Raw genomic sequence first — 140,579 nt, forward strand, 5'->3', positions numbered from 1 at the left:
ATTTTGCCAGAGTCTCACTCCATAGCCAAGGCTGGCCCAGAACTGCTTCGTAGTCCAGGGTAGATTCCAACTTGAGGCAATCCTCCTGCCTCAGTTGTTCTAAGTGCTGGGATTATCAGTTCTGTTCCTCTAGAGAACCCTCATACACATCCTGCAGGAAGGAACCGTCATGTGCATGCTGGGATGGCCTGTGTGTTCTGAGTTAACCCTTCAGCCCAGGTGGTGTCTGGAGAAGTACAGCCAATACTGCCAGATGTCCAGTATGGTGACAGCAAGGGAGACACATCACAAAGTCCGCCAGATTGGCAGCCATCTCACCAAAGGGACAGGGACAACCTTGAGCTCCCATGACCAGCTGTCCTTGTTTTAATTTCTATAAAACAGCCACTTTGAGACAGAGCGGACAAGATGGCTTTCGGGGGTGTTAGCCTGCTGTTCTCCCCGACTGCCAGCCATCTGAACAACACATTCAATTCCTGCCTCTGCTCACTGACAGTCATGGTGCCAGGCAGCATGAGCTCCTGTGCTCCAGTCTCAGAGGCACTGACAGTGATGTCAGTCACCTTCAAGAGGACCTTACACACAAACGGCTGAACCTGACACCTGGGAAGGCGGCAGGTGGGACAGGAGGCCGACTCCAACCTGGGATTGGAGCCCAAACACTGAGATTGATAGTAAATGAGGAGGAAATGGGGGAGAAACTGGTGATCAGGATTGGATTTTCTTCAGTTTGTGGGATAATTCAGAGAGAGACACTGGGTGGTCTTCCTCATAATGTAACATAATTAATTCCAGGTCACTGATAAGGTCTCAGTGTGCAAAAATCACATTTATCTGGTTAGAGACCAGGGTGTAGAAACATATCTGAGGACTCAGTGTCAGAAAGCATACATGATGAGGGATCCTGCCAAATATATCATATTCGATAAGGGATCAGTGCCTTGCCAGTGAACTTGTGGTAGTGGCCATACCCTTTGGGTGTGGTTTCAGGTGCAGCCGTGTGTGTGTGTGTGTGTGTGTGTGTGTGTGTGTGTGTGTGTGTGTGTACATACGATTCATAAGAGTGGCTTACAGGCTGTGGCCCAGATAGTCCAACAATGGCTGTCTTCCCACAGAAAGGCCAAGGTTCCAGAAGTTGTTCAGTCCATGAGGCTGGATGATGTCTTAGCAGCCCCAGTCTGGTGCAGGAGTCCTGGAAGAGTCCTAGAGGGCTGTTGGTCTCAGGTAATGTTGGAAACCCACTGAAGAAGTGAGTTCTAACACCAGCAAAGGGATGCCTTAGCCACAGGATGCATGGACTTGCCAGTGAGAGTGAGGGCAACCAGGCAGAAAGCCAGATTTTCCTCCTTTCATGTGCTTTCATGGGGGTTGCCATCAGAGGTGTGGCCCAGGGTTAGGATGGCTCTTCCTACCTCAAAGTAGCCAAGACAGGAAACCCCTAACAGGTGTGCCTTGCTGTTCGGGGTTTAGTTGATTCTGATTCTAGTCAATCCAGACAGCCCAGATTGGCCATTGCCCTCAGAAGCCAAAGAGCACTTGTTCCCCCATCACACATGAAGAGAGAGGTTGTCTGTGTAAAGGAGGAGGCTTGCCAGAGGGAAGAGGGAGGAAAGTGAGCGCACGAGGCTGAAAACCGTTAGAAATAAAATCTGGGGAATGGAGAAATGGCTCAGAGGTTCAGAGTACTGACTGCTCTTGCAGAGGACCCAGGTTCGATTCCCAGCACTCACATGGAAGCTCATCACTACCTGTAACTCCAACTTCAGGGGATCTGACACTCTCTCCTGACCTCCATGGGTATCAGGCATGATGTATATGCACAAACATATACATAGGCAAAACACTCACACACATTTTTAAAAAGAAAAAGAAAAAAATCTGACAGTTCATTTTCTTTTTTTATTAATTTATTTTTACATTCCAATCCCAGTTCCCTCTCCCTCCTCTCTTCCCACTCCTCCTCCTCCTCCCCTCCAACCTCCCATCTGCTCCACAGAGAGGATAAGGCCTCCCCTAGGAAGTCTACTAAGTCTGTCCCATCATCTCCTTGAGGCAGGACCAAGGCGCCTGTCCACCCCACAGCCCTGTGTCTGGGCTGGGCAAGGTGTCTCTCTATACAGAATGAGTTCCACTAAGTCAGTTTGTGTGCTAGAGTTAGATCTTGGACCCACTGCCAGTGGCCTCATATATTGTCCCAGTCACACCATTGTCCCCTATATTAAGGGCGTCTAGTTCGGTCTTATGCAGGCTCCCCATTCTGACAGTTCATTTTCAAAGGCTCCTTAAGTCAGGTTTGGTCCAGCTACAAATGGTCAAAACTCCCAGACTCCTGCTAATTCCTGCTAGTTCAACTACTGCCCCCTGCAAATTGCTCGGCTACATCTAGACTACAAGTTTAGAGTAGAAAATTACTCACAACCAAGCTTTCTTGCATTACCATACACAGGCTGTATGATGAACACGTGCCCAGGTTTGGTTGAAGAGAAGACAATGAAAGTGGCAGAGGGCGACCTGGCCTAAGAGCAAGTCAGGCCTCTTTTTCATGACACCTAGGCATTTACTGAATATCTCCTCCCCTGCCACCAACTGTCAGAAACTCACTGCAGTGGGCGATGAAACCAAGCTTCGTGTGTTCTGTGAGAAGTAGCTGTGGGTGCTCCGGGTGAAGAGTGAAGGGTTGTGGACTTGAATCAGTGGCGGGAATGGCAAACAAGGTTTTCCCATGAAGCAAGGCATTTCGTCCCATGGCAGAGCGCACCTGCAGCTGAATGGGGGGCATTCTTGTTATAGACCAAAGAGAGCTGGAGAAAGGAAGGAAGGAAGGGCAAGTCTGTCCCTGGATACCTTGTGGGTGCCACTGAGTGTTCTCAACTTGGTTATTGTTAAAAAAAAAAATAGAGGGGGGAGAAGGAAGTTCCTGGACAGACAACACTGTGCCTCGTCAGCTGGAAACTAAAATAGCTGGCAGAACCCGAAAGCTCTTCAGTCTTTCTAAAGACGATGATGTCTGCCAATATGTTGTCCGAAAGCGCTTAATCAAAGGAGCCGAGAAGCCCAGGACCGATGCACTCAAGATTCAGCCTCTTGTTACTCCACTTGTCCTGCAGCTCGAACTCCCAATGTATCGCTCTGAAGGAACAACACTAGGAAAAACAAGAGGAGGCTGCAGAATATGCTCAACTTTTTGGTCAAGAGGATGGAGGAAGACAAAGAAAATGGTCAGAAACAGAATGCCAGGAGAAGCAGGCTTGCGGAGAGCTTTGGGCCTGGTACAGATAAGCCTTAAGAGGAACAAATAAATGAGCAGACCTTGAGAAGAGTAGATGGCCTGTATGATTCCCCCCCACCCCGCCCCATTATTCGAAAAGGGAGGAAGGGTCATGTCTGTCTAGGCTGATTGCTCATCTTTGCAAGTTGGTAAAATAGGCGTGTTGATTCCACTACTCCGAGTCTCCAGTGCTTTTATTATGGAGGAGGGTAGCTGTTTCTCACAATGTGGTTGAAGTATGCGATACCCTGGAGTGAATGTTGTCAGTGTGCACAGTGAATACATGCCAACAAAATAAAAGAAAATTACTACTCCTGCTCCCAACAAAAATGAGAGGAGAAGTCCAGGCCTCTGGGGGTCAGACTACTTCTCTTACTCCCTGACAGCCCAAGGTCTGGTGGGAACAGTGTTTGGGTCTGCTTCCCAGCTTCTTTTACCTAATTGCAGAAAATTGAGGAGACTATGACCATGCCCTGTTTCTATGGTGACATCTGTGATGACACACACTGCTCCCAGGAGTCTGTAGGACAGGAGCATTGGAAGGCTTGTCTTTTCTGGCTTGGACACCTATGAAGGTTCAAGCCAAGATTGACTTTCCCTCCATAACCAGTGCTGTGCACAGGAGCAATAGACCTGCATGGTCATTCAGGGTGACCGTCTGTCTCTGTCTCTGTCTTCCCAATGAAGAAGGAAAACTTCCCCGAGGAACTCAGCTTGCCAACCCCCCAGATCAGCAAGGGCCTGGCGCTGCTTCAGAGTGTTTCCAGCCGGCGCTCCCATGGCGTAGAGAACAAGCAGCTAGAAGACCAACACAGATCCAGCAAGTCGGCCCAGGCCATCAACCACTACAACAGCAAAGTGGTACGGGGTTGGGTGGAGTACCTCTACATTCCCAGTGCAGCCACCATGGAGCTAGCCACTCCTTTCCTTTGCCAAAGTACCATGGGAGCTGTCAACCAGCAGATCTTGGTACATGCTTCTTGGCAATCCGCCACACCGAGCCCAGGAGGCCTGAGGACTGCAGCTTCTGGTGGGGCAGAGCCCTGGCTGGCCTTACCCAACTTCCTGAGTGACCTATGACCTCCAGAGTCCCCAGGCTTTCCCAGGGAGGTAGCTGGATGGGGGTAGGTAAGTGACTCCCCCTCTTGCAGACCTTGGCTCCCGCTCAGTCTGGACAGCCAAGCCCAAAGGAGGAAGTCAACTCTAAACCCAGAGCAAAGAGTATTGCTGAGTGTCAGAGAGGAGGGTGAAAGGGAGAGAAAGACCCAAGAAAAGGAAGTCTGAATAGAAAGGTCCATGCACCATGGACGCCACTGATGGTGGTGACAGGCTCAGTGACCTCCAAGTTGGGTGCTAACAACCCAACCAAGAGTTGTCTCTAATGCAGGGCTTTCTGGGATGCTGCGAGCAACAGCACAGACAGGTCCCTGCAGCTATCCCGAAGGCACAGCCCAAGTACCTGGTCTCACTTTTTCTCCTGCCAGAGCCAGCTCAAGAAACTCACTAACCCTGATGGCTTTGTGTCTGAAATGGAAGAAATGAGAAAGGCCTTCCTCATGCGGCCTGGATGCCCCCAGTTCTCTACGAGGGCCACATCTGTATCTCATATGGGTAAGACCACCCCTCATACCACCAAGGGTGACTGGAGCAACCTGCTTCCTCCTGGAACCCTTCAGCCTGTAAACAATCACTGCTTGTGATTGTTTCTGAAATCCTCTGTGGGAGCAGAGTCTTTGTGAGACCTGAGCTGAGGCTGGAGGATGACCAACTGTAAATGAGAGAAGCAAGAGGCCCAGCTTCCTCACACTCAAGGTGGCTCCTTCCTGTTTTGCTGTTAAACACAGTGTCGGGGTGACAGAGGAGAGGGTTGGAATTTCTAGAAGCCTCTGTGAAGTTTAAGTCTGTGGACACCTCAGTGGGAGCAAACACCCCAAGGAGTCCTAGAAGTTTTGTATCTTGCCCCTCCTTGTTTTGCTGAAGCCTAAGAGTGCACTCAGTGGTCAGCCAGGGCTACAACACTCAGAGTCAAGGCTACATCCTGACCTCTTGGATCCCTGACCTGCTTTTGTCCCATGTCCCCAACACCAGCTTGGGGATTTGTCTGTGAAGTTCAGCCATAGCCCAGCTCCACTCCCCAGGGGAACTGTGGGATGGTTGGGGGGTGGGCCAAGGGGGTCCCAGAGTCTAATCTGCAGGGTCTGTATCTACATTCTCTCACGGGTACCTCCATCAGCCTTCTCAGATGATACACTGTGATCACATGGGTAAAAAGACAGAGCCTGTGTTTTGATGGAGCCCAGGGTTCAGTCCCAGGCCTCCATCAGGAAGACTCACTTGTTCCTGGTCTTGTGTTTAAAGATAACTTGACAGCCTTGGCCCTAGAGATTCTGGGACAGGGAGAACTTCTTGTCACCTCCTGGCACCTTGCACATTCCAGGTTCTGCCACCACAGTCGATATGCCCAGGGACAACTCTGGAACTTGGAAGATGACTGAGGACCAACCCCTGGTCGGGCAGGACTCTGACACCAGTATGGATGGTAAGGAGATCCTGGAGGCCTCTGCCTTCATCGGCTGGGACCCCGAACAATAAAGCTGCTTCCCAGGGATGCCTGATGTGCCCTTATGGAACTCTTCCTAGGATTGCCTGCCTCTCAAAAAACAACAACAACAGAAAAAACAAAAAGCAAAATAACAAAAAAAAAACCTCTGAGACACAGGCTACCCCAGTCCAGGGCTGCGGTGGACCTCTACTCTCACCCCTGGAAGACACTACCATTATTCCTTGTCTTTGGCTGAACCACAGCTGAAATCTGTGTGCTCTGCCTTCTCTGCGCCCTTTACTTCCAGCCCCCTGGGTACCACCTCTTTGAATAGAGAAATAAGCTTTCATTTGCTAGGAAGTGAGATAAACGTGATGATTTCAGACAATGAATGACCTGTCATGAACAATTCCCTCCAGCCTTAAGAAGGTGAAGAACCCCACAGTCTAAAGTGAGACTCAGGGGTGCAAGAGGGCTGGGTCATGGGGTCAACATGGGCAGTGGCAGATGTCTTCCTGTCCTGACACCTGGGCTCCCATTCCTCCACCCTGGCCTCTCAGGGAAGGTCTGAAAGGGTGGATATTATCATGGAAGACTCCACAGCACACCTGCAGGGAAGACTCAACTGCCCTCTGCTTCCTCCACAGGGCGCCTCTTTTCAATCAGCAAGAGCGCTTGCGAGCTCAGCTTCTCACGGAAGAGGAGTGAGCCCCCAACCACGAGTCCTCCCGGCAGCCCAACCATGGTCAAGAGGTCCCAGAGAACCAGAATGCCCTGGTACATCTCAGTCATCCATGAGAAGGTAGGGTCCCACCCCGGCCCTGCAACCTGCTGGAGCCTAAAATGACACCCAACACTGTACTGTGGCAGCTAGGAATCCAGTGGTTTACACACACAACCGTCCAGACTCCTTCCTTTTCCCGGTGTGTGGCACTTAACCAGGACACAGATCTTGTTAGCACGTGCAACCACCGGCCGTTCTGTACACCTTCAGCCCAGAAGTCCCTGTGAGCATGAGTTCTGACCATCTGAGTTAGAGGCCAGCAAACGCCTGGAGATTTGGGTACAAGACAACACATGGGATTTTTTTCTTAGAAAAAAAAAAAAAAAAGATGCTTGTGAGAGTTGATCACACAATTCTCCTGTCTTAGAATTCTGTTGGAGTTTGGCATCCAGGTTATCCTGGCCTTGTTTTTAAAAACTCAGAAGCACTTCCCCTTCTCCTTCTTTCTTCTCCTGCGCCACCTAAGGAGTCCCCAACAGAAAATGATGCAGTTCCACCCCACCCCACCCCACCCCTGCCCCGCACCTCCACCCCCGCCCTGCCCTGCCCCCTGCCGTCCTCAGGTCCTCAGACTACTTTGAGACATGTGCACATGTCTAAAATCACCATGGTCAGAACAGTAAGATGTGTTCTCTGGCATTGTTGTCTCACTTTGCTTTTTTATTTTTGACATTAAAAAATTGTAACAGTCACACAAATAATTTCCACACCCCTTTCACATTTCCCAGTGTTACATTCTGGCTTCATTCTGGTGTGTGTGTGTGGGGGGGGGTTGTCTCTGTGTCCCTGTGTGACTTTCTTCCATGTGTGTGCAGGGCCAGATGAGGGTGTTGGCTCCCCCTGGAGCTGGAATTACAGGTAGTTATGAGCTGCCCTGCCTGAGTTCTAGGAACTGAACTCTGGTCCTCTGTAAGAACAGTATGAACAGCATGGTGGCACAAACCTTTAATCTGATAGAGGCAGGGAGTCTAGCCTGGTCTACGTAGTGAGTTCCAGGCCATCCAGGGCTATAATCAGACCTTTGTCTTAAAAGAGCAGTGCTCATTCTGGAGACAACTTTGCTCTCTACAAGCTGGCTTTAATCACAATTTTAGATTTATCTCCAGGTATGACAATGGCAGCAGGTTCGGTTCATTCATTCACAATGTTTTCTAATTTCTTAAGTGGTTTCTTCTTCAATCCACAGGCTACATAGAAGGCTATGATGTTGTTTCAAATAATTTGATAGATTTGTAGTTTCCTCCCTTTCTGGATTTCTCTGTGTGGGTAATTTTCCCCTGCCTGAACACCTGACTTTAGTCTGTTTTGTTAGACCCCCGGAAAACTCAGGTATCCGGGGTCCCAGGCCACGACCACGGTCACCCCAATCACCAGGCGGATTCGAGAGCTTGATGAAAACTGCATGAGGCTTTATTATAGTCGTTTAACGAGCTAACCCCATGTTAGCTCGGGTCTTTCACCCACCCACCATGGTGGATGGCTAGCAAAGATAGCTCGAACCGCTGCAGAGACAGATCTTGTAGGGCAGCATAAGGGGAATGTCTAGTGGTACCCACAGGCTCAGGATTGGTGTGGTTGTTATGGCCCATAGGCCCTCCCAGGGTGGTTGCTATGCTCTGCGTCATTGCTGTGCGCTTGCCCATAAAGTACACCCAGGATCGTAAAGCATAGCGCCACCAGCTAACTTCTGATTGGTTCCTTGTCACGAGGCAGGCATGTGACCTCTAAGTGACCAAGGCAAGGTTATGGCAAGTACGTGTTCGGCTGTTATGGCTGCCGAAAGGGGAGCTGGTCCCTTTAGTTTCTGAGTTCACATCTGCTGATGAAGAGCTGTTTGCGAAGATGTCTTTGTCTTCCATTTTGAAGAACTGGATGGAGCTGAGATTTTGAGAAAGCAGGCTGAGGAGCTCCCTGATAAATCCCTTGGGGGTTATGCTTGGGTGATGTTGCTGTGGGTGTGGGGACCACTAAGAATACAGGTCTCTTGAATTACATCAGGAAGGCTGACCAGGCTCTGGCCCTGACCTGAATGCCTTTGCACAAGGATTTGGGGTCTGCTCCCAGGACAGATGCAAGAAGGTCATAAGAACCTCAGGACATGGCTGCAATAAAGAGCTGTACAGCTTGTCCCAGGGTTTGAGTGTCTGGGAACTACTGTTATTTGGATGGCTGGGATGGGTTATGGGAGAGAGTTGGCCTTGCCTAGTGGCCCAGGAGCTGTCTCTGGTTTCCACATAGGATCATTCCCTGGTCCGGCTGGAGGAAGAACTCCAGCGCCTTTCAGTGCTGGAGACCCAGATGCAGAAGAAAGACCAGGAGATCTTGTCGCTCCAGAAGGAGAAGGAGGCCCTGAAGAAGCAGCTGAAAATCCTTCTCAGAAGCAAAGGCACAGAAGCATCATCAGCTTCCATCAGGACGGTGAGCCTTCTGCCTGGCAGGAGGCGTCTGGGAGCACTGAGGTGTCCCCAGGAGCTGTGGGCAAGGCTGGCAAAGGGCTGAGTGAGGTGGGTCTGTGTGACCAGGAGGAATGGTCCCCTGACTGGCCCAAGACTCGATGCCTTTCATACTTGATGACAGCCTGCCCTTATGTTGGGGCAGACACCAAGCGGGAGCAGGGAGGAGACTGGAGGTCATGGGTAGTGCCTGGGTACCTTGGGAGAAGCTGCCCACACAGATGCCTGAGGCAGAACAAATGGGACTTCTGCTCCCCCATTTCCCCCAAGGGCTCTTATGCAGGCATGAGAGGACATGGCAGCCAGGTGAAGCACAAATGAGCGTGATCACTGGTGCCAAGTATTTGCTGGAAGCTGTTCTGGTGGGGCCCAGAGCCCTGTTGTCCCCCAGGACTGCTCGTCTGCTCCCCATTGCCTTGTTCTGCTCGATGGTACTGCTTCCTCGCCCTCTGCTGTGGTTACCCATGTGTGCTTGGAGAACCCGCTGTCCCCTTCCTGGAGGATGGGGAGGGGGGTCAATTCAGGGAGCCCGAGGTTCATCGCAGCATCCAACAGGAACGGTCCTTTGAGGCTGCACTGAAGCTGGGGAGGCTGAGCATGCTGAGGCCGGTGTACAGGGAAGACGAGGAGCTCCAGCACTGGATGCAGGTGTGGGTCCAGGTCCAGGGCTGTCACCCCTCAGAGCCCGCTGGGGAGGGCGGGAGGCTCCAGGGCTGTCACCCCTCAGAGCTGCTGGGGAGGGCGGGAGGCCCCAGGGGCTGTCACCCCTCAGAGCTGCTGGGGAGGGCGGGAGGCCCCAGGGGCTGTCACCCCTCAGAGCCCGCTGGGGAGGGCGGGAGGCTCCAGGGCTGTCACCCCTCAGAGCTGCTGGGGAGGACGGGAGGCCCCGGCCACAGTGTTCCTGCCCACACGCTCCTGATCTGTTGTCGCTCTCCCTAGTCCCAGATGGTTAGGCTCTTTCCCTCTCCCCACCGAGAGCACAGGTCCTGAGAGAAGACAAATGAACCGGGCTGCTTACCAGCGTTGGTGCCTCTCCCTTGTACCTGGGGTGTTGATGTCAGCGCCAAGCCCCTTTTCTCTCTGTCCCCAGATGCAGGAAGACTATAACGTGGTAGAGAACAGGGAGCGGCCGATGGAAGCAGGAAGTATCACAGAGGAAAAGGGCTCTGAGGGGCCCCCGGAGGAGGCTGCCAAACCTAGGAGCCTAGGGTCCCTCTCCACCAGGAGCATTGTCAAGGGAGGGACTTTGCACGAAGAGGGCCCTGAGGAGGAGGAGGAAGAGGAGTTGAAAGGGGCCGAGGAAGAGGAGGAGGTGGTGATAGGGGAGGAAGAATTGTGGGAGCTGAAGGAGGAGGAGGAGGAGGAGCAGCGCCCCAGGAAGTCATACTCTATTACTGAGTCCTTTGAGGAGGAGTTGATGGCCCAGCTGGAGGAGTATGAGCGTATGTTGATGGACTTACAGAGTGAGCTGGAACTCACCAGAGCCAAATATTCCCTGGCCACAGGTAGGAAGGGCCGGGGCTGATGCCATGGGGTGTGGGTGTGCAGCTCTGCGGGCTCTACCCAGTGGGCAGGGGGGGCAGGAGGGGCAGGAGGGGCAGGAGGGGCAGGAAATGTGGGTCCCTCTCCACCAGGAGTTATACCAGGAAGGGTGACTGGGCATTCAGATGAGCAACTAGACCCTGGGCTAACAGCTGGTCCTCACTCTCTCGCTCTGCCGCTCTCCTGCCTTACCCTTAGGAGCCATCACATCTTTACAACGGCAAACCAACTTCCAAGAGTCTCAGCTGCGAAAGGTCACCACGGAAAATGAGCGGCTGGAAAAGGAACTCCGTGAACGAAAGCAGCAGATACAGACCATGACCAACAAGGTGACTGTGCACTCAGCAGCCCCCGCTAGCCTGGCTCAGCGAGCAAAGCCAGCAGGGCCCAGTAGCCCCAGCAGCTCAGGGAGCATGGCCTTCCCTAGGAACAAAGGTTCCAAGCCCAGGGCACCAGCTGATGGCAGCAGAGCCAAGATTCCTACCAGACTTTGTGGATAGCCCCGGCCCGGCTGTCCTTTGCTCTGTGTCCCTGATGTCTTGTGCAGCGTAACCCTGGTCATTTCCCAAACGTTTGCCAGTCCCTGATCCCTGGACTAAGTTTATCTACATTCGCAGTATGCTTAGCACTGGGTTTACTCACGCTCCTGTTAACAAATGCCCGAGACAGAAAGGTTTATTTTTATCCAAGCTACTCCACAATTGCCTCCGGCTCATATCCCCCATCCCGTGGCAATGGCTTCTAAGTCTCCTGGCAAATTCTTCAGGAAATGCCATTATAGCATCAGATCATGCTCTTTGTAGAGTCAACACCATCGTGATGTCATCAAGTGACTTCCTCTTCCCTCAGGTCCTCATCTGCCATCCAACAGGGCAGGCGCTATCTCCCCGTCCTTTGCCCCCCAATATCATCCTATCCCAGTTCCAGTGGCATCAACCCTGTGCTGACGTCATTCCCGCAGTTACGAGAAACACATAAGAGTTCACTAGACAACGTTGTCGGGACTCTTGTCATGAACTTGAACTTCTGCATCTAGGTCCTTCTCTTTGTTGACTGACACCCTTATGTTTTTTTTTTCTTAAGGGTACAAACAGTTATTTTTAAATTATTTATTTTTATTTTTTGTATGCATTGGTATTTTGCCTGCATGTATATCTGCCTGAGGGTGTCAGATCTTGGAGTTAGACAGTTGTGAGCTCCATGTGGGTGCTGGGAACTGAACCTGGGTCCTTTGGAAGACAGCTAATGCTCATAACCACTGAGCCATCTCTCCATCCCTGATGGCCTTATGTTTTTATGTAGCATATTTCTTGGGCTTTTTTTTTTTTTCAGAAAGGATATGTCTGTAAAACTTTGGGAATACAAGCTACCTGCAAACGCCTTGATCCTACACATTAATAACAATCAGGCTGAGCTGGGCGGTGGTGGTGCACGCTTTTAATCCCAGCACTCAGGAGGCAGAGGCAGGCAGATCTCTGTGAGTTCGAGACCAGCCTGGTCTACAAGAGCTAATTCCAGAACAACCTCCAAAGCCACAGAGAAACCCTGTCTCGAAAAAAACAAAAAAAAAAAACAAAAATAAAAAAACCAATCAGGCTGACCACAATTTGGAAGTCATTATCCCACCTTCCTGTAAAAGCATTGCCCTGTTGTGAAGGCCAAGACTGTTCTTGTAGCTTCTAAGCCTGCTGGTGGGAGGTCTGAGGTCACCCGCATCTTGAAGGTTGTCTGTTAGAAAGCTGTGAGAACCTGTCTCTGTCCAGGGTGTCCTGAGACCTCACAGACTTGTGTTGTCTTATCCGGAGGTGTATCCTCTCACTATACAGCAGGCACTTGCTGGCCTTCTGGAAGAGTGTCATATGCTGTAGAATCTTTGTTTGCATAGCTGTTCACTTCTCTGCTCTAGTTTGTTTCTGTTACTGTGGCAAAACACCCTGAGAGAAAGCAACTTAGGGGACAAAAGGTTCATTTCAGCTCACAGTTCCAGGCCATAGTCCGTCACGGCAGTGAAGTCAAGGCAGGAGCCAGAAGCAGCTAAAATCCACAGTCGAGGAGAGAGAAGGAATGCCTGTATGCTTAATGCTTGGATAACCTTGTTGGCTCCCATACAGTCTCAGACCGCAGTCAGGGAATGTTGCTGCCCACTTTCAGACTTAGCCCTCCCATATCAATAATCGATCAAGACAGTCCCTCCTCCCCACAGACCAACACGACCCAGACAATCCTTCGAGAGCCTCTTCTCACATGTGGGTTGTCAGGTTGACAGTTAAGTGAACCACCACATTCTTTTCTAGATTATCCTGCTTTTTAAATTTATGTGTATGAGTGCAGGTGCCCACAAAGACCAGGAGAGGCTGTTGGAGAGCCTGGCTGCTGGAGCCAGCTGCTTGACATGGTGCTGGGAACCAAACCCTGGCCACCTGCAAAGGCAGCCAGTGCCCTTAGCCACCCAGTCCATCGCTCCAGCCTAAACAATCGCATTCTTCCTTTCTGACTTCTCTCATGGAGCTCCGGGAACTTGGACTGGCCCTCTGGCTGCCTGCCCTTCTTCTTACTTTCTGTCTCCTCATCGCTGAGGTTTCCTCAGACCTATCAGCAGCGGGAGTTTCTGTTACAATGTTTTAAATGTCCATCTATGCTCCGACGGCTCATTTTCTTCTTTTTCCAGTGCCACCCCTATCTATTTCACAAGAGCACTCGCCTCTCTTCTTGCAAAGGCAGCATTAATTGGAGCTTGTTATTGTCTGTGAAAAGGTCTAGATCAGAACCCCAGGCTGGCTGGTATCCATGGCATCCTCCTGCCTCTGCCTCCTTCCCTGGGATCACAGTGTCATTGCCACTTCAATGTCTTGCTCTTCCATTTCGGATGAGCTTGGTCTCTATTGATTCTTGTTAAACTTGTTGCCCCAGGGCTGCCTGGACCCCTTGAGTATGAAGGTGACTACACTGTGATCCCCAGCAGGCCCCCTGGAGAGTTTCTACAGAAATCTCCTCTGGTCTTTGGGTTGCTCAAGTCTCCTTGAAAGCTAGGAGATGGAAAACACATCTCGGCTAATGAGCAAAGGTTTCTTGCTCCAGTTCTGGGCCTGGAAGGCAGAAGGCTGAGAGTATCTACACATGGCACACAGAGGAGGGTGGCTTCTTCAGGCCTGAAACTGGCCAGTCTTCACCAGTATTGATAACGGTCAGGTAGCTGGCAGGCCAGGGCCTGGGATGAGTCCATGGCCCTTACTCTCAGTAACAGCTGGCCACTGACCACTCTTTTTCTATGACTCTTCTAGGAAACAGAGTGAGAACTGTGCTGTCTTTGGGTTCCCTGCAAACAGCTTAGCATTTGGCTTTCTTGGATCTGCAATGTTGGATGCTATCCAATGCTCTGCTTCTGTGTCCTTGGGGCCCTTTCTCTTCTTCCCATTGTCTCTGGTAGAAACCTACAACTTTCCTTCTCCTGGGAGGGCTAGAAGGCAGAACAGGCATTGGTACTCCGTCTGTCCCAGGCCTGGGACCTATGCTGACACCCCCACCCCACTCACAACCCCCTACCCCCTCTGTCTGCCCTACAGTTCTCCAACCTCCGGGAGGAAAAGAAACAGCAGGGGATAATGGGACTCATTGAGAAGGAAAATCTTGCTCTCCGACAGGTGATGGCATGGGCATTGCTGAAGGCTGGGCTGGGTTACTATCCTGGTGGGCTGGGATACCATGATGGACAGATAAGGCATCTTCACATTTGAGTTGGGCCTCTTACCCCAGACAGCAAACCCGCTCAACAAACCCACACTGGGGTCCTCTGGCAATGGCTTGGCTGGGTGGCAGGAACACAGGGTGCACTGCCTCCATCTTTTAGGAAGAGTGGTAAGGACCACACAGGAGCAGCTCCAGCCACACGGCTAATGCTCTGCCTTTCCTGGTTCCCCCAGCAAGTATCTGACTTGGAGACAGAGCTCCTCAAGCGTGATCAGACCATCACAGAGCTGCACACCAAAACTAGTGAGCTGCAGGCTCATGTGGACCTGAATGAAGACCACCTAAGGCGTTGGAAGAATCTGCATGATGACCTCCAGAGACGGAACGAGACAATCCAGCAAGCAGAGCAACAGACTCGTGTGGTCCTGGAGTCCTGTCAGGCCAGGGTAATGCCCACTGTTGCCCCCCCACACACACACACACTGAGAGTTCAAGTTCATGACTTTGACCACTGCCCACCCACACGGACCATGTGCCCAGAAGACCAGGGCTCTGGCTCATTCTGCCTCAGGTTGCAACACGCAGTCTAGAGCTGATGCTTGGAGAGTGGTGGAGGAGGGAGTGAGGCTCATGGAACATTCTGGAAACACAGAGGGCAAGGGTCAGCATTGTTTATCCAGAACGCGGGCCTTGGGTTCAGCTAGAAAAAAAAAAAAGGCAGGAGGGAGGGTGATGGTGTTCATGTCTGCCCCACCCGCAATTCATCCCAAAACTTTCTCCTGCTCCCCGCAGGGTATCTCGTTCCTGCTTTAAGCCCTCTTGTCTTTTCTAAATTGATTTTTTTAATAACCCACTGGGTCCAATTAATGCTGCCCATATGTGAATGGCTGAGGAGTCACACACTGCAGGGGGGGAGGGTGTGTGTGTGAACAACTAGTCAGTGTCACCACTCGAAGAAAACTGACTCCTACCCCAGTAGTCACTAACTGCCAATAGTTCCTCAGCCAGGAGTGGGACCTTGGGAGCCCATTCCCCCCCACGCTGGGATTAAAGAAAACCATCATGTGTATGTGTGTGGCTGCCAGTGCATGTAAAAACATGTATGTGTGAGGCTGCCAGTGCATGTAAACACACGTGTGTGTGTGGCTGCCAGTGCATGTAAACACACGAATGTGTGTGACTGCCAGTACATGTAAACACATGTGTGTGTGTGGGTGCCAGTGCATGTAAACACACGTATGTGTGTGGCTGCCAGTGCATGTAAACACATGTGTGTGTGTGGCTGCCAGTGTGTGAGCACAGATGCCTATAGGGCCTAGAAACTTCAGATCCCTGTGGAGCCTGAGCTACAGGGAGATGCAAACACCCCATGTGGGTGCTAAGAGCTATGTAACCTATGGTAGTCCTCTGCAAGAGCAGCAAGTGCTCTTAACCACGGAGCCATCTCTCCAACCCTGTACTGATATTTTCCCTGAGCTGGGAATATATCTCAGTGCAGGAGCGCTTCCTAGCATATGAGAGTCCCTCGTGTCAACTCCCAGGACTTGTGGTGGGGAAGTGTGCTTTTCTGGTTTCAGAACATAAAAATAAGCGTTTTGGTCAATGCCAAAGCTTCTGCACTTCAGTGTGGGGCCACCCAGGAACTGGAGTCTGATCCAGAACATTCTAGCTCTTAGGCAAGTCCTGTTTCCAGCCATGACAAGCAGGAGCAAGAAATACCTTCCTGGCCTGCAGGGCTTACAGTGGCAGGGCCAGGCATCATTCCCGGTAACAGTGGGCGATGGCTCTCACCTTTGTTCACAGCTTGAGAGACTAAGGAATAAGATCATCCAGGCCGTCTTCAGCGCCAGTGGGACCAAGAACTTGTCCACTGAGCTCTCTGACAGCTACATCCTGGAGTCCCTGCAGGTGAGGGGACCCAAGCTGTATCCCCACTGCCCACTCCCCACTGCCCACTGCCCGAGGCTGAAGGGAGACGGGGACCCAAGCTGTGTCTCCACTGCTTACAGCCAGAGGCTGAGGGAGTAGGGAAGGCCTGGGCTCAGTTCAGAAACCCAGTTCTCACCCCAGCTTTGCCACCCATGCATTGTAACTCCAGGACTGTCCTTTATCCCTGCTCAACCAGAAGGGACCAGACCATTCCTGGGGATAGCTCTATCATGCTCTCAGTCTCATGGAGGAGGGGCACTCAGTTGCCCCTAACACTCATCCCTGCCCAGGGAGAGGGACAAGCTACCTGCATTCTGAGAGTTCTCTGCCCAGCTCAGCTCCCTTGGTAGAGCACCCTCCACCTCCATAGAAGCTGCTAGGCCAGAGTCCTGGCAACAGAGTTCTCCCTCCTGCCCTCAACCTTGCCAACTGCTATGGACCTAGAGTCCCCCAAAGCAGAAGCTTTAGAGGGACCTGGGGGTGCAGGCTTTGGTGCCTGTGACCTGGAGCAGTCACCACTTACCAGTCCTCGATGCTAATCCTAGCTGCCTAGCTGCTTTGTGTTTTCCTCAATTGTAGGATCTTCCCTTTGTAAGGAGGATGAACATGCCTACCCTGCAGGTCTAGGGGGCACCAGAGTCCTGGGCATCGCTGAGGTAGCAGGCTGCTCTGGTTGGGGTCATGTGCCACACAGGATCACATCTCATTAGCAGCCACTCTGTTCCCAAGGTCTAGCAATGTATTCTGTTGCATTGCCCAGTGAACCCAACATGCCTGTGTTTCCCTGTGGCTTGTGGGGAGGGAGCCTGGGTCACTGCCACCTCTGGAGAGGCAGTGTGTCTGGCACCTATGGCCTTGTGTCTGCTTGTGGGGAGGGAAGAGGGACAGAAGGACAGAGAAGATGCCCAAGGCCCCGTGCCTCTGCTAGGAGTGAGAACAGGGTTAGGGCTGGGGAAGGATTGGGTGGGCCCTTCTGCACAAGATGAAACAGATAGCTCCTGGTATCTAGGCATCTAAGGTCCCCTTCAATGAAGGCTGGCTGTGAGCTGGACTCCTGGGACAAGTGCATAGTCTCTTTCCCCTGTGCCTCCTGGGACGTCCTTTCTATAGTCCCACCACAGCCCCAGCAGGGACACCACACTGCAGATGCAGAGTTTTTTGGGTTGCACTTGCCCACTGCTGCAAGTCCTGGGTGGGTGGTGGGAGACCAAGGTGCGGAGCTGGAGGTCACCCATTGACTGTTTCTTGTCCAGAGAATCATCACAGAGAGAAGTGACTTCTATGGTCAGCTGAAACAGAAAGGCGTAAAGGTGCCCCCGCTGCAACAGTCAGACATCTCCCTGCCCACCAAGATCAAGAAGTTATCTCCCAAATAGACCTGGCTGGGATCCCCAGGATGTGTCCTACTGGCCAGAAGCCAGGACCTTTGTGACTTGCTCTGTGTTAAAAAAAAAGAAAAAAAGAAAGAAAGAAAGAAAAAGAAATTAAACCTTAGAGTTGGCCACTGCCTCACCTTCTTCTCTGGTACCTACAGAACCTAATTAATCTTTTGCACGCGAACTACCTGGGCCATGTCCCATGCCACAGCTCCCTTTCCAGGGCCACAGCCCGTTTGTGGGGGACGTCCACACCTCCAGGGCGCTCTTCCAGGCTTCACTTTGCAGAGGTCCAGAGACTGTCACCCTCCCCCTTCAGACCCAGCACTTGCGCCCGGGCCATGCTCTTGCTACTGGGGTCGCTTTGGAAGGCGGAGGAAGAGTGGGATGGGGTAGGTGGTGTAGGTGCTGAGGACAGCGCTTCCCAACCCACGGCCTCCTGGTGTCTGTGGTCAGTGTGTTTTGACTGACAAAGTCTGTGCCACGTACCCTGCTGAATACAAAGCTCATCCTCCCGCGGCTCTTTACTGTCACGTCTGGTGCATGCACTCTTCTGATCCTGCAGCCGCCCGCCCGCCCGTGCCCCGGGCGCCACCAGTGCGGGAACACCACCATCTCTGCCCTCCCTCTGGGGAGAAGGCCTGGATTCTGCGAGGCTGGGCAAGGACCAGGCGCCCTCTGCAGGCCTCTCCCGTGGCCCGCTCGGTTCTGCGGCTCCGGCAGCCAGAGGGGGTCCGCCCCTCCCCGTCGGTACCAGACTTCCCGGCCCACTGCCCCTTCCCAGCCTGGCCTCCCTCATCTCAGCCCCGCCCTCCAGACCCCGCCCCCAGCCGCGGGCCCCGCCCCCGTCACCCCCGGGGCTGGAGACGCGCGTCCCGGGCGTGCGCGGCGGCCCTGGCGAGGGGCGCAGGTGAGACGCACTCAGTGTAGACTGCAGCCCAGGGAGGTGGGCCTCGCAGAACGCCCCCACCACTCCCGTGTCCTCCGGGGCTAGAGCTTCCCTGGCCCTAAAATTCGGGAGTGGGAAGGGCTAGCTAGGCCTAACTCCCGAGGGCTGTGAGGCCCGGAACTGCCGGCCCAGCTCCTGTCGGGACCCGGGAACACCCTTGGGGGCCAGTCTCTTCCTTTCCTCTAGCTATCTGTTTCTCTCCCCATCTTTGTTGCTTTCTTCTTTAAGGCTCGAGGCACCAACCCTACCTCACATCCTGGCTCACCCTGCTGGGGGAAGGTGGGACCCCCCTGACCAGACCCTGACAGCCTTCCTGGCACCAGAGGCTTCAGCCCCCGCCACGACTCGCCTTTGTAAGTTGGGGTCGCAGAGGTCCTCTGTGGGCAAACGGGACTAATGAGCAACCGCATGCTGGACTCCTATGTGCACACCCCTTCAGGGGAGCCTCTGGGTTTGAAGGGGCCTTGTAGGCCCTTCCTACTGTGCCTATGACGGTTGTACAACTCAAGGTGCACGAAGCCCAGGAGCGCCTGGGACCAAAGAACTCATTGCTTTCTGGTGGCCTGTCCAGCCACAGATGATTGGCAGATAACAGGATCCCACTACCTCAGGCTCGAACAAACTGGGGAGGCCCTCATACCCCAAATTCTACATGTGGGCGGGTTTGATACAGATTTAAAGACAGCCCTGTTAGGGCTAGTGTTGCATGGGTGTCTAAACTGTATGTGTGGTGTGGCAGCTCTCTAGCCGTCACATAAGCAGGAAAGAGGTGGCTACTCTTCATTCTGAAAGTTTGCTCCCTCTCCCTGCATCCCACCCCACTCAGCACTCTGCCCGAAGCTGGTGACATGGCAAAGGAGGGATTGGAATATTAAACTCATCTCAGCGTGGCTGCCACCTGGGGCCACCTAGAGGAAGGGGTTGAACCTTGTGCCTGTAGCTGGCATGCTCTTTCTGATGCACTCAGCAAACAGAACCCATACTCCGGCAACACTTGTCACTTCAGGCTGTCAGCCAGAGGCCCCACCTGAAGACACTTGTGGCTGTTAGGATAGCGCCTTCTTCCACCCTTCGCCCAGCAGTCTGGCATTCTGAGCTTCTGCAGGTTCTCTGCGGCCCACAGGCTGATTGTGCCTTTAGGTCACCGTGTACAGTTACCCAGGATGCCCTGCATTCCCACTGCCTCAGCTGCTGCGAGACAGTGTCCTGGAGCTGGGTGCCGTGAGGGGACACTCGGATGCTTGGTACTCAGGAGACCTAACCTTCTTATCTCACAGCCTGTACTTCTGGTGTGTGCCCTGCTCCCCTTAGGTAAACAAGAGGTAACAGAAGAGGTCAGAGGGTAAGTGAGGTTAGTCAAGTGTCCAGTGCCAGCCTGTGGGTAGGCAGGAGCGACCATGCATGGCAACACTGTCACTGTGACTCCTCCCAACCCACTGTCTGTTCAGGGGGTGGCTGGCCCTGAGGGAGTCAGGGATGGATTGGTGATAGGCACCTTCCTGCTCTAGGCACTCAAGTGGCCCTACTTCCTGCTAACCTACTATCTGCAGCCTTCTGGAGCCCCTTGGGTCCCCCAGAAGCTCTGCTTGACGACTCTCAGGGACAGCAGGTGGAGGAGGGGCTGAGGACAGCTGCAGCTGGGCAGCTCTCTGGCTGGCTGGACTGGCGATACCAGCCACCATACCGTCCTCGGTTCTTCCCTTTTCCTGCCAGCCTCTCCAGAGGGCAGCAGCTCCAGGCCTTATCGCCTGGGCCGGGGAGGAAGACAGTTATCAGGTCCTTGGCAGTTACACGTTCCTGGTCTCTGAGGGCAGCACTGGCTGCCCCCCCTGATAAGTGTCCTGCGAGGGAGGAGGGCCTCTCACCCCTCAGAAGAGGCCCCAGTTGAAAAAGCAGTGGCTTACATTCCTGAGGGTCAGGGCTGGGCCACTGCCCTGCCCCCTGGGTTGGAATTCCTGCTTTGCTTGGTCCTTCTGACCCTGACCTAGTTTCTAATTATCCTGGTAAGTCCCACCCCCTCCTTCCAGGCTGACCCTCCCCTAACAGCAGCTCCAGCCTGCCTTCTGAGTCCGTCTGATACTTGTTTTATCTCCTCCACTCTGAATGGTGTAGCTCCACCTCAGGTCCACAGCATGCAGTCCCAGGAGAGCGGTGTCCACTACAGCAGGTGGGACAACAGCAGCCGGGATGAAGTCAGCATGACTGCCATGTCCAGCACCGAGGAGGCCTCATGCTATCGCAGGTAAAACCCCAACAGGCTGTGGCTCCCAGCACTGACCAGCCTTGTCCAACCCCAGCCCCCTGACAACCCACCCAGGTGCTTATGACTCTGGACCTTACCCGGAGGGAGGGTGGCAGGTAACCCCCCACCTCCAGCAGAGCACTCAGGCTCAAGCTTTTTCCTGATCTAGCCCTCCTTCCACACCCAAGCCCACCCAGGAACTTCCCTGCGGCTCTGGCTTGGGCTCACTGGTGGTTCTCTCTAGGCTCTCCCAGAAACTGTGCTCGGGCAAGCTGGGGATCGCCATGAAGGTGCTGGGTGGAGTGGCTCTCTTCTGGATCGTCTTCATCTTGGGCTATGTCACTGGTTACTACGTGCACAAGTGCAAATAAATGCTGTCCCATTCCTGCCCCCCCCTGGAGATTCCCTCCCACGTACACAGACCATTTGTACAGACAGACACCCCTCCACACACAGACCCCGGGGCATGGGAAGATGCTGGGGTGCACTGCTGGCACAGCTCCCCATCTCCACCACACACGGTGGACCCACAACCCATACCCAGCCCAGGTAGTGCCAGATGCACACACACTAAAGACTAGGCTCAGCTGGAGGGACCTTCCTGATGCTGGGCTCTGCATCCAGGTTGTCCAGATTCCTTTGGCCCATGCTAGGTGGGATATTCTCCAGCCTAGGACCTGCGCCTGCCCCTAGCTGAGGCTGGGGTGAGGGATGCACACCTTCCTGTAGCCTTGAGCAAGGCTCCTGGTCCTCTAGGCTTTCCAGATTCCTGATGGTGCAGGGAGGACCCTGAGTAATGACGTGCCCCCTACCTGTTCTGTTCTGTTTAGGGGGGGACACAGACGGGGCCACATATAGAAGACCTGTTTCTGTGCAGGGCATAGAGGCCTTCTTTGAACCCATCTGCCTCTGCCTCCCAAATGCTGGGATTAAAGACATGGGCCACTTGGCATACAACATTACATTCTTTTAACAAACTAGGCATGTCTTCCATGGCTTACACCTCAGGGATGGCCCCAAGGGAAAATGGAAGCTAGGTGCCCTCCCCACAGGCTCCCACTCCTTAAGGAGCCTGTAGACAAAATCAGTGTTTCTGAAGGAACAGTGCTGCCCAGCCAGGCATGACCCTCCTCCACAGCATTTCCTGTTTCGTTCCCCGTCTTGGAATGTGTCCCTCCTGGCTGGGCCATCTCCCAACAACACACTTAAACCCAAGGGTCAGGCTGTGTCTGGACCTGTCCCTTCTTTCTGGACCATGTGGCTATAGTGGGGACTTTGGTCCCTTCTCCAGTGGCCTACATAGAACTCCCCTGGACCACCCCTCATCCGTGGTGTGCTGTGAAATGGTTCCAGGCTTGCAAGCTGTAAAGTGTGCACCCTGGGCTGAGAAGGGTGGCCAGACAGTTGGTTGGGAAGTCCCCTCCCCTTTGCCCTCACCACACTGACAAGTGGAGGGGCTTGGCCAATCTGGCCTCATCCCAGGGAGCTCCCGGTTTAGACTGTCCTTCAGTGGTCCTTGTGTGGGAGTTGCTCCACCTGGCCTGGGTTTCTGTACTAGAAATCTAGGCCTCAATTCTAAGACACCTCTGCTCCCGCTTGCAGTAAGACAGTGGAATGCTCCCCAACCATGAGCCACTGCAAGACAGCCATTGGGAGGTCCCAGGGAAGGACCCTTCGAGGCCTAGTGTGGCCCAGTCAAGAGCAGGGCAGGGATACGGGGTGCAGTAGGGAGGTGGGAGGTGGGAATTGAGTGTGTTCCATGTCAGAGGCTCCAGCGGGGAGGAAGGGAAGTACCCAGGCTTCTCTGGGAAGTCCTGCATTCCTGGCATGACAGTGGGGGGGTGGGCATCTAGCCACACCCTGCACTCCCAAACGGAGTCCAGTGCTCCCAGCCCACCCTGGCAAGTGTCCCATGTCTTCAGCCTAGTGCTCTCTGGCTAGTATCCTGCAGGGAGCTGCCTCAAGTGACCACAAGGCCATGGGGGGGATTTGGGCTGTGAATGTCTGCTACACTAGAACAGACTGTGGCACTGTCCCCTGGACATGACAGTGGGAAGGCTGCCGGATGCAGAGGAAATGTTGCTACCAAGGGGTTTTATTAGAACAAAGAGGTGTTCTGCTTGTATCTGTAGAAACAGTTCCAAAAATCTCAACACCACACATGGGCTGTGCTGGAGGGAAAAGCAGGGACTGGGGTGGGGTGGGAGAAGATGGGCATGGGGCAGCTCCACCCTTACACACTTCAGTGAAACCACACAGAATAGGTGAGCTCTAGCCATGGCCACTCAAAGGGACCTATGAGCAACTGTGTAGTCACAAGGGGCTGTCTCACGGGGCTCTGAAACACCTACCAGCTTTGTTCAGGACACTGCCATGAAGGGCCCAGAGCCTCACTGGTTCTGACAACTAAAGGCTCTTGCACAGCCTCAAAACAAAAAACCCCAAACCACTGTTGTTTTACAGAAGACAGAAATTATCCTTTGAGGTCAAAGACCACCAAAGAGAAGATGGTGTCACCCGGAAAGGCTGAAGGGCCTGGTTCTCTTCTGCAGCCAGATGGTAAGGCATGGGGGCCACTAAGTCCCTTCTGTACCAAGCACTTTGGCTCCAGGGATGGCAGGAGTGTAATGAGTACGTAAGCCAATGCACGGAGAGATGGATGGTGTACAATGTCACACTGATATGTAAGCCTGTAGGACCATGTGTGTGGCACACCTTCCCATCACTGGCTGATAGTCTACAAACCAGCCTTCCCATCCACTCACAGAAATCTGTCTGACTACATTGGACTGCATGGGCTATGTACTACCTCTGTGGCTAAGGAGTGATTTACCAACAATGACCAGTACTCCCGCTCTGGGCACACTTTTCCGTGGGAGCAGCAGCACCATGCTAGGAAGCAAGCTCTAAAAAGAGTAAGGTACAACATGATGTTCCCAGCTGTCTTTGCACAGGTGTTGTTTAAAAAAAAAAAAATGTTAACATGTGGTAGAAAATTAAGTACCGTTCAATAGAATGCCTGCCATTTAACCGGAACTTGCACCTGCACTGTCAAACCAAGCTGGGTGTCCTTCCCAGGATCCCTGCCACATGATCCAGAACATTTCCAGTGGTTATTGGAGTAACCCATGGAAACAGCAGAATCACATTAGTGTTGTGATAACACAGCTCACTTTACAGCAATCACCTAGACAGAAGCAGACACCTTCAAATACCTAGAGAAAAGGAACGAAGAACAACCACACAGACATCTACAGCCATCACACCACCCATGGGAGCCACAAGTGGAGACAGTTATGCAGCCTGGACTATCAGCGAACCACAGTCACATAGGCAGGGATGGTGACCAGGTCGGCCTTGGATGGGTACACCACCTTCAAGCTCCCCTCCAGGTCCACCACTCGGACCTGCTCCACCACCAGGGAGCACTGTCCATCCTTCCCAGATCTCAGATCCAAGTTGGGATCAGAAAGCCCATGGCTGGCACCAGGCTCTGTATCCGAGAGTGTGTCTTCCTCTTTGTTTTCTGAAGTGCTTTTGTTCAGTTCCACCATTTTCTGCAAATGAAAATCACTTTTTAACAGAGAGGAAGTCGGACTGCAGTAACCAAACAGAGCAGCAAGAGGCAGCCATGGTGAGAGATTGCAGAGCTGCCCCTCCCCCTCCCCCAGGGCCACTCACCAGAATGAGGTTGTCCATGATGTCCTTACAGAGCTGCAGGCTAGTGGCACTTGTTACTTCCAAGAACAAGTTGCATGTTGTTTTCTTAATCTTAAGAGTTGGATTTCGGGAGAGAATAGTTATTGGTGTTGGTATACCAGCTGCTCAACGTATTCAGGAGAAAAATCTATAAGCAGAGTTACACAGGGCTGGAGGTGTAGAGTGCTTGCCTTGTGTGCATGAAGCCTTGGACTAGGTCCCCAGCACTGCATACACCTGGTATGGCGGTGCACACCTGTAATCCTAGCATTAGGGAAGCGGAGACAGGAGGATCACAAGTTCATGGTAACTCTTAGCTTCTATATCAACTGAAAGGCCAGCCTGGGCTACATGGAAACCTGCCTCAAAACAAACTAATAACTTGTAGCAAGGGCCACAGACTGGGGGACAGCAATGGTGACCTGGTAGAGGTGGGTGGCACACAGGTGTCAGCAATGCCAGGAAGCAAAGGAAGGGTCCCAGCTCTTTGCATTTCTCTCTCTCACAAGCGGGCACTAGATGGTGGGATGGCCTAGAGGACACGTCCGTGCGTCAGACACTGCCTACCTTCGTCTTCTCACTGTTGGTTATAGGTGGGAAGGAAATCACGTCCCCTTCGGCATCCACAAGACAAGGGTAGTTTTCCTTCCCGTCCAGTAAGTGGAGGTACCTGTGTGGGAGGGAATCCAGATGACAGACGGTATGGTGTGAACTAGCGGTAAAGCCAAGCAGGGGCAAAGCTCTGCAGAGGAACGAGGTGCGACATGGAAGCCCACGGGTGTGGATGTGACGCCGGAGCTGCTTCAGCCCTGCATTTTCATCTGCCCAGAGACCCGGGAGGTGAAGCTGAACAGACAGCCGTGGGTCGACAACCCTGACCCTACTCCTGAGAACCTGATGGCCACCTGGAGCAGGACTACCACCCCCAACCCCCCACAATGGAGTTTGGCCCTTTCAGAAGTAATCACTCTCCCTTAGAAGGAAGTCTGCGGAGAGTCCCTCCCCATCTGCTTACACTGAAGTTCTGGCAGGTGTGGGGCTGGCCATGGTACAGTTGTTTTGTAGAGGGTGGTATGCCTAGACCTCTACCTGCCGGATGACTGACCTGTGTAGCCCTGAGACGCTCTGTCGCTTCTTCTGCTTTCTCTGCTCCTCCGCCTCCAGCTGCAGCTGCTTCACCAGCTCCTTGGCCTTGGCTTCTCTCCGCCCCAAGGGCATAATCTGTAGGAACAGAAGCCCATAGCTCATTGTGCTACTGAGGCCACCTGTGAGTGTGAAGGATGCTATATACCTCTCTCTACCTTAATGTCTAGCCGGGGAGCGGGTTGCCAAGCCTCCGAATCTGAAAGCGAGAGACTGAGGCCTATTAAGAAATAAAAGGAGCTTGGGATAAAGATAACCTTTATTAGAAAAACACCAGCCAAACGCAAGCCAGAGCGTGCCAGGGGCAGCAAGGCAGGCCAGAAAGAAGGGGCTCCTATGTGCCTTGCAACCCCTTAAAACCCTATCACGAGTCATCCCGACCTCACCTTGACCACGACCTGACAGGCGTGGTCAGGCACACCTGTAGCCAGCTTCTTGAAGGCGTGGCTTACATTGTCCCCTACAGAGGCCCATCACATGTAACACTGGCTGGCTACGTTTCCAGACAGCCTTCTGGAGAGGGGTGCATAAGAGTCAAAGCTCTGAGCTCATAAATGCCTGTGTTTCTAAAAACACATGACTGCTCAGAAGACCAGTGGAGAGATAGGAATTAGTCGCCTGAGCTGGCTAAGTCAGGCATGCAGCTGGCACCTGAATCCCTTCCTCTGGGTTTCTATGCCAAATCCAAGCTTGGAAATCACAGCCCAGAGCAGCAACCTGGTGATTCAGCTCTCACAACAGGTGTTCTGTAAGTGGGACATAAACCAAAATCTTTAGTTAAAGTTGGTAAGCTAGCTAAGTATGGTGGCACATGCCTTTAACCCCAGTACTTGGTGCAGAGGTTGGTAGATCTCTAGATTCAAGGCCAGTCTGCTCTACACAGAAAGTTCCAGGCCAGACAGGGCTACGGAGTGAGACCCTGTCTCAATAACAGTTGATGAGCACAGCAAGTACCTTCCAAAGCCTCCCTGACGATGGGCATTTGCACGGCTATGCACTGCACCCCAGAGCGAAGGCAGAAATCACACCCTTATGTACTTGCCCAAAAAGTACCAGGTTAAGCTTCCCAGGCCCCACCCCCAGCCTATGAGTCTCCTAAGGAAAAGCGCTGAGCAGCTGGGGCAGAGCAGTTGGCACCTTGAGGTCCTCGGGTGGCCGGGCTGCATACAGCAGGGGCCCACGCACTGCCTGGAGGTCGTGGGTCGCAATGGTTGCTGCTGTCCTCTTCTCACAGAGGTCATCATGGAGCTTGGTCTATAGATGAGAGCACAGTAATGGGCTTCAGGGTTCCTGCTGTCCCAGGAGGAACCTACCTTGAAGCCAGTGGCCTGCAGGACCCTCCCAGCCCACAAGCTCACCATCACAAAGTGCCTCCCTGCCTCCCAACTGTGTCATTAGTTATCTGGTCACCAGCAGCCTCTCTGTCCTCTTTAATCCTAGAGCTTTCATCTCAACCTATAACTCCATCTACGAGACAGACTGCAGGTCCGCTGCTAAGGCTGGAGGCTGGAGGTGGGGCAGTAATGGCTTCCTTCCTGAGCTGCTGAGGGAATTCTCAGACAGCAACTCTGACCTTGCTTGCACAAGGCTGTATTGTCTCTGCTAGGCACAAAATGCAAAGATGTGCTTTTCATCCCACAAGGGAGGCAGGTGCCAGAGGAGAAACCTTAGGGAGTTCCAGTCAGCCAGACTCAGGAACTCCCATGAGAATGTGCTGCTGAGAAGGGACAGTTTCATTCATTCATTCATTTTTGAGGCAGGGCCTCACTGTGCAGTCTTGGTTGGTCTGGAACTTGCTATGTAGACTAGAATGGCCCGGAATCCACAGACATCTGTCTGCCTCTGCTGGGACTGAAGTGTGAGCTACCATGCTTGATAAGAAGAGACAGCTGTAACATGATCTCATAGAAAACAAGCTGTGCATTTTACTGCAGAAATCAGAATTATCTCACTGGCATCAAACATCATCAATTAATTCATGTCTCAAGTAGGGTAATATGTGAGAGCTATGTGAGGGAGCCAATAGCCCAGGCCCAGCAGATACTTGACAAGGGTGTGCTCTGGAAACAAGGGATCTGCTGGGGATGGGCGATGGACCTTCCATACCTGAGCCAGGGCCTGCTGCACTGCCACTGAAGCAGGGAGACCACCTTGCACCCCTGCCCCTGACCTGCCTGCTGGCCCCAGTGGGACGTTCAGCATGCAGTCCCCACACCCAGCAGTCAGACTCCCCAGATGTGCCTACTTCATGCAACCCAGAATGCAGCCTCCTCAAATCTGCCTGCTGCATGCATGCCCACCCCAGCGTGCAGCCAAGTCTGTCTGCCATGTATCCACCTCTGGCATGCAATCCCCCATGTCTGCCTACTGAGTGCCCACCTGGCAGTTGAGAAAGCGCCGGAGTACATTTCCTGGCTGCAGGTCCATGCCTCGCACAATGGCCCCCACGACGTATGGGCGTACATCCCTGACCTCCGGGCTTACCCTGATGGTCAGGGGTGTGGGGTTCTCAGAGACGTGCAAGATCTTGAGAATCATCCGGGCTGAGTCTGCTACCTCGTCCTCACCCTCCCCGCTTTCCCGACGCTGCTTCCGCTCCCGCCTCTTCTTTCGGTCCTCCTTCTCGGAGCCCTCTTGACGGCCCTTGCTCCGACCGCCGCGGCCACCAGCACGCAGGTACTCTAGGATGGATTTTGTCTGGCATCCACCCACCATCTTCTCTAGGCGCTTGTCTCGAAGCTTGTTTCCTCGGAAGTTGATCTCTTTGAGCTTAGGGCAGTCTGCCAGTTCAGCAGGGATCTCGGTCAGCTGGTTGTTGGAGAGGTCTAGTGTCTGGAGTGAAAAGGAGAGACGGGATGGATGACCAGGTCTGGGCAGGTGGACAAGTTCTACTGTGGTCCAGGCCCAGGAGCCACAGCCAGGCTACCCCACAAGTTACCTGCAAAGCCCCCCGTCCCTCATATCCACAGAGCCTCGCCAACTCAATGCATCAGGTCTGCGAACACCACAGCAAACAGACCTGTCAGCAGGCTAGGGGACAGACCAGAACTCTTTCCTGGAATGGCACTCCACCGTTTTTTTGACTTTCATGAACAAAAATAAACACCAGTAAACCCTCTCCCCATACCAAGTATGACATCACTAGTAACACTGCCTCACCACTGTTCCTTTTCCTGTGGGTGGGCTAGAGGGAGGCAGTAGGGCCAGTGTGTCCACACCATACACACACAAAGCCCAGTGATCTGTGGGAAAGAACTTCCTGTTGATATGCTACTGACAGACAAATGCTGTTGTTCCAAATACCATGCAAGAGTGTGCAGCCCTTCAGCCTCCACACAGGTAGGTGTGTGTGTGTGTGTGTGTGTGTGTGTGTGTGTGTGTTCAACGGCAGGCTGGGTGTCAACAATTCCTTTCCTAGGGAAACATAGACAAATGCCTGCCGTCCCTTATACAGCAACAGTGTTCAATCTGGAGGGACATCAACAGTCAGCAAGCTTGTCTGGTCTCCTGCAGCAGTCACAGCTGCTTTGATGAAGATGATGCTACTCTGTCCAGAGGACAGTGTTTACCAAGAACCATCTGTCTGTGCTTCATTGCCAACAGATACCTTGTGCTGTATGCCTGGCTTGGAAGCAGTTTGGACAATCATACATAAACACTTTTCTCAGAAGACAGGCAGTGATGGCACACACCTTTAATCCCAGCACTCGGGAGGAAGAGGCAGATGGATCTCTGTGAGTTCAAAGCCAGCCTGGTCTACAGATTGAGTTACAAGACAGACAGCCAGGATTACACAGAGAAACCCTGTGACACGCCCCCCCCCAAAAAAAAAACCCTTTTCAGGCTTGGTGGGGACTCTGGCTGCCTTGTTCTTTGCTCTTACATCAAGTATCTTTCAGAAGAGCCTGGGAGGTCGACAGTCACCACGGTGTGACACCTCACCTCTGCACTCAATGGTGTGACACCTCACCTCTGCACTCAGGAACCTAGAGCCACACAGGTGCTTGCAGCAAGCACTCAGCCATATGTAGTCTGGTGGCAGCTGAGTCCTTGGAAACGGGCAGATGACAGACAGCACAGGGAAAGGACTGCTACTGAGAGACCCTCTGCTCTGGATGGTGGAGCTTCTTAGTCTCAACTCAGGAAGCAAGGGAGAAGGAATCTGTTTGGCTCAAGCCACCAGGCTGCTTGTGGTGGGAAGACAGCACAGAGGGGCTCCAGACACACAAAGCAGGTCACAGTTACAAAAGCCAAAGGAGAAAAGCATGGAAAAGTGACAGAGGCCCTTCAGAAGGGAGAGGGCAGACATAGCAAGGCCTGCTGGACAGAAGGGCAAGGCTGTCCTGCATATGTCCCTGCAAGGAGTCACCAAGAGCGGTGCTACTGGCAGTGTCCATGATGAAGAGAGAGGCTCTGTGGGCATGCTCCCCCACCGACGAACTTAGAGCCAGGAACTTTCAGCTTTAGGCATTTCTTAGATGTGGGTATTTGTGTGGTGTGATGAGGCATCTCAGGGAGGTACCAGGTTCAAACACAAGGCTCAGCTGCTTCACAGCCTGAAGCAGGCTCGTGAAGTTTTAATGTGTTGACTCTGACTGAGTGACTGGCCCCATCAAAGTTGGGCTGGCATGCCCCACAGTGCAGTCATGTCGGCGCTCAGATGGGTCTGGGGCATTTCAGATCTGTATTCTGTGCCTCGGCCCTCTGGAGGCAGAACACACCCTCAGGACCTAGCAGACTCCCCAGTAAACTACTCTAAAAGAGAACCACTAAGACACTATCAGGAACCAAGTGATGGGTGTGAGCCAGACTCCTCCCGACCCTATGAGGTCATCAGCCCAGAGGAATGGGCCCTCTGGAAGCCTCAGAGACAGGGTGTCGGCCTTGTTTGACTGTCAGTTTGCAACAGTCTATCTGCAGCCCTGTGGGTATGGACATGGGGGCTTCTTTGCTCCCTGAAAGAGTTTTGCTCCAACTACACTGGTATGAAAACACACTTTCTCACATACTGGGCTGAATGAACTGTTCCTGCTTCTCAAGTAGACCATGAAAGGCCTGTCAGGGCCTATAAAAGAGGGGTCCATTTCATCAGATCAGAGAGTTCAAAACTGTCCTTAGACTTATTAAGACTAAGCTTGACTGCTGCAGGATGTTTAGGCCTCGGTAGCAGATATCGTTATCTAAATAACAACAAGTGTATTTATCCAAAAAAAAAAAAAAAAAAAAAAAAGTGTATTTACTCTTGACCCTGAAGGCCTGATGGCAGGTGTGGCTACCAAATACCTGGAGGATTTAGGGAAGTAAGTCTGTTTGCCCCTTATATGTGATAATAGAAGTCCTTTGCCATTGTCCCCACTTTTGGTTAGGTACTTAAGGATGTTGCTCCCGACAATATACCGTGTCTCTGTCTTTTGTCTTAACAACGTCTTTAGTTAGCCTTCCTCAATTCACACTCCCCCTTCTCAGGTACGAACCACGGGCTAGTCAGCTAGCTCAGACTGCAGCCCGGCAAAGACAGCTTCCCACAAAGGCCAGCTCCCAGATCTGCTCAGGGTAGCAAAGAGAAGACCTCAGAGTAGCAAGGGCTTAGAGAAAATTCTTATAAGTGAGGGTTGCTAGACTTTTCTATCTGAGGGGAAAAAGTCAACAAGCGTACACTCTCCTGATGGTGACTTTCTTTTTTAGTTCAACTTAATCTCTTTCTTGACAGTCTCTCTGCAGTTAACTATACCTCCACAGCTGCAAATCTCCACATAGCCACAGCTACACATCTCATTTGCATAGCTCTCTCACCACACAGCACTTTACACGGCTCCTAGGTACAGCTCCTCTACGAAGCAGCAGCTCTTTCACCTCTTCTCCCTCTCTCTCTCTCTCTCTCTCTCTCTCTCTCTCTCTCTCTCTCTCTCTCTCTCCCTCTCCTTCTCTCCCTCTCTCCCTCTCCTCTCTCTCTGTGCCTAGCTCTTACATCACACACATTCACACACACATTCACTCTGCACACACACTCTGCACACACACACTCACTCTGTGCCTAACTCTTACCCCCCCCCCACACACACACACTGTGCCTAGCTCTTACATAGCTCTACACAGCCGTCTCTCTCTACACCACCCCTGCCATTCCCACAGCCAAACTCTGGACAATTACATGTTATATTTTCAGGGCCTGACCCATTCTCATAACACAAGATAAGTCACATAGTTCCTCTGAGGCTGGGGAGGTCACACTGACCTGCCAGTGAGCAACACTTGGCCCTGCACATGGCTCTAAGTTGGTGAGGATTCCCAGACAGTAAACAATTGGATGAACATTGAGCCTGGGACAGTACGTGCAAAGTCAACTCCTGCAACAAAGCAATGTCTACTGAGGTTGTTTCTATCCTGACCTGGAATCAGCAAAACAACCCCTGGGAAAATGACCTCAAGTATTTGTTTCCAGGGGCAACCAGCCTGCTTTGAATCTTTGTAGAAGGCTGTCTTTGTGCCTGAGAATCCTATGTCAGTCTAGTAATGTAAAATTATCCCAGTATTATTTCTATTCATTGGAATTACACAGTGAAGCAGAAATCATCTTTCTGACTATCCACTGCTATATGTGCACCCAGCATGTAAAACACGCACCACCAAAGGGCTGTGGGAAGAGCCCCGCAGCTATTCTTATTAGGGAGGTGTAGGAGAAAGTTATGGACAGAAAACAATCAATCATTTACAGCCAATAACCACACGGCTTTGGGTCAATTTGTTAAACACTAGTTGTCACTGCTGTACATTTCCACAGCCTCTTGCAGCCAGCAGCTCTTGTCATGCTCCCACTATTAAAATGCAACTTACTGAAGACCTGGGAGAGCAATAAGAGGGGGAGAGGGATGGTGGCAGGGTTTAGTGTCTGGCATGGCCTCAAAAACAGTCATTAGAAGGGCATTTTTCAGGGACACTCCCTGACACAGCCCGAGTACTGGGTGAGTATCGGCCTGGGGCCCTGTGAGGACAGAGGCTAAGATGAAGGAAGAGTCAGGGAGAGACATCTAGTGAGAAAGGTGACGCTCACTCACATTGAGTCAACTCTCAGTGGCAGCCTTCTCATGGGTGTGGAGCCTGGGTTCCAGCTGTGTTGGACAAGCGCAGATGGGAAGGCTCTGGGGCCCTCCTGTGTGGAAGATAACAACAGCAGGCTGGAGCAGGGCAGGGGTACTAGTGCTAACCTCCCAGAGCCTAGGGGAAGCTGTGCTGGGGTTTCTGGATGCCTTGTAGGGTGTGCTGCACCCCTGATGCCAGAACTCCCAGGGGAACACAAACAACTGAAGCCACCTCTGTGTTAGACACCGGCTAGGAAAGGGACAATATAGTGGGGAGGGAGACACGCAGGGACCAATCACCTCAATCTCAGAGACCACAAAAGTGGCAATGGCTGCTGGGCGAATCTGGGCTTACCAGGTCCTCCAGGTAAATCTGGTTAATTCTGGCTACAGCTGCCATTCAAAGGCTGGGGTAGACTTGTTGACCCCAGATTCTCTTGTCAGAGACAGAGGTTTTAGTCCCTGTGTGAGCTACGGGGAGGGACCGATCCTTGCTCGAGAACAATCTCCATGGAGACATCTTTGACGACTAAGGTGCTGTCCTGTCTACTTCATCAGTCTCAAGTGGAGAGCACAAGTCCCGGCGACAGACAACGCAGAAGCAGGCTGGAGTGATCTCACGCAACCCTCCCTGGCATGATTCCTAAGAGACCACAGAACCCCAGAAGAAGAGAACAGATGTTACTCTAGGTTCACAGGTCTCCCCCAAAGGGAAACCAAGCCACACAGGTCTAAGGCAGAGCAATGAACCCATGTCCCAATAAGTCACAGGGGAGGCCAGCTCCTTGCATTCCTTGCCCCAAAAGCCTAAATAGCAGACTCAAGAGTTTTCCTACTGTTTTTCTCAGGTTATGGCTTTGTGGTCCTATTGCGTAGCCTCTCAAGCTGGTGTGGGGTCAGATGTGGTGGCAGCTCCTGGGCAATGGCCAAGGCACCCGCATTTGATTCTCCTTTCTGGAAGTGAGGAGATAAGCTTGCTGTCACTCCCCTGGGCCTCATCAAGCGGGCTTTCTGTGTCCATGGCCTTGCCTGTACTGGGCTTTGCTTTCCCAACCCAGTGGGATGCTGTTTAGTAGCAAGAGGCTAAGCCTTGAGAGGCCTGACAACTCTGCTTTGAGTTGCCAGGTGAAGAGAAAGAGGAAGGTTCCAAGAAGACGGATGATTTATGCAGACAACAGCCACTCAGCTCCGCCCAGTGGCAGCTGAACAGCAACCTGTGAAGCCAGAGCAGGTCATGACTGATATACAGAGGGGCACCACGTTATAGCAATTATCAGTCCCCTGGAAAACCAAACATCCACTACACAGGAAGGCATACTGTCCAGCCTGTGTCCCACCTAAGCCATAGGGATGACTTAGGGAGTCACATCCCACAGCCTCCTCCAGGAGATGCCAAAAAAAAAAAAAAAAACCAGCTATCATTCTGCTGACCCATTTCTCTTACACACACACACACACACACACACACAGAGAGAGAGAGAGAGAGAGAGAGAGAGAGAGAGAGAGAGGGGAGAGCGAGCATATATTACTAGCCAAGTCTTTATATACACACATAGACATATTTGCTATGCCGATATACATTCATTATGAAACGTCTGCATAACTCAAGGATGACACAGACCTGCCCTGCCAAGGATGCATGCATGCATGCGTGCGTGCGTGCCTGTGTGTGTGTGCGCGCGTGTGTGACACCTGTGGAGAGCTCAGATTGGAGTCAGGTCTGGCTGTGGTTCTGCATCTTCTGTCTTCCCATCCCTCACTCAAAAGACTTAATGAGCACCTGGTGGGAGTCCAGCACGGCGGGAGCCTGGGTCCACAAAGCACAAGAAATCAGTCACTTGCACCAAGCAGTCCTGAGGAAAACTCTGGGTGTACTGTTGTTGGCTTTGGGTAAGCACTTCAGCTTTCTGTGGAACGGAAGCCACGACCACGACCCTGACCCCGACCCCGACCGACCTTCAGTCGGTCTTTAGAAGGCTGTTGTACCTCAATCTATCAATCCAGTTCTCTGCATGCACCGCCTTTTGGAAACCCGATCAGTCACAGCGACACACGAAAGGACTGGACCTGGCTCCCTGCTCTCGGACTTCTCCCCACACCAGAAGCCCAAGTTTGGAAACAACTTTAAAACTGTCCCACGTCCGGACACCCCAGGGCACGGACCAAGGCGTCCTCCAAGCAGGGCCAGCAGGGCGCGTTCCCCACCTCTCGGGCCCCATCTGACCTTGAGCGAAGCGAGGCGCGCGATGTCGGGGCTCAGCTCCCGCAGGCGGTTGTCGGCGGCCGCCAGCTCGCTGAGCAGGGGCAGAGCTCCGGGCCGGAAGAGCTCGGCGGGGAAGGCGTCCAGGCGGTTGCCGGTGAGGTTGAGGCTCTGCAGGCGAGGGGCGCAGCGCGCCAGGTCGGCGGGCAGCTCGCGCAGGCGGTTGCCGCTGAGGTTGAGGCTCTGCAGCTGGGGCAGGCCGGGGGGCTCGGCGGGGCCCAGGCCCTCGCCGGGCGGCAGCGCCTCCAGCGCGTTGCCGGACAGGTCGAGCACGCGCAGCGCGGGCAGCGGCCCCAGCTCGGGGCTGAGCCCGGGCCCCAGCGCGTTGCGCCGCAGCACCAGGCTGTGCAGCTGCGGCAGGCCCTGCGCCAGGCCAGGCCCCGGGGCGCGCAGGCTGCCGCAGCCGCTCACCTCCAGGTAGTGCAGCAGCGGCAGCGTGAAGAGCCGCGGCGGCAGCCGGCCCCCCGCCGCCTTCACCCGCTCCTCCAGCCCCGGCCCGGTCAGCAGCAGCTCGCGACGCCGCTCGCGCTCCGCCAGCTCCAGCTCCGGCCAGGGCTCGGCGGCCGCCGCCGCCACCGCCGCCGCCGCCGCCATCACTGCGTCCGCACGCCGCTTCCGGAGTGCGAGCCTTACTTCCTGCGGGAGCCGGAAGTGACCGCAGAGAGCGCACCTGCCCCCCCCCCGGGCTGTCCTGTGTGGGTGCGAGCTTGTAGTCCCCGGAATACCAATAGGCCAGGGCGGCCTCCTTTTCCATCACCCAAATACCAGCTAATTTAGACGCAGTTGTGCTGGGGGTGCAGCGTGATTAGCAGAGCGCCTGTCTGGCGAGCATGAGGCCCTGGGTTTGATGATCGCCAGCATTGCGTAAACGGTGAGTGGTGGTGCACACCTGTCATCCCAGCACTCAGCAGGTGGAGGCAGGAGGATTAGGAGTTTGCAGTCACCCTCGGCTCTATAGCAAGTTCGAGGTCAGCCTGGGCGATGTAAGACCGTGTCTCAAAATAACGAAAAAGACAGGCAATGAGAATAAAGATTCAGTCAGTCTGGCATACTGTAGGGAAAAAGGGTCTAGCTAAAGAAACACACTTTGGCCCTGCAACCAGAACCAAAGAAATGCACCCTGACTCTGAAACCAGTACCAAACAAACACACTTTGTCCCTAGAGTCAGAGTCAGTGAAAGAAATACACCCTGGCCCTAAAACTAGAGCCAAAAAGCTAAAAAGAACCAGTGAAAGAAACACACTTTGGCCCTGAAACCAGAGCCCAATCTGACCCTAAACATATGCAGAAAACTAACCAATCCCTGAGCAGGAGATCTAGCCAATCTGAGCCCAGGGATTGAAATCTGACCAAACCCCTCCCCCTGGAAAAATTCTGCCCCCTAAGAATCCCTATATAAACCCTGTGTCTGTTCAGCTTGCAGCCACTCTCTGGGATTCTTCCAATAAAACACTTGAAGGAAGCTTTGGGTGAAGACCTTTTGCAGCGGAGCAGCTTACTGTGACCTGTGGTAATCCTTGGCTCCCTAGCTCCAGGATACCTTCCCAACCGAGCTGTGTAACACTCAGTATTCTGTGACTTCCAAGTTCCAGAATACTTGTCCCATCCGATCCGGCCCAATACTTACAATCCTGGGATGAGGAAAAGATAAAGGGCTCTAGTGACCCCCCTAACCTGTCTTCAGGGTACTGACCTGAGCCTTACATTTACTCAGAGAAAAGAATTGGGACAGGCAACGAGAGTTGATGGAAACATATGCCAGTCCAAGTTTCAATCCCCAGTACTTGTGGGGAGGCAGCAATCTTGGGTCAAGGTATGTCCTAGCTGTCTTTATCTATGTTCTGGTCCTGCAAGGTGGTCCAAGAAGTTGAAGACGTATCTGCTGTCTTCCTTTGAGGGGGAGCTATTGGATTTACATAGGTGCTAATTAATGCTCCAGAGTTGAGGCATAGTGGTCAGAAAAAAATGGGCTAGAACAAAACGCAACTGCATTGTGACTGGAATGCACTTGGTTTATCGTAACGTGGAAGAGTCAGACACGGCTGTGGAGCCTTGAGTATGGTTTCTGTGGTTTGCTAGGGGACTGTGCAGGAAGACATGGTCAGGGTGAATGCGGGGTGGTAATGACTCAGGAAGGCTTCAGTTATGTCAGGAACCCAGGTGAGAAGGAAGGAAGGCCCAACACAACACCAAGGGTCTTTTAAAAAGATGCAGGAGAGAAGGAAGCAGACAGATGGATGGAGACTGATTCAGCCTCAGTCTGGTGGTGGTGGTACAGGTAGTAGAGACTTGGAGACACCTCACTGGGTTCTCCCCTAGAAAGAAATGGACCTTGTGCATGATTCACTGGTCTGAGCCTGGTGAGACCTATACCAGACCTCAGCACAGCAGGACTGTAGGGTGAAGCCTTGTGCTAACCTGCTGAGGCAGCACTGGGAAGTACGGTTGTATTTCAGAAGCAATTATTTCCACCTGTAGGCTTTAGACTGGGCTGGAGGGAAGTGTGGTGCTTGTTCCTTTACTAGTGTGTAAGGTCCCTGCTGCAGGGGACGAGTCCAGGCCCTTTGGGGAAGGGGTTATGAGAAGGCACAGAACCAACAACCCAGACTTTGGGAGCCAGGTGAGAAGCAAAAGCAGACTCGTTTACTAAGGGTATAGGCAGGCCTTTTATACCCCCTTCCGAGGACCCAGGGGCTGTGGCTGTGTTCTCTCTCTCTCTCTCTCTCTCTCTCTCTCTCTCTCTCTCTCTTTCTCTCTCTCTCTCTCTTTCTCTCTCTCTCTCTCTCTGTGGTCCAGTTCATCATAACTTTGGTGGTCCTCAGGCCTCGAAGAGGCAGACTTCGGGTTGGTTCTAGAGGAAGCTGCAAATGCATATCCTACACTGGCCTCCAGTCGGCTATTATCTTCCTCCTACAAGTCCCCTCCCTTAAAGACACAGGTCTTGGTTGGTTACGCTTCCAGAGTCCTCCCCCATCCTCTCTGAGTCAGAGCTCTGTACATGTTAGGCAAATGTTGTGTTCCTGACCTATGTATCCATCAGTCCTAGTTAGGGTTATTATTGCTGTGAAGAAACACCACAACGAAAAAGCAAGCTGGGGAGAAAAGGGTTTATTCAGTTTACATTTCCACAGTACTGTTCATCGCTGAAGGAAGTCAGGATTGGAAGTCAAACAGGGCAGGAACCTGGAGGCAGAAAGTAAGCTTAAACAAGCAAATAAAATGTATACATGTAGCTACTGTTTAAAGAATATAAGGCAACTATATTCAATTTAATTCAACTGTGCTAAGTTTCAGCTATTTTACTAAGTTAAAACCTGTTACAGTCAGACTGAAAATTAATTACAGAAGTAAGGCCTTACCTAGCTACCTATGTGCTTAAGGCAAGTAACTAAACAGACAAACCTCTAATGCTTCAGAGACCTGCAGAATATGGCATTTAAAATGTTAATTTAAAAGTTTATAATATCAGACAGACTGCCAGATCCTGACAGTGACCCAAAGTCTCCAAAGAAGATTATGAGGCACCCCTGTTCTTGCACCTGGATGATAGCCACACCGACCAGTGAGCAAGATGCTCAAATGTGACACCTGCTGCCTGCCAGGATCTGGCCCAGACTGTGGACAAAGCTGCTGGACACTGGAAAATTGATTGCACCCCCTTTGCCTAGACAAAACTAGTCAGTCTTTTCCATGTCCCTCATGTCCACAGAGAGAAAGAAAACTCTCACCTTATAGGCCTGGCAAGGACTGCTGTTCTTTGATACTTCTGCCTCCAACGCTAATGGAGAGACTTGGGTGTGGCTAACTGTATGTGGACTGGCTCCTGTCACTTTTTTAATAGATTCGGAAACTATAAAATTTACCCTTCTCAGATGTCTGAAAGTATTAATGGTTGTCAGCCAGGCAGCCAAATCCATAAGACTATAATCACCTTGGAGGTATATCCGTAAAGGGCTTTTTCATCAGGCCTAAGGCACCTCTGTCCAATCCATACCTGGCTCTCTGGACAGAAGACAAATGTACATGTTTCTAGCCCAAATTTATAGTTTTTGCTATGACTCAAAATTATAAATATGTTCCTACTGTTTGACAGATATCCAACTATCTGCTTTTTCTGCACTGTGGGTTTCAGTAAATAAGTTTTAACTTCTGTTCCCAGTTTAAACATGTCTTAAACAGGTTTCTGCTTCTGGCAGACACATCTGCGTATCAGTTGCTGACTACAGCCTGCTCCTAAGGACTTTGAGCCCTGGACTTGCTGTGGATGTGAATCAGTCCAGCTGATGTGGACACCCCCTGTCTCTTCAACAGAGTCTGCCAACCAGCTGCTTCCCCAGTACCTGAATTCCCTTTTTGCTTTTGACTAGCATTTCAACTCTCTTGGGTCTCTGTGTCCCGAAGTCAGCAGGAAGTAGCATGGGAAAGAATACGTTGCCTATTTCCCCTGCTAAGTCAAAAAGAAACTCCCTTACATAGGGGATGCCAATGTCACTCCCTCGGAAAAATCGGTCAGCTAATGGCAGGGCCTGTTAACACCCCTTTGAGCCCCTAACAGGCAGGACTCAAGATTGAGTCCTCTCATTGGTACTTTGAGAAGGGGGGAATGAAGGGACCAGCTCCCCATTTCGGCAGCCATAACAGCCTAACATGTGCTTGTCTGACTTTGCCTTGGTCACTAGGAGGTCAGATGCCTGCCTCATGGCAAGGAACCAATCAGAGGTTAGCTAGTGGGGCTGTGCTTTACGGCTCTGGGTGTGCTTTACAGACAAGTGCACAGCAATGACGCACAGAGCATAGCAACCACCCTGGGAGGGCCTATGGGCCATAACAACCAGTTGACCAATCAACACAGGGCAAGCCCTCCAAGCCTGGAGGCACACCAATCCTGAGCCTGTGCGTACCCCTAGACACTCCCCTTATGCTGCCCTATAAGATTTCTGTCCCGGGGTTTCTCTGGGCCTTTCCCCAGCCATCCGCCATGGTGGGTGGATGAAAAGCCCAAGCTAATGGGGTTAGCTCCTTAAACAACTGCAATAAAAGACTCACTGCTTTTGTATCGAAATGGGCCTCTTGGTGATTTTGGGGTTCAGAATTTGGGCACAACAGCTGATGCAGAGGTCATGGAAGGATACTTACTGCTTGCTTCCCATGGCTTGCTCAACCTGCTTTCTTATAGAACCCAGGACCACTAGCCCAGGATGGCGCTGCCCACTATGGACTGGCCCCTCCCCCATCAGTCACTAATTGAGGAAATGCTTTACTGCTGGAGGCATTTTCTGAGGCTTCTTCCTATTCTGGTGTGTATGAAGCTAACATAAAACCAACCAGTACAGCATCCAACTGCTCATCATTGTCTACACAACCCTACAGGACAAGCAGGTATAGAAAGTTCTAATTGCACTTTAAAATATATACTTAACAAAAAAGGGTAACTAAAGACCCTCAGAGATAGATTACACAGTGCTTTAATTTGAAATGCTAATGAAAAAGGAACAACAGTTGTGAAGAGACATTGAATAACAGAGAAAATAAAAACCTGCTGAATTAAATCAGCCAGTATACTTTTAAGGATGTGTTGACCTCAGAATGGAAACCTGGGTATTTGTTACATTGGGGAAGAGGTTTTGCTCTTGTTTCCACAGAAAAAGAAAAGCTATGGATACCATCAAGATTGATAAAGATTAGATTTGAACAGGAGAGACCTCTTGATTAGGAGAGGTGACAGCTCACCAAACAGCTTGGTCTTTCAATCCAAACTAACTTCTAAGACTAACAAATGACTTTCATTTGATCAGGTATGAAAATAAAATAATTGTTTTTTAAAAGATAATACATTTTCTGTTGCCAAAACCCCCCAAAACATTTTGTCTTAATAAAGATATAACCTGACAAAAAAAAAAGACAAAAAAAACAAAACTCCCCAAAGTTAGGATTAGGGAAGGGTTTTGTTTTTGTCTGCCCAGGAGAATAAAAGCATCCAACCAAGGAATCTGAAGACCACTGGACAAATGAGACATCTGAAGAAGGGCAAATTATCCAGAGAAAAATGTCTTGCTGGGTGGTGGTGGCACACGCCTTTAATCCCAGCACTTGGGAGGCAGAGGCAGGTAGATCACTGTGGTCTACAAGAGCTAGTTCCAAGACAGCCTCCAAAGACACAGAGAAACCCTGACTCAACCCCCCAAAAAATAAATAAATAAAAAAGAAAAATGTCTCAAGAAAAAGAGTAAATTTGACCTAATAGTATAGCACATTTCCAGCAGGATAAAATTTTATAAATCTGTCTAAATAAATATTTTTTTCTGCTGCTCTCTACAAATATAAAAGGCAAATGGTCTTTTTGTTCTGACCATTTGAAAAAAATCAAAGTTGGCTTTGGAGTTGGGGTGTGGCTCTCTCCTTCTCTACCCAAGCATATTTGTTAAAAGAAAATTCAAAAATCTGTCTCATGTCAGAAGAGCCTCCTAATATGGGACAGAAGACAACCAAAATTAAGGGACCGTTCTATTGTCACTATTCTCATAATCCTTTGGTTTTATTTTGATTGTTTCAAACTTAAGAAATAAATACTATCTCTAAATTTCTAAGATTTCTGTCTATTTATCTTTAAATTTAATTTAATTAATGATATTAATGGTCATATAGAATACTAATTCTAGAAATAGGCTTCATCTAGCTTCCTGTATGTAGTTTTGGGCTTGAGTCTGGTCTGCAGCAGGTAACTAGGAATTAGGGTTATGTACCCTGTATATACTTAATAGATTGTGGTATTCTAACCTCTGTGAGGTCTGCTGCACATATGACATTTAAAATGTTTGAGTTTTCTGCAGTGAACCATGACCATTCTTAACAGTGACCTTTGAAGTCTCCAAAAGGAAAATGGGGACCCACAACGACAATTCCACCTGGATTGTGGTAACACCTGTACACTGACAAACACCATCCAAAGGTGGTTAGCTGAGATGATCCATGTAGATGGATTTTTCTGTCCTGCCCAGCCCCACAGCCCATCCCAAATAACCACACATGGGCTTATATTAATTATAAACCTTTAGGCTGATGGCTCAGGCTTATTAGCTATCTCCCTCTTAATTATTGACCCATTTCTATTAAACTATTTATCGCCACGAGGCTGTGGCTTATATGTAATGCTCTGGCATGTTACTCCTTCGGTGGCTACATGACATCTCTCTGGCAGCTCCCTCTCTGTGTTCCTCTTCCCAGTATTCCTAGTCTGGTAGCCCCACCTATACTGCTTGCCTGGCTATTGGCCAATCAGCAATTATTCACCAGCCAATAAGAGAAACATATGCTCACAGCACACAGGACACCCCATCATATTCAGCCTCACAGACTACGCCTGCCAGGTCTTCAAATAAGCCCCACACGTTCCCATTACAAAGAGACTGACAACAAATGATACAGCTAGCTCTCCTAGGACTTGACCATTATCTCAGTTTTCTCAGAGTCCTCTAAAGATGCCGTCACCCCTAGACAACAGGAAGTAATTTTAAGAACATGACACGCACAGTCCCAAGAGGTGGGGTGGCTTTTTTTCTTCTTTTATCATTTGGTGGGTTATGAATGTTTGCCATCATTTAGGGAGGGGTTGGTCACAAATTGTTACTGGTTATGGAAAGGGAGGAAACTAAACAAGGGAGGTTGGATTCAAGGATCTGAAAAGTAAAAGTTTCTGAAAAGTAAAAAAAGGGGGGGTATGGTAGGGGAGGTCCTTCTGTGTATGTGTTTGTCTTATTGGTTGTTGAATAAAGCACTGTTGGCCAATAGGGGAGCAAGATAGGTGGGACTAGGAGTCGAGGAGGATTCTGGGAAATGTAGTAAAAAGAAGTCTTGTGATCCAGGCAGGAAGTGACATAGCAGGCAAACTCAGAACATAAGCAGGGACAAGCAGGAAATCACTCTCTTCCTCTTCCTCCCCCTCTCTTCTTTGGAGCCGCCATGTGAGCCCAACAAGAGAGGAAACATGCTGCAGGCGTCCTCGATCAGATGTTTATAAAAAATATATAGATTAGTAATTATGTTTGATAATTAAGACTGAGCTAGCAAGTAAATCCTAGTCATTGGCCGGCAGCATTGTAACTAATATAAGTCATTGTTGATAATTAAGACTGATCTTGCAGATAAGAAATCCTCATCATTGGCCAGCAGCATTTGTACCTAATATTAATCTCTGTGTGTTATTTTTCTACTTTTGTTTAAGATATTTTTGTATATGGAGGCAAATTCAAGGTTATTTTTGTTATACTGTGTATGTTTCTACTCTTGTTAAAGATATTGTACCTATGCAACTCATTTAAAAATGTAATGTATAATTATGAAATACAGGTTAGTATTTAGTCATCTATAATAACCAAACTTGTAGTCATGTTAGGTATATCTTCAAGGTTAGAGATATATTTTAGATAGATAGGTGGTCTTCAAGCACTTCAGAGACCTAGAGAACACAGCATTTAAGGTGTTTTAATAGCAAGGCTTTTCATGACACTGAGACACGCCTGCTCCTGGCAGCACCAACTTACTTCAGAAAAGGATGATGGGCATTGAAGAACCTCCATATGGAGCTTGCTTTTGTTGTAGCAAAGCTAGCCACTGTGCAAGAAAGTGTGCTTACCTCAACTGCTGACAGCATGCTGTCCAAATTGGGTAAGCAGCCCCTCCTTCAAAGGCAACTGCTGAACTTTTCAAAGACAAGATAGGACAGTCCATCAAAATCCCTGCTTCGCAGAAAATTCTGTCAGACATTCTAGGCCTGTAGGCCAAAGACGGATGCCCCAGTGTTGCAGAGGAACCTTGGGTGACTGTCCAGGAAGCCAGGTGTCTCTGTCATTTCTATAGTTTGAAAAATATTTGCCCTGCACTTCCTGTTTACTCAGGTAATATTATATCCTGCTAGGGTCTGTGATGGGGTTGAAGATGAGACAGTTATAGTTACAATTTTCTTTGTTACCAAATTCAGAAAAAAATCTTACAAGAGGCATAAAGTGTATAAGGTTGAATGACATAAAATCTTAAATTGTTTAAGAAATGTTTTGGGGGTCTAAAAAGATAGTTTTGGGTTGGTAAAATAAGTTAGGATAGAAAGTGAATTAGGTACAGAACTTTGGACTCACCAAGACAGGACAATGAGCTACTTTCTCTGAATTTGCCAAATGACTGCACATTTTGAATGTTATCCTTACTTGATAATTGTTCCCATTGTATATAGTTTTACTGTGCTAGAGTTAAAACCTTTCCTTTATATTCAGACAAAAAGGGGGGAAATGTCGGGGGACAGACACTGTGAACCTTGAGTTAGCATTTGCCTTAATTAAATAAAATAAACCTGGGGTCAGGAGCTGAGTTAGCAACTAGTTGACAGAAAGTAATCATAGAGCATCAGAGGGCAACTGGAAGAGACAGAGAAACACAGGAAGTAGTAGGGAGGGATTCTGAGTGACAATGGCTTTTTTGTTTTGGAGAAGTGGACGGAGGGTTTTTTGGGAGAAGCCAGCAAGGAGAGAAGATTAGCTAGTTGCTGCTCAGCTTCTCTGAGCTAGCAGGTTTTCACCCCAGCCTTTGAATCTTGAGATTCATTTATAAATACAACAATGGAGATTTAGTTAAAGTTACCTTTAACAGCAGCAACAAAGCCGGTGTCTGTGGGAACAGAATTCCCATCAGGCTGCAGCCTGGCCAGCCGGGCTGCTGGCAGAGAAGTAGGCAGCGAACTGTGGAGTTGCACTTGCTGGCTGAAATAGCAGTACATTGAGGCGCAGCCATTGTGCCAAAGATAAAACAACATTCTGCCAACAAGAACTGTGGTCACCCCTGCCTTTCACAGCAGTACTGTAGTTCCTGGTACTAGCTTGTTTCTATTGCTGTGAAGAGACACATGACCATGGGAACTCTTGTAAAGGAAAACATTTAATTGGACATGGCTTATAGGTTCAGGTCTAGTCCATTATCGTCATGGCAGGAAGCATGGTGGCGTGCAGGCAGAAATGGTGTTAGAAGTAGCTCAGAGTTCTACGTCCAGATCTGCAGGCAGCAGGAAGAGAGAATAAACTGGGCCAGCCTTGAGCTTCTGAAACTCCCAAGCCCACCTCCCTGTGACACACTTCCTCCAACAAGGCCACACCTCCAATAATGTAGTGATGGTGAGTCTATGGGGGGCATTTTCATTCAAACTACCACAGCTTCTTCTCCCCACTGCCAGGTCAGGCTGATCCCAGACAGACCTTCTCAGTGGCCTGGGAGACCCCATCCTTGCAGACCATGGCCCTCTAGCCAGTCTGACCATAGAGGCAGCTCTTAGGGACTCGTGGAAAGGGCCCCAGGAACCTCATTCAAAACAGGTGAAGGTGCTGCCTACCACAGGCTCTCAGAATGTCCAGCTGGGAACCCTTGCTGTGGGGACGGTAGCATGGGATGGTGACACCAGCATGGAGAAGGCAAGGCAGGAGGGTCAGAAGTTCAAGGTCATCCTCAGCTACATTGTGAGTTGGAGGTCAGTGTTGGCTATGATGAGACCATCTTAAAAAAAAAAAAAGTCCCCTTTAAAATGATGCCTTAGTTTTATTTGTTTGTATTCCAGGCCTGCAAAATTTGTTTATGGCAGCTCTGAGTCACTACTCATCTGCATCAGCCGGGACACAGAGGATGTAATGCTGGGCCTGTCCTTGAAAAGTCATATTCTACAAGGGTGAATTCCGTTCTCCCCACAGCTTAGTATCCTTCTTGGTAGGAGATAACTCATTCTGACAGGACTGTGAAGTGCCTCCCTACCCCAGCAGCTGGAGAAACCCCAGGACTATGTGAAGTCATCTCACAGAGTGAATTCTCTGTTCTGTATGTTTCCACTGTATTTTAGAGACCCAGCTCTCCCAAGTCTCTCTCCTCAGCAAACATTAAGGGCTGAACCAACTCTCCAGCCCTACAATTGCTAGCCCTTTAGTCACAACTTTGAGCTGGGCAGAGTGGTGCACACCTTTAATGCCAGCACTTGGGAGGCAGAGCTGTGTGATCTCTGAGTTCAAGGTCAGCCTGGTCTACACCATGAGCTCTAAACCAGCTAGGGCTGCACAGTGAGACCCTGGCTCAACAAAACTTGGTGGAGATGGCTCGGTGGTTAAGAGCACTTATTGCTCTTGTAGTAGACCTGTGTTCAGTTCCCAGGGCTCAAGGTGGCTCATAACCCCTGTTCCAGAGGATCTGATGCCCTTTCTGATCTCCGTGGGCAACTGGCACACATATGGCACACAAGCATACATGCAGGCAAAATACTCACACATAAAAGAAATAAAAACAATAAAAAACAGACAAATGAGAGATGTATATAAAATCTTAAAAGAGACAAACACTGAATGATCTTTTTACTGTATTAATGTACTCAAGGCAAATTAGCACATAAATCCTAAAACAATAACAATAAAAATATATTATTTTATACTTCTGGCACCTGAAATAAAGACAAATAGAAAAACTATGTTAAAACATTAAAAAGTTGCAAATTTTCATTAAAGGTATTTACAACGTATTCTAGTATCAGATATGACACAATTCTTTTAAATTAGATTTAATAACCTTTTATGAAAAATAATATAAATAAATATTAAATATCCACAATGTATCGTACGTGAAGCTTGAGGAGTGTTCCACATTTTGATATTATGAATGGTGGGGTTCTTAGCTCCTTCCCTGAATCAAGCACAGTGGTGTGGAGCTTTGTGGCTGCCCATACTGCCAGTCACCTCTGCAGAAACTCATGATTCTGTAACAGGCAAACATGGGGGCTAAAAATGAAGGATTCCTTTTTTCTTCTGTTTAATTTTGAGCCAGAGACTCACTCTGGAGCCCAGGCTCCCCTTGAACTTGTGGTGAGTGACTCCAGCCTCCCAAGTGCCAGGAAAACAGGTGTGAGCCACCACGCCAGGCTGAGGAGGAAGGAGTTTTTACAAATACCTTGAAATTACAATAGATAGAAAGCGTTACAGGTATCTATTTCTTAAGTTCTGACACAGCCAGCGTCTGACCTGAAGGACCATCTTGTCACCCTCTGGTACCTGTGCTTGGCCTTCTTAGTCATTTTGTGCTCTCTCCACCCTAAAGGCCTCTGTCAGGATTCTCCTCTCAACAGATCCTGTTCCACTTGATACTGAGCCAAGCACAGTAGGAGCTGTTTGCCAAAAGCAGGGGTGAGTTCATGGGATTCATTACCCAGCATGCTCGATGCTCAGGCACCTATAAATCACTATGGATTTCATTTTACATGGTTGGGAATTTTAAAGAAATACACCCTGATTTTATAACACTCATTTTCTCAGTCCTAGACATTTCAAAGGGGCATGAGGAAGCCCTCAGGAAGCAGGCACAGTGAGGGCCTCAGTGGGCCACCCTTCAGCCCACGGTGGCGCCGTTGACAGGAGTTTCAGATGGACTCATCCTTCCCATAGATGGTTGTCTGACCAGAGCTCCTGGGAGGAAGGCGGGCTGAGGGTGCTGACAGCTGTCTCCTGAGGTCTGAGTCACTGTTCAGTGAAGCACTTGAGAGTGACATACTAGGAATGATTTGGGAAAGTGGGGTCACTTACATCACAGGATGTCACACACCTGATTTGGAGGCTCTGGGCCAGCAAGGTGTGTGGGACTTGTCTTTGTGGGTTAGGCAAACATGGGAGGTGCTCATTTGTGCCATACTGAAAACAGGCTTGCAGGTGGGCTACGGTCAGGTGAGAATATGGTAACCAGGGGGGCATCATCCAAAATCCACTTAGGACTCTGCAGCAGAGGGAAGGCATCAAGGCAGGGCTGCCAGTGTGGTGATGAGGACAGAAGTGCACAAGGAGCACAGGACAAAGTGTGTGTGGAGGGACTTGTTCTGAGAATGGCTGTCTTTTGCTTGCTTTCCTTTATTGCTTGTTGCTGTCTATGGTGTGACACCCTAGCAGACAGGCCCGGGAGAGGCAGCACAGCAGGTTCAGTCTGGCTTGCTGCTGACCTCTAGGGCCACCAAAGTTCAGCTCAGCTCTGTGCAAAGTCTACTCCTGTGTGCAACAGGCACCAGTGAGCTCAAAGTGTGGGGTACATCTCAGTAGTAAGGAAAGTGGGTGCTGCACTTGCTGGCTTCCTGAGTGAGAGGTACTTCTGTGCCTGAGCACAAAGGGCCCAGCACTGTGGGGCCTAGCTCGGGAAGGGTTCTTTGGTCAAATCCATACCCTCTGTTCCTGTGAGAGTAGACACTGACTCAAGAGGCCAAGGGGCAGCAGGTACAGAGCCCACATCACTACGTTGACACACACGGCTCACAATGGGGAAACTTGCACAGCTCCTGGCAGACACAAGTGGTGACTGTCACTGTCTTGTGTACGTCCTGCTGGAGCTCTTACTCAGGCCCCCCTTTGGGGTGGGGATCTTGCTTCCAACTTTGGGTCCTGAGGTGCCTGACTTCGATGCTGCTGGGCCCTTCCCTGCAGTGGAGACAGATGCACAGGACACAGAACCACATGAAAAGAGGAACTCTTACCCACAGGTGGGCTGCAGACCCCACAGTGACAGTGAGAATGGCCGGGAGAACCCACACTAGCATAGAGACACCCACATGGCAGTGGGGGAGGAAGACTAAGGACACAGGGCACAGAAGGCCATCAGTTCAATGACCCGGCTCCAGAAATGAACCTGACAAGAAGCCATGGACCTGTGTCCACTTATTTCTAAGAGGCTGGATAAAGAGGAGGCTGGCTGAAGAGGAGATCTTGCCATTTGAGCCCTGGGCATGGCACCTGGTGCAGCCTGAGCAGCGACATAGGTTACTGGTTTCCACTGAACCAGGAAAGGAATGAAGGGCTTTCTTGTACATAACTACTGAAACACAGAGCTACACCCCCAGGACAGGTCACCTCCTTATCACGCGGTGTCACTGTATCCAAAGGTCTTTCGGCCTGAAGCATCTCTTAGCAATAGATACCTTCTGGGACAATGCCTTGGATGGTGGGCTGTGTGAGTTACACGGGAACAGCCAAGGTGCAGCCGCTGTGGTGAGCCTTACCAGCCCCCAGTGAGCTGCCAGGAGGCCTGTGAGGAGCAGCCATAGCCTGCTGCACAAGGGCAGGACATTCAGGATGCTTTTCACCTAAGCGGCAGCAGAACACAGGAGCCCACATGTGGCTTCCACCTCACCTTGCTGTGGGGCTGTGGCCTTGTAGAGAACATGTGTCTTTCGCAGGTTCATTGTGCAGCCAGTAGAGTCCATCAGATGAACCTTCCATGCCTGCAACAAAGAAGAGGCGCAGCACGTTAGCCTGGTGGCTCCAAAGGGACCTGGGGTGCTGCCAAAGTAGGTAACTCATTGTTCATAATGGGAATGAGGTCTAACAAGCCAGAGGCTTGGCTCCCTGCCCTTCTTGGGCCTCAGCGAGTCTTACAAGCTGAGCCTACATTTCACATTCTACCCTGGATGACTGGAACCTGAGTCTTGTGGGCATGAGAACTTATTTCTGACAGCTGCTAGAAGGCACAAGGCAGTGGGCCCTTCCCCTGATGAGCTGCAGTGACACATAGGTTAGCTGGCAACTCCATGGAAGCCTGGGAGGTAATGAATGAGAAGCCAGTGGAGGCCTGGGCCTGCCCAGGCCATAAATCAGGGGAGCCATGAGGTGGTAAATGGATGTTGTCATACAGGGCTAAGTAGGGTGTGTGCTGTATGGCACAGACGGCCACAACAGGGAAAGCAACTGAACAGCAAACAGCCGAGGACACACAAAGGGTCTGCATGCATGGCAGATGGTGAGTGTGGCTGGTTCAGTCAGAGCGAGGGGAGGAGAGAAGACTGGGGGCAGTTGGGAGTGGTTCAGTAAAGGCACCAATTATGATAAAAAAAAAAAATGAAGGTTCCTAAATTACAAATGAGCAGTGGGTTGCAGAGTCTGTGGATGTGCAGGTGTGAATAAGAACTCTTACAAGAATCAGCCCAGATGCAGTTCTTAGAACATGCCTTATTTACAGTCTTGGGGAAAGCATCTATAAAATTCAGGCCTCTAGACCTGTGAAATGAAAACACAGTGTACCCAAGCATGTCTTCAGCAGGCGTCCAGACTGGTAGAGCTATGCACTGGACTCCAGAACAGAACCTGACTCTGGCCAGCTCCTGAGTACCAGATAATAGTAGAAGGGGCCGGCCCACCGGCTCCAGTGTTGTTGGGCTGTCCTAGGTCAGAGACACTAATACTGTGTCCTCAGGGCCTTTGAGGTCGGTGAGGCTACAGAACTGGCGGGGAAGACATGCTGGGATTCCAGAAAGACAAGGTGAGTGAGGAAGGTGCACTGACAGGGTTGTGACATGTCAGAGTCCCCGCTTTGCCCACTGTAGTGGGGTTGTGCTAAGCACTGAGGCCAGCTGAGAGGGCCACACCCCTTACAGGGACAGCTGATTCCTGGTCTGGGCAGAACCTTCCAGATAGGAAGATACTACCTAAGGTCATGAGTCAGCTCCAAAGCCTCAGGAGACCAGGTAAAGGGACACTTGTCCAGAGGTGATCACCCATATAAGGGCAGGGATGGCCATGGCTCTGTCTACTCTTATCTATGCATTTAGCAAGACACTAGAAGCAGTCAAGCTGCCACCTAGAGACTAGTGAGCTGGCCTGTCATCTCAAAAGCTGCCTAGTGTTGTGTAACAGTTTCTTTCAAGATTAAAAATTTTATGCTGTGGGACTCCTTAAGCAGGAAGGTAAACAACGTAAAATAGCTTCAGGAAGTCCCCCAAACTGACGAATTTCACTAGGCCCTTGCCTTGCCAGAGTATGCAAGTCAACCTACAAAGAAGACCCCAAGACCAGTCCAGCTGCCTGGAAGAAGCAGAGACCAGCTGAGCTGCAGGGGAGAGGCTTAGACCAGAGTCACTTGGAAAGGACACTCTCCAACTCTGCCTGCAGGCTGTGCAGTGTGCCCCAGGTTCCCAGCTTCAGTGAACCATCACTCTTGCTGGGGTGAGCTTTGGTGATGCAACAGTCTACTGTAGTGGGTTCCTTCCTGGATGGGAACAGATGTGTGTTGTGTCTCCCCAGGGAAAGTCTTGTCACACAACACTGATGATGAAGAAACGTGACAGGAAAGAACACTGGACTCTACAGCATCTCCTGGGACAGAGCAGAGCTGCCTGGCATGGAGGGCACCTCCACTGTATTGTGCAGACAGCCAGAAAGGGGGCAGACTCATGGAGACCGCAGGCCCTGCATGCACACCCCAACACCAGAGGCAAAGTACACACCGAAAAGCTGCCAGTGCCACCATGCTACTTACCCAGGACAGCACTGAGTAGGAGGAAAACTGTCAACCATCACGGGGCACATTTTGTTACTCCAAATGGTTAGGGCCACAGACCCGACCATGGTGTCAGGGAGGCCTGGACCCACACATGAGAGCCGTGACCACAAAGTGTGAGACCGTGGGTGCTGACTGCCCAGTGCCTGAGACTCTGCTGTCAGGAAGTCGGCCATAACCTTCATCCTAAGAGGGTGTTCGACGCTTCCCTGTCACTCCCATCTCAGTTCAGGCCCCCTCACCTCTTCTCCAGGGGCAAAGTTCTCATGACATAGAGGACATCGGTTTGCCACCTTCTCCGATTTGGCAGCTGAAATGATTTCAATAAAGAAGAAGACTTGGTTACTTGGATGACCCTCAGGGAGAGAAAGGGCACATCTAATCCCTCAAAACCCATGCCTGACCCCCAGCAGCAGCTGGACCATGCCCAGGGAGGACACTCACGGTTGCACTCCTTGGTTTTGAGGTGCCTGGGAAGCTCCTCCTTGGGAACAGCCTCCTTGCAGCGGTGGCACTTCCCAAACCCATCCCTTTTGTCACATTCTGTCAGCAGGTGTTCTGTCAGGCTGGATATCTCAACCACCTGTACCCAAGAGACAGAGCAGTGTGACTTCTGTGGGGTAGTGCAGACCACACAGAGGCCAGGGCAGCTGTTCTGGGTCCTTTGGTATTTAACCTACAGGGTCTGTAGTCACACACACACACACACACACACACACACACACACACACACACACACAAACCCCACACACAGATACACATATACACACACAGACACACACACCCCACACACATATACACACACAGACATAGACACACACAGACACACACACACAAACACACACATACACACACATACACACAGACATACCCCACACATAGACACACATATACACATACACACAGAGACACACAACCCACACAGACACAGACACACACACACACCCCACACACAGACACACATACACACAGACACACCCCACACATAGACACACATATACACATACACACAGAGACACACAACCCACACAGACACAGACACACACACACACCCCACATATACACAGACACACCCCACACACAGAGACACATATACACACACAGACACACACAGACACACACATACACACACAGATACAGACAGACACACACAGACACACACCCCACACACAGACACACACACAGACACCCCCCCCCACAGACACACATATACACAGACACCCCCCCCACAGACACACACACCTCACACACATATACACACACAGACACACCCCACACACAGATACACACATACACACACAGACACAGACACACACACACACCCCACACACATATGCACACACAGACACAGACACACACACACATACACTCAGACACACGCCACACATAGACACACATACACACACAGACACACACACACAGACACACACATACACACAGACACACCCCACACATAGACACACACAGACACACACACACACAGAGACACACACAGACACACACAGACACAGACACACACACACACCCCACACACAGACACACATATACACAGACACACCCCACACACAGACACACATATACACACACAGACAGACAGACAGACAGACACACACACACCCCCCACACACAGACACACACACAGACACACCCCCCCACAGACACACATATACACAGACACCCCCCTACAGACACACCCCCACACACACAGACACACACACCCCCCCACACCCCCTCCCACATACATATGCACATACAGACACAGACACACAGACACACACACACCCCACACAGACACACATATACACACAGACACATATACACACCCCCCCCCACAGACACACATATACACACACATACAGACACACACACAGACACCCATGCACACACACACACACACACACACACACACACACACACACACAGAGACACACACACACACAAAGGGTATCCTGTGTCCTCCTTCTGTCACCTTAGTGCCACATAAAGGCCATGGTAGGGGGTGGGGCTACAGTTGATTTCTGTGTTCTCCCACCCATCTAACATTTGGTCAGAATACCTTCCACACAGCCATGGCACCACACACTGCTGACAAGGGCACAGTTGCACACTTGGGGCTGTCAGGATCTGTGCTGTCAGGTAGAGGAATGCATATCCCAAAAGCAGGACCTACCCTCTGACACTCTTCCTTGTGCAGCAGAGGAAACAGAACACTCCTCATCTTGTCATCCTCGTTTAAGACAGAGGCCAAGCAAGAGCAGGAGAGAAGCAGACCAGGGCCTGAACCCCAGGGAAGACTGGTAGCGGGACAGCCCCAGATTGAAAACTTCTGTTGTGGGACATTTGTATACTGTGTGGAGATGTACTGCTGTGGTTGGTGTAATAAAAAAGCTGAACGAGAGACACCATTGAGACGGACGTAGAACGAGTCAGACACACAGAATGGGGGAGAGGCTGTGCTTTTGTTTCCTCAGGAAATGAAAAGCTATGGATTCCTTCAAAGTTAATAAAGATCAGATTTGATTTGACTAGGATCTTGGCTGTAGACGTGAGGGAGGAATCCAGGAAAGACTTCAGGACAGTGGCATGTATGCTGATCCCTTTGTATGGGAACAGTTCTGAGACTCTATGAGACATGATAAATCTTGTTGGCTACAGAGTCCTAATGACTTATTATTACATGCCAACCTTTCATATGGTGTGGATAGGGGTTTGGCTATGCAGTCCAAACAGACTTATAAAATTGACAGATGCCTTTTACCTGCTCAACATAAAACAGAAAGCCTTTAGCTGACTTGTGTACACTGCATGTTCCATTCTTGTGTTAATGCAAATATATATGTTACCTTTAAAAATCTGTGTGTTTGTCATGTGGTGGTGGTGTATGCCTTGAATCCCAGCACTCAGGAGGCAGAGGTAGAGGCAGGTAGATTTCTGTGAGTTTAAGGCCAGCCTGGTCTACAGAGTGAGTTCCAGGATAGGCTTCAAAGCTGTCTTAAAAACCAAAACCAAAACCAAAACCAAAACCAACCAAAAAACCAGACATCAATAAAGACAAGTAGCCCAGGTGATGCAGCCTCTCAGAATGCCTCTGTTGCAGTTTCCAAGCTGCCAGATGAGATGGTTCAGACTCACAGACTACTCTAGCCAAGACTTCAGATAAGCTCTACATTTTCCCATCACAAAGATTAAACAAAGAAATAATACAGCTAGCTCACCTGGGACTTGGCCATTGTCTCAATTTTCTCAGGATCCCCTAAAGATACTGTCACCCCCAGACTAGAGAACACAATGCCCACATTTCCAAGAGGTGGGGTGGATGATTTTTGGTCTTTCAGTGGATTATGGGTGTTAATCATTGTTTAAGGGAATTGGTTACAAGTTGTTATTGGTCATGGTCAGGAAAAATTTTGAGCAAAGGAGGTTAGATTCAGAGATCTCATTCTGAAAAGAAAAAGGGGGATATAGAAATGATAGGATAAAAGGCAGATCAATTAAATCTACTTTTAAACTAAAAAAGCAATTGCTAGTCTTTTATTTTACATTGGTAAGGACTTCTGTATTTTTGTTATTCTGTATATATGCTTTCATGGTAATTTTTTATAATGATACAAACTTAAGGTTATTTTTGTTTTAACATACTGTATATGTGTTTCTACTCTTGTTTAAGGCATTGTACCTATGCAGTTAATTTTAAAATGTAATGTAAAGTTCTAGTCCTTAAAGGGTATTACCACAAACTGTTAAAGATGATTAAGAAACGTAGGCTAGTAGTCATCTACAACAATCAAATCTGTGGTCATGTTGGGTATGCTTTCAAGGTCAAACAGACATATGTGAAGTAGACAGTCTTCAAACACTTCAAAGACCTATAGAATATGTCGTTTAAGATGTTTTAATAACATAAAGCTTTTTATGACAGTGAGACACAATTGCTCCTGGCAGCACCAATTTACTTCAAAATTTGGATGACGGGCATTGAAGAACCTCCATATGGAATTTGCTTTCATTGTGGTAAAGGTAGCCATTGGGGCAACAAATTGCCCTTACCTCAACTGCTGACAGTATGTTGTCCAAACTGGACAAGCAGGACACAAAAGAAAGTGACCGCTGAACTTTGCCAAGACAAGAAAGGACATTACTTCAAAATTCTTTCTTCACAGAAAAGTCTATCAGATATTCTAGGTGTACAGATCAAAGATGGATGCCCCAACATTGCAGAGGAACCTTTGTTGATTATCTAGGCAGCCAGCTTTTTCTTTTTCTGTCATTTCTACAATTTGGAAGTTGCTTGCTCTACACTTCCTGTTTACTGAGGTAATATAATCCTTTCTGGGTCTCTGATGGGGTTGAAGATGAGACAGTTATAGTTACAGTTTTCTTTGTTACCAAATTCAGGAAAAAAAAAAAAAACCTCATATAACAGATGTAAAGTTTATAAAGGTTGTGAGACATAAAAGCCTAAATTGCTTATCTAAGAAAATGTTTTAAGGTCTAAAAGGATATTTTTAGGATGGTAATACAAGTTAAAATAAAAAAAAAAGGTTTAAGGCTGGGCAGTGGAGGTTCATGTCTTTAATCCCAGCACTTAGGAGGAAGAGGCAGGCGGATCTCTGTGAGTTCAAGGCCAGCCTGGTCTATAGAGCAAGTTCCAGGACAGGCTCCAAAGCTACACAGAGAAACCCTATCTTGAAAAACCAAAAAGATAGAATAAATAATAAAGTAATTTCTCCAGATTTGCCAAATAAAAGTAGACTGGACATTGTAAATCTAATTCTTATTGTATATAGTTTTACTGTATAGTAGTTAAAAATCTTTCCTTTTTATTTACATAAAAAGGAGGAAATATTGTGGGATATTTGTACACTATGTGAAGATGTACTGCCGTGACGATGCAATGAAAAGCTAACCAGCCAATGGCTAGCAGGTATAGAGAGGAAGAGGAGATTACTGAAGCATCTAGGAGACACCATTGAGATGTGGGAAGAGCTGGACACACAGAGTGTGAGAGAAGTGAAAGCCGTGTGGTAGAATGTAGACTAATAAAAATAAGAGTTAGTTTAAGTTACAAGAGCCAGTGCAACAAGCTAATGGCCAAACTTTTACAATTAGTAATAAGTCGTCTCCGAGTCATTATTTGTGAGCTGGTGGTCCAAAAGAAAGCCAGACTATAGGCTTCCACTCAAAAGACATGTGGAGAATGAAAGACAGAGACATGGCCCAGAAGGACAGAAGACAGGCCCACTGCGTCTAATGGACAGATGGCTACATCCAGATGTAGCTGACAACAGAACGGCGCCTAGCAAAGATGGCCAATGACCAGCAGAGAAAGGGTGCCCACCTCAGTCATAGGTAGCATGTAGCATATGACAACAGAGGAGTTCTCTCTTATTGTTGTGAGCTGTAAGGTGGCCAGGACTCTGTAGTATCTCTGGGTACGAGTTCAGTAGAAAAAGCCTGTCCAATGGGACCAGGCTAGACATGTGGCCCAGTGCTGCACTGTGGTCACAGCGACAGGACCATGGCTAGACATACAGCACAGTGCCGTGGTTCTATTGATACTCCATGATTAATTCAATCATGGCCATTGCTGAGCAGAGATCACTGTGCTGATCTCGAACCTGTTACACAACAAATAAACAACCCAGAGACAGATATTGGGGTCCAAACTTTAAGCTGAAAATCAGAAAAGCAAACTAGCAGGCCACTAGCTTTTACCACTACCTCAAGCAGAATGGTCTGATCCTGCTGCTTCTCCTCAGCGTGGCTGGAGAATCCCGAGACTGAATGTCTTCTTATCATCAATGTGGCTGGAGAATCAATGCCTGACACTGACACCTTGCTCCTGCCTTACATACCTCCCTAATTCTGGGATAAAGGTGTGTGAGTCCTGAGTCCTAGGATTAAAAGTGTATACCACCACCTCCTAGCTTCTGGCTGCTGGAATTAAAGGTGTGTGCCTGGCTTTGCTTTCTGAATCCCAGGCAAGCTTTAATAAATCATAAAAAATGTATCACCACAATAACCCATAGTTATGGCAATGAAATTATGCAAAACAATACAGTGATAGATAGTTTGATCCATGGTAATGGACGAAGCTGCAGCCCTCTCCTGAGATCCCACCACCACGCCAGGTCCTGCTCCCCAGCTGCATGTCATCCTGAGGAGGCCTTTAGCAGTGTGTAGGAAGTAGAAGGTAAACTGAGGATGGCACTCCACTGGTCCTGCTTTTGTGAGCTCTACCGTGAGCTGCTGTGAGTAGACCCAGGAAACGCACTGGCTCACCATGCTGGGTAGAACTGTTTCTGTTTGCTGGTATCCTATCAGGGGTGAACAGATGCCCTGTACATCTCCCTAGGAAAATCCACACAGCAAATCAGAGCCTGACTGTAGTCACAATGGAGTCAAAAGAATCTTGGAGAAGCAGCTGCATTGCTTGTTATGGGTAATAAGAGGCGTCTGCAACTGAGGCTGAGCCATCCAAGGGTGGAAACACCTGAGGGGAGTCTCAATATATCTGTCCTCATGTGGCACAGGGCAGGAGGCCTTTTTACAGGAGGTCCTGAAAATGGAACTCCATCAGAGCATGTAGGACACTCCTTCAAGCAGCACACAGGGGACAGGACCGGAAGTAGGCCACAGTAGTGCACATCACCTGGCTACTTGCTGGAGATGGAGGCTCAGACAATCCCCATGAGCCTCTGCAGGACAGAGGACTAGGAGAGGCTGCAGAGCCTCTGCCCGTTGCTGTGCAGAAATCAAAGGTCAAGGGTGGAAACCACCCCAGCTTCTTTCCAAGAGACCTTTTGAAACCTGCCTACTCTGTAAAAAAGGTCTCATTATATCCTAACAGACCTAGAAAAGCATCCTGGCTACAGCCAAATAAGGTACAGCCAAGTAAGCTACAGCCAACCCAGGTAAAGGGTTTAAAAGCAGAAGGCATCCTCCTGCTAATGACTCCACAAGCTCTAATAGAAAGACATGGAGGAATCCACTGGCTGGCTTCAGTAGTGCAGAAAGTGCTTTGCAGACTACTGGGGAGGACCATCACAAAGGGTCCTGTACAGCATGAACTTTGCCTGCTATGGTATAACATGCCAGGTCCTGCTGGCGCAACGGAAGCCCGAGTTCTATGGTACAACCAACTCTACAGCAGAGAACTCAGGTGAGCTGGGATCATAGATCCTCTTTTTCTCAAATTGTATGTCTGCCATATTGTCTTCCGAGCATTTGTGTTTCTGTCTTTAGATTACTGCTATTGTGAGCGGTGGTCAAAGGCAGCTCTTTTTGTTACAAGTGCCAGTTACTTCAGAGAGCCCCACAGGGTCTAAGTGCTGAGGATCTATGTCTGCTACTGTGGCATGCAGAAGGACAAACTTAATAAGGCTGTTAGCTCAAAAATGGCTCCTCACTTAACTCTACTGTCTTTGAGCCTTGGTTAAGTGGAAAAGTACTGTCTTCACTGTACAACCTTGTCCCAGCGACTGCTGGGTCATATAAGGGACAAAAGAGGGAAGTTCAACTGCCCAGAAGAGACAATTCATGCACCAGTACTGCAGATAATGTCTACAAGCCAGCGCTAGCTCATTTAGCCCTGCATGGACCCCAGTGCCCTTGTGCCCTGGCCTCTGTCTATGGAGTGTGAATAGTCTCTTTGCTTAGGTAGTGTTGGTGTAAACCTTTGGTTTCAGTTTCCACCTAACAGTATGGTAACCCACTGCTCAATTACACATTGAAGGAACGAATCTCTATCACCCCACAAGGCTCAGGGGACACAGTAGCAGAGGGCAGAAAAAAAGCCGCGCATTGGAGGAGGATGTGGGCTGTAGTGTGGCTGTGTCCTCTGGGCAGAGATTATGGTGACCTACGAACCAGTACCCTAGCCCCACAGTTATAATAACGAAGTAAGAAATGACCCTCATGATCAACAGGTCTGGGTGACTGTCACGGGGCTGTTTCCATCCCCTGAGGCTCCACTCACCATCCCTGGTCCTACCCCAGCCACACATGATCTTGTGGTATAGCGTGGTAGACAGTAAGTGGAAGTTTGACTGTGAGGGTTGGGGGGGTGGGAAAACTTTTCAGTGATGCAACTGTTCAAGAGTCAGCCACAAGTAGCTATTAACTGGTAAGTTGGACTTAGAGGATCCTAATTAGTGTCTTAGCTGGGGACAATGGATGTTTCTTTATGTTTCCCAGGAGTAATGCAACATGAGACTGCCAGTAGCAAAGCTATTCCCAGCAGTCCCAAACTGAGACAGTAAAGGGTTTGAATCAGTTATCGTCTGGGCAGAGCACAGACATGGCAGCAGGCAATCCAACATAGGAGAGCATGGGCCCATGCTGCAGGCTCCACCTACACAAAGTCCAAGTAACAAATGCTTTTGTAAATGACATCAAAGTGGGACGGGGATAGCTTGGGTTGTGTGTGGTGAAACTGTGGCTGACAGAGCCAGTTACTCTGGGCCACTCTGCTCTCCTCATGACTTTCCCTCTCAAGCTTCAAAGATCTGGGCTACCCATGTTTTGGTCTTTTTCTCAAAGCCTGGATGTCCTAGTGCTCGGCACCTGACCTGCCTGCAGTGGTCGCATCTCGTCAGCATGAGGCAGTGCTTCCAGTAGTGGAGGTCCAGGCCCTCTTCTGTGAAGGACTCATTCCTCTCCCCACAAAAGATGCAAAGACTACAATGAAATAGAAAAGCTGGAGGTGAAGGCCACGCTCTGGCTACTGGGACCACTCAACCCCCACTGCATTAGACTCAGGACTCCCTAGACCCCTCTGTCCTGAAATGCCTGGTGCTCCGAGGACAGGACAGCAGGGCTCAGGGTTCTTGCATAAAGCCTGGAGAAAGGGCTTCAACAGGCAGATGGCACAAGTCACAGAAGAGGCAGAGGACAGCCCAGGCCCTTACAGAGTGGACCCGTCCCTGGACAGGATGTCCAGGGCAACTGTTGTGGGGCAAAGATGGGGCTGTGGCTGTGGTTGGCCCAAGCCAGTGTGAACTGGCTTAAGGCAGTTTCCAGGCTTTGGAATCAGGAAGAGGAGTCCAGAGACCAAGAGTCACAGTGAGCCAGGGAGGAGATGCACACCCAGGGCCTCTCCATGCCCCCCCCCCCCAATGCAACACACACACATGTCATCACTCACTTATCCAAAAAGTGGTTATCTGGGATTTCCGGAGTGTCAGGTGGGGCAGCTTTCCTTCCTTGAGGGTCTGAGGAGATTAAAAAAGCACAATTTAAGTAACATTTGGTTGAAATGTTTAAAGTTTCAGCAAAAATTCTAATTTTAAAAAACGTCATTTTGCTTTATTATGAACCCAGTGGTAAGGTGTCCAACACACAATTGCATCCAGTGAGGGCTGCAGAGTCAAGAGAAGTAGTTTCCTTTCCTTTTCTTCAGTGCTAGGAGTCAAATTGGGGCCTTGCACATCCCAGGCAAGCACTGTGACCACAAGCTACAGCTGCAGCCCCGGTTTGTGGCTAAGGCCTTGCTACATAGCTTGGAGTGGCTTCAAGCTTGCTGCAGTGCTTTGAGGGAGACCCCCACCCCACCCCACCCCAGGCTCATGTTGGAACACTTGGTACCCAGTGGGTGGAACTGTTTGGGAAGGATTAGAAGGTGTAGCCTTGTTGGAGGAGGTGTGGCACCGGGGCAAAAGCCATGCCACACACTGTCTGTCTGTCTGTCTGTCTATCTCAAATGCGCACTCGAACGCGCCTGTGGATCAGATGGGAACTCTCAGCAACTGCTTCAGCACCATGCCTGCCTGACGGCTACCATGCTCTTGCCACTACAGTCATGGGCTCACCCTCTGAAACTACAAGCCCAAAACAAACTCTTTCTTCTATAAGATGCCTTGGTTATGACATCACAACAATGGAAAAGTAACTAAGACATTTGACATCCGCCTGCCTTATCTGCCACTCCCTAGGCTCATTTGTGTGACACCAGGCCTGCGAAAGGAAGTGATTTTGTTTTGTTTTGAGATAGTCTCACTATGAGTCCTGGCTGGCTTGAAGCTTGTTATGTTGCCCAGGCTGGCCTCAAACTCACAGGAGATCTTCCAGTCTCCGAGTGCTGGAATTAAAGGTGTGTGTCACCATGCTTGGCAAAGGAAGGGCTATTTCAGATCAAAAGAGTTTCCCTGACTGGAATTTGCTCACCTTGATTCTTGAGCTTCACAATGTCATCCTCTTTCTCCTAAGACACAAAGAGAAATGGTCAGGAGCGAACTATGGCCATGAGCTGCAGTCTATCCAGCATGCACTACCCTCAAAGTGCATGTCTAAATTTTGTTTGATATTTCTATCTTTCTTCCTTCCTTCCTTCCTTCCTTCCTTCCTTCCTTCCTTCCTTCCTTCCTTCCTTCCTTCCTTCCTTCCTTTCCTTCCTTCCTTCCTTTTCCTACCTTTGACAGTCTCCTCTATGTAGCCCAGGCTGGCCTCAACATTGCAATCCTCCTGCCTCAGCATCTTCAGTGTTGTAATTACAGACACTCAGTTTCACACAACTACAACAGGGCCATCAGCAATCTTTTCAAGCCAACCCTGGTGGTGAACACCTGTGAAGTCAGCATTTGTTAAGCAGAAACAAGAGGGTCACAAATTCGAGGCCAGTCTTGGGCTACTGAATGAGTTCTAGGGTAGCCTGAGCTACACCATGAGTCTCCATGTTAAAAACAAACAACAACAAAACAACTCCAGCATTTTCTCCTGCTCTCTTTAAGCCCCTTAGCTCCACCATTCCATAGAAACACACACCAAGGCTACCAATCTCCTCCACAGATGACTGCCATTCCTACTTGCCAAGTGGCCACCAGGCCCACCAACACAGGCCATGTCCTTAGCTACTTTGTGACCTGGAGAGAGCCTCTAGTTGGCCACACTTGTCAACAATTAGGAAAAATACTCAGCAAGGATTGCACCACTGCTGGTGGCTACAGTCATGCTACAATGGTACAGGAGGCATTGCAGGCCTGACAGGAGAAAGGAAGTGGCCAGCTCCAGCCTCCCCTGCTTTCTCCTTTCCTTACTGTTACTCTGACATTGGCCTTTGGTGGGGAGGTCTGGGGACTTTCAGCCCTTCTTGGGCAAATACATTGTAGAGTGTTTTACGCTTCTCTACTTGTTCTCTCCCATTTGTGTAGAGAGCAGCATATGAGGCCTCTGTCCACCTCACAGCATCCTTGGAGCTCATGCCATAGACATACACAGCTTGGAGGCAGGCTCCAAGTGCGCCTTGCAAGACTGAACTTTGCAGTTGGGGCTGTGGACCTCCTTAACACCTCTGCCCTCTTTCATTTTAAACATTACTTGAATTTGTGGGCATGGGGGGGGGCGGCAGCACGGGCACACCACGTGTGTGGAGGTGGCAGCACACGTATACCATGTGTGTGAGGGCACACCACAGTGCAAGTCCAGAGGTCAGGGGACCACTTTATTGAGTCAGTTTCCCTTCTATCCCATGAGTCCCAGGGACTGAACACAGCTCATCAGTTTGGCAGTAGAGACCCCCTGAGCCACCTTGAGGGAGGGCAGGCAGGAGGTTCCCTTCAAGCCTCTTAGCAGCAATAGAGCTGGCTACTAACTCACATGGACACCAAGGAGCTGGTGCAGGCCCTCTTTTACTTGTGCCCCCAACCAACCAGAATTCTAGAAAGTAAGGGCACCACCTGCACCATCCACAACCCTGCACACTCAGGTGAGAGGTGCACTAGTGTCTGACCTGGGCTTCAGCATGGGTCTCTCTCAGTGCTGATAACTGGCCCTGCAGAGCCTTCATCTCTTCTTTCTTCTGTTTCTCGGCTTCTTTTGTGGCTGCTCTTTTCTGGGCCTGGTCAAACAATTTTTTTTTCTTACATTAGAAGAACTTTCTGGGGGTAGTTTCAGACTTTGGGAGACAAATCACAGCATCTAAATTTGGATATGACTGTAACTCGTGTTAAAAGTGAAGTCTTCAGTGGTTCACTCAAGGTTTGTGCATTGCTAACCCTGCTCTTCCCAGACAGGGAAACACTGATCTCATATCTCTGGGCTCACAGGCAGGGCACAGCCAGGTGGGGCACAGCCAGGCCAGGGCACGGCCTGGGGACCTGCTTCTTACCACAGCCCGTGCTTCTCCACATGGGGCTCCTTAAGAAACAAACTGGCTGTTTATTCATGTCTCAGGTAGCACTGTTATTCCTCTGTCTTTCTTTTTTCCTAGCCAGCCTGTCTGGTACTCACAGCCATGCTCTTAGCTCAGCCTCCCAATGCTGAGGTTGCAGGTGTGCATCAGCATGGCTGGTCTATGTTTCATGCTGCTGCTAAACACAGACTGCAGGGCCATCTTCTCACAAAGGCCAACTCACCCTGGCTTCAGCTTCTGTTGGCCTGCCGTCTATCTTAGCAAACCCCTCAAAAATGGCTTTGTAGAGAAGATTCCTGCGTGTGCTGCTGTCTTCTGGAGGAAGGTGCTCCAGGGTGAGGGCTGGGTGCTGCCTGTACATGTCCAGGATGATTCTGACCGCTGTCTCTCGTACCTCATATACCTTGTGCTCCAGGGCGCTCAGTGCAAACTGCAAAGAAAGCATCTCAGCTCTGCTACTGATTTTCTAACAACAAAGTTAACTTCTCCCAGCACAAAAGCAACCCAGGAGTACCCCAAAGACATGGAAAAAAAAAAGACAAGGCAAAGAGGATACAGCCGTAGAGGGAGCCACACACCCGCAGTTCTCATAATGTGCCAGCACACAGCACACAAGTCCAGCACTGTGCTTTGCTTTTACTACTAGTGTGCTACGAAAGCACTCTTTAGCTAACCCACCCACACACTTCATATTAGGAAATACACCAGACATAAAGGGACTGACATAAACCTCAGGGATGCAACATCCAGGGCAAGGAGGGTAACACCTCTGTGAGGTTTTTTTGTCTCTCGCCCCAGGTTGTTTTCCGCCTCTGGCATTCACCTGCAGCTGGTATGTGCTGCTGCCCAGAGGCTGTCACTTTGCACAGTGTGCACACATGTGCGTGTTTGTGTGTGTGTGTGTGTGTTTGTGTGTGTGTGCGTGCGTGCGTGCGTGCGTGTTGTTTTGACACTGTGAGCAGGGTACTGGGGACGCAGTGAGTGTTAAGAGCACTGGTCTAACTGTTCTGTCCTTAGCACGGTGATTGTACAAACCACCAAAAGACTATCAGTGAGACGGCTCAGCCAGTAAAGGAACCTACCCCAAGCCTGACTGCCTGAGTCCTGGCCCGGGTACCCACAGTGGAAGGAGAGCACCGACTCTTACATGTCACCGTCTGCCCTCCACACACACACTGGGGCTTCTGCTCCATGGTTGTTTGGACCGTGCTTTCCAGACCTTGAGCTCAATCAACTTATGTCAGTGGTTCACCACCCCCCTCCAAACAACCACTGGAAAACAGATATGTACAGTAGGATTCACAATGGTAGCAAAATTAGTTGTGGTTGGAGTCACCACAGCATGAGGAACTGTATTAAAGGGTCCCAGTGTTAGGAAGGTTGGGAACCACCTCCTGTATCTTTCATTTTAACTGCACTGTGGTGCCATCATACAATCATGTCACAATGCACTGCCCAGGTCTAGGTTGGCATTGCCATGTTAGGGGTCAATGCCTCCCCAGTGGCTCTGGGCCCTGGGCCTCCCACCTCCCACACTTCTGAAGGGCTCAACCCGAGCCCCACGCTTAAGTTCCAAACCACCTGACTCCCACACTGGGTCCTCACCTCCTTCCAGTCTGTGTTTGGCCCACCTTTCTCCTGAGCCTCCCTGCCTCTGCGTTCAGTGTGCATTGCACAGCCACCCCCATGGCCCTGCAATCACCTCTGTACCCCTCTCTTCCTTTCCTTTGTATCATCAGGTGGCCTTGAATGTGATGGCAGCCGTCAACATTCACTGGGTTACTCGGGCCACACACAGCTGTTCTGTACCATGGACAGCAGAGCTTGGTCATGAAACAAGTGTCTGGCAGGATCCAGGCAGGAGACCAAGGTAGGCATGGTTTATATCCTCTGATATATTCTTAAGCTAATCCCTTTTTGTTTTTCAGGTTTTTTTGAGACAGCATTGTATGTTGCCCAGTCTGGCCTCAAACTCACTCTGTAGCCAATGATAATCTTGAACTCCTGACTCTCCTGCATCTACCTCCTAGGTGCTGGGATCACAGGAGTGTGCAGTGTTGCAGACTGAACCTGGGCTTCTATGCCTGCTGGGTGAGCACCCAATCAACACCCCAAAGAATGACTCTCAGGATTTGCTACCACCGTGGATAGTGACCTGTGCATCCTATGTTCTCATTAATGAGTGAACAAACAGGAGATCCTACATGATCCCGCATGTTCACTGGGACAGAACAGTCACTGATTAGACAGACAGCCCTGCTCTAAGCTGTGGTACTGGGGCCAGTGTCACGCCACATGAGGCTGGCTCACCTTCATCACATTGTCCACGGTGAAGCCTGAATTCTCAGTGCCCAGGTCTCTCAGCAGCCGGGCCAGAAGGTCCACCTGGCTCATTGCCAGATGAACAGAAACATTGGACTTCAGCGGCTGCACCAGGTAAGACGGAATGAGTTGGAGAGACTTCACCTCATTAAACAAGGCCATTTCCTACAAATGCAGCACAATTTGTTAGTTACTACAGGTAAGGAGCTGGAGGTGATTCAGTACAACTTAGCATGACTGTTACATTGAACAGCAAAGGGAACAAACAGGGGAGTGAAGGGACAGGGACCAGCCACAAGAGAATTATGAATGGGAGCTGGGGTTTCTTGGAAACAATCAGAGAGGCGGTAGAACCACAGATCTGAAGCAGAAGAGATCAACACCAGAGTCTGAAGGCTTCTGATCTAGGTATTTCTCAGTGTCAGTAAAACCTTTTTCTGAAGGTAAAATTTGGAAAGAGGTTAGGCTCAGAGACAGAATTTTAGCATTGGGTGTCAATGATTCTCTGGTGGACTAGAGAGAAAGTCCCATCTATCGCTTCCATTGTTGGGTGACAGAGTTGCACTAGGTAGCTTAGGCCTCCCTGAACTTGCCCCTTCATGCTCTGTAAATAGTCATAATCTGATGGGGGGAAGTCCTTCTGTGTATGTTTGTCTTACTGGTTGATAAATAAAGCACTGTTGGCCAATAGGAAAGGCAAGATAGGTGGGGCTAGGAGTCAAGGATTCTGGGAAATGTAGTAAAGACAGGAGTCGCCATGTGATCCTGTGAAGAGAGGAGGCTTACCACTGGCGTCCTCCATAAGATGTCTTTATAAAATATATAGATTAATGGTTAAGGTTGATAATTGAGACTGAGCTAGCAAGTGGGAGTTCCGAGTCATTGATCAGCAGCATTGTAGTTAATATAAGACTTGGTGTGTTATTTTGGGCCCTAATGTGGCGGTGGAACTCGGGAGGCTGGCGGAAAGAGTTATCGTTACAATACTCTCTTTGTATTTGGGCCATGAGTGACGGCTCAGATACAAAGGACAGAGGCATGTAAATATGGCCTCCAGAGGTCAGGACAGCAGGTTCCTGAAGTAACAAGTGGGCCTGAACGTAGAGGCTCAGGAGCAGTTAACCTGGTGACTTTGAAAGTTTATTTTTATTTATATGTGAGCGTGTCTATGTGTGCACTTGTGCTATGTGTCTGTGTGTATGTGCCTTGTGAGTGTAGGTGTTTGAGGACACTGGATCCTGTGAGCTGGAGTCACAGGACGGTGTGAGAAACCATGCATAGGTTCTGGGAACTCAACTGCAGCCCTCAGAAAGAGCAGCAAGTGCTCTTCACTGAGCCGTCTCTCCAGACCTGTCTGGTAACATTTGGCACAGGATTACCTCAGATAGTAAAGGAGCTTTAGACCACCCAGAAACTAACAGGGAAAGCCAGAGAGGCACACTCCCGGAGCCCTAGCACAAGGGAAGGGGAGGCAGAGCATGGCTACATGGTAAAACTGTCTTTAAAAAAGTATTAAACATGGGCTGAGTGTGGTGACACACTCCTGCAGCGTGGCTGTGGAAAGGCTGAGCTGGGAAGAACACCTGTGCCCAGAAGAAGGGTGACCTGCGTGTCAGGGACAGACACCGTCTCTTAAGGAAACAAAACCCAACTGTACATGCAGGAAAGAAATGAAGCGATATACATTTTCACTTGTACTGAGACTCACTTAAATCCTCCTGCCCCTGTCTTTCAAGGGCTGACACAACCTTTTACAGGTGGCATCCCGTCCAAGCTGTGCTACCAGCACAGGGCAGCACTTCTGTTCTTATCCACCCTCACTCCCCATATTTGGTTTCCCTGAAATTAAGTTTCTTAATAAAACCAGGTCTGAGATTCTTCACATTTTGAAGAATGACAAAAGTTCTAAGACAGATGTATACACTCACAAAAACTTGCATCAAACTTTAAGGAATTCTTAGATTTCTCAAGTCCAGATATGGAGCTTAAGGATACCTGAATCAGCTGGGCAGTGCACACCTGTAATCCCAGTGCTTGGGAGGCTTAGCACAAACACGACATCTAGTTCTAGGTCACTCCTGGCTACACAGCAAGTTCCAGGTGAGCCCATGTCTCATATTAAGAAAAGCAAAACAAGCTTCCTGAACTAGATGTGTTCATCAGCTGATTTAAATAAAGCCACATATTTTCACAGTTCTTCATAAACCGGGTGTCAGAGCTTCTTTCCTTTGTCAGCAGTCCTCTAGGTGATTACACTTCATTCTGTCTGTGCGGGTGTGCGGGTGTGCAGGTGTGCGGGTGTTCGGGTGTGCGGGTGTGCACACACCACAGAGGGAGAGGGCAGAAGACAATTTGTTGGAGTTTTCCTCCAACTGCGTTGGCCCAACTTAAGGATTGAACTCAGGTTGTCAGGCTTGGTGGCAGGCGTGCCTTTTGCCCATTGAGCCATCGCTCCAGCCCTTTCTTTGTTCGTGTGAATGGTGCATGTGCTCAACCATGCGTATTGGCATGTGTGCAGATGCAGGTGCTCAGCCATGCACATTGACTTGTGTGCAGGTGCAGGTGCTCAGTCATGCACATTGACATGTGTGCAGGTGCAGGTGCTCAGCCATGCACATTGACATGTGTGCAGGTGCAGGTGCTCAGCCATGCACATTGACATGTGTGCAGGTGCAGGTGCTCAGTCATGCACATTGACTTGTGTGCAGGTGCAGGTGCTCAGCCATGCACATTGACATGTGTGCAGATGCATGTGCTCAGCCATGCACATTGACATGTGTGCAGATGCATGTGCTCAGTCATGCACATTGACATGTGTGCAGGTGCAGGTGCTCAGCCATGCACATTGACATGTGTGCAGGTGCAGGTGCTCAGCCATGCACATTGACATGTGTGCAGGTGCAGGTGCTCAGTCATGCACATTGACATGTGTGCAGGTGCAGGTGCTCAGCCATGCACATTGACATGTGTGCAGGTGCAGGTGCTCAGCCATGCACATTGACATGTGTGCAGGTGCAGGTGCTCAGCCATGCACATTGACATGTGTGCAGGTGCAGGTGCTCAGTCATGCACATTGACATGTGTGCAGGTGCAGGTGCTCAGCCATGCACATTGACTTGTGTGCAGGTGCATGTGCTCAGCCATGCACATTGACATGTGTGCAGATGCATGTGCTCAGCCATGCACATTGACATGTGTGCAGATGCATGTGCTCAGCCATGCACATTGACATGTGTGCAGGTGCAGGTGCTCAGCCATGCACATTGACATGTGTGCGGGTGCAGGTGCTCAGCCATGCACATTGGCATGTGTGTAGGTGCATGGGGAAGCCCAAGCTGACTTCAGGAATCTTCCTCCACACCTAATCCACCTTACTTGAGGCAGGGTCTCTCAATCAAACCCAGAGACTACCAACATGGCTGGCCTTGCTACACAGCTCGCTCACTCCATGGACCTATCTCTATCATCCAAGGCTGGGATAACAGGGGAGCATGATGCCCACCTGGTGTTTATGTGGGTTGAAAGGATCTTAACTGGGAGACAGCAACTGCATTAACTGCGGAGCTGTCTCCCTAGCTTTATACATTCATTATTTCTGTCTCCAATAAGCTGGGTGTGGAATCATGCCTGCAACCTGAGCACTTGGGGAGCCAGCCTGGACTACAGGTGAGCTCAAGTCCAGTCAGCATTACAAAATGAGACTGTCTCAAAACAGCAACACAAGTCTGTGTGTAGACTGAGCTCACCCTCCAGCACCAGGGGAGCATGACGCAGGTGTCTGAGGCTCTGGAGTACAGAACCCCGCAAGGCAGAGTCAGACAGCCACAACAAGGTGATGGGCAAGTTCAGACCTGGATGAAATTCAAAGCTATGACGCGGAGGCGAGCCGAGGAGTCTCCGGTTCTGGTGAGTAAAAGGGGGACAGTTCTCTCCACACAGTGTGTTGTTTCCAGTTTGCTCAGCTTGTGCTTGGGAATATACTGCGTAATTATCATTTTCAGCAATTTCAATGAAGCCTGAAAGACCTGAAGAAAATGAGGTCAGACAGATGAGCTGCAGTAGTGGGAGTTCAAGAGGAAACAGCAAATCAACAAATGTGAACGTTATACTATAAACTGCTTCCAAGTGCAGCACCCCCACCTGGAGCCCTGCTCTCATTGTGGCCCTCACTGACCCTCCTGACCATGCTCTGTCAGCTCACTGCTCCCGAGAGACACCCAGCTCTTAACTTTTCTTTTTTGGAATGCACTTTGCTGGCTTCTCAAGGCTCATGAAAAAGAGAAGAGCAGAATGCTGGTCTGAGGGAAAATGGAGACCGTGCAGAGCAGAGGAAGGGCCCAGGCAAGGACGCTGTCTCTCACCTGCCACTTTCCCTGGAGCCTAGGACACACCTCCTGCTGGCCTCACTGAAAGCTAAGTCACTGGTTACTTTAATGACCTGTGAGCAGCAGGCAGAGGGACTTACTGAGGTCACAATGTCCTTTGTGGCTCTTCTGATGAGAAAGACAGATGCTCTGAGTATGTTTTTCAAATCTTCCTTCTGGGTCCCAACAGGCATCTCCATCAGCTTCTTGTACAATGCCAGCAGTGCATCCTCTCGGCAGGACCATGTCTTGGAATAGGCCCCAGCCACCTAGCAGGAAACAGCAGTCCTGCTTCACCTCAGGAGGCAGACTGTCCAGCCCCACACCGCCACCTCAGACTGCCAGGCTGCACTTAGAACTCTTTTATAGTAGGAAGCCCTCTGCAGAATGAGAGGTAGAGCTGCAAGTGCTAATGGGAAATTAAGACCTGAGACCTCCACATGTGAATGGCAGGATGTACATGTGTACACACACAGACAGACACACAGACACAAACACACACACACAGACATAGACATAGACACAGACACAGACACACACACAGACACACACACACACACACACACACACAGACACAGACACACACACACACAGACACACACACAGACACACAGACACAGACAGACACACAAACACAGACACAGACACACACACACAGACACACACACACACAGAGACACAGACACAGACACAGACACAGACACACACACAGACACACAGACACAGACACAGACACACAGACACACACACACACTCACACACACACACACACACACACACAGACACACACACAGACACACACACAGACACACAGACACACACACAGAGACACAGACACAAACAAACACACACATAGACACAGACACAGACACAGACACACACAACACACACACAGACACAGGCACACAGACACACAACACACACACAGACACACAGACACAGACACACACAGACACACACACACACACACACAGACACACAGACACACACACAGACACACAGATACACAGACACACACACAGACACAGACACACAGACACACACACACACACAGACACACACACACACACAGACACACAGACACACACACAGACACACACACAGACACACAGATACACAGACACACACACAGACACAGACACACATACACAGACACACATACACAGACACAGACATAGACACAGACACACACACACAGACACACAGACACACACACAGACACACACACAGACACACACACAGACACACACACAGACACACAGACACACAGACACACACACAGACACACAGATACACAGACACACACACAGACACAGACACACATACACAGACACACAGACACACATACACAGACACAGACACAGACACACACACACACAGACACACACACAGACACAGACACACACACACACACAGACACACAGACACACACACTTGTACGCATGTTAAACAAAGCAAAAACACAATCTGTAGCTGTTTCCCCCTTTTTCCTTATGTTGGTGTGCTCTGCTTGTGTGTACATGCACACATGTGTGTCATGCATGTGCATAACTTGATTTTCCTTTTTTTTACCAAAGCTTCGCCTAAGGTGTCGATGGTAGAACCGGCTTCTCTCAAGGCCTTCTCTGTCAAGGGCTCTGGCTCCCCTGAGACACCCCGTCTCCGGACATCACTGCTGTCTGCCTGTCTCACTTCTGGCTCTGCGGAAGCTTCCCCCAGCTGCTTTCTAGTGATAGGAAGAGGCCGTTCATCGTAGGGCAGGACGTCCACCTGTGGGCGAGCAGAGGGCTGTGGGTGGGGCTCTGCCCAGGGTGTCTGCTCCACAGCCTGATGGGAGGCGAGAGGTCCACAGGGATGGGTTACTCTGCTAAGTGGCATCAGATCAGAATAATTCCTACAAGTGGTTATAACTGGGAAAATTCGATGAAGCCTTCCTTCCCTTCCTGTCTAAATTCACGACCAGCACACAAATTCAGCTCGGACACTATAGCCACCTGCAGCCATTTAAGTTCAGCTGACACAAAGCACAGGAGGAAGGGCCATCATCCCATTGTGTTTCAGACTAGTGTTTGCTGACATACTGCAGTGCATAGAGCAGTAAACATGTTTCTTATCTGGGTCTCAGGCCCAACACAGCTTCCCAGTGAGGGAATCTGTGACAAGCTTCCTCTGTGGTGCTCCTCTGTGGTGCTCCTTGGTGAGGCAGCTGCCACCCCAGTCTTCTGTCCTCTAGCACCTAACTCACCAGGCACTGTTCTTGGAGCCCACACAGCAGTGAGGATGGACCTTCTGCCCTCACAACCTTGTCCAGTCAGAGACAAAGACACAGAACCAAAACCACAAGTACACAGCAGAGTGGGAGTGGAGATGGAGCACTCCTGCCTGGGCACTGAAGCACACGGTACTGAGACAGTCGGTGAGTGCACATGGGTGAGAATAAATTTCTCAAAGTCTGAAATCACTGTGTGCAACCTTGAGACAACATAGAAGACTAGGCCACAGGGGCATCACTACCCTAAGGTGGAAACGTGGGCAAAGGCCCCTTCTGAAAAGGCCTGGTGAGGCCAGTCAGCATAGGGCTCTCCTGTTCTTGATGCTGCTCCAGAGGCTGGAGTATGTGAATCAAGTTGATGGAGCCAGACTCAAGTGAGGACCTGCTGGAGAATGTGCTGCTGTGACAGAAGGCAGCCTAGGGGACAGGGGACAGGAAGAAACTAGGTTTCTGACGACAATATTGAGCTCTCGAGTCAAACCAATCCTGGAACCTGCAGGACCTATTATATTCCTAGCTTAACAGTCAATAAAAAGCCCAGCTTGACTCAGGTTCCTGTTACGATGCTGCTCTAACAGGCACAGTGACCATGGATACATGACTGAGGCACTATGTGGAAAAGTATGTACAGGGAACGTACCCATATGAGACAGGGCCTCACTCTAATGCCTTGGATGTCCTGTTACTTGCTAGGCAGCCCAAGCTGAGCTGGCAGCAATCTTGCCTCAGCTTCTTGAGAGCTCCAGGCATGGGCATTTTACACATGCTCTCTCATTCCTTGAAGCAATGCTTGAAATATATATATATATATATATATATATATATATATATATATATATATACACACACACATATATGTAATTTTTTCTTACAGAAGAACCACGGGCTCAAAAGATAAGACTTTGTGAGCCCACAGATGACAGGGCAGACCCAGAGGGCCCCACATGGTAGGTTACAGATGTGCCTCTCAAGGGGTGTGGCCAATGGACAATGCTTGCTTGTGCTCTGCTATCGTCCCAGGTCCCTTCTGGATTCAGGAGGGCGGGGCCTGGGGGCAGGCATGCACCCGTGCTTTGGGATTAGAACCCATTGCAGCCCAGGTGCTGCTGGAAACAGGCACGCCAAAGTGGAGTAACTTACATGGCTCCTAGGTGCAGGGCCTGCGGCAGGCGGGGACTGGTCCACTGCCGGATGCCGAGGAGAAGATGCCAAGGTATATGCCAAAGGCTTTTCCCGGAGGACAGGGCCTGCAAATGTGTCTTCTGGTGCCAGCTCTTCTGTGCATGGGTGTGAGGACATGGCCTTCCAGTGCTGGGGGCTGCTGGGAGACGCAAGGGGCTGGAGGGGCAAAGCGAAAGGCCTCTGCATCTGGGGGAGAGACAAAGGACAAGGGGCTGCGACACGACACACGGTGTGGAGAACCCGCGTTAGCCCACACGCTCACCTCTCCCATGTGCCCCTACCCTGTGGCCCATTCTGACCTCTGGCTCGCCCTGCAGGAGGCCATGCAGCTCCAGCTGTTCATACACCTGGGCACGGTAGCGTGCCATTTGCTGTTTCTTCTCTTTGGCCAGGTCATAGTCTTCTTTCTCCACTGCGCAGCGCTTCTCCACCTCATAGCGCCCCAGGCGCTCACCAACCTGCGGCACACAATGGGCATCTGCTCACAGGACAGCTGTGGGTGGCAGAGATCTGTCCTGCGTGCTATCTCAACACAGGGTTCCCAGGAGCTTCACACAGGCTAAGACAGCCAGGCCCCAGAGGAGGAGTAAGCCTCCGGGTCCAGCTCCGCCCCCACCTGCCTGGGGTTCTGACTCCTAGTCTATCCCTCAGCTTTGGGAGCCCTCGTTGGGGGGTGCAGAGGAGGCCCACGGCTCTCAGAACCGGCACCTTCTGTAAGTCAGCAATCGCCTGCTTCAGCTTCTTTGCATGGTCATAGCGCTCCTTCTTGACAGCGTCCCGTTTCTTTTCATCCAGCCTGCGGATGATCTGTGCGACTTCAGGGTCTTGGTACATGTCAAATGCCAAGTCATCAAGTGGAGAGATATAGTCAGATCTCCTAAGGAGAGAAAACGTCCCTTCAGGTCAGGAGAGTCCAGAGCTCATGCTGGTAAGAAGGTCCCAGCTTTGTTCACGGGGGCTCCTATAGACTCGGACAGGCTGGTCAGGCTGCAGCCATGAGCTCTCTGGGGCTCCTGCTCCTGGTGCTTCACCGAGCTGTGTGTCAGGCCAAGCCTCAGGTAAACTCAGCATCCATGACCATGTGATCAGTGCCACTATCTACATCATGACAGTGAGGAACCTCATTCTGGGGCTGCAAAGTGCAGCAATGGCATGTGCCAGGACCGCATCACACAGACCTGAGGACCAGTTCCAGGGCTTCATGTCAGCTGCACTGGCTGCAAGATGTGAGCCAAATTCATACAAGCTGTGACTGGGGCATTTTACATATAAGTCAAGTTTAATTAGATATTATTTGTCACAAAGAATTTAGTTGGAAAACTTGAATAACAATGAGCTCAAAAATCCCCAGGTCCCCTTTGATCAGGCCCTTTGCCTGCTAGCCCAGTTCCTGATGGACAGCTGCAGCAGCTACGAACATCCCTTCCATCCAGTAATGTAAGGGTTAACATGACGTACATGTTGCTCCCACACACTACATATTAACTCTCAATACTATGCTTACAACTTTATACCACTTTGCCATGATGTCCCAGAAATAACACAAAGGTTTTAGTTTTAAAAACCTTACCCCCACTTCCCCACCCCCACAAAAAAAAAGTCCCACGGTGCCATAGTCTGAATTTCTAGGGCAGGAGCACACCCACTTTTATGTATTACCCCAGGGCCAAGTCAGGTTCTCACAGAATGAATTCCAGCACTGACACTCACACTTCACAGAATCCTGGGGGCCATGGATTCTGCCTGCCCCACCACTGAAGGTGGAACTCTGCTGGAGAATGCCACTGGGCACTGCAGCTGCTTTGTAGGTGCAGGCTTCGGTGTGGCCCCCAGGAAGGAGCTGTCCAGTGATACAGCTGAGGGTACACCTGGTTCTCTAGCAGGCTCTGGACTCTGAAGCAGAGCCTGAGAGCTGAGGCATGGTGACAACTCATCACTGTTCTCAGGGTCACTGCTAACACTGAACACACAGAACTGAAGCCTCTCTGAATGCCTCAGTGGAGGTGTGCAAGATATGCAGCCACCTTAATCCCTGCACAGACACCAGACAACTCAACCAGTGACTTATCTGCTCACCCGACCTAAACCTTCCTGAGACCTCAAATCCTTTGGAATGACTGAGGAGTCATGAGTACCTTGTAAAGGAAATGGGAGGGCTCTTACCCAGCAAAAGTTCCCTCTAGGGCTGGGTCCTCATTGTGGGGACTGTGGCCAAGGTAATGGTCAATCAGCTTCTCTCTAGAGGTCTTTGGGAACAAAACATCTTCTTAGACTCTCAGCAAACAGAGGACAAAACAAATCTTAATTTTACAACTGTTTAATAGAGAGGTGCCAGCAAGACTCAGTGGCCCTAGTTGTCTGAATGGGCGGTAAAATTCCCAAGTAAAGTTTTGAAGCCTTTGGAATTGATACATTTTGTGATGAGAATTAATGATTCCTCCTCCCAAAGAAATTCCTTTTATGGAACTAAACTTTCCATACTTACAATGTTGCTTTCATCACCAAAATCTGCAGGGTCTCCAATGATATTTATCGCAACCAAAGCCACCTAAGAAACAGTTAAATCAGCAGACATTAAGTATGAAGTGTCTGAGATGCCTTATGCTCTATAACTGACTCTTGACTGTGGTGTTTTGAGGTAGGATGTGTACTCCCAAGTGCATGGACAGCAGCAGGGTTCACGCTAATGTAGAGAATGGTGACGTGCTCAGTAGGTTAATAGAACTACTGTTCTAATGCTCAACAAAGTTGCTATGGTTTACAGGCTTCTAAAACATAAACGCTACCTGGAGTTTTAGCAGAATCTCCCAATAAGAGGTCTCTGTCCACATTAGCCCAGAAAAGGAAGGGAGACACTAAATTAACTCAGCTCAGTTAACCCATGTGCTGATTTTCACCTTTCGACCTTGGTGGAGAAGTTGCTTTCCTTCCCACCGATCACTGGGGCCCAAGTTCCTAACCAATTCCTACTGTAGACACATGTAGACAGGGTGGAAGGAGAAAAAACTGTTAGAAACGACCCCTCCTGTTCCCCAGGCCACGCTACAACAGACCTCAAGACGCAGCAGCTGCCCATCTCACAACTCATTTGCCTGTTACAACAATGTGACCTGTTGGCTTCTTCCCGTTCTTGGAGAGGCAGCAAGGGGTACAAATGTGTGCAAGCAAGATTATTCTGGACACACTTGATTTTCTTCGTCAGGGGGAAGAGGTCCTGGGACTGAACTCAGGCTCTGAGTGTGGGCTCTACCAAGCACTCTACCAGTAAGCTACGTGGGGGCGGTCCCTAGCGCACTGGCTGGCTTCTGGGAACCGATTCCTCTTACTGGGTCACTTTGCCCAGTCTTAATGCAGGGGCAGGTGCTTAGTCCTCCTGCAACTGGATATGCTCTGTTGATGCCCAGGGGAGGCCTATCCCTTTTGGAACAGAAACAGAGGAGGAGTGGAATGGGGGGTGGTGGAGGGAAAGTGGGGGTGAGGGGGATGGGAGGAGAGGAGGGAGGGGAAGGAAGCTGCAGTTGGGCTGTAAAATAAAAAATAAATTTAATTAAAAAAAAAAGAAAGAAAAGGCAGCAGTGCAGCTGAAGCAGCTGGACCAGCCACAGGTGAGTGGCTTTCCCGGGCACTGGCCTCCGACAGTTCTGAGTGTTCATCTGCATCATGCTGCCAAAGCAAAAGACTGCCAGTCACACATGCTCACTGAGAAAGTGATTCTACCACATGGGTGTCAAGCTGCTACACAAAGCTGAAGGGAAAACCTTCAGGAAGCCTTTTCACACTCTCTTTTATCTGAGTCTGGTCCAACCATGAGGCTCTTGTGTGCCCTGTGACTACACGCCAGAGTTAACATATGGGAGAGCCTGGCTTCAGAGAGCAACAGCCACTCACACAACTGCTCTTGAGAAAGTGCCTGACTGTGCATGTACGAGGACACCTGAGCACTCCTCTTACAGACACACGCACGTGTGTGTGTGTGTGTGTGTGTGTGTGTGTGTGTGTGTGTGTGTGCTCTGGTATCAGCGCAGAGCCTCAAGCACACACATGTCTTACCTGGTTATATATGTTGTACTTGTTGGCGTGGTTTTGGTGAAAAATCAATTTGAGAAACTGCCCCACGGCATCCACGTAAACAGACTTCAGCTCCCGGGCTTTACAGCCTGTCTTCTCATTGTCACACAGAGAGACGTAGCTGAAAGGAAAGCCACGCCTGAAGGACTGTGGACAAGGCCACTCCCACTCCCACTGAACCCCACGGGGCCAGTGGGAACAACCTAGGGACCTTCCAGGGTCAGGCTCCAATGAACAGTCTTGAGAAAAGCTTTCTACCAGAGAAGCAGCTGCTGAGCCCCCACAGATATGGTACCCTGCCTCTTAAGCACACGAAACCCCAGGCATGTGTTGGAAGATCACAAGGAGCCAAGAGGCACAGTTCATGGATGGAGCTGTCGGGCTCAGTTTCACCACTGTACCCTGAGTGTCGGTCGTTCTCACCCCAGTCTGCGGAAGCGCTCTCCTTGGTAGGGCACCAAGTACTCAGGCAAGCTTTCACTGACGTAGAACTCGACCTTGCTGGAGATCATGTATTGGTGAGCAAGCAGCTGCAGCTTTCTTATCCGGCACCTCTCCACCATTTGGAGGACGATTTCTTGTGGAAACTGGCAGAACCTGAGGCAAACACAGTCATGGGTCTCTGAGCAAGGTCTGCAGTTTTCCTGTGGGCCTGCTTTCAGGCAGGTGAGTCTGTGGTGCAGCAGACTGGATGTGGGGTAGCCTGTACCTGACTAGATCACTGTGATGCTTTCTCCCTTCTAAAGGTGACTGGCTCTGCTGGCCACCTGCAAACCTAACCTCAGGCTGTGAAGACTAAAGGCTGAAGTGGACTTCAGGTTTATCAGGAGACAAATCAACCATTCTTAGGGGGCTGTACCAGGAGGCCGGGTGGAGCCAAAGGCTTCCTCACAGGACCCTGAGGACATGAGGGAAGCATCCACTTAAAGGACGCCAGGCTGTCAATATGCAGGAGGTGACTTTTGGGTGTGCTGAGGGCTCCAGGTGCAGGCTGAGCTGAAGCATCTTAATTTCACTCAGGACCTACACAAGCCATGAGCACAAAGCAAGACTTGGCTAAAGCACTACTTCTGTCAGCAAGGAAGCTACACAGCAAGCAGTCATGACTCAGCAGTATAGTATGTTGAAAGGACAGCACTGAGACACATGAGCTGGCCAGCACCGTGGGCATGTGGAACAATGGGAGCTCTGAAGGATGGGCAGTCATAGGCCCCTCCCCTCCCAAGTATCAGCATCACTGCTGGGTGACTGGTGTGTGCCTGTGTGAGTGTGTGTGTGTGTGCACTCAAGTGTGTGTGTGTTGTGTATGTGTGTGTGCACTCAAGTGTGTATGTGTGTTGTGTGTGTGAGTGCATGCGTGTGTGCACTCAAGTGTGTGTGTTGTGTATGTGTGTGTGCACTCAAGTGTGTGTGTGTGTGTTGTGTGTGTGAGTGCATGCGTGTGTGCACTCAAGTGTATGTGAGTTGTGTATGTGTGTGTGCACTCAAGTGTGTGTGTGTGTGTGGTGTGTGTGTGAGTGCATGCGTGTGTGCACTCAAGTGTGTGTGTGTGTGTGTGTGTTGTGTGTGAGTGTATGTGTGTGTGAGTGCATGCATGTGTGCACTCAAGTGTGTGTGTGTGTGTGTGTGTGTTGAGTGCGTGTGTGAGTGTATGTGTGTGTGTGCACTCAAGTGTGTGTGTGTGTTGTGTGTGTTGTGTGTGTGAGTGCATGCATGTGTGCACTCAAGTGTGTGTGTGTGTGTGTTGAGTGCGTGTGTGTGAGTGTATGTGTGTGTGAGTGCATGTGTGTGTGCACTCAAGTGTGTGTGTGTGTGTGTGTGTGTGTGTGTGTGTGTGTGTGTTGCTGTCATTGCTGGCCAGGCCCTTCTTTCCCACTCACGAAACCCATAAACTGGGGGAGCTCCTTTAGGGCTCAAGGGTGGAGCACAGCTAGCCGGGGTGCCACTAACACTTCAGCCCTGTGCTTACCTCCCAGTTCCTTGACTTCCTCAGCTCAGGCTAAGTGCTGTCCCACTGAATCACACCCCGAGCCTCCCATCCTTATGAAGTACATTGACAGGGACAGATTGGTTCTGAATAAGAATAATTTGCTTTGAATAAAAGCAGCTGAGTGGATGAAGGTGTCTGCTGCCAAACCAGGAAATGTTAACAGAGAAATGAGTCCTACAAGTTGACCTCTGACCTCCATACACATGCAGTGACATGCAGGGACATATGCATAATACATGTAAGAAAATTCATCTGGAACCAGAGACTGGAGTGTAGGCTGGAGCAGTCAGCTCTGGAGATCTTAAGCCTGGATCCCCAGGCTCTAAGGACGACATGGCACCCTGAGCCCAACCCCACCAGCACCCTGAATACCCTTTCTGAGCCGCTGCTGACAGGACAGCTTGTCCATCTTGGTGACACTTCTTTTGAGGAGACTTTCTCTTAACTCCTGCAACATACTTGACCTCAGGTAACTCAGGAGACTCCTGGGCCAAACCTAGTCTGACTCTGTGGGGGTGACCAGGGGTACACCAGCCTTTCCTTTGGTATCCTCTGGAAGCATGTCACTAAAATGGATATAGTTATGACCTTAAAGAAATACCGTGCCAACGACAAAAGTACCATGTGAGTGTGGCTTGCATAATTACTGTCACAAAGGAAGCCCTGTGTATCTGCTTAGGAACCTTCAAGCTTCATGGACTTTCAGGGCAGACACAGCGAATGTTGGAGGTCTCTGCAGAGGGAAATGCAGAGAGTATGCAGGCTTTACCCTTAGCAGCGGGAGGGAGGCAGGAGACAGAGACCACTCAAACAGGGAGCTCGGGAGAAAAGTGGGTATGCCTGGGTTGGTAGGAGTAGGCACGGCAGTGACCAGGAGCACGCCAGCGTGCCTGCTCCATCCCATCTGCTTGACTTCTGCAGTCCCCCAGCGCTCAGGTGCAGAGGGGAGGGGTCCTGCTTACTGGGTTCCCTTAGGAACTCCAGGAGGAAAATGCACTTTAATTTTAGTGATTTAACTTAGTTTTCACTGACTAAAAATGCATTTCGTGTTTTTAGAGCATGAGGAATTTCAGACTCCGAGATGGGCTTTCAGCCCTGCCCTTTAGTCCAGCCTTACTTTGGTGACCTCCAGCCACTGACAGTCGGTGCATGGATCATTAGTTCCCGGGCACTGAAGCCATCTTCATGTCCAGAAGAGCTGACCACTACAAATCCGATCTTGTGGGGCATTCTGCACACAGGGGCTGCTCAGAAGACCAGGGAAGACTTCTGTGAAGGAATTCAACTAGGTTAGAGGAGGTGTTAGCTCATGTTATACAAGGTAAGCCACAAAGTACTCAGAATTGCCCACCACTCTGAAAAGGCTAGTTGTCTACAAACCAGCTTTAAAATGGATGTTATAATTCTACTTAACGTACCATTTAAGCCATCTTGATTTTCCTGAAAGTCTGACCTGTATTGTAGGCTGAATTACATCCTTACTAACGGTCAGATCTACCTTTGTTCCATGTGAATGTGACCTTACTGGGGTTTCTGCAGACATGACCAAATTAAAATGGCACCCCCTTTCGGGAAGTCCATTGTGGCTGTGTACTTTTAAGAAGAGGAAAATGATCTGGGGGTGTATACTACAAAGGTATAAAGCCTGTATAAAAGCACACAGAAGGCCAGGTGTGGGCTTCATCTCCAGAAACCCTCTACCCCTAATAAACACACACAAGAAGTGGAGGCTCAGACGCACAAAGGGTGGATGCCATATACTGACAGAGAATAGAGCCACTCAATGAAGGCTAAGGCTGATCAGGAGCTAGAAAAGGCAGAAGGACCCAGACCTCAGAGATGCTGGTCCCTGCTGCCGCTTCAATGCCAACCCCCTTGCTCTAAAATTCCTAAGCCATCGTGCTTGTGATACTCTCATGGTAAAACCAAAACTTCTGGTAGGGTACAAAGTGAAACTAACAACTAGTGATGACCAGGGAGGGGCAGCCTGATATCAGTGCAGCAACAACTGCCTTGTGTAAACATGCAGCCCTAAGGAAGGCCGGGCATGCAGATGCATGGGAGCCTGACTCAGGACATTTTAAAGTGTTATCTGAGAACAAGATGGACCAGGATCATCTGCTGGCTCCCAGGTCCCGAGAGGATGTGGAGAACCACCCAGAGATGCCCAGTAGGGTACGTTGCTGGGTCACCTCCCTTCACCCTCCAGATGGGCACAAGTAGTTGCCAGTTTCTCCCTGAACCTAGACCATCAAGCTGGGCCAGGACAGACTACAAGATGAAACTTCTCCATTCAGCCCTGGTGGAGGCAGCAGGGACAGTCCTTCCAGTGCTAGTAAAGAGGAGTGCTACTGCTTGTTCTAATACAAAGTCTGCTGGAAGACGAGCAGAGGGAGACATGGCCTGGAAAGGAAAACTTGGCTGAATGATTCTCTCAATGTGAGTTTTTGGTGAACTGACCTATATCCTAGCTCTCCACTGTCTTTTGGAGGATGTGTGCTGCGATGTCTACTTTGCTGCTTGGTGCCCATGCTCTCTATGCTGGAAATCAGCACACAGATTCAGCTGTGACTCTATACTCCCTTCCAGCCCTGGTTGGGGGCTGCTGCACTTTCCTAGGCTTGGATAGTCCATGAATTCCACATCCCTGCACTGTGAGAGTTCATGGATGGGAACACACATATGTGTTGCCCAGAGGGAACAAGGGACACTCAATCCCAGGATTATACTGAGGCCACAGCAAAGGAGCTTTTTCCCCACAGAGACTCCTGTCACTAGAGTCCAGGGCTGCTGAGGCCACCAGAGGAGGAGACCCTGCCTAAGTGGAGCTAACCTTGGGCAGTAGCACTGTCAGAAAGCAATGCATGGGCTCTCAGATGTGACCATACTGAGAACCCAAAATGCTCATGGCCTCATGGTTACTTCTCAGCTACCAAGTCAATCAAATACTTTCTAAGCAAGACAATTGGTGGTAAAGTAAATCATCAGCAGCAGAAAAACAAAAATATTCCTCCTAATACAAGAAGAAGAGGTCCATTGGAAGTTTCTTGGAATAAGATACACCACTGAAATACTCTGTAGGCGGGACTATCTAAAGTATCCCCCAGGAAGCCTGGCTCATTGAACATGCCTCATGTTTAACCTAGAGTTTTCCCTTACTTTTACTGGATTCCAAAAAGGACCATTTCAAGCATCAATACCAGTTTGGTGTTTTTATTTATTTTACTTATTTATTTTTTTGATTGTACGTACCAAACTATTATAGCTAGAATGGCAAATCAGTGTTAAGAGGCTGCAGGGAGTTCCCTGTGGCTGTTACAGCAGAGTGGAGGGGACTGACCCAGGAAATAATCAAGGGCAGTGCATTCAAACAGCTGGGTGACTTAAGAGGCTTCTCCTCCGACTGGTGAGAGTGCACCCCTAGGTCACTCGGATCCCCGAGCCTGGAGCTAACGTTCCCCTCAGCCACTAAACTTCCCTTCAGCACCCACCAGCAGCCTTACTGCATTCAGCCTCTTCCATACCCCTATTCCAGAGGGGTTACAACTGTCTTGGCTCTCCTGCGCCACCAATGGCCCTGCCAGACAATCATTCTTTACTCCCAACTTCAGTTACCTCTATCCAGGTCTTAATTCCAAAACCCTCTGTAGCCTCCATCTAGGAATTAAAATGCTAATTCTGTCTGGACGAATTGTTTCCATCATTCTCACTTCTTTTCTCGGATTTTCTGTTATTTTTTGAGACAGGGTCTCATTATTTAGTCCTGACTAGTCTAGAACTCCATTATGTAGCCTACACTGGCCTCAAAGTCACAGAGATACTCTTACCTTGGCACTCGGGACACTGGGATTAAAGTCATTTGCCACTATGTCTCACTATGCCTGAATTTTAGAGAGCATCCTGAGCTAAGGAACACTTACAGGTATACTCTGGGCTCTGAATTCTTCAATTCTTTGACCATCTTCAAGGGCCTGGCCTATGCCAGGTGTGCTAGCACACACTTTTAATCTCAGCGCATAGAATGAGGAGCTCTGTGAGTTTGAGGTCAGCATGGTCTATGTAGGAGTTACAGGGCTACATAGTGAGACAGTCTTAAAAAAAATAACAGTAACAGCAAGAGAGCAGGCCTTTCTACCTTGACAATAGCTGTACTCAATCGGGTCTGAATCTTCTGGGGGTACACTGAGACTTACAAACAGAATGTTAAAGGCAGATACAAGTGTGCCCCCAATAAAACCAAAACAGCTGGTACTGAAGATCCTGGCAGGAGGGCAGTGGGGCAGAAACACCAGGACCTCAATATGAACATCTGCAAAACATTCATTTTCGGACCGAGCACTAAAGGGAGACTTTACACCCTCTACTCCTTCCCTCTGCCCCAATCTACAGGAGTCTCAGCACAGACTTGTGGCTCCACAAAACCCACCACGGAAACTTGTGAATCTGCGCAATGCTGGGTTACTAGCTGGTCACCAGACGCGGGTGGTGTGCCAGCTGTCCCCAGGGCAGCCATAGCCAGCACCGTCGGGGGGACATTTACTCTAGCATTGCTTACAAACTGTCAACTAACCCCGAAATCATACACTTTTTGATGCGAGCCTAAAGCCATCTCTCCAGCCCTAAGCCCAAACCCAATTTAGCAACTTCCAAACATTTTGTTACAAGGAAACCAAAGTGTTTCCAGTTTTCTTTTCCAGAAGCGTAAATGTTACAATATTAAGTCTTGATTGGGGGCCAAGTCATTTTAAGGACTGAAAGTATTTTTGGAGAATCTTAAAGTTAAAAAAAAAAATCTCAAAATAAACCCAACGAACAACGCCACCCCACCCCCGCCCCCAACACCGCGGATCAAAGCGCAGCCTACCCGGGGCCAGAGCTACAGTCTTCACTCTCGTGGTAACTGGTCCCGTCCAGTGACGCACCCAGAAGCGGACGCGGCGGGGCTGGAACCGGGTTCCCGACACTGAGGCCGGGATGCGCGCCGGGATGCTCGCCGGAGGCCTCAGCAGGCAGCGGCCAGGTGTCTCCGCCTCGGTGCCTGCAGCGGACCGAGCGCCGCGGGGACGAGCAGGCGGGATGCTGCGACGCCGGCTTCCGCTCCCTTCCGAGGGGCCTCGCTTTGGTCCGGCCGCCCCCACCCCGGGCCACTGAGGCGAGGGCAGCGGAGGAGCAGCCCGGGCTGCCTCCGCCCAGAGCCCGGGCCGCAGCCACGCTCCCATGGCAACCAGGCCGGCCCGCGCTGTACGCCTGCGCGTCAGTCCTCAGGCGCCTGCGCGCGCAGCCACGCCTCGGGGATTCCGGCTGCGGACAGGTCCTGCAGCCGGACGTTTCGGGTCGCGCCTGCCTAGGAAGAGAAAAGCGTTCCGGGTGGCGCCCACACACACCGCAGTTCCTGGAGGGGCGGGGAGCGGGCGTCGGTCACCCTCGTCCCGTGCTCGCCAAGTCCGCTGCCTGAGCCCTGCAATGTGTGCTGTGCTCCGCAAACCCAAGAGCGTCAAGTTGCGAGCCCTCCACAGCGAGTGCAAGTTCGGCGTGGCGGCACGGAGCTGCCAGGAGCTGCTGCACAAGGGCTGCGTCCGCTTCCAGGTGGGTGGGGGTTGCGGGCGCTGCGGGGCGAGCACCCAGGTTGCTTTTAGCACGGATTCCGTCTCTTTGGGTTTGATCGGGCTCTGGACGCCTGTAGTCAGGTGGCGTCTGGAAGCCCAGACTGGGTGGGACAAGTGCTCTTCCTGCTCTCCAGCTCCCGGTGTCCGGCTCCCGGCTGTGCTTGTACGAAGATGGCACGGAGGTGACCGACGACTACTTCCCGGGTCTCCCCAACGACGCCGAACTCCTGCTGCTCGCTGCTGGCCAGACCTGGCAGGGCTGTGAGTAGGAACACTTTGGAGATGGACCGGACCCATGCGGTTTAAGCCCGGGTCCAGGGGCCCAGGCAGGAGCCTAGTAGAGCAGGACAGGGGTGCTGAATGCCAAGAGCTTTTGCTGAGGAACTCTGTTTTCAGTGGGTTTTGATTTTGTAATTGCCAAAGGCAAGGGGGAAGGACTGGGGGAGCCTGGGGAAGGTGCTGTGCTGGGCTGGGCTGGGCTGTGCTGGGCTGTGCTGTGCTGGGCTGTGCTGGGCTGTGCTGGGCAGGGCTGGGCTGGGCAGGGCAGGGCAGGGCAGGGCAGGGCAAGGCAGGGCAGGTACGGTTCAACCTTGCCCAGGGCTGTTCTCCGACAGGTTAGTGCTGAAATGCCATCAGGGATCATGGTTTTCATTGAAGCTCTTCTAGGTAGCTGTGTGATGACACCTCATTGTGGCTCTAATCCGAATTCCCCGGTGGCTAATGGGATTGGATGTCATCTTCATGTGCTCCTATTTGCCGCCTGTAGGCACTCCTTGGTGAAGGAGTCTTAATGTCTTTTGTGTTTTTTTTTTAATCGGATTTTTAAAGCTGTTGAAGTATGTACCCCACCTACAGAAAATCCTGGTTATGACTTCCATGTCAAATAATGTGGTTTTCAATTATCTCTTGTTGTGTACCTTTTCATTATGTTTATTGGAACTGAGTTCCAACCAGCTGAGCTAACTGGCCATGCTCTTTTCATGCTCTGTAGTAGAGCAAAAGGAGGTTCAGATTTGGGAGGACAAGGTTACACAGCCGAGGCTGGCCTTAAGTGCACTCTGTAGCTAAGGCTGGCCTAAAGCTCATGATTCTCTTGCCTCCACCTACCAACTTCTAGCATTTCAGGCATGTGCCCCACACCCAGCTTCAAAGTTTTTGACTTTGGTGACATCCAGATTGTCATTTTCTTTGCTGGGCATTTTCACCGTCCAGAAACTCTTGGCAAGTCCTGGCCTCTTGAGGTTTCCTTCTGCACTTTCTCATCCGTTGGTATGTTCACAAGACCTTACTTCTTCAGCTTGTTCACACAGTGGATCTCACCAAGTTTTGAGTGTGAACCAGACTTGCAGCCTCACTTGGCTGTGGTCTGTGCTTTTTAGTTGTTCCTGGATTCTGTTTGCTCCTGTTTGGTTAAGGTCCTCAGGAGAATGCACTTGGCATTCGGCACTTTCTGGGAAAGCTCACTGTAGTTACTTGTGGAGAGGGTCTCTGGGAAAGTAGGGAGAGGGATTGGGGGGCCTGGAGGTGGGGTCCTGAGGGAACGAACAAAAGGAAGTGACTTAGTGTGGTGGAGAGATGGCCAAAAGAAGAGCAAGTGTACTTTTGTAGAGCGTTGAGGCCCATCATCTGACAGGAATGGATTTGGTAGTGTCACACCTGTGGAGGTGTCAGGTGTCAAGTGCTAGGGCAAGGGTTGGTGACACCAGAGCCTTGACTTCTGGCAGTCTCAGGGCTGAGTGGACAGGATGCTCTTCTTGGGGCCAGAGCAACATGAATGTGTTTCTGTTTGTCTCCCGGTGGTGGCAGATGTGAGTGACATCAGTCGCTTCCTCAGTGTGTTTAATGAGCCACATGCCGGGGTCATCCGGGCTGCAAGGCAACTGCTGTCAGATGAGCAGGCCCCACGGAGGCAGAAGCTGCTGGCTGACCTTCTGCATCATGTCAGCCAGAACATTACTGCTGAGACCCGGGAACAGGATCCATCCTGGTTTGAAGGTATGTGGATTGGGCTGACCATGGTGGCCAGGGTGTCTGGGGCAGGCAGAGAGGGGCCTCTTTGGAGCAGAGGTTCAGGAGGATCTCTGTCAATTTCAGATCCCGATGCTTCCCAACCAAGGGTGACTGGCCTTTGGAGTGTATGATAACAAAAGGTGCCATGGGAAGGCATGTGGCCAGGACTCCTGGCTGGAGGAGTGTCCTGGGCAGCCTCAAAACGGCATGTCTTCTTTTTCTTTTTGTTTTAAATCATTCTTCCAAAAGCCATGGCAAGATGCATGGAATGTGGAGTTTACCTCCTTACCATTAGAGAGAGAGAGAGAGAGAGAGTATGAGTGTGTGTGTGTGTGTGTGTGTGTGTGTGTGTGTGTGTGTGTGTGTGTGAGTCAGAGGATAACCCTGGGTGCCATCCTCAGGAATGCCATTCACCTCCTTTGAGGTGTCTTACTGGCTGGAGCCTATCAGTTAGACCAGGCTGGCTGGCCAGCAAACTTCAGGGATCTCTCTTATATACTTCATATCACCCTTGGGTCATTTAAGGTACCTGATACAATGCAAATGCTGGGAACGTAGTCATGGGCTGGTCTCTTTAATGAATAATGACAACAAAACACAGTGTGTGGAGTCCTGGGAGATGGCTCAATGGACAGTGCTTGCTGCTTAAGCTTGAGGACCTGAGTTTAGACCCCCAGCACCCATGTAAAATCCAGGAGTGGTGGCACATGTCTAACCTCAGTGTTGAGGGACAGAGTCAGGCAGATCCTTGGGGTTCATTGGTCAGCCAGTGTAGCCCAAACAGTGAGCTCCAGGTTTAGTGAGAGGCCCCATCTCAGTAAATAAGGGTAGAGAGAGACAGAGGGAGATGCTCAATGGTGACCTTTGACCTTTACATGTGTGTGCATGGGTGAGTGCATCTGCACAGATGTGCACACACATGACACATTCATATACACCACATGCTCACACACACAAACTTAAATCCTTTAAAATGAAAAACATTCTACATTTTTGGTTCAGATGTAAGGTTTTTTTTGTGATTATTTATTTGTTTTGGTTTATCGAGACAGAGTTTCTCTCTGTAGCCCCAGCTTTCCTGGAACTCGCTCTGTAGACCAGGCTGGCCTTGAACTCACAGAGAGAGATCCACCTGCCTCTGTCTCCTGAGTGTTGGGATTAAGGGCGTGCACCATCACCTCCTGGCTTAGATGTAAGGTTTTTAAATGGTTGGTATCTGTGGTTGGGTGAATCTGTTGTGTAGAAGGCCAGTGGCACTCTGTGCATTCAGACACCTTCTCTTGTCCTGTCATCGGCACTGGCATTTGATGTCAGAGCCCATTTCATTCTGCTCAGCCCGTGCTCTGTGGCTCTGCAGCCCAACCCCCTCACCCCAGTTTCTAGATCAACAAATGGAATGCCTCCACATGGTTTCTTTCCATGTGGTGCCTTATGTGAACGGAGTCAAATCTTCCCATGTCCCCCTTTTGTCTGCTTGGCTTCTGAGCTGTGCGGGGCACAAACCAAGAGGTCGTGGTCTGTCTGTGGGCTCCAGAGTCATCTTTCTTGTAGGTTTGGAGTCTCGATTCAGGAACAAGTCTGGTTACCTGAGATATAACTGCGAGAGCCGTATCCGGGGCTACCTGAGAGAGGTAAGGCGGTGTTCAGTTCATACCAATTGAGTGCTCAGCACAGGCTGATTAGAGCGTGGGGTTCCCACCCCTCTGCTGATGCATGTCTTCAAGGTTGCTCTGTCAGCAGAAGGCATGTGTGCCTCAGAGAAGCAGGAGCTCCCTGTCTCATGCATCTGTTCTCTTCTGCACTTCAGCCTCTGACCCCGTTGTCCAGCAGGTGTTAGAACCTTTGTGGGCTGTGTCCTGTGGTTGGCAACAATCTGTGTCTTGTGCGGCTGGAGGGTCTGTTCTGATGTGAACTTCATTCCATTATGGATAAGTTTTCTGCGTCACCTCCATTTCACTGATGGCACCTTCATAATTGGGTGGTAGTTTTCCCCCAACACTTCTGTTTACTTTTTCTCTGGGCACATTGAAGTCCTCTGACTTTGGAAAAGTGGAACACAGGACTGAAGATGCCTTTGCTTGGGGTGCTTTGTAGCTATGCTCCGAGTGACGCTGAGTCTCAGTGCTGGCTCTTGAGTAGACCAAGGCCTTCTCTGGGAAGAGTGGCCGGTGGCTCCAGAGCAGCTACACCTAGCTGACTCCAGGGGAAGGCTGTCCTTGATGCCCTGATACCTTCTCTCCTGGCTTCCTTTCAGTGAAGTCATGAATGCCAGTGAGGTGCAGAGTGGAAGGAGACCCTCTGTGGTGAGTGGGACCCGCCCATATTGAAGGCATGAGGTGCCCATCACTTTGCCAGGTGAGCCTTTTGTGCCTGTCTGCACTGGGCTCCACATGACTGCCTTCATTTTGTGTCTAGGTGGTTTGGGACAGCAGCTTGGCTCTTGGGGACCTTTTTTTCTCTGCTCTCCTTGAGGGCATATTTGTCAAAAGAAACCTGGGTAACTGCCCAGCAGTTGGCTTGTGGCACAGGCCTGGGGTTTTACAGCATGTCACCCCTGAGCTTCTTGATTGAAAGCTGATCAGTAAGGCTGTTGTCTTCCTCCATTCACACACTCCTCTGAATCTTTTCCTGCTGTGCAGCTTGAACTAAGCATTAGTGTCTGTGGGGAAAACCTGGCATGTGCATGTGTTCCCAGAGCCCTCTCTGTTGGTTGACACTACCCCCACTTCCCATGGGTATGGAGGACCTACCTGATCAGCGAGCCTGAGACCCTGACTGCTGTGGCTGTTACTGTGGACACTGCCTGCCTGCACTGGGCCTGCTGGGCTCTCAGGCTATAATTCCATTGGGAATGCTCTGGGACTTCCTTAAGCTGCTGTGACCCTACCTGGAGTGAGGTCTGCAGGAGCACGGTGGCAGACAGTGGGGACAGTGGTGCTCTACGCCTGACAGCTCTGCCCAGGTTTCTTCTAGGTGGCAGTAGCCAACCCCAGGCAGACAGGAGGGCAGAGAGAATAATACAGAGAGCTTGAGTTTGCTGGACTCAAAGCTGAGGAGCCAGCAGAGGCCTGAGTAGCCAGGCAGCTGGAACAGCAGGTGTGGGTGCCCCTCCACCCTGGACTTTCTTTGTTTTTAAACCTTTTATCTTTCTCCTCTCCCTTCCCGAGTGGGGACAGCTTGGTCTTCATTGTGTGCTCATTTGCATAGAAGGTCCTCATTGGTCAGCTTTGCCTTCATTCTCTGCTCATTTGCATGTAAGGCTCCTCCTTGGTTGGCAGGCAGAAAGTGGCTGTGTGCTGCCCCTGTATTCCCCATACTCAGCTTAACCCATAGTTAGTGTCATAGCCGCTAATGTTCTGGTGTCCTGTGTTCTGTACCCCATGTGGCCTTGGTGATTGCCCCACATGACCTAACATTGTAGGTGCCCTGACTGGTACCTACCCTCTGGCTGCACTGAGTCCTTTTGTCACCTGAGCACAGGGGGAACATTGCTCCTGCTGACTATATAATCTTATACCCCCCACCCCCCCACACACACACCATGGGATCTTGGTATTTAGAGTAGCTGGCCTTTTGGATCTTCCTTCCTCAGCCTCCCAAGTGATCCGATTACAGATGTGCACCACTCTGCCTGGCCTGTTCTTGTTTTCTTCTCCCAGCCTGATGGGAGTATTGTCGATTCCATTTCACGGGCCCAGAATGGTTTCCTAGGCTGTGATAGTTGAGCAGACACTCTGACTGTAGGACTGGGCCTCAGCAGGTTCCTGACGACCAGTGCATGGCATAGGTTGGAAACTGAAGCAGGCTTTTGGGCATGGGCAGGGTATGGACACAGGCTCAGCGATGCCTCTGGCCCACTCTTCCAGGTGAGTGCTTACACCTCTGTGGTGGATGCAGCGGCCCGAGGAGAATTCGAGCGGGTCCTTAGTTCCATGAGCCAGAAGCTCAAATCTGTGAAGTACAACGGCAGCTACTTTGACAGGGGTGCAGAAGCCAGCAGCCGTCTCTGCACTCCAGAAGGCTGGTTTTCCTGCCAGGTGAGATTTGCCGACAGGGGTGCAGAGGCCAGCAGCCGTCTCTGCACTCCAGAAGGCTGGTTTTCCTGCCAGGTGAGATTTGTCGACAGGGGTGCAGAGGCCAGCAGCCGTCTCTGCACCCCAGAAGGCTGGTTTTCCTGCCAGGTGAGATTTGCCGACAGGGGTGCAGAGGCCAGCAGCCGTCTCTGCACTCCAGAAGGCTGGTTTTCCTGCCAGGTGAGATTTGCGCCCTTTGTTCTGGGGTCACTAAGTACTGCTGAGCATAGCCCTCCTTGGGTGAGAGGCAGGAAGGACATTTGGCAGCTGGCCTAAGAGTAGATGCTGGTGACCCTCACATTCAGAGTGCGGGAGGAGGTAGGGATGGAGGTGTGCAGTTTTTGGTGTGTTAGTCTGTGGTAACATCAGAGCACAAAAGCATGCTGGGAGTAACAGGTCTGCTCCTGTGTGGACCTGTAGAGCCACCTAGCAGAGGATGGTTCTCTAGCAACAGGGACAGAAATGCCTTCACCTTTTGGAAACTCAGATTACAAGTTCAGAGGCAATGGAATGTTGGAGGCAGGTAGAATTCCAAAGACAGAATTTTTAAAAAATTAGGTTTATTTTTTATGTATATGGGTGTTTTGCCCATGTATGTGTCTGTGCACATGTGTGCCTGGTTCCCTGTGGAGGCCAGAAGAGGGTGTCAAATCCCCTAGAATTGAAGTTACAGATGTGGTTACAGTGTGGTTCTGGGAATGAAACTTTGGTCCTCTAGAAGAACAGCCCATGCTCTTAATCTCTGAACCACCTCTCCAGCCCACAAAGAGAATTTTTAATCGCTGATGAACAGCAAACACTTTTGTGTTTTTAAAATGAGGTCTTAATATGTAGTTGAGGCTAGACTTAAGATCACTATAAGCCCAGACTGACTTAATATTTGTTTTATTTTTGTGTATATGTATGTAATGTTTGTGTGTGAGTGTATACATTCCACGGCATGGGTGTGGTCAGAGGACAAACCACACCTGGCTTTTATATGGACTCCACCATCTGAACATGGTTCTCAGGCTTGTGTGGCAAGTGCTTTTCCCATTGAGCCATCTCCCTGGCCTTAAACTCTAAATCCTCCTGCCTTTGCCTCTTAGTCCTGGGGATACAGGTGTTGCCACTGCCTGGTTCAAACTTCTGTTCATGGATAAAATGCCTGTGGGGCCTGCTCCTTAATAAGCTTGTTGGTTTGGAGAACAGTACTGTACCTCACCCCTACCTTTCCAACCCTGCCTTGGTCACTGCAGGGCCCCTTTGACATGGATAGCTGTCTTTCCAAGCACTCCATCAACCCCTATGGCAACAGGGAGAGCCGGATCCTCTTCAGCACCTGGAACCTGGATCATATGTGAGTGTCTGTCACCAAGATTCAAGTTCACTCAGCAGAACTAACCCAGCATCTGGCGGGGTTCCTATCCCTGCTCAGGTCTGGTCCGCTGCACCTGTGTGGTTCAGGCCCAGGGATAGACCGCACGTGCTTATGGAAGGGGCTTCTGGAGAGATGCTGCTGGCCTACCAAGTGTCAGTGCCCAATGCTAAGCTGTCTCTCTGCCCTCCTGCCCCATCTGTGGTGAATCTGGTGACCTGGCTCCCCATGGCTCAGTGTTCTAACATTGTATGCCACATGTATGAACCAGAGGAGCCCACTTTTAGGGCTGTGGTGTGGGAGGTCAGGCAGGGCCAGTAGGATGGTGTCACAGCTGGGCAGGTTGCGGCCTTTCCTGAACCAGGGCAGGGCAGATACATATTTCTGCAGCTGTGGTTCTATCTTACCATAACTACCCTTGGCCTTGCTTTAGGAAGGCAAAGTGCTCCAAGTACCCCCAAATGGCTATCTGACTCTTGGAATCAAAATTATTAAGAGTATATAAAAAGTAAGTTATATTTGAGGGTCCCTTTATCCCTCAGTACTCAGTGCCTCCTCCCTGTTGCCAGGGGAAGCCACTGTCCTGAAATGTGCCCTGTTAATGCCTCTTGTACACCTTTACCAGGAGGTGTGGGTGTGGGTGCTGCTGCTCTCTGGCTCTGCAGTGCTCTGTCTGTCCACACAACTCAGGTGAACAGCACAGACTCCGTGACTTGTTTGCAGGCGCCAACCCCACATTTGTTCCCCTACTGGGCATTTAGGTCATTCTGAGTACTCATCGCTCTCTAACTATGGTATGAAATGTAAGTTTGCCAGTTCCATGCTTGACAGTCTGATCTGTGGACTGGTTGCATCCACAGCTGGTGAGGAAGGCAGACTTGGGCCCTGCCTGGCATCATGAGGGTGTCTGGGCATCTGGTACACTCTAGATGAGAAAGACTGCCCTGGCTCAACCTCCAGTCTCCTTGGGAAATTAATGCCTGTGGTCCCCTTCTCTGGATGTCCAGTTCACGCGATTGCCAGTTGCTTCATGTCCTTGCCACCACTCGGTGTCACTGTTGCCTCTTTGCTTTTCCCTGTCTGAGGAGAGCACCCACTTTGCTGCTTCTGTGTTTCCTGGCCCCTGAGAAGGCATTGTGGCTCTGCCGTTCATGGCTTTCATGTTGCTTCCTTTTGCTCATTGTTTACTTTTTGTCCTGGGCACTGATTCTCTCTTAGCTGGCTGTGAGAGAGATGTTGCTCTATTTTTGGCACATTTCTGATGTCTTTTGTAACAACTGGATGGGGTGGCTGTAGGGAGCCCTACAAGACTAGACCCATTTCTTAGGGGCTGGCTGCAGGTCCAGAGTGTGCACAGGTCCTGCCATTCTTCCTGTGTGTTTGGGGCCTCTGTCTGCCCCCCATTGTCTGCAGCTGCTTTTGCCCTGTGTTCAACTGCAGCGAGTTTTGCTTTTATTTTTATTCCTACTTTCTGCTCCTTTTAGTGTTTCTCCTTGTTCTCTAGTTTCTCTCTTTTGTGTTTTAGCATCTGCTCAAGGCTACATGTTTTCAGCTACACCTGACTTTAGTGTTTTCAGATCTGTGTGAAAGACTCTGATGTGTGAGTCTTTGGAGGTCCCAGAGCTGTTCTGTCATTTGATGTCACTCTGCTCATCCTTCTTGTGCTCTGGTACCTGAGGGTCGAGACTTTCTACACACACTACACTGTTTACTTCACACACCGCATGCTAGGTTTTTCTTGACATCAAAGAGGGTGTCTCTTGCTGGTCTAACTGAGACTGTCCTGTGTGAGCCCCTTGTTCCAGTGGGTATAGTGGCTGCTCAGTATTTGCTTGATGTTTTATTGCATGAATACGTGGGTTTGAATTCATCTCACGTGCTATTTTCTGCACCGCCTGTTTGCCTGGTCTCACTGTGCACCCTGGACCCACTTCACTCTTCCAGGGCTGTTTTTCGGTGTTGTCCCACCTGGCCTTACGCCTGCACAGATGCTTGTTTTCATGTCAGTGCCTACTTACGCCTTCCTCCTCGCTGCTCACTGCCTCCTGCATCTCCCTAGTGGTCCTAGTGCTTCTTAAGGGGGTCCGCGGGTGAACACCCTCTCTGAACTTCTACCATTGAGTGAGTGGAGAGTGACTGTCTCACACTGGGTCTGGGATCACAGCCATCTAGGTCTCTTCTGCACTCCCCGGAGGGAGGCTGATCACACTGATTCCTGGCATTTGCTCATGGGCGCTGCTGTCAGTATTCTGCCTTTTCAGTCAAGACTGGTTTGTTCCCCGTAACTGAAAGTGCCCCACATCCACAGACACATCTTTCTTTTTGGTTCTACCATGACTTACTGTGACTTGTCCTCCGTTCTGGAGAGTTCTGGTTCTTCTCTGCAGCATTCTGGGGACTTCTTGCCACCCACCCTCTTCATGCTGGCTCTGCTTGCATGCTCTGGCTCATTGCTGTTGTTTCTGGATAACTTTCTGCTATGGACTCAATTGCATCCCCCCACCCCCCTCGCCACATTGAAGCTGTCACCCAATGAGACCAAATCTGGAGATAAGTCCTTTGGGAAACAGTTAAGGTAAAAATGATGTCATAGGGAGGAGAGTAACCCAACAAGAACAGATATTCTTGTAAGTGGGAGAGCTTGTTCAATGCTCTCACTGCTGTGTAAGGGCAAGCCAGCAAGTTGGCCCTGATCAGACCAGAGTACTGTGCAGTGGCTTCAGAGCTGTGAAGCAATGAATGTAGGGGGGGCAGTTTGCTTTCCACTCTGCTGCTCTTGTGACTGCGTTTGGGTCTGAGTTTCTTTGGTGGCCATCCTTCTATTATCGCCTTGACAAAGTATCTCTGCAGAGTAGATTTGCATTTGTTCCCTGTGGATGTCCCAGTTTCAGTGGCTCTGAAGTAACATGACATTGGTTTTACTTGTCATTTCTGTGTCACATTGGTCATACACACTTGGATCACATGCCTATGGGAGACACAGGCTTGAGGGGGTCTGCGGGCACCTGTGTAAGATGGGTATGTGAACAAACAGCAGTCACTAGGGGATGAGAAGTACTCACACATGGGGCTTGGCTTTGTTGAATGGCCATGTGATCAAGGCTGGCCTTGCATTCTTTTTAGTAAGTTAAGCAGTGGCCACTATTCAAGTTTGCAAAGTAAGACAAGCAGCATTTGCTTGCACTGGACTCTGCTGCACTGACCAAGCCCACCCACGGTCCATGGCAGGGATAGGTAGTGTCACCAGTGTGTCAAGCACGGTGCTGGGCTCCTCTGGTGACTCATCCATAAGTTCTATCCATTTTACTGCCTCTGCCCTTCTGGGATATTCCCAGCTTAGGTTCCTTAAGAATCTTCAAGATCCTCTCATCTTCAGGTTTCTGTTGCTGTGATAAAACACTGACCAAAAGCAAATTGGAAGTGGGAGGGAGGGTTTATTACATCTGAAAGTGTACAGTTCATGGTGAAGGGAAGTCAGGACAGTAACTCAAGGCAGGAACTGATGCAGAGCCCAGTGCTGTTAACTGGCTTGTTCAGCCAGCTTATCTGACCCAGGACCACCAGCCTAGGGGTGGCACTGCCCACAGTGAGCTGGGCTCTCCCAAATCAGTCATTAATCAAGAAAATGCTTCACAGACTTGCTTCCCAGCAGTCTGATAAAGTCATGTTCTCAATTGAGGTTCCCTCTTCCTAAATGACCCTAGCTTGTGTCAAGTTGACAGAAATCTAACCACTACAGCAGGGTATTTGCTGTGGTAGACGCTGTGCTATGAGTGTCTGTGGCTGATGGGAAAGTGCACAGCACCCTGTGGTGTGTGGCACTGACAGCAGATGGGCTGTCTTCCCCTGACTTGGCAGAATAGAGAAGAGGCGCACCGTGGTGCCCACGCTGGCTGAAGCAATCCAGGACGGGAGGGAGGTGAACTGGGAGTACTTCTACAGCCTGCTTTTCACTGCTGAGAACCTGAAGCTGGTGCACATCGCCTGCCACAAGAAGACCACACACAGGCTTCAGTGTGACCACAGCAGGATCTACCGGCCCCAGAAACGGTCCAAGAAGAAGTGGCCTGCTCGGAAGCGCCAGTGCCACACACTAGGCCCTCTGTGAGGTGACTGCAGTGGTGATGGGCTATTATGTTTACATTTTGTCACTCTAGAAGGTTCTAGAAGAGCCTTTAAGGTCTTTGTGACAGTCTGATCTGAGTATCTCCCCAGTTTGCTTGCCCAGCCTCTGACAGCCCAGTGTACAGAGGACAGTGCTCACGGTGTCCCTGTGGCAGCATCTTCATGCTCATGGCTCCTGGGCTGAACTTGGCCACTGTGGTATGAGGGATGGTATGTATTAGTTTGTGCCTCAGCTTTTATGGCCTTCATTTCCACTGCAAATGGCAGCTCTGACTACATTCCTCTGAGAGAAATGGTGCTTCTGGGGTAAATGTTTGCATTTCTAAGGAAAATGGAGAATGTTCTCTGCTGAACTGTTTTAAATGGCAGAAGGTGAGAAGTCTTCCAGATGTCTCCTGGTGAGAACAGCTGACTGGGGCATTATCTTGAATCATGGGAAATTGCTGTATTTCATGGGTTAAAAATGGCTGCCTGTCATGAATCTCATGAGTCAGCACTGATACATGTGTGCACAGTTGAAGCAGGTTTAAGCTTTTATGTACAAATGGGAAGCTGGTAAAGGCACGGATGGCTTACCTGTGCAGAGAATGTATGATACTTCTGCTTCATCCCTAGAGCTGGGATTACAGGCATGTACTACCACACTTGGTATTTGGTTTTGTAAACGTGCAGTTTGTGCAGACAGTCTGAGAAATGCCACACTATGGAAGCAGTAATCCTGGGGTATTCAGCAGGATGAGATTCAGTCACCAAATACTCATTTCCTGCACCATGTATTTTATAGTACTTGATTTGTTTTTTTCCCTTCTGAGATGGGATCTCACTATGTAGCTCTGGCTGGCCTGGAATGCACTATTAGATCAACTTAGCCTTGAACTCAGAGTTTTGCCTCTGCCTCCTGAGTGCTGGGATTAAAACTGTGTGCTACCACGACAAGCATTATTATTTTTTTAAATGAGTATTTTTTATGTTTTATAATGTTTGGATTTTTACCATATTTTAATTATCATTTTTGCCATATAGTCAGAAAAACAATAAAGAGTTTCCAAAATAGACATGTCAAAAGTTTGCATGTATTGAGGAAGATGGGACAAAGGGTGCGATACCAGCAGCCGGTGACTGAACCTTGCCTCAGCTGAGTCCATCTGCACAGTGATGCATGGTAGTGCCTCAGGTCAGTGGAGTGGAGCATAGAGGAGCCTGCTGCTTGTCTTCCAGTCATGGGTGCACACTGTTTACAGTGTCTGTCTTCTTCCGTTTTTCTGAGGGCTGCCTTTGTTAAGCCAGGGCATGCAAAACCACTACCCTCTACCAGGACTGTGCTCTGACGTTTGACACTTGCTGTGTGTGTGTGTGTGTGTGTGTGTGTGTGTGTGTGTGTGTGTGTGTGTGTGTGCTCCTGAGTGTAGTATGTTAGTGCACCATGTGCATGTGGGTGCCAGAGGTCAGTAGGATTGGATACCCCAGAACTGGAATTACAGGGGGTTGTAAGCCATCATGTGTGCTGGAACCCAATCTGGGTCCTCTGCAAGAGCAGCAAGTGCTCTTAGCAGCTGAGCCCTGTCCTCCACCCCAAGTTGGATACTTGTGGCCTTCTGTTACCCACACCCCTGCCAGTGTGTATAGGGGAGGATTGCTCTGCACCCCTCCTGACCTGAGGCTCCGTTTCTGTAGTTGGTGGAATGCAGAAATCCACTCTTGTTGCAGCTGGACATGAAACATGAGCTTTGAGTGAAAGCCAGAAGGCTGTCCTTGATGGGACATGCTTTGCCTGCTTCTGGGCCTTCAGCTGGTCAAGAATGATGGAGTGGTGGGTACAGGTGAGAAATGTCACAGGCAGGAGTTGTCACACAGTCAGTGAGAGACAGCGGAAGCCTGGGACCCAGGCAAGCTCAGGGAGTCTCAGCTGCACAAGCTCAAGGGCAGTGAGAAATGGTTCAGAAGTCAGACTGCTGTGAGGCACTGACAACTAACGTAGGAAAAGGCGAGGGCTTAAATACCCCAGCAAGGCAGAGCCACACAAGCAACCCAGGGAAGTTCTGGCTTAAACCTGTGAGTCCAAAGGTCTTTGCTGGGTGAATTGTCTGCCCCAGGCCCTGGGCCCATTTGACCTTCGGGGAGACTGGAGTGTGAACAGCAGGTCTTCAGCAAAGGGCAAGGTAACTGACCTCCAAAAATATCCAGGACCTGAGTGGACTGTCTCTCACTGTCTTGGGAATGATAGGATTCCACAGGGAGGGTACCCAGGAACTCTCATGTTAATTCCTCTGGACCTGCACTCACGGCCCATGCAGTGTCCTCTTGCTGTATTCACTGGTTTCTGAACCCTGGGAGACTAGTCCCAACAGACTAATACTGGGAAGACAGGACATGCTTGTGTCACAGGTACCCATGACTGGAGCCTTCATGGGGCCAATCTGCAGACGCCAAACTGGCTTTGGCACTTTTATAGACTTTGTGAAAGTTGTAAGAAGTCACTCTTGTAACAACTGGCTGGCTCAGGCTTTTAAACAACCTAGTGTATCTCCCCAAGCATATTCTAACAACAGCTTTAGTGTGTGTGTGTGTGTGTGTGTGTGTGTGTGTATGTGCGCGCGCGTGTGTGCGCGCGCTCATGCCATGTATGGCTTGTTTGTGGAGGTTGGGCAACCTTTGGAGGCCACTTCTACCATGTGGGCTCTGGGGATTGAACTTACATCTTCAAGCTTGGCAGCCAGCACCCTTGCATGCTGAACCTTGTCTATTTGTTCTTGAGTTGTTTGGTTTTGCTGCTGTGGACTGTCTGTGAACACACACTGCTGCACCTGTGTCCTTTTGTGCCTGACATCCCACACCCACCCACCGCCCTGTCTGTACTTTCACAGAGGATGCCCGGGTTCTGAGACAGGGCGAGGAACTTAGGACTATGTCCATTTCAACAGCCTTTTCCAATTCCCACAGGAAAGGGTTCCGTTAGCTTCCCAGGGCTGGATGACTGTTGAAAGGGAGCTGACTGCATTCAAGTCACGGGGTCAGTAAGGATGGGAAAAGGGTACCTGCTGAGGCCTGCTGCAGGCTGACACTTTGTCTTGGTGCTTCTTTCTACCCAGTGACCATCAGCAGGGTGGGCTATAAGTAAAGGAAGGAAGCAGGCTCCATTCCCCATTTTGCTGGCCATGGTACGCCTGTCTTCTTTGGTAGGCATGGTGTGACTAGGGATGCTCACTGATGTTTGCTCATGGGAACCACACAGCTGTTCCACCAGGAACTGTGGTGTGTCTTTTCCAGGGCCGAGCAATATAGGGCTGTACATTACTATCCCTGACTACCAGAAGATGACCACAAAGCAATAGCTTTAAATTACTGTCCATCAACCATTAAGTTACAAAACTAAGTAGGTGAAGGCCAGAGCTAAGAAGATCTCAGTGGAAGCCGAGAAGGTCAGTGGGGGAAATTAGCTGTTGGGGGGTGGGCATGTCTGTCTGAACAGGAACACAACTGAAAACTCCTCAGAGGCCTGGGACTTGTTGCTCTTGCATAGGGCCCACATGGCTAGCCTCAGTCCCAGCAGAGCAGGGGAGGGGCCGTCTCGATGCCTCTTGGTCAGGGCCTGTACCGAGGGCCTTGCGTCTCCTGCTGGCTAATGGACCTGAAGGGTGGTCCCGGCTTTGGACACCATTCATTTCTTCTCAAGGTTCTCAGATATTTGAGAGATGGCCGTTTTGGGGACATAATATTTCCTTAAAAGTATTTTCAAAATATACTTTATTTACTTCTCATATGCACTTTGTAAAAACTATAAGGTATATGATTAGCTTCACTCAGAAACAGGAGTCCTTCCAGAAGAAACTGAATTCATCTCCAGTGGTCAATTTGGCATGGAAAGCAAGCTTGTGTTACCAAAACCACAGCACCCAGGGATTTTCCTTATTTCCTACTGCCCAGCCCCATGCTGACTTGTGCTAGCATGGCACGTCTATGGAGGAGGAAAATACAGCAGCACAGAGGTGGTGGCAGCCGCTTGTGGTCATGAGGGACCCTTCTGTAGGAGCCCAGTGTGTGCACTGGTGACGTTCATGTCAGTTGTGTTCAGTTACAAACATGTTCTCTTGGAGATGTATACAGAAATCTTAACACTTGCTGTGCCGTTTGAGTGAACTACTAAGCAGTGAAGACACCACTCTACATCTCTGCGTCATCCTCCTCCTCATCCTCTTTGGCCCTGAAATGCATTTTTCGGAATTCTCGCCTGCTCATGGAAGGACAAGATGAAGAGGCTGGTGGCAGATCCTTAGAGGGGAAGAAAACACGACTTCAGTCTTGAGTGGCATTGCCTGGGCACCCAGATCCAAACCCGACCATGGTCTGCCCTGGGCCTTGCAGAGCAGGCCTCTGTTTCAGACATGGGAGGTGGTCCCTTGGTAAGAAAGATGCTATACTCCAAACTAGAGATAGCAACAGAAACATGATTGTGTGTTCACAAAAATCACAGATCTGACTTCCTAACCTTGTTCAAGGCCCAAGACACACCCAGGAGGCTGAAGTCTGGGACCCTGCCTTCCCAGCCTTTCAAACTGGAGTTGGTTCCCAGCCTATGAGCCTGAGAAGGGGGGCGGTGTGGGAGAGGAGCCTCCAAATAGCACACAGCTCATTTTCTTTTTCTCCTCTTGCACGAATGCAATCCATTTATGTTTGCCTTCGTGTTGTGGCATTATGGGCACAGTAACCTGGGAGCACATGGTGGTAGGTAGCTGCAGCTTGCTGCCCAGGCAATGTAGGAGAGCAGGAGGTAACGCTTACCTGCATAAGCTCAACATTCCCGAAGAAGCGACTCACAGGCATGGGCTGGTTGCTGTCATCATCTAGAAAGACGCTGCTGTCCATCTGAAGCACAGGTGCCCGCACCTCCTCTGTCCTGGGCGCAGGCTCAGCCTGTCTGGCAGAACTTTCATCAGGCTCCTGGGCTGCCGCAGCACTGCTGGGTTCTGCTGTGGGCAGGCAATCTTCAGTCTTTGCTGAGGGTTCCTCGCTCACAGCCTGGGAGCAGCCCTGGGGAGGCTCTTCCCTCTCTGGCACAGGGACAGCAGTCTTAGCACTGTCCTCTGCAAACTCATTTTCACAAGGGGCCACAGGGGCCACTTTTGACAAAGAAGAAATGTCACGTTTAGGGTCAGCTTTCTGCAATTCTGCCTTTACAAGGTGACCTTTGTCATACTTGAACTTTTTGGAAGTGCGTTTGTCTGTGGTCTTTTGTGATGAAGCCTGCCAGGAAAGAAAAATGTAAGAGAAAGCCAGACCCATCTGGCAAAGGCACAGGACTCAGTCTCAGGACCCCCCCTTCTTCCTCTGCCACCAGTCACCATCTGTCCTGCCACTAAGAGGCAGGACAGACTGGAGGCCAAGGAGGACTCCACAGCGCCACTCCAACAGGCGGTTTTCTGAAGTGCCTGCCTACTTGCTTTAAGATCATAGTAGGGACACGCAAAATGGCTTAGTGCATAAAGGTGCCTGCTGCCAAAATGACATCCCAGGACCCACAGGGTGAAAGGAGAATCTTCTACTTCAAGTTGTCCTCTGACTTCAACCTATGCACTGTGACATGTGTGCCTCTCCTTCAAACAGATAAAAATGTAATGTAAAAAATGATGTAAAAGATCCCAGTTTCCATCTCCCCACTCCAAGCAAGCTCCTGGCTCTTTGCTTTTTTTGTGACAGTGCCTGGACATTGTAGGCATCAGCAGACACCCAGGCTGGCTTCAGCAAAGTGTCAGTGTGCTGTCCTGAGTAAGCGCTGTGCGAGGCCAGTTGTAGATGTGTGCCCCAAGCCCCAGCTACGTCATTTGGGGATGAGATTCCCTTACTAGGGCAGCTGCACTGTGATGTGTAACAGACCACTTGTGAGTCCTTTCCTTGCTGCCTGACTGTTCTCTCAGCTTTAGGGGTGAAGCAGGTGACAGACTCACATGGCTGGGCAGGCCACCTTCAAAGTGGCACAATGCACAAAGCTGAGCCTTAGTGTCTGGATTGCTAGCACACTTCTGCACACATGGTGTTGGTGCACAAAAGGAAACTCAGCTGCACTGCCACGAGCACCCCTCTCTGACAGCAGGGACGGCACTGTCACATGGCCTGAAATGTCTCCCAGGCTACACACAGCAGCAATGGCTTCTATTTCACACAACACGTCTCGGAGTGACAACTGTGGGAACGGATGGAGCCAAGGCCTTGGTGTTCTTGGTAGTGAAGCTCACCAGACATGCTGTCTTGGCGGATGTGGAGCTGGCAATGTCCTCGGCAGGGGCCGAGCTGGCTGAAGAGTAACGGCGGGCCCGAAGGCGTGCTGAGGATCGCACTCCACCTGTGAGCTAGACAAGAATGAAGCTCAGAGAGCATGCTTTGGGCAGAATGCCAGTACAGAGCTGTGGGTGCTCAGCTCAGAGCCTGCCCACATTCCCTCACAAGGCTGCTATGGCCCATGCTGCTTCAACCCAACTGTCCAGGTTTAGATACAGGGTCCAGGGCCAGAGGGATGGCTCAGTGGGAAAGAGCGCTTCCCACTAGGACTGAGGACCCGATTCAATCCTAAAGATTCAAATAGTGGAAGACAAGAACCAACTTCTGACGATTGTCCTCTGGCTTCTACCTATGCTGGGTACATGCCACACAGGTGGTACAGCACACGCGTGCACACAAATACAACTGAAGACAAAAGCTGGCTGTGTGCTTGTCCATGGTGGAGGTTTGGGACCATCAGTCCCCTTGTCTTGTATGTTTCCAAGAACCAGCATGGTAGCAAGTGGACATGAACTCATACCCGTGTGCCTCTCTCTCCTACAGAGTCTTATGTAACCCGGGCTGGCCTCAGACTTGCTATGTAGCTAATGAGGACCTTGCACCCCTGAACCTGCCTCTATTTCCCAAGTGCTAGGATCACAGATGTGAGCTGATACATTTGGCTTATGTGGGATGGAGAAATGAACTGTGCTTCATGCATGCTAGGTAGGCATCCTACCAACTGTGCCATATTCCTGACTCCACCCCTTAAAATATTTTTTTTTGAGAAAGTTTTCATTAAATTACTTTGACAAGTCTTGAATGCAAGATCCATCCATCTGCCCTAGCTTCTTGAGTGCTGGGGTCACAGATTGTCATCACACACAACTGTCTCACACATCATCTTATTGTCCTGGCTGACCGAGAACTCCCCATGTAGCCTAGGCTGGCCTTAAATTTACACACCAGCACATATGTAAGGGACAACAATAAAGGAAGAGAGCAAAAAAAGTATTCGAAGAAATAATGGTTGAAAACTTCCTGTGTTTACTGCAAACAATAATCTATACATTGAGGAATCTTAACAAACTCAACTCCAAGTTGACAGGCTACCTCTGACACAAGAGAGAGGAGAGGATAGACCCGTGGACACACCATCCCCTGTAGCAGTGCTAATCTTGGAAGAACTGGTAAGAAACCAACCCCTTACTTTGCACAAACAGTGGGAGTCACAGTGAATACACTTGGTGCACTTAAAAAAAAAAAAGTCAATTAAGAAAATCTATACCAGAAAACCTGTCCTGCAAAATAAAGGCCTGAATAAAGACATTTCTAGATGCCAACTGAGGACTGTTGCTTTAGAACTGCTGGGAGTTCTAGCTGAAGCTAGTGACCCCAACAGTAACCAAAGAAACCACGCACTGGATCACCCCTCCCACAAGGGAAGTCCTTGTACAGAATATTTTAAACACACTTCTCTCTAAAGGCAGTAACATAGGGGGTGGGCATGAAGGAGCCTTGCTGGCCTAAGGAAGTGGCTGAAGCGGAAGACGGTGTAAATCCAGGGCTGGACTGTCAACAGATGTCTAACAAAAGACCACAAAAGGCGGGGAGAGAACTACACGAGTTAGGTCATTCTGTATCTCACTGGAACTGAGGCAGTACAATTCTGAAAATACCCACACAAGGAAGTAAAAAGCACAGTGGGAAAAATGATTCAAGTCAAACCTTAACGTCTGCCTATTCAAGAGGGACAGCAACAAAGACAATACCAACGTGGGGCACAGTTACCTATCAACACTACACGCAAACGCCTACACAGGTCCACCCGAAGGCCGGATGTCTGCCTGGATTTTGGCCACCTGTAGGCAGACAGCAGCCACACCTCCGGCTGAAGGGCACTAGTGAAAGGAGTGGGAGTTCACGGTACCCGCCAGGCCAGGTCAGAGCCCCTTTGCAGCTGCGGATTGGGCCCAGTCCCCCTCCCTGCTGTCACACTGCCAGTCCCTGCCCAGTCAACACGACACAGGGGTTTGGCTGAGGTCAGCTACACCATGCAGAGTGGAGGGGAGGGAGCCGGGGCGGCCACCTGCACTGTCAGGGGCCGCCTCCAGTGCGAGCGGCAGACTTGCGGCCCTCACCCCACTCCTGGGGCAGGGCCTGTGGCGTTGGGGTGGGACGGGGTGCACGGTCTTGCGCTCCCAGGGGCGGAGCTGGGGGTCCAAGGCGCCCAGGGCAGGGGCCGCTGCCAGGCGAGGCCCAGCAGGCCCCGGGGGAGCGGACGGCCCGGCGCGGCGCGGCGCGCGTCCCGCCTGCTGGGCCCCTCACCTTCCTGCTCCTCATGAGTGAGCGCCGCCCGGGCCTAACGCTCCTCCGCAGAGTCCCAACCGCGCGGCTCTCGGCGCGCGCCTCCGCTGCGTCTGACGTCACCGCCGGCCGGCCAATCGCAGGGCGGCGCCTCGCGATCACGTGCCGCAAGCAAAGCCCGCCCCTCCCGACAGCGGGCCGAACGCGCTTCCGGGAACTTGAGCCTAGGGCGGAGCGCCGGAAGCCGGGCGGCGCGCCCGCCACACGGGGAACGGGCGCTGCCTCGGGTGCGTGTGAGCCCGCCGTGTCTAACCGCCACGTTTGAGAAACGCTCGCCCTTCGAAGCCTCCGCGGCCGCCATGTTTGAGAAGGGCGCTCCTGTTGATGATGCGTGAGTCGCCATTTTGGAAAAGGGACATCACGTGCTGCCTCCGCGGCCGCCATGTTTGAGAAGGGCGCTCCTTAGGATGCGTAAGTCGCCATTTTGGAAAAGGGACATCACGTGCTGCCTCCGCGGCCGCCATGTTTGAGAAGGGCGCTCCTTAGGATGCGTAAGTCGCCATGTTGGAAAAGGGACATCACGTGCTGCCTCCGCGGCCGCCGTGTTTGAGAAGGGCCAGCTCCCCGGCTGGGGGCCCTCCTCTCTCTGGTCTCGGCCCCTTCCTTCCTACCCTGCGGGGCCACCATCAGCTCGGGGTCCCATTTACCCTCAGCGAAGCCGAGGACGGGCGGCCCTGGCCTCTTTGCGGGCCTCGGCAGGCGCTCAGAGGGTCGGGGCACTTGCAGTCCAACCTGACAATTAGACTTTGACCTCAAGATACCCACAAGGTGTCCTCTGACACGACGGACACTCCATCCCGAGACCGACTCATTCTCCCTCCAAATAAATAAATAAATAAATAAATAAATAAATAAATAAATAAATAATATGAAAATAAGAAAGAGCTTCAAACACAAATGAAATCTGGGCCTCAGCCTCTGTCTTGCTGGGTCGCATTGCTGATGAAATGAAGGAGACTGACAGATCTCTCCAGGGCACTACAGGAGACGAGCAATGCAGACCTGTGCGGGCTCCTCTACCTCTAGGAGGGCTCCACTGGGTATTGCACGGGTAGAGCCCCAGAAATCAGGCTGCTGGTAGGACTAGCCTTTGGGGAGGTAGCCAGGCACCTTGCAGCTTTGGCATACTGATGCCCTCTGCTCACCTTCCTGGCTGGCATTCCCTCCTCCTCAGCCTCATGCTTCTTCCCCATTATTTCCCACGGTGCTTGGAAGGGGACTGACAGATGTGTGACTGGCGGGAAAGCCATTGGAAAGGAAATTAATATAATCGCAGCCAGCTGTAAAAAACCAGCATGTGCCGTGACAGGACGAGCCTGCCCGGTCATCACAAGTTATTCTAGGCTTGGCTCAATGATTTCCCTTCGTCCTTCAGAAAGCCAGGTCCTGGTTCTACTGGGCTTTGAAGTTGGTGTCGATTTACTTTATGGACAAGAGTATTTTGATCACATGTGTGTCTGTGGACCAGATGTGTTCCTGGAGCTCTTGGAGGTCAGAAGGGGACATGGAATCACTTGGAATGGGAGTTATGGATGGGTGTTAGCCACGTGTGGGTGCTGGGAGCAGAACCCAGGTCCTCTGTAATATCAACAAGTGCTCTTTCTAAGAATAGGTACACTGTCTTGTCCCTAGTTGGGATGGGAATGGTGTTTCCTCATCGCCACCATGGGTGGTACTGACATTGTATTCTTACATGGTACAACCAACCAGCAGTTCTGTAAGTCTGGACTGGAAATCTCAGCTGAACACATGATTGCAGAATGGATCTATGACTAGAATCTTGCTGGAGCTCTTAAGATTGCCTCACTGCTTCCAGAATCAAGGCCAACATTAAGGATGGGGGCCTATGAGATTTTGTCAGGCATCCATAGTAGGTCATGGGTGAGTGTTGTTGGACTTTTCTTTGGTCTGCCAGCTCACAAAAATGACATGGAGACTTCTTATTAATTATGAAAGCTCAGCTTATAGCTTAGGTTTGTCCCACTAGTGCTTATAACTTAAATTAACCCATTTCTATTCATCTATGTGTTGCCACATAACTCGTGTCTTTTATATACCCTCCACTAACACCATCAATATCTCTCATTGTGGTCAGTTTTCATTCAAATATATTTTAGAATATAGCTGGGTACAGGGTGAGGGGCCAAGACTTGCTTTGAGTGCTTGGGCAGTAAGGCAAATTGTGTCCTCTGAGTATTTAGGGAAGAACTCCTATTTACCATGTTGTGCCTATCCATAATTGGGCCTGCATATGGTTAAACCAGATGCATCATGGGAAGGGGCATTTCAGTAAGCCCAGGCTTGTATAAGCCAAGCCCGTTAATCAAAACAGATCCATCTTGTAGCAAGTGTGGGAGGCTGTGTTTGAGGGGCCCACGGTTTGTACCTGAGAGGGGGAGTGTGGATTGAGAAAAGCTAGCTAAAGACATTAATAGAAAAGATGGAGACACAGAATATTATCAGGAGGGCAAAATCCAGCCCATACTGAATGCTCAGAGTTCATTCTGCAACATTCTTAAGTACTGAACCAAAAGTGGGGGCAATGGCAGAAGACTTCTATTATCCTGTATAAGGGCCAGACAGACTTACTTCCCTTAATCCTCCAGGTATCAGGCCTTCAGGGTCAAGAGTAAACACCTCTGAGCCTAAGTCTGTTGTTATTTAAAGACATCCACTACCAAGGCAGAAACATCCTGCAGCAGCCAAGCTATAAACTTACAGATGTAAGGGTAGTTTTGAATTCTCTGATATTGAGGCAAGATGAAATGGACCCCTCTTTATGGGCCCTGACAAGCAAGACTTTCTCTGTACTGTCAGCTCCCAAATAAAGACACAGAGACCTATTATTAATTATGAAAGCTTGGCCTTAGCTTAGTCTTGTCTCACCAGCTCTTATAACTTAAATTAACTCATTTATTTTAATCTTATTTCTGTTGTGTGGCACTACCTCATTGCTCTGCACTGCTAATGCTGCTTTCTCCATGTCTGGCTGGAGACCCCCATTTCTTCCTCTCCCAGTCCTCTCTGTCCCCAGGGGTACCACCTGACCTCTTCCTGCCTAGCTGTTGGTCATTCAGCTCTTTATTAAACCAATCATAATGACACATCTTCACACAGTGTAAAGGAATATTCCACAACATTTCCCCCTTTTGTCTAAATAAAAAGGTAGTGTTTTAACTCTATCATAATAAAACTATAAACAATAAGAACAATTACCAAGTAAGAATTACATCCATGATGGCCAGTCCATTTGTATTTGGCATATTCAGAGAAAATACTCTATTATCTATCTTGATGAAATTAAAGTTTTATTCCCAGCCCATTTCTGTCCTAACTTGTATTACCAACCCAAAAACTATCTTTTTAGACCTCAAAACATTTCTTAAATAAACAATTTGAGCTTTTATGTCTCTTAACATTATAACACTTTATACCTCTTTTTTTCTTTTTAAAAAATTACTTCATTTAATTAACATTTTTTCATTTATTTTACATATTTACCACAGTTCTGCTCCCTCTTCTCCTCCCATTCCTCTGCCTCCACTCCCATCTACCGCTCTCCCCATCCACTTCTCCTTCATCTCCATCCAGAAAGGAGCAGGCCTCCCGTGGGCTTGACTGAAACATTCCACATCAAGTGAAATCAAGTTCCTCCCCCTGCATAAAGGCTGCGTGAGGTAATTATCATGTGGAACAGGTTCCGAAAAGCCAGCTAAGGGCCAGGGACAGGTCCTGATCTCACTGCTAGGAGCCATAGAAACAGACCAAGCTATACAACTGTCACACACATGCAGAGATCTAAGGTCGGTCCCATGCAGGTTCCCTAACGGTTGGTTCAGAGTCCATGAGTTCTCGTGAGCTCAGGTCAGCAGTCTCTGTAGGTTCCTCTGTCATGACTATGACACTGGCCCCTCCTACTGGCTCATAAAATCCCTCCTCCCTTTCTTCAAGAGGACTCCTGGAGCTCTACCCAGTGCTTGGCTGAGGATCTCTGCATCTGCTTCCATCAGTTACTGGATAGAGTGTCTCTGGTGACAGTTGGGGTAGTCACCAATCTGATTACAGGGAAAGGCCAGTTCACTTACCCTCTCCACTCTTGCTAGGAGTCTTAGCTGGGGTCATCCTTGCACTTTACACCTCTTGTGAGTTTTTTTTCTGAATTTGGTAACAAAGAAAACTATAACTATAACTGTAACTATAACTATCTCATCTTGAACTCCATCAGAGACCCAAGAAGGATTTAATATTATCTGAGTAAACAGGAAGTGCAGAGCAAGCAACTTCCAAAACGGTAGAAATGACAGAAGCAGCTGACTGCTTGGGCCATCACCCAAGTTTCCTCTGAAACATTGGGTCATTCATCTTCAGCCCACCGGCCTAGCATATCCGACAAGACTTTCTGTGAAACAGGATTTTGAAGGACTGTCCTACCTTGTCTTGGTAAAGTTCAGCAGTTGCCTTCCTTTGTGTTCTGCTTGTCCAATTTGGACAGCATGATGTCAGCAGTTGAAGCAAGTACAGTTTATTGCCCAGTGACTAACTTTGCCACAAAGGAAAGCAAACTTTCTTCAGTGCACATCATCGTCTCTGAAGTAGATTAGTGCTTCCAGGAGCAAACTTGTATCATTGTCATGAAAAGCCTTATGCTATTAAAACATCTTAAATACTATATTCTGTAGATCTTTGAAGTGCTTACAGGCCATCTATCTATTTAAAATATATCTCTGTTTGACCTTGAAAACATACCTCATATGACTATAAGTTTGATTTTTTATAGATGACTATTAATTGGTCTTTTTTATTACCCTAAATGGCTTTCAAGGACTAAAACTTTACATTACATTTTAAAATGAACTGCATAGGCACAATACCCTAAACAAGAGTAGAAACATATATACAGTATAATAAAAATAACCTTAAATTTATATCAATATACCAAAATCTATATCAGTGTAAAATATTTGAGACTAGTGGTTATTCAAAAATAGATTTGGCAATCCACCCTTTATCCCATCATTTCTATACTATATCCCTTATTTTCCCTTCAGATTCTAATCTCTGAATCTAATCTCCTTTGTTCAGTTTTTTCTATGACCAATAACAAATTGCAACCACCCCCCTAAAGGATGAATAATATCCATAACTCATTGAATGACCAAAACCCACTCACCATATTCTCTAGACTGCTTCCTGTTGTCTGGGGGGTGACGGCATCTTTAGGGGACCCTGAGAAAATTGGGATAATAGTCAAGTCCTGGGAGAGCTAGCTGTGTCACTTGTTATCCAGTCTGTGTGATAGGAAAGTGCAGGGCTTGTCAGAAGTCCTGCCTTGGGTATTGTGTGAGGCTGGACCATCTCAGGAGCAGCTTGGAAGATGTTATGGATGTAAAATTTTGAGGAAACTGCAACAGAGGCATTCTGAGAGGCTGGATCACCTGGCCTACTTGTCTTTATTGGTGTCTGGTCTCTTTTTTAAACACACAAACTTTTAAAGGTCACATATGCTGAGGGTTGGTGGCCCATGCCTTTAATCCTAGCACTCTGGAGGCAGAGGCAGAGGATCTCTGTGAGTTCGAGACCAGCCTGGTCTGCAAGAGCTAGTTCCAGGATAGGCTCCAAAGCTACACAGAGAAACCCTGTCTCGAAAAACCAAAAAAAGAGAAAAGGTCACATATATCTCTGCATTAACCTAAGTATGGAATGTACAGTGGGTACAAGTAAGTTAAAGATGATTTTTTTGTTTTATGTTTGAGTAGGCAAAAGGCATCTGTTAGCTCTATAAGTCTGTTTGGACTGCATAACCAAACTGTAATATAAATTTCCATCCATGCCATATGAAAGGATAATGTGTAATAATAAGTCATGAGGACTCTGTAACTAATAAGATTTATCATGTCTCACCAAGTCTCAGAGCTGTTCCCATGTGGAGGGATCAGCTTAATACATCACCTGTCTTGTAGTCTTTCTTCCCTTTTCCCGTTGTATCAAATCATATCATATCTCATTTCTCTCATATCATAATAGCCAAGAGCCTCAGGAGGTCTTCCCTGCTCAAATCTGATCTCAATTGACTTTGAAAGAATCCATAGCTTTTTGTTTCCCATGGAAACAAAAGCATAACCTCCCCACCAAAGCAACACATTGTCTGACTCCATTTTGAAGCCAAGATATCCTTAAAGTATATAGACTGGTTTAATCCAGCAGTTCCTTCCACAATCCAATGTCTCTAAGCAACTACAGTTCTCTATAATAACTCAAAGTTAACTGTTGTGAATAGTAGTTTAAGATGCATTACATTTTTTCTGCTGTAGTGTATTTGTTTAATGATGCAAAGATACGTTGCATTTTTTCAATGGTGCATTTGTTTAACTCTGTAAAGCTGTGTTACTTTGCATGCCTAAATCCCTGATTGGCTTACTAAAGAGCTGTATGGCCAATAACTAGGCAGGAGAAACGATAGGTGTGGCTGGCATGCAGAGAGAATAAATAGGAAGAGGGTTAGGATCGAGAAAAAGAGGAGAGGAGGATGCCAGGGGCCAGCCACTCAGCCACACAGCCACCCAGCTACACAGCCACTCAGCCATATAGCCACCCAGCCATCTAGCCACACAGACAGATAGCCACCCAGCCACCCAGCCACTCAGCCACACAGATAGCCACCCAGTCACCCAGCCACACAGATAGCCACCCAGTCACCCAGCCACACAGATAGCCACCCAGTCACCCAGCCACACAGATAGCCACCCAGTCACCCAGCCACACAGATAGTCACCCAGTCACCCAGCCACTCAGTGACACAGTCACACAGCCATGGAACAAGAAGGGAAGAAAGATATACCAAATAAAGAAAGGTTAAAAAACCCAGAAGTGAAATGTAGTTAAAGAGAAACTGGATAAGTTAGAAAAGCTGGCTAGAAACAAGACAAGTTAAGACCGGGCATTCATAACTAAGAATAAGTCTCTGTTTACTTATTTGAGAGCTGGGTGGTGGGCCCCAAGGAGTAAGAAGACCAAATACAGTCAACAAAACACCCTCTGTATTTCTATCTTTACGTGGCTTTTTAAAATATTATTTTTCTCTTTAAAGACTTTATTACTTTTAAACTATATTTTTTCTATGACTGTCTAAGCCAATTTTCTTTTTTTTTTCTTTAACACTGAGCACATTTTCAAACACAATGCACCTTTTTAGATATTTTCTGTGTCTGGATCTGGCTTTACTAAGCAGCTGCAGCATTCTCTGACCTCATGAGACAAATCTTAAACTGTCATGTCAGTCTCTGCAAGACACAGCTTAGCTCATGGCACTGGTGGCTGGTTGTGTCGTGTGTGTCCTGTCCCTGTGCTCCCCCCGCCCCAAGACAGCAACCGGTAGCCACACCTCTGTATGACACTGAGCATAAGCCCACCTGAGAGACTGCAGGACTAAGAAGCTACATCTGGCTCCTTCTCCAGAACTTTTCTTAGCTTTCTCAGGCCCTATGTTTGGATATTCAAGCCCCCACATTGTACACCATATGCAGCCAGTTTTTCTCTGTAATGCCAGCTCCCAAATAATAACACGAAGACTTATTAATTATGAAAGCTTGGCCTTAGCTCTTATAACCTAATTCATTTATCTTAACCTATTTTCTGTTGCATAGCTTGTAAGCTCATCTCTCCATACTGCTCATGCTGATTTCTCCATGTCTGGCTGGTGACTCCACCTTTCTTCCTCTCCCAGTCCTCTCTGTCTCCAGAAGTCCTGCATAACTGCTTCCTGCCTAGCTACTGGCCAGTTAGCTCTTTATTAAACCAATCACAGTGACACATCTTCACACGGTGTAAAGGAATATTTTGCAGCACTATCCTGAGTACACCCCTTGCTCCTCCTTTGAGAGCTCATAAAGGAAGGCTCTGGAGAGTCACCTGGGTCCCCTGAATAGCTTAACCCACGGAGCTTCCAGCTCTCTTTGTAGCGCATCTGATCTGCACGGTTCCCGTTCTCCTCATTAGTTTGCCTATCATCAGTTCATTATGAAAGGGAGGCATGGGGATGACCTACATGATGAAATATGTCAGAGCCCCAGTGAAAAGGGCAGCTTCATGTCCAAGAATATCACCAGCTCTAAATGAGCAATAACTCTTGTCATTGGAGCCATGTTGGTTGCCATTGGAGCCTCTGGGAAGAACTTTGTCTCAGACTTTCACACATTTGGCCCAAGGTCTCTATCCTTTCTGTCACCCCACAGCTGTGCTGTTTCCTGGAGTATTTTTCCTTTAAGATTTTTCTAGAAGCGTAATGTTACCTGATTGGCTAGTTTCAGCTACACCCCTTTTAGCCAGTTCTCTGTCAAAACTGTGGAAGAGGCTTTCTCAGTGCTCATCCTGCCTCAACACTCACAGCGTCTGGAGATGAGAGCCTCTCTAGTGCGCAGGGAGTGGTGGCCAGGGCTCTCCTTCCAGGCTTTTGCAAGCAGCCAGGAAAGTGAATAACCCCCATCATGCTCTCTTGAATAAGGTTCCTTGCAACTTTCCGCTCTGTATTTTCTTCTACAATTCTTTAACCGTGGAGCCAGAACCTGGAAACCTGTGGTCCAGACAGTGACCCCAGGTAACAAATGTCCCTAAAAGATTGAGGTGTTCACCCCCAGGATGTGGTGACAGGTTAAATTCTTCTCTCTCCTGTGCATGAAGAGCATGGCTCCTTCATCCATTCCCGTACATTACCAAGCTGTCACTGTGGGTCTGGACAGGGGAGATGTTACAGTGTTGACAAATGAGTCCCTCTTGTGCCTATTTACAGCCTTTGGACCAGTGGGGGGGGGGATACAGGTATTACTGAAACATCACATAAAGAGTTCTGAACACTCTCAAGTTCACAAGAACCACATGGGGGAGAAGTTACACGACATGGTGGGTATCAGACCTCCCCAGGTCAGATGAGGTGCCTTGGTGACCCTTGCTCACCTCTTTCTTTATTTGCTCTTTCTGGTCCATCAGGAGAGAATAGAAAGGATTCTTCAGAAACAGCTGAGATCCAGTAGTGCTCCAGGCTGGTCAGGTGACTCTCTCCATGGGGTGACACATGCTGGAATGGATGGAGAAGCTCTACAGGGGCTTCCGTGTCCCCCCTCACCCCCCTGCTTCCCATGTTGGTGTGGTGGGATGCAGAAAGTCCTGGGATATGAGTCTGCGTAGAAAAAGAGTCAGCTATTCCCCAAGCCCCTGGGATCCTTTGTCCACTTCATTTCTTTTTGGGGATCAGCTATACCTACTGACCCCTCAGGATGAGGGAGTAGGGGGTTGGGAGGTGGGGGCACCATCTTAGTGACAGGATATGTTTATGCAGTGCTTGTATGTGGTTTGTCTGCCACATGGATTGGGAGTCTGTTGACCACACAGGTCCAGCACAGTGGCTGGGGCATGTTGGCTGAGCCCTAGAAACACTCACAGCTCCATGTAGTTAAACGCTCTGCCATGGAACCACACCCCCTGTTCCTTTCCTCCTCTGCCTGCTCCATGGAGTGTGACCTTCTGCTTATTGTCCTCATGCTTCAGCCTCCTAAGAACTGGCAGAACAGCATTTGTGGGGTGGATTGCAGGTTCTGAGGAAACTTTGTATGCTTATACACAGCACACATTCACTGATTAAACACTGTGTGTCCAGTGCTCAGTATTTGCATTTGACAAACACTGCAGGCCTGAGGAGAATTTTGAACTGATTAGTAATCGGTCAGTAGTCTTGTTCACCAAGCCAGAGCACATTTAATTCCTGCTGAAAAAACGGAGGCCTCTGCGATGAAAGGGGTCTCCTGCTTTCTGACTCTTTGTGTGTTTAGAAGTGTTGCAGAGGCTGCTGAGACGGCTCAGAGGGGAAAGGCAGTGGCTGCTGCTCCTGATGACCTGAGTTCCATCCCCAGGACCAACATGATGGAAGGAGAGAACAAACTCTGCCAAGTGGTCCTGTGACCTCCACATGTGCAGACATGCATACACATGCACGCACGAGTGCGCACGCGTGTGCGTTCACACACACACACACACACACACACACACACACACACACACACACACACACACACGGAAACACATACAGGAATGAACATGAAATAAGTGTGGAAATTTGGAAAAAGGACATAAACAGAAAGCTCCAGAGAGAACACCCCAACCCCCAAAGCTTACAACTCATTAGTAAAACTTTCTCTTACTTGTCCCAATAAATATTTTCCCCAGTGTGCTGCTTATCTCCTGGCTTTGTCAGTGACAGTGAGCTATGGCAGGATTGTCGTCTCCACCAGATGCAGCACACATTGATCCCACACATTTGCTGAGGTGTGAGGAGGTGGAAGGAGGAGGGTGAGCCACAGGATCAGGACTTCATTGGTAAGGAATAGGAGCAGATATAGAGCCAGCTTGGCCAGGACAAATGTCCTGTGGTAGGCAGCACTGCCTTGGACTTTGGGTTGCAGGAAATGTCACTGGAGATGGAGGGGTCAGCAGGAAGGAGGGCTGGGCTTGGACCTGTGTGGAAGACCTGTGTCTGCTCCTTTTGGAGCTCACGGTGTAAGCACTCATGGCATTTAGGCAGCTTTACTTTGTAGACTAATCAATAACCCATGACATTAAAATGTTTGAGTACAATAAACCATTTTTTTTTTTTTTTGCCTCAGATAGCCTACAACCTGCTGGGGTCAGGATCCAGCTTGTGTCGTCACGTTGGTTCTTGCAGCCAAACTTCATAACCTGTGCTGAGGGCCCATGCATCAGCCGCCAGAGTCAGTGGCTCCTCAGTCTGCTTGCTGACCTCTCCCAAAGCTCACAGCCTCATGTGGACTTCCTGTCTTCCCTCTGCTGCTTGCAGGGAACCAGCGGCTCCCTGTTTACTTCCCAAGTACTGGCTCTCCCACTCAGACTCAGCCTCCTGTCTCCTCCTTCATGGGGTTCTGTCTCTTTCTATCACTCTTGTGTGTTTGAAAAAATCTAATTGTGTTTTTTTTCTCGAAGTTGATGACAGCTGTAGGTCATTCTGGTCACTCATTGGATACAAAAGGGAGATAGCAGCCTCCTCATGGAACCAGCCAGGTCAATCAGAAATACTCCCCAATGGCTTCCCACACCCCCAGGCTGCTGGCGCACCTGACAAACTTCATTTAGCCATGGAGTGAGTTTTAGCATGGCAAGGAATGTCATAGCTTGTACAGAAGGCAGCAGGCACAGAGCTACTGGACATGGCATGGAACAGACATCTACCTGGAGAGCCCTAGTACTCACATCTGGGCGTCAGAGAAGTGCCGAGATGCTGGGGGTTTTGGGAACTGCCAGTTTCAGCTTGCCCCAGTAACGCCAAGGGCATCCTTTATCCAAGTGTTAGTGAAACTGCAAACTCTAAAGGATGTTCACATCATGAACTCTGACGTCATCTGGACACAAAGGCTGAGCCTCTCACAGCCCTCTGCCAGCTCTGTGGCCACAGCACAGCCACGGAGTCCTTTGAATAAAAGGCTTGGGGTTGGCAGATCTTTGAAATAGCTGTTTTCAGCTCCCTAAAAACAAATGCCACTTCTGAGAACCTTTAGGTAGACAGGAAGAAACACAGAGGCAAAGCTCTATTTTGAGGGGCCCTTGCCTTTCGGGGGGCAGCAGTGGTGGTGGAGAGCTCCTGTGATCTCATTAAATGGGAGCTGGGGCTCAGACTGCAAGGCAGAGTTGGTGAATCAGCCTTGAAGCAGCTATTCCCGCCTCCCACTCAGATGCTCCTGCCTCTCCTTGCCCTTTTGGCTCGTTCGACTAAGCATCAGTGACACAGTGGGGACAGCTGCGGGAGAAGAGGGTTTTGCCCATAGACGTGATGATCATTAGCTGGTTGTTTTCTTTCCCTCCGTGGCTGGGTAATGACATTGCTGAACACAGGAAAAGCAAGTTCCAGGGGATCTGTCAGTGCTGGAGGCGTCTCCGTTATCAAACCCAGGGCACAGAATCACATGTGGTAGCTCTTGATAGTTATCCCAGGATCTAGGGAGGCTGTAGTAGGAGGATTGTTGTGAGTCTAAAACCAACCTAGGCTATACAAGGAGTTCCTGGCCAGCCTAGGCTAAAGAGTAAGAGCCTGAGGGGGGGAGCTGCTGGTGAGATGGGTTCCCAGTTAAGAGCACTCACTGCTCTTGCAGAGGACAGGAGGTCAGTTCCCAGCTCTCACATCAGCCAGCCCCACTACATGATTTATTGCCAGTTCTAGATCTGATGTCCTCTTCTGGCCTTGGGGCACCCACACATCACACACACACACACACACACACACACACACACACACACACCCTAAACAAACAAGCAAAAATTATTAAAAGAAAGAGTGAGACCCTGTCTCAAAACAAACTACCACCAACTCAGACATCCATGCTACCTTTGCCACAAGGAAAGACACCCAGGTGAGGGTCACAGTGGGGACTGTTTGTTCTTTTGATGGTAATAGCTGACTTCAAGTTGGTGTTGTGGCCTGAGTCCATAAGTGCACACACCCAGAGCTAAGTCTTACCAGTCTTTAAGTCACATGGTTTCTTCTGGGCTACAGAGACCGGGGATGGGGGTGATGGTGGATTCTGAGGTGGCAGGAAGGGCATCGGGAGAGGCACGGAAGGTTCTGTACAGAAGGGCGGAGTGCCAGCCCCAGAGAGCAGGTAGAGCTGGGAGGCCGTCTTCCCACTCACATCATTTTGCTCTTGGGGACTGGACACATTTGGGACAGCACCATTATCTACAGGAACAAGAAGGCTCACGGAGGAGTCTGTCTGTCTGCATACTGGGAGTCTGTCCTCCATGACGGTGTCCAGAAGTTCCCCTGCAAGAGCACATACAAGGATCCTACAGGTCAACAGGAAGGAGCTCCCAGTAAACCAGGGTTCTTGATGAGCCAGAGGGGTCTCTCCTTCTTCTTGTGGATCTGGGTGGTGTCTCTGTTCTCTGTGGCTCCTCTCATACAGCAGACCCTGACGTCTTGAAGGGCATTTGCTTTCTGAGGTCCCGGTGGCAGCGATCCAGCCCGCTGCTTCCTAAAAGCCAGCACAGATCCAGGTCAGTGCATCCTGGGCAGCTAAATGCTGGACAAACGACACTGTGTTCACATGGGCCACAGAGACAGGACTACCTGCTGCTGGTCCACAGTGGCCAACAGGTGTGAACTCATGTCGTAGACATAACCTTGCCTCTCAGGTTTGGCTCTGATAAGGTTGCTGAGTCCCTGGCTGTCTCCTAGCTGTCTACTGAAACAGTTTCACCTTATCTCTTGGAGTGTAAGCTCCCCGTTGCCTCACAGACTCATTTGCAGAGCCTGGGCATAGAGCGGGAGGCAGTGTTTGCCTCCTTATCTGGTCTCCACAGCATCCCTCAGCTTGGGGTGTCAGCTCCTGTGTGTAGGTTGCAGCTAACAAGGTTTGTGTCTTGTTTGGGACTTTTTATGGCAACCATCTGGAATTCTTGGACATTCTTGGATTAACTCAGTTGGCCTAAATTTAGAAGCAAAAACGTAGGGATTATCCATCCATTGATTTGTTATTTCTGGGATTATACAATGACGTATCCTGGGGGATAGGATGGAACCAGATGTTGGGGAAATGGATTCTCTCTCTCTCTCTCTGTTTTTCTCACACACAGAACCAAAGTTCAGGCTTCCTGCAAAGATGAAGACACAGTCTTTACCACACAGAAGATGACTTCTGAAATCAGTCAACATGCCAAGTCAAGATCAACCACATTCTCAGAGGGACTTGTAGAAAGTAGAAACCCAACAGCTGTTACTGTCTCAGATATGGTTTCTGATGAGGGAAGGACATGGAGTAAGACTGGCCAATGACATGTTGGGGTGAGGATGAGGGCGGGCTTCGGAAAAGCCCCAGAGCAGAACGTCCTGGGCTGTCTCCTAGGGGTCAGTATTCTGGACAGATGTCTGACAAGACAGCCAGGGTGAGTCTTATTAAGGCTCAGTTGCACGAGGAGACCAGGTGGCTGTCTAATCAATCCTCTCTGTTGTGACTGGCATTCATGGCCTGAAGTGCCCTTCTGGGATGGCCAGTCCTGCATTCTGTGTGGCTCTTGCCACACCCTAAATAATACCATTAGCCTACCCAGGGTGACCTGGCATCCCAGACAAGGAGTGTGGAAGCTGAAGACAAAGTCTGGGTATCATTTGGGATGATGGTGGAGTTCTCCCTACGTAATCCTCTAGTCCTCTAGAACACAGAGCACACTGATTGGGGAGTGAGGGCCTGAAAGAGCACAGCCCAGTGGGTCTCTAATTCCCCTCTCAGAGGCTGCCTGAAGTTTTCTTCTCTTTCTCTCTCTCTTTGTGACTTCTGTTGAAATTTGCCCGGAACTAACCGCCTCTTGCACGCCCCTGATGACAAAGAAAGGTTCTCTAGAACATTTTCCTCTGAGGGAAGCAGGCACCCTGCCTCTCTCTCAGCGAGAGTGGAATGTTCTTCCGGATACTTTTTTTTTTTAATTTACTGAAAATCTTTTGACTCTCTTGCTAAGGGGAAGCAACCTTCCAACAGAGAGACACACAGATAATGTCCTTTTAATATTGGCGCAGAGCTTAAATCAGGCTGGCAACAGCCCAGGGGACATCACACTTGCTAATGGGCCCCGCCCTCTCTCAGAGACAGAAAGCCAATTTCTCCCTCCCTATGGCCAATGGAGCCCTTGGCAGCTCCCCCCTCCCCCAGTCACTCAGGAACATCACCCGTGCAGGGTGGGCAGATGACCAACCTTCCCTGTTAAGACCCTACCCATCTGTTGTACTGTCACTCTTGTTTCTTCCAACCTGAGGCAAGTCAGGGGAGTCCTGTCCCAGGTGGGGAATATTGCTGCTCTGTACACAGCCGCCTTCATGCCTGTGGTTTTGTGGGCACCCACTGACTGGGATCCACAGAGGAAGGCATTTTCTGCTTGAGAATATGGGGTTGGATAGGAAGAATGTTCTAGCAATGGTGCTTTAGACTTTGCAGCAAAGGTCTCAGCAGGAAGAGATAACCTGATGCAGAGATGGAAGGGTCCCTACCAAGTTCCCCTGGTCCAGGCCCAGAATTTCCAGCTGTCCTACCTGGGTTTTTATTCTGAGGATGTGTGTGTGTGTGTGTGTGTGTGTGTGTGTGTGTGTGTGTGTGTGTGTGTGTGTGTGTGTTATAGAGGGTAGGGTCTGGGAACAGTATTATATGTACAGGCTGTGGTTGGAGAGGCAGAGAAGAGGATAAATTGCTGGATCCCAGGGTCTCCCGAGAGAGCAGGGAAGCAGGGCAGACTATCTTAGAAGTTGCATGATGGTCCAGTCTGGCAGGCTCAGCCACTTCTGACCACAGGGCTTAGAGAGTCTGGGACTGCAGCAAGTGTGGTTGGAAGAAGCAGGCCCTCAATGATGTTGTGAGCATATTGTGGTTTGGGTCCATCTTAATGGTGACAGGGTTGACTACGTCTATGCGTGGGGAGAGCACCTTGGACTGTACATGGCATGGTTCAAAGTTCCCCTGCGTGTTACCATGTCATTGTCAGAAACACCTGTGGTATGCACAGAGACTGTCTTTTGTGACACCATGGGGCACATGGAGATGATGTAAATCACCTGCAAACAGGTACTCAGGCCACAAAGTAGCTTTGAACTCGCTGGAGGCTAGCTGTCTCTGGTCACCGACACCAGGGGGCAGGATGAGACAGGAGAACAGGCAAGCAGCCATGCTACATACCTGCTCACCTCTCCTGGGAAGTGGCTGAGATCCGACCTCTCAGGGCGCTGTTGAAGAAGTGGCATGGAAATCAGGTCAAGCAGAGAAAGCAGTCCCTTTCCCAGTGGCTTCCAGAATCTTCTGTGAAGGTTGGGAATGGGGTTAGCACCCATAGGGAATGTGTCTTGGGCTTTGGGGTTCCAGAGAAGTCCGGAGAGGAAGCATCAAACATGCATCAGCAAGAAGCAGAACAGTCACCTGCAGGACGGGCGCCCGGCCAGCCAGCCCAGTGCCTGTCTCTCACAGCTCTCACAGCAGGTGACAGCTTGGTGTGCTGTGGGCTCTGGATGCCCTGGTGCCATGGTGCTGCTGGGGCTCTGACTTCTGGTGTCATTCACCCATGAATGAAATAGTCTCAGGTCTCTTGATTCTCTCAGTTTTCCCCTTCACCAGCAGCAGGACCTGTCCTGTGCACGGAAGAAGCCCAAACTCTCCACTGAGCTCTCTAGGCAACCCATCCATCTATTACACTGGACTCCAAGTCCCTAGGAGACCCAAGCAGACAGATTCAGGACCCCAGCCCAGCTCCTCTGACATCCCCTCCTCCTCCTGAACCCCCATTCCCATGAACATTTTCTAGGATACACCCTGAAATTCAATAAATCATGGGCAGGCACTCAAGGGTGTACTTGTCTACTTAAGGAAACTGAGGCTGAGAATTGCACATGCCCCGGCCGAGCCTTGGGCAGCTTGTGGCACATGTCTGTATGTGCACTCTTGTGGGGTAGTCCTTCCTATCAACCTATAAACAGTTTGGTCTCCTTACCTTCTTCCCCAGCACGACTTTCCTCTTTCTTCTGCCTCCAGCCTCCGCCCACCCTCCGCCTGCAGCCTCCTGGGCCACAAATCCTATCAGAGCGGTAATCCATGTTCCCCAAGCCTGCGGGAGGACTCCCTTCCACCAGCCTGGATCCTGGTACCCTGTTTGAGGAACCTGGAATGAGCTTTTGGGTTTTCCGAGCCCCTGTTCAGGAGACCCACTTTTACACAATGTGGGTTGACCATAGGCTGCAGCTAGCAGCATAGGCACAATGGGCACCAGTTTACAGGAGAAGGGTAAGCTGGCAAGGCTGGCTTCCCCTAAGACTGCAGCCCACGCCAGGCTGGGAAGGGAGCGTGTGTAATTCTGAACTGCTACTCACACTGTGGGTACCAAAGAGGACAGGCGTCGCCCCTGAATGTTGCAGGAGAGCCATCCATGAATGAGACTTGTGAGCAGAACCAACACAGAGAGTAGAATGGGAGGTTGTCGCTGACCCTGTCTTTGACCAGGCTGGCTGCTGACCCGTCCAAACTGCCAATGTAAGCACAGATGTGGCATGTCTGTCCCACGCCTGGTGAGCACATGCTACCAGGGTCTTCTTGGAGAGCCCAGTCCATAAGAATAGAGGTGCAGGCATGAAACACACCTAAGCAATAGTACTCGATGGCTCTCCAAGTCACTGAGGCCAGGCCCCATGTCTGCAGCCTCAGCTCCACAGCCCCACGCAGAGAGCTCTAGGATGGCCATCAGAGTATCCACCGAGTGGCCTCAGGAAAACATTTTGTTAGCTCGACTCCCACACTCTCTGTGGACCATGGGTGATCTACACAAATACCACCACCCACAGAGGGCTCGTGATGCACTAGTCACCAGGCTGGCTGCTTTCTGGTGTCATCTGTAAATCCTTTCAGGGATCTCTGTGGGCCCCAGGTTGAAAGGAATGAGGATTCTTGGCTGTAGGAGATGGGTGTATGGTTTCTGTGCGGATGTGGCATTTTCTCATGAATGTGGGGTTTCCATGTTGGCCTCTCCAGTTCTCATTCTCTGGTTGCAGCTGTTGCCGTTCTCAGCAGCTTTAGGTCAAATTTATGTACTGGCCTCAGATCATCCATGCACCTCTCTGGACCTTAGCAGGATGCTGTCTCTAGTGCCCTAAAGCTCATTGCTCCCATCTCCTCCATCTGTTAGTGACATGAGTGGGGTCTATTTCAAGTAATGCCTCAGGGGGCAGGGGGAATTAGGGAGACCTTGAAGGGCCACCCATGTCTGAAATCTGGCACTGTCTAATGTCTGGCTCCCAACTACACTGGGCTTCTTATTCTTAACCCATAATTACTAATCTGTGTATTTCCTGGTGGCATTACCAGAGAAAAGGTCCTTTACTCCATTAGGGTCTACATTGTGTCTGTTCAGCATCTCCACAGAGAAGAGGGCAATTTCCTGCTTGTTCCTGCTTATTACTGATTCTGCCCTGCTGTGTCACTTCCTGCGTGGATCACATGGTGACTTCTCTTTACTACATTTCCCAGAATCCTCCTCGACTCATAGTCCCACCTTTCTTGTTTTCTTATTGGCCAGCAATGCTTTGATCAATAACCAATAAGATAAACATATACACAGAAGACCATTCCCTGTCAATACTTATAGTTTTTCTTATGTTAGTTGTAGTCTTCTTTTTGTATTAGACAAAAAAGGGGAATTGTGGTATGTTATTTATGATTTATTAAAGCTTGCCCGAGGATTCAGAAAGCAAAGTCAGCCACAAGCCATAGAAGCCAGGCGGTGGTGTCACAGACCTTTAGTCCCACCACTTGAGAGGAAGAGGTAGACTGATCTTTGTTAGTTCAAGGCCACATTGAGCTACGTGTACTGCATGCAGTCCTAAGTAGAAACAGCTCACACAAAGATGATCTTGACACTTGGGATCACATGCCTTTAATCCCAGGACTCATGAGAGGTATTTAAGACAGGAACAGGGTCTCAGAACTGGCACTCATTTTCCAGTCACATTGAAGATAGGAAAACATTCAGTCTCAGGACTCTCCAGCCACATTGAGGAGAACATAGCAGTCTGGGATTTCGGTCTGAGGTTTGGTAGAGCCAGAATCGCCTTTCAGTCTGAGGTAGAGGTTAAGAGATAGTGGCTGCCTGCTTTGCTTTTCTGATCTTCAGCTTGAACCCCAATACCAGTCTCTGGGTCTTTTATTTATCATGCTATAGGTGGTGTTATTTGGGTCTCCTCCAAGTCCTTGACAGAAGTCAAGTTTAAAGATAGCGTTTTAAAGGATCATTGTTCCTCCTTGCCTTGGTGTTTCTGCAACACTGGTTCTGGCAGTAGCAAGCCTGAGTTTGAACCTGGGTGCTGCCTTACACCTGGTATATGACCTAGGCACAAGTGCTTTCCCCAGCCCCATGACCCCACAGTGAAACATAGTGGCAGGTGCTCTGTCAATACCCAACCAAAGGAACCCCTTTCCTGTCCCAGTACCTTTGCGTTGGATGTGCCCGGGCGGTAAGGCTCACAGCCTTGAAAACCTTGTCCAAACACCAACAAAGGAGCAGGCAAGAAGTGGGGTCCTTCATGGCCTAAAGCCTTCTTTGACTTCTGGAGAGGGGTGGGCACCCAGGCTCAAAGTGGGCTGTAGTCGTGTGGAGGATCTCACAGGTGCAGCAACAGGCCTGACTAATGTCTACCCAGTCACTCCCAGCAACACCCCAGAAACCATGCTGTGAGGGAACCACAGACACCCACGCTGAGTCAGAGGGTGGCTTGGCTCCGATGGTGAGGACGTTCAGAGACAACAGACCAATCATTTCCATACATTTTCCTTTTTGTGTATGTATAAATCTCCCAGTGAGCTTGGGTAAGCATCCTCAACAAGGATCCTAAGAGCCGTATGTGAGGGATTAATACACTGTTTTTGTTCTTTCTTGGTGGCCCATCACATGGTAGCAGACTGTAGAGATTGGGTACAATGTGATTCTTGCTCCAGACACAGAAATGACTTAAAAATTTAAGTTCGGCTCCACAAATCAACTTGACCGCATTACTTAATCCCCTTGAGTGTCAGCTTCCTTATCGACTGTGGGGCTGATGTGCAATAGGGCTCTTTGAATTCTAGGTGAACAGGTGAAACAACCCAAAACTGGTTCAAGCTAAAGAAAGGACTGGTGCATATCTGAAAGCTCCAGGGTCCAGCCTCCATCTCTGCTAGGCTCCGGCCATGTTTCAAGAGTTCAGGGATTGCATCCTAGATTCCAGCCGCTATAGGCTGTTCTGCCATCATTGTGCTCTGATTGGGTACCAGGCCCTGCCACAAGCCAATCCTCATTGCCAGGGAATGTCTGGAGTCTGACTGGTCAGACCTGCCAAGGAGGTGAGGGCAGTCAGTTCCATCCTAATGAAATCTCACTGCCAACAGGAGGTGGCTGCTTCCCTGGGGTGCCAAAATCCAACCTCACAGGCCACCACGCCTGCTCCCATAGAGAGATGTGTGAATGCCCGTAACAGGGCTTGTCCTACAGTGAGGCTTCCTTTCCTAACATCAAGAGCTGTCCGCTCTTGGTGACTAACCAGGACCAACCAATCACACAGACTGCAGAGGTGTGGAGGTGAGGTGAGGAGGGGTGTCGGCAGTCAGAAGGGGGATCCTGCTCGTAGCAAAGAGCCTGCTGTTCTCAGAAAGGGCTTCAGACCACTTTCCTCCTAGTGCAGACTGCGCACATCTGTGGTGCAAAGCGCACAGAGGAAACATCTGGACGCTGTCACTGCAGACTTTGGGGACTTTGGGGGTGTGGGAGTTGGCACTCAACCTCCTTTTCTGGGATAAGAGCACGTGTTTCTACACAGGGGAAATGGAAGCCAACGCTTGAAGTTGCTTTCTGAGACCCACACAGCACATTTCCCAAGAACCCTCCCCCCCCTCCCCAGCTGCTTCCATTGGAATTCTCTTAACCTCTGAGCCATCTCTCCAGCCCGGAATTCTCTCCTAAAACACTTGCTACAAACAGCTCAGCATGTGGAGTGATGACAGGCAGTGGCCAAACAGCTGGGAGGAAGAGCCCTGAATCAGGGGCTGCTGGTGTGGCTCATCACCAAGGAGGCCGAGGGCTGTTCTGAGTGGGTATGGGAGGACTCAGTGCTCCTTATCCGCCCAGCAAGGTCCCCATCATTTCCCTCCCGCCTCTGGACCCCTATCCAGACATTCGCCAGCTACAAAGGGCTCAACCTCTACAGTGCTATTTGTGGCTTTCACGATTCACGTGGGTCTCCAACTTGGCAGGGAGGAAGCCTTTGTGTACCAGGAAGACCAGCAGAGGAGGCTGGTTCCTCCTGCCATTTAATCCCAGCCCACGGCATCAGCTGCCTCTGCAGGGACAATTTCTTTCCTTTGCCAAAGTCATCCTTGTCTCTAGCTGCAGCCAGTCCTGAGAGCCATGGTGCAGGATAGCTGACACTCTTCCCTGCCCCAGGAAGACATTCTCTGGGATAAATCAGCGTAGGGAGTGGGGGTTGGGTTTACCTTGAGATACACACTCTTTTTGGTTTCTTTACCTGGTGACAGAGGCAAATTGGCACAGTGGCTGGCCCTGAGGGACCCCAGTAGGTGAAGGATGAACACTGGTGGGCTGGGCGCTGCTCACATTATAGAGGCGCTTTGACTTTGATGGGCAGATACAGTTGGTGAAGGATGTTTCCCACTCCAGCTACCCACCATGCCCTGAAGACAGGCTGCTCTGGAGAAAGACAAAGAGTCCCCATCATCTCCTGGCTCCCTCATCCCTCCCTTCCACACATTGCCCTTTGTATCTCCTTAGCCTTCTTCTGCCTTATCTTGTTTCTGGGCCCTTACCCCTGCACACCACTTAGCTGGGTGAATTCTGCATATCTGAGAGTGTGAGACCCCCTTGTTATCACCTATCCTGTTGCCAGGTGCTCACGGGTTGACACTGGCTGGCCCAGCAGTGAAGGTTTTGGGGTGACACTGTGCCATGGTGCTCCAGCCGCCTTGGAGAGGCCAGCCAGCCCTGCCTCTCCTTTAGGTTGCAGATCATTGCAGAAGGTTTCTTAAAATAGTCTTGAGGGTCTGGGGAGACTGCTCAACCATGAAGTGCTTGTTTTGAAAATTTAAAGACCTGGGTTTGAGCCCCAGGACTCATGAAAATTGCCAGCTCTGGGGGTATATGTCTTTAATTCCAACCTTGGGGAGGTGGGGACAGGAGGATGCCCAAGGCTCATGGCAAACTTGTCTAGCCTACTTGGCAAGTGCCAGGGCAGTGTGAGACTGTCTTAGGAAACAAGGTGGACAACATCTGAGGAGCACTACCTGAAGATAAACTTTGATCTACACACACACACACACACACACACACACACACACACACACACACACAAAGAGAGAGGCACACACAGGCAGAGACAGACAGAGAATGCACACATATAAGCATGCACATACATACAAAAACTAAAACAAAATCAACAAAAGCTTGCATTGAGTTCATCAGTAGATAAGCCATGCCCTCTGGGTAAAAAGAGTGGACCCCTGTGGCTTTTGATGGGCAGTAAATCCTGCTACATCTCTTCTTCCATGTCATGACCACATGGGTACATTCACTCGCCTTTAAAATATAAAATGGAGTTTCACAACTCCCACAAGTGGGTCTTTTTTTTGACTGAAGTAGGAATTGCCATGAGATTTAAATGACATGCTCCATTTTTTATGTTGGTTCTGGGGGTTTGAACTCAGGTCCTCATAGTTGCACAAGGGTCTTTACCTACTGAGCCATTTCCCTAGCCCCCGAGTCCCTTTCCTACCTTCAAATCCCATGCAGAGAAATGCAATTGCTTGGGTAGTCACCATGTAAACAGGGCATCTCCTATCCACCGTTTGCAGGTCTCAGGCGGGAAGGTTCACAGTGGCTGAGAGAAAGTCTGTGTTTCTCATCACAGAGGCATGGATGTCTATAAATATTTGTGGAATGGTATTCGGAGGACAGTGAGGTTTTCTCTTACTCAAATCTTGTATTGTTACGGTGATATTATGGACAGGTAATTTTATGAAATAAAGCGTTTCTGATAATTCTGGAGACTGCTTAGTCCAAGGTTTGAGGCAGAGTTTGTTATGTAGCCCCAGCTGACCTCAAACTCAGGATCATTCCGCCCTAGCCTCCCTCCCAAGTGCTGGGATGACAGACATGTGCTTTTGCTCCTTGTGATAGTTTAATTTAGTTTTGTTTTTGTCAATTTGACATAAGCCAGGGTCACCTGGGAAGAGAATCTCAATTGGGAAATGTAGGATTAAGGTCTCTTTATTCCAGAAGACACCAAGGTAAAACACAGGCCAGAGCTAGGTTATAGAACCCAGCCAGCGCGGCCAGAACAAAAGGGCCAGGGTCCCCACGTGCAGCCCCTTAAGAAGCTCTCTTACGTCACCCCGGCTTTCCTTCACCACGCCCTTCTGGGCGAGTCCCCGGGTCCACCTGGTACCTGCCCCAGGACTATTGGGCGGGGCTAGGGTGACTCCCTACAATTCCCCTTTTAGTCTAAGAGAGGATTAAAACTTAATAGTGTAAAATATCCAAAACTAACAATCATAAGGGTGAAATACAAGAAGATACAATAATCTGCTATGGTACATCCTATGTCTATTCTAGCTAAGTCTTAAAGTCATGTGGAAAAAGTGTCTAACTTGAACACCTTCTTCCAATCCCAACTCTAAACAATAAGAAGGTCATTCTTAACTAGGCTTACACTACCCTAATACACAATAATGGGGAACGGGGGCGTAGCATCTTCTAGGTTACTTCCTGCTGAAATGGGACGATGGTAGTCATGTGGGGGCCCTGTGGAAAAAAAAATGCCAGTACAGGGAAAGTCTCTAATGAGTTATGTCTAGTCCATGTTAGATGAGATTTGTTTGATTGAAGATCTATGTTGAAATCCTGACTCCCTACAGGGAAATGCCATATTGGATTGACCTATGAGAAGCTTTGTAGGGCGTTTTCTTGATGACTGATATGGGAGGGCCCAACTCATTAGTGGTGGTGCCTCCCCTGGGCAGTGGTCCTGGGGTGTATTAGACAGCCAGCTGAGCAAGTCAATTTAGGGCATTCCTTCATGACCTCTGCTTTAGTTCTTGCCTCCAGGTTCCTATTTGAGTTCCTGTCTTGGTTTCCCTCCACGATAAACTGTGACCTGGAAGTAAAAACTAAATAAACTTTCCTCCCAAGTTGCTTTGGTCATGGTGTTCATGACGGTGATAGGAAGCAGACTATGTTAGCTGGCTGTGATGGAGGCTTCCTGCCGCAGGGCTGGAGAGGTGTGTTACCTCATCTCCTTTCCTCTACTGTCAGCCAGTGGTCCCATCAGCATCCTAGCCTCATGACCTTGCTTAGCACTCATTACCTCCAAATACATCAACATTCGAATGTGGGGACTAAGCTTCCAACATATAAATTTTGGAGACACGGTCAAGTCACAGAAGTGTCTCGAAACCCAGTCACACAGTGTGTGAGGCTCCAGGATTTGTGGCTGCTGAGCAAAGTGACTCACACATGCCCCTCTCCACACAGATGAGGTAGCATCTTGTAGGGACAGGGGTGGGAGAAGTCTGTTCATTGGAGGTGAAGGAGTCCTCATCCCAGTGAGCACATGGCCTGGATCATTTGGGGACACCCTGGCTCATTGAATGCCAAGATTCCCTGGTGATGGACATATTGCTTGTGTAACATACTTGTAGAGTCAGAGAGATTAAGGGCAAGTTTGAAGTTACTACAGAGATATCCAGACAGCTATGTACCCTGACAGGCTTTCCCTGGGCCTTTGAGGGAGACTCTGCTACAGAGAGTGACCTAAAGGCAACTTCAAGGATAGCTCAGGAGGAATGTCATGGAGGGACCCAGCGGGAGTAATGTGTTCTGTGTGCTTGGAGGTGCTCAGTCTCCAAAGGTTCTGGAGTGTGGCTCATGTGTTCAGGTGCTCTTGGTTCCCATGGACTGTGACAGAAGTTACTTTAGATGTCTTCCATGTGACCCTCCCCCACCCCGGTTCCCACGCCTCCATGCTGAGGGTCCACTTGGTCCTCAGAGTCCATAGCGCTAAGCCAAGTTTGTGGCTTTATCCAGTCTTCACCTCAGGTGTGTCCCTCTTGTGTTTGACAATGCTCTGTCTGTTCACATGACCCCTCCCCAGGGCACACCAGGAGGAGCACCAGCAAGCCCCTCTTGGTCCCTTACCAAAGGGAAAAGCCTCTGAGTCTGTACCTCTTTGCCACCTTCCCTGCCCCAGGTGACCCTGAGTGTCTGCACATCTCCTGAGCAAAGTGACTCACACATGCCCCTCTCCACACAGATGACAGATGTCTCCCTTGGCTGTGGCCATCTGGAGTCCTTCCTTAAGCCCTGGCAGTTTGTGTGCTCAGCAGGTGCTTACTGTGTGTGGAGTTTGTGTGCTCAGCAGGTGCTTACTGTGTGTGGAACACCCTCCCTCCTGCCTGGGCCAGCCTCCAAAGCATATGCCCCATGGGCCATTGCAGTATCTTTCTGGGCTCCTTATCTTCATCCAGACCTTGGGCTTCCTTGGGGCAGGGCAGAGGCTCATGACTCTTGCTCTCTGTCACTCAGGTAGGGTTCATTCTGTTGCACAGAATGATGGGATAAACTGGTGTGTTCTGGGGGTTCAGTTCTTTCTCCTTGAGAGGGTGCTGGGGTTGGGAGGGAATCTCCATGTCCTGTTTCTTCAAGGCCATTGGCCTGATTGGCATTGCCAGCTCAAACCTTCCCTTCCCTCATCACTCACCCATTGTCTTCATCCTTAACCGTCTCCTCTGCCTGTGGGACCCTGTTTGCCTCTGAGGTGAAGGATGTTTCCTCTTTGTGATGCTTCTGATGGCAGACACCCAGAGCCTTCTGTGATAACATGTGAAACAGGCCTCCTGCTCCCACAGCCCTGAGAGGGTCATGGTGGTAGCCAGAGGCACCACACGCATGGCTCGCTCTCAGGACTAGCTGTTGTCCTTGTTTAAGTCAGGAGACTCAACACAGAGTGGTCAAACCACATGTCTAAGGCCATAGTGCTGGAAGGGGAGGGCTTGAAGCTAGGCCTGGAAGAGACCCCATGAAGCCATATGGAATACTTGATTAGCAAAAGTGGGGTGAGAGGGCGCCCACTCCTCCACACTGTTTCTGTTGCTGCAGTGACACATTGTCTTGACCTGCAGGACGTCAACCTGGGGCAAGAGAGTCAGGGATAGGGAATGGGGACAAGAGATGCAGAAAGAAAGACACAAGACAGGATTCTGATCAAGTGGCAAACTTTACTTTTCTCAGGCTAGCTTATATAGTCAGTAGAGCAGGATATGGGGAGGGGCAGAATGGGTTGTTTGTGCACCAGGTGTTGGTATAGGCAGGATATTAGGTAGCCACAGAGAGGATGTTTGGCAGGGTAAAGACTTCATGAGTAAGAGGTCCAGGAAGGGTTGCCTAGGTGACTGAGCCTGTGAGTGGGGGACTGGGTTAAGTTGTTTCTTTTCTTGAGCTGAGGTTCTAAGAGCTCCTATGTAAAGGTTAATAAACAACTATGTGGCCGGCCAAGAATGGCCTAGGATCTCATGCGCAGCCCTGAGATTTGACTTCCAACAACAAGTAACAGGCTTAATGGCTCAAACAGGCACAAAGTGTTTCACTGGTTCTGCTGTTAACTCCAGAGATTCCTCAACTTGCCTTTCTCAGCCTGCAGAGGCCACTCACAACCCATGACCCATGTTGTATGTTTCTTACGACAGGGTTTCATGTATCCCAGGCTGGCCCCCAACTCACTATATGGTTGAGGATGGCTCTGGACTCCTGATCCTCCTGCCTCCACCCCCAAAGGGCTGGTGATATGTGATATGTCATCAAGATTGTTTCAGGAGCTGCTGGGAACCAAACCCTGAGTTTTGTGCACACAAGGCAAGCACTCTTCCATCTGGGCTGCATCCCCAGCCAAGGCTCCTTTAAACTTTTTATTTATGTTAACTTAAAATGTATTCTTTGACAAAATTTCATATATGTATAAAGCATATTTTGGTCATATTCACCCACGACCCTCTCTTATTCCCATACCACTCCCCCGGACCCGTTCTTCCCAACAAGTGCCCCGTTGGTCCTCATGTCTTTTTCTGTGACGCACTAAGTTTAGTTAGAGTTGCTTGATGGGCATGGGTGTGATGTCACTTACAGGACCATGGTCGCCTTACCAGTGGCTCCACTGCCACAGGAAAGTGACTTTCTGTCCTTCAGCAACCATTAGCTGCCAATGGCACCTCATGAGCCCCCTGCCATCCATGCTAGCATTTTAACTAACTTGACCTTGTACAGGTCTTGTGCACATGACCACGGCTGCTGGAAGTTCATGAGTGTAATGGCTGTGTCCTGTCCAGAAGACAGAGTTTCCCAGCACTCCTCTCCATCCTCTGAATCTTTGTTCTTGCTGTCCCTCTTCCCTGATGCTCCTTGGACCTTGGAGGGGGTGATGCTGCGTAGGATTGAATACTCTGCACTTATTTCTCTAGTGATGAATCCCTGTATTCACCACTGTCCACTCTTCCCAACCAAGGTTGAGAGCAATATTAACCCATGAGTATAAGCATAAATACTTAGAAGGCATTTTGACACCACATCCATTTAGCAAAGCACAGTAGTAGGCTTCCTTGTAGAGCTCAAGATCTCCCCAGCCATGACTTTTTACCAGTTTTCAGTGCCAGGCAGGGTTCCCCTCCCATGCAGCAGGCTTCAAGTCTAATCACAAAGCGATTGGTTTCCTCGTAACTTGTCATGCCATGACTGCAGCAGTGTGCAAAGTTTGCCTGGTAGGTTGGCATCATGGTACATGGAGTCCATTGCTGGATAAGATCATTGGTGACTTTTTTCCCCTAGTGGCCTGTGTGGTACATTTCTCACTATGAAAGTAAGTCAAAAGGGAGGAAGCTTCTAGCTCAGTTCCAGCTTGATTTCTTTGTGTCCTGTAAGCAGAGTGTACAATGTTTTCAGCTATAAGATCCTACCATCTAGTTCTGGTGGGCCAACAAAAGCAATGGGAATTACCTGTATTTATTTTTGGGGGGACATGGATCTGGGGTCTTCAGTAGTAGTTTGAATGTAATTGGCCCTCATAATCTCAAAGGTAGTGTGGCTTTGTTTGAGTTAGTATGGCCTTGTTGGAGTGTTGTAGATTTGTTTATGTTGTTTCTCTGAGACTGTCAGTAGAGTCAGTCTTGATTTGGAGGGCAGGGTTCACATTCAGCTGGCAGGAGTGGACCATAGAGTTTTCTGTTGGATTCAGAGAGATGCCAGAGGATACAGAGAGGAAACAGGAGACAAAAAATGGAAGAGAGGTAAAAAGCCATGTGACAAAACATAGATTAACATAAATGGATTAATTTAAATTCTAAGAGCTAGTGGACAAGCCTAAGTTATAATCTGAGCTTTCATAACTAAAACACTGGAATCACAAAGTAACCATACAAGAATGAGGCTAGGAAGTGTGAGTTTCTTCCCTAGGCATTGTTGGTCTTGGTTAAGATTTCTATCACTGTGAAGAGACACCATGATCACAGCAACTCTTAGAAAGTAAAACATGTAATTGAGGTGGTGGCTTACAATTCAGATGTTCAGTCAATTATCATCACAGAATCTTCATGACTTCGTGTGTGTGTGTGTGTGTGTGTGTGTGTGTGTGTGTGTGTGTGTGTGTGCTGGCAGCCCAAAGAAAAATCTGACTACACTGGAGGAAGTGTGTCACTGTGAGGGCAGGCTTTGAGGTTTCTTTTGCTCAAGCTTCCCTCTGTGGGACATCAGTTGACTTCCTGTTGCCTGCAAGATGTAGGCCTCTCAGCTATTTCTCCAGTACCACACTTCCTGAAAACCACTGTGCTCCCCCTCTGTGATGATAATCCAATGTATCGTCTCTGTAAATAGTCATTATCCTGTATTGTTAGGGAATAATGACAAGAGGAAAAGGCCCTGTGCAGACGTGAATTTTCTTCTTTTTAATTTTTTTGATTGATGCAGGGCATTTGTACATATTCATGAAGTACGGTGCAACATTTTGATTCACAGCTACACTGGGTAGTGATCAGCTCAGGTAATTAGCATATCTATCGCCTAAACATTTATCATTTTTTTATGGTGAGTGGATTCAAATTCATCTCTTCTAACTATTTTGAATTACACAACCCATTCCTGTTAATTACACTCACCCTGCTCTGCTGTCAAATGTCTGTATGATTCCTATATCAAATGCCAACACTGTGAACGTCCCCACTTCTGCCCTCCCCTCTCCAAATCTCTCTCTTTTTTTCTCTCTGATCACCACTGTTTTCCCAATTTCCATGTGAACAATTATTTTGGATTATACTTAGGAGTAGATGAAATTTTTTCTATAGTTTAAACTTTTAAGATTTATTTTATTATATGCATATGGATATTTTCCTGCATGTATGTCTTCCAACCATGTGCATGCCTGTTGCCCATGGTAGGTGTCAGATTCCCTGGAACTGGAGTTTCAGATTGTTGTAAGCTGCCAAATGGGTGCAAGGAACTGAACTTGAGTCCTCTTCAAGAGCAAAAAAATGTTCTTACCTGCTGAGTCATTTCTTCAGCCCTTGTTCTTTTTTGTTTTGTAACCTGATGTTGTTTGAATTCATGGATATAAATCCATGAGTCTGGAGAATCAGTTGCAAACCAACATCAGTATCAATCTATCTGTCTCTATCATCTATCTCTTTTTAAAAAACAAATTTATTATTATTATTGTGTGTGTGTATGATGTGTTTAAGTGTGGGCATGCACACCAGTGAAGGTCAGAGGATAACTTTTTGGAGTCAATTCCCTTTTCTATCCTGGGTACCTAGGATAAAACTCAGGTTGTCGGGCTTATGTGGGAAGTGCTTTTATCCACTTTATTTTGGCATCTATCTATCTATCTATCTATCTATCTATCTATCTATCTATCTATCTATCTATCGTCTATATCTCTATTTATCCAACATCTCCTATGTATGTGTCTTAGTTACTGTGAAGAGACATTATGACCAACATAAAGAATAAAATATTTAATTGAGAGCTTGCTTACCTCTTCAGAGGGTCAGTTCATTATTATCATGGTGGGGGGCAGGGTGGAGGCACAGAGAGGTGTAGGCAGACACAGAGAGAGACAGAGAGAGACAGAGAGACACAGAGAAGAGAGAGACACACACACACATAGAGACAGAGACAGAGACTGGTGTGGGCTTTTGAAATCCCAAAGCCCACCCTACCCACGGTAACATATCTCTTCAAACAAAACTACACCTCCTAATTCTTCCCAGTTCCACTAATTGGGACTAAGCATTCAACTATATGACCCTGTGGGGGCCATTATTCAAACCACCACAGTGTGTGTGTGTGTGTGTGTGTGTGTGTGTGTGTGTGTATCCATCAGTCAATCACTTAACATATACATTGTCTATCATTAATAAACCATGTCTTATCTATCATTTATCTTATCTATGATGTATGCATATATGTTTGTATGTATGTATGTATGTATTATCATCTACCTCATTTATCTAACCCTCTATTTACCAATATCTGTCCATTATCTAACCATCTCTCACTGATCTCATTTATTTATTATCTGTGTATCTATGTATCTACCTATGTATCTATGTATCTATCTATCATCTATAAATCATGTATGTATGCACATATGTATGTATGCATCATGTATCTGTCTGTATCTATCTGCCTACCCATATATCTACTTAAGATTTATTCTGAGACATGGATTTCATGATTATGTAGGCAAAATGTCCTGTGATCTTTTGCCTGCAATTTCAAGACCCAGGAAAGCCCAGGTGTAGTTCAGGGTGAAGGCCTGGCAACTGTAAAGTCACTGGTGTGAGTGCTCGAGTCTGAAGACCCAAGACCCAACAGCTCTGATGTTTAAGGGTTCTCCAGAGAGACCACAACTCTCTTCCCTCTACCCTTTGTTCTATTTGTGGCTGCTACTGACCACACCCAATCTCATTGGATGGTACCCCCAATACTAGGTGTTTGCTTCACATGTCTCCTCATTCAGATGCTCGTCCCCACTCTAAAGATCTCCACAGTCATGGCCACAGGTCTCCCATCTTCCAGGATGTCTCTTGGCCCAGTAAAACAGCATAAAACTAACAATCACACTGATCCTTTCAAGGAACTATGTCTACCAAATCCCCTTTGCCCTGGGGTCTAGTGACTAGGACAGGAATATGTTTGGGGAACCTTAATTCATCTGACACAGCATCAGGAACCCTGTTTAAGGGGTATCTGTCAGCGTTCAGAGACACAAGAGGAGTGGGGAGTAGTAGCAAAGGAAAGGCTTGCTGGAGCCAAGGGGCTCCACCTGCCCTGCAGCTCCAGGCAGAGTTTTTGCAAGCACGACATGTTTGTGGAGGAGATTATAACTGCATCTGGCTGTGAATGCTCCTGCCCCCAGCACCTGCCTGTGACAGAAGAGACTGCTGTACAGAGGCTCATTAAAAATGAAAACATGATGCTGGTTTCCACCAAACTTAAATTACTTAAGCTAGCGTATGTGAATAAATATTTCACATGGCAGTTTACAAGTTCCCAACAGTGTCTGGGATTTGGCCAGGGGCTTCTGTGAGAGCTGCTGTTGTCTCAGCTGGGGCTCAAAGGAAGCTCACCCCAGTTCCACTGATGTGTCCACTGGGTTCTTGGGCCATGCTTGGGCCCAGCAGCAAGTCACCTTCGATGCAGTGACTGGTAAAGCAGGAGTTTATGAAAGTCACAGTGTCAGAGAGTCACCGTGAGTGAGAAACCAGCCAGTGCACAGCTGTGAGAGGCTTTGCTTTCTAGGGGAGGGAAGTAAAAACTATGACAGTTTGGGAACTCACTTTTGCCCCATTCCTCTGGCAGTTTGTGAGGAAGCTGGTGGGGTCATGTCTGCCAGGTGGTGCATTGTCATCAGGGCCTGCTGGTCGTGTCTGGAACGTTTGCCATGGATACAGGACACACTTCTGCTCCGCGCTCCTTCTCTGCTTTACTGTCTCTAGCCTAAAAACTGCAAAGGACTCATCTTCAGGGATGCACACAGGCTATGTGATGAGCTGTAAGACTCCAGCAGCCCAGATATGTGGCCAGTGAAGCCACTTCATCTCCACCTTTGCATTTTGTGACACAGGAGTCATACACATAGCTGTCACTGGAAAAGTCATTTTCATGTCTTAACACAAAGGGCTAGGTTATAGAATACATGGTGGCCCCCATATCCCAACCTGAAGGCCCATTCCCAGGGCCAAAGAATGTGACATGATTTGGAAATCCTTGCGGTTGACATCAGTTAAGATGAGGTTATTAGAGTAAGCCTTAAATCATACACACACACACACACACACACACACACACACACACCCCACTGATACCCAATCACAGACACATAGAGAGGGGTACGGACATAGACACACCGACACACACACATTCATAGAAACACCCATATTGATACACAAAGACACACAACACAACACAATCACATACACACATAGGGGTATAGATACACACACAGAGGCATGAACACACACACATAGACCCACAGAGTTAGAGACACATACAGAGAGACACTCACACACACATATAACAGATACACATAGGCACACACACACACAAAAGAGACATGATCACACACACACACACACACAGATCCACAGAGACACAACATCACGCATACACACACACACATAGACCCACAGAGACACAACATGACACACACACCGAGATGGGCACAGATATAGACAGATACAGAAACACACACATAGAGTTATATGAAGACATACACATAGGCCCACAGAAACACACACACACACACACACACACACACACACACACTCACACACACAGGGGGGGAGAGAAGAGAGAGAGAGAGAGAGAGAGAGAGAGAGAGAGAGAGAGAGAGAGAGAGAGAACATATAGATCCACAGAGAACACACACAGATACTCAGACACAGACAGACACACACTTCCAGCCATTGAGTGTTTCTTAGGCCTCAGCCCCGTATGAAGTGCTGTCCTCCTCAGTGCTGATGGCCTGATGACAGGCATTGGTGTTTCCTCACCTCAGAGCCCACCCCAGCTCCCACAGTGAGCGGGGATTTGAATGTACAAGCTTCCCACTCTGGGCTGAGTTGTGGAGGATGCTCTGGGGACAGAGGTGACTCTTTAGCCACCTGCTGTGAAAGTGCTGTGTGGCCTCAGGCACTAGGAGAGTGGTCCAGTGCGTGTAAGTTACAAGTTCCCACCAACAGTGCCTGGTGCTCATCCAGGGACCTTTGTAGCTGCTGCTGTGTCTCAGCTGGGACTAAAGCGGAGTTCGTCTGCTGGTGGAGCCCGGGTTCTTGGGTCACGCTTGGGCCCCGCTGTGAGTCGCCTCCACAGTGACCAGAGCAGTGAGTGGTCACCAGGAACTAGAGGGGTACAGTGAGCAGGAAGGCGTCCTTGCTCCAAGAAGTCATAGAGGGTGGAGAGGGAGCATCCATGCAGGTCCCAGAGCACCCCTGCAGAAGAGATGATGGCAAATGTCATGGTCTGAGAGTCCTGTCCAGTCCTGGAGGTCACTCTGTGCTGAGGTGCTCCACGTGGCTCGGTTCCTGGAGTTGTCACATGGTAGTCTGCTCCCAGCTTCTGCAAGAAGTAGGTACCTCTCTGGGTTCCTTCCATTCCACCCGATGTCGGGGGCCCATAGACGTGGCTTGGGTCCATCTTGACTTAAGGTCAGAAAGTTCAAGCCTATTATTGCTCTTTCAAGGTTAAATCTACAGTATGTTTGGCCTAAGGTGTGGGTATTGTGTGCCTTGCCTTGTCAGCAGGGTATTTGGTTTAGGGCGTGGTTACTTGGTGTTTTGAGTGTTAAGGAGGTAATTATATTTGTTTGTTCTGTGTATTATGGTAAGGAAGTCTTTTGCCTCCCCCCTTTTGTTTGGGGAACATAACTTGGGGCTGATCCTAGTACTCACTGGGTGCCCTCCTGGCTTTATCTCTTGTCACTTGTCTAATTATTTCCTCAGTCCACAGTCCTCCCTCCAAGTACCAACTGGATACATTGGCTGGACAGGACAACCTGACAGAAGCAAATCCCTCCATAGGCTGACTCCCTTGGGGTCTCTGGGGTCTGTCTGGACCTCTGAGAAGGGGCACTGGCAGCCAGCAGAGGCCCAGCCCTGCCTCTCCTCCTGAGCTAAGCACTCACATTCTAGGCCTGGCACCCCGGATGACCTCTCTTCACAAGCTGGCCTCCTTATGTTGGTGGTCCTCCCCACATGGCATCGCTCTTCCCTGTGACACAGGTCACAGCCAGGTCTAGCCATGGTAACCTGTGGCAGCTCTATCTGGGGAGCAAGTTCTGGGAAGTAGCCTGGGGCCCTCCTCTGCATATCCAGTTTCCATGACCCAGTGATAGAAGACCTGAGACTCAAACAGGAAGTTAGCCTCCCTCAGAGGCTCTGCTCTTATGGGCTTCTGACAGGGTTTCCACCCCTCTGACATTGTGAGACAACCCCCCCCCCGCCCCTTCCTGTTCACTAGAGCTCCTTGCTCACAGCTTTCTCCTGGGTGCCACATTTGGATCTGAGCTGCACTGCCTTTGGCTTAGGTGACATTGTGGAAAGCCCAGCAAGCCCACAGCTGAGTGCCAGGACTCTCACATATACCTCGGCTCAGGGTGCCTGACAACCTTCGTGTAGGCAGGCCTGCCTCCCACCTCCTCTGAGACAGGTTCTTGTCACTGTTTTCCTCAGCATAAGATAGGCTAGCTGGCTTCAGAGTTTTCAAGACTCTCCTTTCATCCAGGATTATGCCTCTCATCTCCTGTAGGAGCTCTGGAATTACAGATACTCATGCTATGCCTTTGGTCTTTGCATGGGTTCTGGGGATTTGAACTCAGGTCCCTGTATTTGTGTGGTGAGCATTTTACCCACCAAGCCATCTACCCAGCCCCTCATGTTTCTTTGCATGTTGTCTTGGTTGAGGTTTCTATTGCTGTGAAGAGACACCGTGACCATAGCAGCTCTTATAGAGGAAAAACATTTAATTGGGCTGGCTTACAAGTCCATTAAAGTCATGGCCAGGAGTTAGGCAGCATTCAGGCAGACATGGTGCTGGAGAAGGAGCTGGGAGTTCTTACATCTTGATCTGAAGGCAACTGGAACTGAACTGTGTCACTGGGCGTGGCATATGTGAGACCTCAAAGCCCACCCCCACAGTGACACACTTCCTCCAACAAGGCCACACCTCCTAATAGTGTCACTCCCTGTGAGCTTATGGGGACCATTATATTCAAATAACAATACATGTCTAGAAATTTCCATTGGATGTCAGATTTTAACTCAGGTAAGGGTTATTTTTGGTTGCTGATAAAATCAAAACAAAATGAAACAGCCCAGTAAATTCTTAGGTTTTATCCCGGGATGTAGTCAAATTTTTTGAACGCGTTTTATCCTTTCAGATTTTGCAGTTAGGTTTTGTTAGGTGGGACCAAACCAGTGTCTGATCAGAGCTAACCCTTCCATGCAGTGAGGCGAGACTCTGACTCAGGAGCGCTGAGGGCTTTCAGCTGCCCTGTGGGAACATTAACACTTGCACACCTGGTGAGCGCAGGCACTGATT

General features: G+C 49.8%; 6 protein-coding genes across 11 annotated transcripts; 3 read left to right on the forward strand and 3 right to left on the reverse strand.

The window, feature by feature from the left end:
- Nucleotides 1–3,949: 3,949 nt before the first annotated feature.
- Ccdc27 (coiled-coil domain containing 27) lies at nt 3,950–17,581 on the forward strand. Its single transcript, XM_027398473.2, has 12 exons — nt 3,950–4,129; nt 4,753–4,879; nt 5,706–5,807; nt 6,458–6,612; nt 8,833–9,012; nt 9,603–9,695; nt 10,138–10,552; nt 10,788–10,918; nt 14,153–14,230; nt 14,510–14,722; nt 16,080–16,184; nt 17,459–17,581. The coding sequence occupies exons 1-12, from the start codon at nt 3,950–3,952 to the stop codon at nt 17,579–17,581; spliced, it is 1,902 nt and encodes a 633-aa protein (XP_027254274.1).
- A 771-nt stretch (nt 17,582–18,352) lies between these two features.
- On the forward strand, nt 18,353–21,172 carry Smim1 (small integral membrane protein 1 (Vel blood group)). 2 transcript variants are annotated; one of them, XM_027398472.2, is made up of 4 exons: nt 18,353–18,491; nt 18,759–18,883; nt 20,643–20,772; nt 21,017–21,172. In XM_027398472.2, the coding sequence occupies exons 3-4, from the start codon at nt 20,663–20,665 to the stop codon at nt 21,141–21,143; spliced, it is 237 nt and encodes a 78-aa protein (XP_027254273.1). In that variant the 5' UTR covers nt 18,353–18,491; nt 18,759–18,883; nt 20,643–20,662; the 3' UTR covers nt 21,144–21,172. The 2 variants fall into 2 exon arrangements, with proteins under 2 accessions (XP_027254273.1, XP_027254272.1); XM_027398471.2 differs by lacking the exon at nt 18,353–18,491 and adding an exon at nt 20,244–20,533.
- Nucleotides 21,173–22,849: 1,677 nt separating this feature from the next.
- On the reverse strand, nt 22,850–35,570 carry Lrrc47 (leucine rich repeat containing 47). The gene is made up of 7 exons (XM_027398470.2): nt 34,918–35,570; nt 27,994–28,446; nt 26,752–26,868; nt 25,577–25,692; nt 25,039–25,141; nt 24,454–24,543; nt 22,850–24,329 (listed from the first exon to the last, which is right to left on the reverse strand). The coding sequence occupies exons 1-7, from the start codon at nt 35,545–35,547 to the stop codon at nt 24,084–24,086; spliced, it is 1,755 nt and encodes a 584-aa protein (XP_027254271.1). The 5' UTR covers nt 35,548–35,570; the 3' UTR covers nt 22,850–24,083.
- Nucleotides 35,571–46,512: 10,942 nt separating this feature from the next.
- Nucleotides 46,513–84,792, reverse strand: LOC100768787 (centrosomal protein of 104 kDa). Of its 4 annotated transcripts, XR_004768081.1 has the most exons (23): nt 84,461–84,792; nt 80,714–80,865; nt 78,030–78,203; nt 77,589–77,727; nt 76,024–76,086; nt 75,702–75,784; nt 74,247–74,415; nt 73,838–73,996; nt 73,497–73,724; nt 71,657–71,854; nt 70,186–70,353; nt 69,572–69,745; nt 65,709–65,885; nt 63,622–63,828; nt 62,997–63,104; nt 61,436–61,472; nt 60,417–60,483; nt 59,842–59,950; nt 51,716–51,854; nt 51,514–51,581; nt 49,130–49,220; nt 48,850–49,047; nt 48,295–48,420 (listed from the first exon to the last, which is right to left on the reverse strand). XR_004768081.1 is itself a non-coding variant. In XM_027398463.2 (22 exons), exons 2-22 carry the CDS (start codon nt 80,824–80,826, stop codon nt 48,305–48,307), a joined length of 2,787 nt encoding a protein of 928 aa, XP_027254264.1. In that variant the 5' UTR covers nt 80,827–80,862; nt 84,461–84,792; the 3' UTR covers nt 46,513–48,304. The 4 variants fall into 4 exon arrangements, 2 of the variants coding, with proteins under 2 accessions (XP_027254264.1, XP_027254263.1); XM_027398463.2 differs by lacking the exon at nt 48,850–49,047 and having other exon boundaries at nt 46,513–48,420; nt 80,714–80,862; XM_027398462.2 differs by lacking the exon at nt 48,850–49,047 and having other exon boundaries at nt 46,513–48,420.
- Nucleotides 84,793–84,901: 109 nt separating this feature from the next.
- On the forward strand, nt 84,902–97,248 carry Dffb (DNA fragmentation factor subunit beta). 2 transcript variants are annotated; one of them, XR_004768083.1, is made up of 7 exons: nt 84,902–85,182; nt 85,337–85,463; nt 87,009–87,197; nt 88,764–88,843; nt 91,079–91,321; nt 91,466–92,624; nt 96,501–96,550. XR_004768083.1 is itself a non-coding variant. In XM_027398467.2 (7 exons), the coding sequence occupies exons 1-7, from the start codon at nt 85,060–85,062 to the stop codon at nt 96,748–96,750; spliced, it is 1,041 nt and encodes a 346-aa protein (XP_027254268.1). In that variant the 5' UTR covers nt 84,909–85,059; the 3' UTR covers nt 96,751–97,248. The 2 variants fall into 2 exon arrangements, 1 of the variants encoding a protein (XP_027254268.1); XM_027398467.2 differs by having other exon boundaries at nt 84,909–85,182; nt 91,079–91,249; nt 92,524–92,624; nt 96,501–97,248.
- Nucleotides 97,249–100,494: 3,246 nt separating this feature from the next.
- On the reverse strand, nt 100,495–105,490 carry CUNH1orf174 (chromosome unknown C1orf174 homolog). Its single transcript, XM_027398460.2, has 4 exons — nt 105,348–105,490; nt 102,998–103,111; nt 101,547–102,008; nt 100,495–101,036 (listed from the first exon to the last, which is right to left on the reverse strand). Exons 1-4 carry the CDS (start codon nt 105,360–105,362, stop codon nt 100,929–100,931), a joined length of 699 nt encoding a protein of 232 aa, XP_027254261.1. The 5' UTR covers nt 105,363–105,490; the 3' UTR covers nt 100,495–100,928.
- Between the last annotated feature and the right edge of the window lie 35,089 nt (nt 105,491–140,579).

This window comes from Cricetulus griseus, chromosome 2 (assembly GCF_003668045.3).
Source record: "Cricetulus griseus strain 17A/GY chromosome 2, alternate assembly CriGri-PICRH-1.0, whole genome shotgun sequence".
In the NCBI taxonomy this organism is placed as follows: domain Eukaryota; kingdom Metazoa; phylum Chordata; class Mammalia; order Rodentia; family Cricetidae; genus Cricetulus; species Cricetulus griseus.

Bases quoted from the DNA above. Each gene is read 5' to 3' on its own strand.
- Ccdc27 (XM_027398473.2), top strand. From the start codon at position 3,950: ATGAAGAAGGAAAACTTCCCCGAGGAACTCAGCTTGCCAACCCCCCAG. The intron at 4,880-5,705 runs GTAAGACCACCC...TGCACATTCCAG, and splicing joins CACATCTGTATCTCATATGG to GTTCTGCCACCACAGTCGAT. The intron at 6,613-8,832 runs GTAGGGTCCCAC...GTTTCCACATAG, and splicing joins TCTCAGTCATCCATGAGAAG to GATCATTCCCTGGTCCGGCT.
- Smim1 (XM_027398472.2), top strand. From the start codon at position 20,663: ATGCAGTCCCAGGAGAGCGGTGTCCACTACAGCAGGTGGGACAACAGC. The intron at 20,773-21,016 runs GTAAAACCCCAA...GGTTCTCTCTAG, and splicing joins GAGGCCTCATGCTATCGCAG to GCTCTCCCAGAAACTGTGCT.
- Lrrc47 (XM_027398470.2), bottom strand. From the start codon at position 35,547: ATGGCGGCGGCGGCGGCGGTGGCGGCGGCGGCCGCCGAGCCCTGGCCG. The intron at 25,142-25,576 runs GTCAGTCATCCG...CCTCCCACACAG, and splicing joins AGCGTCTCAGGGCTACACAG to GTACCTCCACTTACTGGACG. The intron at 24,330-24,453 runs GTGAGTGGCCCT...TTTCATTTGCAG, and splicing joins TCATGGACAACCTCATTCTG to AAAATGGTGGAACTGAACAA.
- LOC100768787 (XM_027398463.2), bottom strand. From the start codon at position 80,826: ATGCCCCACAAGATCGGATTTGTAGTGGTCAGCTCTTCTGGACATGAA. The intron at 73,997-74,246 runs GTGCCGGTTCTG...TGTGTGCCGCAG, and splicing joins CGATTGCTGACTTACAGAAG to GTTGGTGAGCGCCTGGGGCG. The intron at 73,725-73,837 runs GTCAGAATGGGC...TCTCTCCCCCAG, and splicing joins TCCTGCAGGGCGAGCCAGAG to ATGCAGAGGCCTTTCGCTTT.
- Dffb (XM_027398467.2), top strand. From the start codon at position 85,060: ATGTGTGCTGTGCTCCGCAAACCCAAGAGCGTCAAGTTGCGAGCCCTC. The intron at 85,183-85,336 runs GTGGGTGGGGGT...CCTGCTCTCCAG, and splicing joins AGGGCTGCGTCCGCTTCCAG to CTCCCGGTGTCCGGCTCCCG. The intron at 87,198-88,763 runs GTATGTGGATTG...TCTTTCTTGTAG, and splicing joins GGATCCATCCTGGTTTGAAG to GTTTGGAGTCTCGATTCAGG.
- CUNH1orf174 (XM_027398460.2), bottom strand. The intron at 102,009-102,997 runs GTGAGCTTCACT...CTTTCCTGGCAG, and splicing joins CCGCCAAGACAGCATGTCTG to GCTTCATCACAAAAGACCAC. The intron at 101,037-101,546 runs GTAAGCGTTACC...TTCCCCTCTAAG, and splicing joins GGAATGTTGAGCTTATGCAG to GATCTGCCACCAGCCTCTTC.